At 37.7% G+C, this 144,179-nt stretch overlaps 3 protein-coding genes across 13 annotated transcripts in view; 1 reads left to right on the top strand and 2 right to left on the bottom strand.

The window, feature by feature from the left end:
- LOC105060448 (protein trichome birefringence-like 11) overlaps window positions 1-9,407 on the bottom strand; it is a 19,023-nt gene extending 9,616 nt beyond the window's left edge. For 2 of the 4 annotated variants that reach the window (XM_019845758.3, XM_073260793.1), the window contains exon 1: window positions 8,795-9,406. In XM_019845758.3, the coding sequence (XP_019701317.1) occupies window positions 8,795-9,171 (377 nt within the window). In that variant the 5' untranslated portion in view covers window positions 9,172-9,406. Of the gene's footprint in view, window positions 1-8,794 lie in introns of all 4 variants that reach the window. The other 2 variants (XM_073260794.1, XM_010944164.4) reach the window with 2 other exon arrangements.
- A 49,663-nt stretch (window positions 9,408-59,070) lies between these two features.
- LOC105060449 (SUMO-activating enzyme subunit 2) lies at window positions 59,071-103,105 on the top strand. Of its 2 annotated transcripts, XM_073260665.1 has the most exons (12): window positions 59,071-59,362; window positions 59,466-59,555; window positions 66,561-66,644; window positions 66,761-66,979; window positions 69,815-69,916; window positions 92,935-93,390; window positions 93,475-93,704; window positions 94,021-94,114; window positions 94,245-94,427; window positions 94,521-94,618; window positions 101,452-101,494; window positions 102,383-102,600. In XM_073260665.1, exons 1-12 carry the CDS (start codon window positions 59,330-59,332, stop codon window positions 102,392-102,394), a joined length of 1,644 nt encoding a protein of 547 aa, XP_073116766.1. In that variant the 5' UTR covers window positions 59,071-59,329; the 3' UTR covers window positions 102,395-102,600. The 2 variants fall into 2 exon arrangements, with proteins under 2 accessions (XP_073116766.1, XP_010942467.1); XM_010944165.4 differs by lacking the exon at window positions 101,452-101,494 and having other exon boundaries at window positions 59,072-59,362; window positions 102,383-103,105.
- A 2,898-nt stretch (window positions 103,106-106,003) lies between these two features.
- LOC105060451 (RNA-binding protein Y14A) lies at window positions 106,004-128,669 on the bottom strand. 7 transcript variants are annotated; one of them, XR_012142833.1, is made up of 5 exons: window positions 128,323-128,669; window positions 126,827-126,963; window positions 123,428-123,573; window positions 117,868-118,118; window positions 117,426-117,769 (listed from the first exon to the last, which is right to left on the bottom strand). XR_012142833.1 is itself a non-coding variant. In XM_073260935.1 (5 exons), the coding sequence occupies exons 1-5, from the start codon at window positions 128,612-128,614 to the stop codon at window positions 118,114-118,116; spliced, it is 633 nt and encodes a 210-aa protein (XP_073117036.1). In that variant the 5' UTR covers window positions 128,615-128,668; the 3' UTR covers window positions 117,426-118,113. The 7 variants fall into 7 exon arrangements, 6 of the variants coding, with proteins under 6 accessions (XP_010942468.1, XP_010942469.1, XP_073117036.1 ...); XM_073260935.1 differs by adding an exon at window positions 118,306-118,358 and having other exon boundaries at window positions 117,426-118,118; window positions 128,323-128,668; XM_010944166.4 differs by lacking the exons at window positions 117,426-117,769; window positions 117,868-118,118 and adding an exon at window positions 106,004-106,304 and having other exon boundaries at window positions 128,323-128,665.
- Between the last annotated feature and the right edge of the window lie 15,510 nt (window positions 128,670-144,179).

Genomic DNA, 144,179 nt, shown 5'->3' with positions numbered 1-144,179 from the left:
TTCTTGGTTTGGCCGAGGCATCTAATAATTTCAGTCTCCAAACAGCTGTCACGTCAGGCCATTAGAAATAATAGCTTGTTATGATGACTGTCAACCATTTTACGGCCATGCCGCATCTCCCATTAAAATATAAGAATGGCCAGAGGTAGACCAAAGCCCTCTAACCCTTTTTGTCAACTCATGCCATTAATGTGCATGGCCTTCACGTGCCGTGAAATGATTTTGCCAGGCACAATTCACGAGGATATTTAATGAAAAATAAAATATCTCTGACAATCTCTGCTCTCCCATGGCTCCAACCTCGTTCACATAAAAAGATAAATAGGGATCCTCCAGGTATGCCTCCTCTCCCTCCCAAAAAAATATACGTTCTTTCTCTCCTGTTGCGAGAAAACTGACTTGAGCGTCGGAGGGTCCCTGTCGGAGCCATCTTTGGCAGGGGCTTTTCTTGCAGGTCCGACCATCGTCGACTCGCTAGACTTCATCATGCTCCAGCACCTCCGGCCCAAGATAGATTTCATCCGCAATAAATTGGTGAGAGAGAGGAAGGGTGGCTCCCTCGCGCTAGCATCGAGCGTCCGCGCGACTATCCGCTTTTAAGAAAGAGTGCCTTATCTACCATTATGTTGCCGCAGAAAGCTTCCTCGCCGATGAAATTTTTGGTTGTAGACTATGCTCTATGCTAGCTACCAGAGGCATCCCCACAACTCCCTCTGCTGGCTCACAAAAGAAACGAGGCTAGAAAATCAAGAGTAAATAATCTAAGTTGGGTGGATGCAAGCTTATTCACCGACGGGAGTGACCGTTTTATTAAAAGAACCCCGCCATCTCATTTTGGTCATAATTTTGTTACTCCCTGCTCATATCTCGGCCATCGACTGTGGCTTCGGCCTCTAGTTCTGGCTTTGGCCATTGGCTCCAATTCGAACATCTATGTCGACTTCGTTGCCTATTAAAATGTGACAAGCCATTGGAGCCTGTCCCCTTTTTGGTTAAATTAATACATTTAATGGCTAGCCATGATGACTCCAAATGAGCCCAAAAAGAAAATGGGGAGAAGAAAAAGCATATAAGACAAATAAGGAGAAAAGGAAAAAAAAAAAGGGTTCTATCCTTTCCTCCTAGCCTCTTCCTGCCATCAGTGATAGCAAAGAAGGAAGGACAAAAAAGAAATGGAGAGAAAAAAGGTGATGAGAGGAAAGAAAAAGAAGCAGAGGTCTGTAAGCTCCTCCGTGCATGTGCCTTGCTCCGGCACTGAGGCGGCCCATGAAGCGGCTAGAGATTAAGAATCAAATAAATCGGATACAACCATAAACCTAGTGGATCGATCGACATCCCCCTGAATACTCTCAGTTGAGTTCAATAAATAAGAAGCATGCAATTTGGATCAAAAAAGAAAGCTAGCCTCAAAAGACATGCATGAAACTTTCTGGTAAGAGGTTCTTAAGCCCTCGTTTTTATTTCATTTCCCCTTCTTCTGGATAGGACTACAGGTCTGTAAGATGAGGAAGAAGAAAAGTTGGCTACTTGTAAGATCCCGAATATTTAGAAGAAAAGAGTCCCAAAGGAAGAAGGCTACTATGCTAAAGCAAATAATAAGGAGCCCAGTAGGACCCAAGAGCTCTATAATAGAACTCGTAATTTTCATGGAAGGTGGGTATGAACGGCCACTTGTGCCCTCCACTCTTCAATGGGAGAGCCGGCAAAGCTCCCAATATTTAGTGAGAGAGTAGACAAAGCCTCCGCTCTTCAGCGGGAGAGCAACTGAAACTCCCACTGTTCGATGGGAGTGCAGTTGAAGCCCCCACTGCTCAGCGGGAGTACAGCCGAAGCCCCCACTCCTCGATGAAAAAGCTGCTGAAGACCCCACTTTTTAGAAAAAGAGGAGACTGGGTCGGAGTACGCTAGTAGAGGCGGAAGCCGAAATCCACTGGCTGAAAATCTCTTTAGTAGGGAAAGAGAAGATCCCACTTTTTAATGGGGGGTAGAACTCTCTGATGCAAAACTCAAACATATCTAGAATCGAACCACAAGAAAATATGAAAGCCGAAGTAACCGACAAGCAAAATGGCATTGGAGTCTAGAGCTCAATATTGTGGGGTCCGCTTTTAGTATGGAGTATCTTATCATATTTTTATTATCTCCATATCATATGTGCCAGAAGGTCATCAATACATTAAATATTGCACTCCCCCCTTTTTATCTCATTAATCCTCAAAAATGGGTCATCCACTATTAACACGCCTGGAGATTTGCCTTTGCGCCATCCAAGCCTAGCATGTGCAATAATTCCTCCCTTTGAGAAGGGAGAGAGAACAAAAAATGAAAGAAAGAGAAAAGGAAGCAGAAAAAGCGAGAGGAGAGGAGGCTCCGAAGCCCCTTCGACGGAGCTTGACGTCTCTCCCGCATGCATACCCACCAAATCGGCGGCCCTAAAGTCGCCAGATTGGGGGGCACGAAGTACCCCATGTTGTTGCACATGCATGAACACCGAGACATAAGACGTGATCGGTTGATGAATGGTTAGTAAAAAGTTAATATGCTAAAGCTTATGCAAACAGAGAAACCCAAGCTGTTCTCTAATATATATATATATATATATATATATATATATATATATATATTATATTATATGGCAACAACCACCATCATATTATGTCTTCCGTGCCTATAAGTATTTCTCCCAGGTCTTCTGACAAACACATTAAAGAGATACTCTTTTAGAAGGAAGAGAAGGGGGTGTAAAGAAATCATGAATATCGAGGTAGGGCAAGGTGCACGCCACTCATGATCCGTGTTCCCCTCCTAGGAGGGGCATCGAGAATTAGTGCTCCCTGTCTCCTCTTCTCTATTGAAGGATTCAGATGATGAATTTTGACATGTGAAGTCACTCCCGATCGATCTGACATTTTCGCATATGCATCTCCATCGCCACCAAGATTGCCTCTGACGCAGATTAAACCTCCACGAAAATGGGAGTGCAGATGAAGCCCCCACCATGGTGGGAGTACAGATTAAGCCCCCACGAAGATGGGAGTGCAAATGAAGCCCCCATCAAGATAGGAATGCAAATTAAGATCCCACGATGGTGGGGGTGCAGATTAAGACCCACGGTGGTGGGAGTGCAGTCAAAGCCCCCACCACAATGGGAGTGTAGATGAAGCCCCCACCATGGTGGGAGTGCAGATTAAGCCCCCATGATGGTGGGAGTGCAGTCGAGACCCCCACGATGGTGAGAGTGCAATCAAAGCCCCCGCAATGGTGGAAGTGCGTCCGGAGCTCCCACGACAGTGGCAGTGCGTCTGAAACGTCCCGCAATGATGGAAGTGCATCCGAAACTCCCACGACGGTGGAAGTCTAGATTAAGCCCCCACGATGGTAGGAGTGCAGTCGAGGCCCCCATGATGGTGGGAGTGCAATCAAAGCTCCCACGATGGTGGAAGCACGTCCGGAATCCCCACGATAATAGAAGTGCATCCGAAGCCCCCACAACGGTGGGAGTGCGTCCAAAACCCCCATGATGGGGGGGTGCGTCCGAAGCTCCCATGACGGTGGAAGTGCATTTGAAGCCCCATGATGGTGGGAGAGCAGAAGACCTCACTTTCAGTAAAGGATCGAAGACCGCCAGCCGGGTCGGAGTAGGCTGGAGTACGCTTTTAGAAGCAGAAAACAAAACTTGGTGGTCAAAGACCTCACTTTTCAGTGAGTCGAAGATCTCATTCTTCGAAAAGTTCGGCGCCGACCTCAAAATCCTAGTGTGGCAACAAAAATTCTTGATCAGACCCGAGGTCATCTTGATCAAATCTAAGGTGAAGAAGATCTAACTTCAATAAAATCTGAAGATTGTCCACAAATCTTTGCAGATCTCTCAAATCCAAAACCTAGGCGCTAGGTTCGGATCACAAGGACATATGGAAAGCAGAAAGCGACAAATGCATTAAGAAATTTTAAATGTTAAAGATGTGAAATCACGTCAAGGAAAGATAATGGGAAACAAGGTCCTTGGCACCAGGAGGTCACCAGTGCCCGAAGTGCCATAATATCCTTGTATTCCGCCAACTCCCAATTGTGCATTATCAATGGTGCACATGCTCTAAGATTCGCCCTGGGTTACTTGAACTCGACGCATGCAATAACTCTTCCCCCTGTCATACCCGACGGTTGCAATAATTTGTCCCCTTCTCGTATCCCATCACCCCACGAGTGGTACAACCAGACACAGATAAAAGAAGAAAAGGGGAGAGAGAATAAGTGGGGGAGAAAGGAGGAAATGGCTTCAACTGGTCCCCTCCGGCCATCTGCCACGGGTTTTCTACACTGCACGCTCGCACGCACATCGCCAATGCCGAGTTCAGCGCCGACGAGTCCGAAACCTCCATGGGGCTCTCATGTGTACCGAGACCTGTGATGCTATCGAAGCAGTCCTGTGTGCGCCTTCGTGTGCACGTGCTCTTCTGAGCTAGGATCGAAGACTCCTAAGTTTCCCCGTATGCTTCCACGTACAGCTGAAGCTTCCTCCTGTGGCCTTGTGCGTGGCCGAAGCCAGCAACAAGAGCTCTGAAGCCCACATAATTGAATCCGCGACACTGCCATGGACGGTACAACAAGATTAAAAGAATAAAAAGCAAAGGGAAGGAGCAAGAAAAGGCAGCAGAAATATATATATATAATAATAATAATAATGACAAAAAATAAGGTGGGGGTACCAAACCTTCCCTCTCTCATGCATCCGCTCCTCCCATGCGCTGCCCGTGAGCGACTCCCTCCAGGCAACCATGCTCGCCGGCCGATCCGGCCTTGAAATCCTGTGCACCCATGTGCGTGCGTCCGGCCCCCAACACCGTCGAACCCTCCTTGGCCACCGACCGGTCCGATCCTAGGTGGCCCTGAGGTGATCCCCCGACTAAACCAATTGGAATGGGTCTTCCATGATCGGCTGCGCCGCCCTTGCACGGAACCCCTGTCATCACCGAAGTCCCCGTCTGCGTGCTTCACCTTCGTCCATGCCGAACCCCGCCGATGGAGTCGATCCTAGGCTGTGCCCCCTCTCCCTCTTGCGTATTCCATCCTGTGTCGAGTCTGCGGCCGATTCAATCCTCGATGGTACCGATCCCCCTCCAGCCAGTCAAGCTCAAGTCTCGCCGAACCCTCTCGGCCGATTCCCCCTTGAGCGGGGCCGCACCCCTTCGAACAAACCCCTCCGACCGATTTCCCCTTGAACGGGGCCGAACCCCACCAGCACCGATCCCTTTCTAAGCACCGAAACCAAAAAAGAGCCTTTTGGCCAGTCGATCTCGGACTGTACACGACCCTCTCAGTTGATCTAGCTCGCGATAGCATCGAGACCCAAAGATGCCCTCGACCGACCTGCTCCCAAGTGGCATCAAAGCCACCAACAGATGGAATTGAAATCCAATGCCCCCTTTGTGCACTTCCTGCGCGTCCGGTCCCTTCCGCACTATAGATTCTTCCCCACGCTACGTGCCCAGAGCCACCCGCATCCTACAGCTTCTCTCACATGCCAAACCTCCCTGCGAACGACACCGAAGCAGGTCCGGCCATGACAAACCCGCATGAACGGCCCCCAAATGCCTTCGACGTAGCTAAAACCCCTATGATGGTACCTGAAGTTCCTAACAATTGCATGTTCCTCCTTCCAACGATGTCTTAATGCATCAGCCGGTGCCCCCACGCACGCTTTTACGGCTGGCCCCCCATTTCGGCCTTCACACATGCAGGCTGACTTCATCGAAGCTAGGTTGCAGGGGATTAAGTAGAACTCACGGGCCTTCGAACGAAACTCATGGTAAAAAGCCCCCGAGCTGCCATCCATTGTTCTCTTTATTCCTTGCAGGACCACAGAACATCAAAGTCAGATCTGAGCGGAGGGCAAACCAAGGAGGGCAGACTAAGGCCAAAGAAGTTCGACAAAGATCCGAAAACTCCTCGCTCTTCAGCGGGCAGCACCAATGAAGGACCAAGGTCTCTCACTCTTTCGCGGGTAGAGCCAAGGCTCTCAAAATCCAAAGTGAAAGCACGATCTTGACATATCCTCGATGAATCAATGGTACTCCCTTCGCCCAACACAATTATAATTCACCTCTCGTCAGGAGTAGGGGGCTAGTGCTGTGAGTATTTTTGTACCGACCGAAGACGAGCATGACCAGGGCCAAAGCTGGACTATCGAACCTAGGATTTGCCTCATGTCAGGAGTATTTCCCTGCGATTCGGTCATATCCACCCATTAAAGGATATGGGTGCACAAGAGAGAAGTGGGGCCCTGCTATTCTCAAATGACAATAGGAAGAAGAGGCGTAGCACCGCACCATCGCTAATAGTTGCTGTGATACAGGATTTCTATTTTGGTCATTATATTTAATGGATGACCATTCTTTTATTGAGAGCTCCTGTAGTTGGAAAAATATCGGTACCGTCAGGTGCCATTGCTGCTATTTTCTATAACTCTATATTCCATTATGGTCTACAATTCCCTTAAAAGGCCAATTCATTGGAGCATCTTCTGGTATACTCTCTATCCAGTCATCTGATTCAACATGAACTTCCGCCATCTTTAGGTGCAAAGCCATCTGATGGCAGCTCAAGAATGGGACCAGCTCAAGAAATGGACAGAATGCTGAGACAGTGGGGGATACTTCTGATTGTGAAGATAATGGAACTTTGGATGCTATGTCATCCACCAATAATATAGCTAGTTGGCTTCGGCCTTCTTGTGATCCTCTATGATACCACTTATCAGCTTCCAGACACAGCATGAAGGCGGCGTATTGCTGCTTGATGCTAGAAAGGTCGTAAAAGTGGGCGAGCCAAGGGGGATGATCGAACCAGTCAAAGACTCCCAGGATGTCGCACCCTTCTCCTACCATTTGCCACTGCCTATGCTAAAGCCACTAATGAGCGGCACCATTTCCTCCTCGCGCATCTCCATCGACAATTGCCAAGACCCTTCACGCGCAACCCCCGCAAGCAGCCGTGCTTTCCCTACGCCTACGAGCAGTGTTAAGGCGTGCCCGATTGAGGCCAACCTCTCATAAGCAGCCCACTCTCAGTAGATAGCACCAAAGCTCTCTATGCGCGTGCACAAAGTGCCTTCACAGATGTCGGACCTCGGATCTATAGGTTTCTATCTACGATTACTTCAAGCAGATAAGGAAAAAGGACCTTGGCACATCTTCAGCCCATCTTGTGTGCCATACTCCCTTCGCCCAACAAGGCTAGGACTCAGGAGTAGAGAGCTAGTGTTGGGGGTATTCGTATATTGGCCAAAGATGTGATAGTATTGTGAGTATTTTTAGATCGAAGATGTGAGACTCGAAGAACCACAGAACCGTGCTTCCAGTCGTGCATATGCTCTGAGAATTGCCTTAGTCCACTTGGCTCTGGCAAAGGCTTTAATTGCTTCCTTCCCTCTGCCCCATCCATGGGCATCATAACAGGACAAAAGAAGAAAAAATGGCCATATAAATCTAATAGGGACATTAATTGCCTCTCTTTTTCTCATGCCATTATCCTGTGAGCATTATAACAAGACAAGCAGGAGAGAAAAGATGATGGAAAAAGAGCAGGGAGAAGTTGAACCCGTGTCCGGCCTCCACCCATGGGTGCCTAAGCTCCCTGCATTCATTCAATCCCCACCTTGGCTTATGAGCCCCTCGATAACCTTGGCTCTTGCATTGGCTACCAATGTTCCTCGGCTAATGAGCCTCTTTTGACCCTCCGGCCTCCTTCGGCATCTGCATCTCAGAATCGGCCTCCACTGTTAGCTTCGATCATTGGCCCCCATGAGGCCTCCTCCCTCCGATTCTTGGTTCGACCGAGGCATCTAATAATTTCAATCTCCAAACGGCTGTCACGTCAGGCCATTAGAAATAATAACTTGTTATGATGATTGTCAGAGGCCTTTTTACGACCATATCGCATCTTTCATTAAAATATAAGAATGGCCAGAGGCAGACCAAAGCCTTCTAATCTTTTTTGTCAACTCATGCCATTAATGTGCATGGCCTTCACATACCATGAAATGATTTTGCCAGGCACAATTCACGAGGATATTTAATGAAAAATAAAATATCTCTGATAATCTCTGCTCTCTCACGGCTTCAACCTCACTCATATAAAAAGATAAATAAAGATCTTTCGGGTACGCCTCCTCTCCCTCCTAAAAAAATATGCGCTCTTCCCCTCCTGTTGCGAGAAAACTGACTTGAACGTCGGAGTAGCTCCGACAGGGGCTTTTCTTGCAGGTCTGGCCGCCGTCGACTCGTTGGGCTTCATCATGCTCTAGCACCTCCGGCCCAGGACAGATTTCATCTGCAAAAGAACTATAATACATGGAAACTCCAATCCAATACGAAGAATAAACGGTCTTTCTTAAAAGTACAACCAACAGTTGAAAGAAAACAAGAACTTAGTTCTCTTCTTGGGATGATTTTATGTTAAAATTCCTACCCTTTGGAATCAATATACTCGGAACCTTCAGCAAAGTGAATACAAATAAAAGAATCAAAATGAAAAACAGCAACAAAGGTCAGGCGGCCTAATGAAGTCACATATACAAAAAAAAAAAAACTCGAAATTCCATTCAAAAGATTGAAATACCTAACAATTATTAATCAATAAGCATGATATCCCATCAACAACGAATAAAATTTACTGCAGAAAAAAAGATTCTATGCCTTCCAACTTCCCTCAAGAAAAAGTACACCTTTCCACACAAAACTAAACAATAATCAAAATTCAAACTAGAATTGGTGAGAGGGATTATAAAATACGAAACCTGGGTAAATTGCAATGCTTCGGCTGCCACCGCCACTTGGTATAGGAGTTATCCGGCCTCCCATTCTCCGAGCACCGGAATCCCTCATCCAAGAACGGGCAATCCTTCGACTCATACAGCGGATAGCTCTCGTCCCATACCCACTGCCCATCAAACAAATCACACTCCTCGTGAAATCTTCTTCCTTTCTCCTCCACCTTCAATCCCAAATTCCTCCACCCGCCGCCGCCCACCACCGTCCGGTTGACGACCACCGTTCTGTCGCGGAAGCAGAGGACGAAGAACAAGGAGACGGACGCGATGGCGAGGACGGGGCAGCACACCTCCACCGCCTGCATCACTGCACTACTCCTCCGCCTTAACAGCATCATCTCCATGCTGTTCTTGCATCCATCTTCAAGAAAAGAAGACGAAGAAGAAGAAGAGAAGATGCTGTTTTTATTTGAAGAGTAGAGACAGGGAGAAGAGGGTGAGGAATGGAAGCAGAACCAATGTTGCCGTTGTTTATGTTGTCACCTCGGGGACGAGAAAGACGGCCGACGAGCGGAGAAACATATGGCGTCTTTTTTTTTTTTTAGTCTGCGGGGGGATTCGGACGAAAGACATGGAGGTGCATTTTGGGTTGGTTGCTGGGGCGGCGCCACAATTTGTTGTTTGGATGCTGACGTGAGACTTTGGACTTGCGGCGGACTCGTCAAGATTAGGAGAAAATATTCGTCGCAACGGTGATACTAGAGCATTGGTGCTGTATTGAGGTGACGTGGCGAGGTGTGAGCTTGTTTAGGAGGTGAGAGTAGGTGGGTGGTTTACCGGTTTTAATTTAAGATAATACTAGTTTATAACCTCATATCATATATAGAATGTGATTTTTTTAAAAAAAAATATTAAAGAAGCTCCGAATGTCGCTGATGTGGCTGTTGTAGATGTCATGGTTGAGATCGGTATTGATACACTCAGGGCTCATATAGACGATGATCTAGGATTCAATCAATGCTGAAGTCGGCAATTTTTACCTAATGGGCGAAGTTGATGAGAAGGTTGGAGAGCTTGATGTCATGGTGGACAATACGTTGGTGATAGAGGTAGCCAATCTGACGAGCATCTGACAGGTGATGTCGACGAGGAAAGATTCAGAAGAGATGCAGTGGCCCTCGAGGGAGCCGTCGTCCATGTACTTGAGAAGCATCTGATTCTCGCCAATATAGTCGTATATGTCATGACATCGGATGATGTGAGGATTATCGATGGTGCAGAAAATCTTGATCTTACAATAAATCTGACGATGGATAACATCCTCGTGGTTGTCGAAGATGATCTTGAGGCTGTAGATTCGGCTGGTGAGACGGTTAATATTATAGATACATGGGAAATGCTAAAATGGCATATGAGACCATGGCATGTGCAATGCATAAAATATAATCATTTTGGGATATGGTAATTACTCACCGACCAAGTTAGGGCGTAGGACAAAGGACCACACTATGCACAAAAATCGATAATTTTTCACATCAATAGTAAAAATGATATATTAATTCTATATGGAGTTGAAAAAAATAAAAAATTGGTGTCACAATCTTGAAGTTCTATCTAAAAGTAGAAAACAGATGCAAAAGAAGCAATTTAGAGAAAAACAAATTACTTTATTGAATAATTTTGGCAATTTCAAGCTAACATTAATATTATGTATAAATAAAAATTATCATGCACAATCTATTTTAAGCCATGTATTTATCAATATTATTGTAGTATGCAGTTTTAAGAAGTAAACAAAATTGAATCCCCCCTCCCCCCCTTCCCACAGGAAAAAAAAAAAAAATCTTGGTTTGTTAAAGCAATTTTAGCTTTATTTGCTTGTTATGATTATGAGTTATTTCAGATGGACGTTAAATAGCGTTTTTAAGTAAAAATCTTATTAAGGGGATTTACATGGAGTATCCTATAGATTTTCTTAAATTTGTAAATAAAAATAAAATATGTAAATTGGAGAGATTAATTTATGATTTGAAGCAAGCATCCACGTGATGGAACGGTAGATTTCATGAGATAATTGAAGAGTATGATTTTTATAGAATCTAAAGGATTATTGTATTTATGTTAGGATAGTGGGAGCCAAGATTTTTTTTTTTTATACTTTATATATTGTTGATATTCTCCGGGTAGGAAATGATGTCCCTTTTGTTAGAGAGTAAAAAGTTGGCTATTTCACACATTTGACATGAAAAATTTTGGTAAAGCTTTATGTATCCTTAGCATTAAAATTGTCAAAGACATAGCATAGGGAAAATTCAACTTATCTCGAGAGGAGTATTAGGGCTGAGCAAATAATCGAAATTCGAAGAAATCCATCCAATCCGATCAAAGAAACATCGATTTTGGTTGGTTGAAAGACATAAATCGGGTGGAATCGGGTTGGAGTTTGTAAAAAATCGATTATTTACGATCGGATTTGGTTCTTACACTTTTAATCCATATGAAATCGAATCCAACCGATATAGTATTTCACAAACTCACTTTCATTTTAAGATGGCATCATTTATACTTCAATATTTCATTCTAAAAACTAATTTATCATCCATTTGGATTTATAGAAATATTAATGTTGAATTCTTGATGGAAGTACATCAATTTAAGATACTTTTAAAGTGAAAACTTTCGGATATAATTGCTTTCAGATAAGTAATCTCTTTTTTTCTATTTTGTTTTATACATGTTCAAAAATAAGTTTAAAATTTGTAGGTTTAGACCTTTTGTTTTGCATTAAATTAACAAAAAAAAATTTAAGTGGGCCAACTTTAGACTTAAAATCAACATTGAGTCAACATTGAAGTCTAAACTAACACAATTCATCTGAACTCGCTACAAACTGTTCACTTCAATTTCAAACGATTTATACACGATAAACGATCGGCAGCAGACTAAATTTTCTTCAATCCGATTGGATTTGTTCGGATAAAATTTTTCGCTCCATCCGATCGAATCGAACCTGTGCTCAACCCTAAGAAGTATATTGATTCACTCTTGCACAGATTTAAGATGGATTTTTTTTTTGAGGTCCAAATTTCTTATGATGGAACAAACAAATTGATCAAGGAAGATTGTCTTAATTTACTTGAGGATAAACTTGATAATCATAGTTTTCATATGCTTCAGTTGCGGGAAATCCTACGTATGCCTCAACGTGTACAAGGCTAGAACTTACATATGCTGTGGTGTTCTCAACAGATTCCAATCAAATCCTAGAAAAAGTCACTTGGAGGAAGTCAACGGACAATGTGTTATTTGAAGTGGAACAAGTCATATACTTTGAAATGACAGATTGATGAGTGGCAAGTACTTGGCTACTTTGACTCTAACTTTCAAGATTGTGTTGATGCTAGAAAACCTATCTTTTGATTTGTTTGTATGTTTGACGGTAATGCAATTTCTTGGAAGTATAAAAAACAAGACTGTGGAGCACGATCTAAAGTGGAGGTTGAATATAAAGCTATTAATTTAGCAATAAAGGAGCCTGTGTATATCAGCGAGTTTTTAACAAACCTTCTGATGGTTCTATGTATGGAGCGACGTGTAATGATTCTTTGCAATAATGCTTCTCCCATTGCTATAATTATGCATCCTAAGTGTTACTCGGATGCAAAACATATTGAAGGGAAATACCACTATATTAGAGGTATGATAAAAAGCATGTTCATCTTCAAAAAGTACCATCAAAGGATAATTTGGCAAATTCATTTGTTAAATATCTTTTATATATATATATATATATATATTAAAATATTAAAATGGAGATATTAGTCTCCGTCCATCAAGTGTTTATGTTTTCTCGAGACGGTGCTTTTTTTTTAGCTTCGAACCTTCCACCTCCTATTTTCCTCTTTGATGCGGACGCCAATGGTGTAGTGGAAAGCCCGAGTAAGGGAGGGGGAGGGAGGGAGGTGGCAGAGTTCCAGAAAATTGAGTTTTGGATACGACGAGCTGCAAGCAGTGGTGGAGGCAGTGGGCCTATCGGCATGATCATGAGAGCTGACGAGGGTGCCCAGATAGAGGAAGTCGGAGGCGGTGGAGTTGGGAGGAAAGAGGCAGAGATTGTCGGAGTGGACGTCCTTGCCGACGACATCACGATTGCGGTGGCAGTAGCGATGGTGGAGGTGGAGGAGGAGACCTAGAGAAATAGCTACGACAACAAAGATGAGGAGGAAAAAGGTGATGGTGGGAGCAAGCTTGGCGGGAGAGCAATGGTGAGAGGGGTAAAGTGGGAAGAAGGGGCGTTGATTATTTCGGAAAGAGAAGGAAGATGGGCATTTTGGGAAGGAAGGGGAGGGGGGTTGAGCTAGGGAGGGAGAAGAGTTTAGGGGAAAGAAGGATGCAAGTATCTTCGAAAGAAAAAAAATGTGGGCTATACAGCAATAACGCTCTGAATTCCGCACAAGGATGCAAGTGAGACAAGTTTGGATTGCTCTTTTGCTATTGAACGATTGAAATCTACTAATAGGTAATCGGCTATCTTCGATCACAACATAAAGTATGTGTGAAATTTATTAGCTTCTGTTCGTATTTGTAAGGTGTAGCGTCACTTCTCCTCTTCAGTTAATTCAGTTGTGCGTACTACCCCTTTATCCATTTCGCTATCACCGTAGACTCATCCAAAGATAAGTGGAAGGAGAGATAAAAAAAATTAAGGTTTGGATATTTATTTTTTTTAAAAAAAAATTAAAGTTTAGATCTTCAAAATTTTAATATCGAAAAAAAATTCTTCAATTTCTAAAGTTGAGATCTCTTATGAGTCACTAATTAGATATATGCTAATTAACCAATTTCTGATTAGAACCTCACAAAGACGCCTCCTATAATTGCCTCTTCTCACAAGAGATAGAAATATGGTCATCGAAGGTATTTTGGCAATCAAGTCCTATACATTGATATATTTTCTCTCCATCCTTAGCTCAAAGATGCTATTGTCATTAGTGGCAATGGTGGCTAACGGACAATGTTGTTGGCATAGCCATTGGGAGAATTGGAGGTGTGGAAGGAGAGATGGAAGAGTTTAAAAATAGTTAAAGATAAAAATAGTAAGAAATGATAGCTTTAGGAAGGAGTTCATGGAATCAAGATCGTTGGATTTTCACAAGATTTGTCCGATAGCTTATAATGCATGCTATACACAAAACATAATTTTTTAATTATTTTAACTATTTTAAAATATATATAAAATAGATATAATAAAATAGATACATAAAATAAAATATTATTTTAAAAAAATCACAACATCTCATGCATCGCATAGGGCTATAAGCTACTTGTGTTTTATATTTAATAATTATATACAAAATATGGGCTTAATCTCTTATTAATGTATGATGATATTGAAGTTTAATAAATTTTCTGAATATTAATCATAATTTTATGGAATGCTTGTTTAATGATATGCGTTATTACTATTTATTGCTGCATGACTGGTCATTGAATGAATATTTATGAGTGCTCATAGGTATGCCCTAACATCCAACTTCCCTATTAGATATACATTTACAGGTGGATGCGGGAGGGTCTAATAGAAGCGATGGTCGGATTTCAAATTGTTGAGGCCTATGGAATGTTTGGGGCACATTTCCTTAGTGGCTGATACTAAAGCTGGAATAGAGCTTTACGCAGATTTCTATGTTTGGAGTATGATATGAATAGTGGACCACTTAGTTTTGACCTGTAGTGATATGATTCCCGGTCTTTAATAAAAAAACATATATACCGTGTGGGCTTGGGTAACTACATGAGTATATAGTGAAGGGTTTGAGATAATATTCTATGATCATGGACTTTGTTTTGAATAATATAGGTGTATATCTTTATTTTGAAACCAATTAGTTGGATTTATAGCTTCAAAAATAAAATTTAAAATAACTTGTTTTTTTTATTTAGTATTTATTTTTTTGGAAAGTGAAAAGGTCATGACTTTATCATTTGGAAAATGAAAAGATTATGCCTTTGTTGATTTGGAAAATGAAAGAGCCATGTGTTTGCATGTGGGGTTTAAATTTGGTCTGCAAGTTGGTTTAAATACATTGCAAGAACCTATGGCTAGTTAGTATCCCTATACATGAGGTGGAAAGCTATATCTCCTAAGATTCATGAACCTCAATTTATTATCCTCGAACAAGGTCTGCTCTTGAATTTCATAAAGAGAGGGTCTCTTGATATGACAATTTAGGTCTATGAACATTTCTATTGTTTTGTAAGTGAGGCATGCTAGAAAACTTAGCCTGGTTGAAGGGAGCAAGTCAATCGCTTGTGGATATTATTTTCTACTATTCTAAAAGGTTTTGAGGATCAAAGGATTTGTGGTACAAACTGTTGCTATGCCTCTTCGACTGAGTGATGCGGTGGAGTAGCTAAATCGGATAGCTCGAAACGAGTGCCATATTGGGGTAAACAAGTGCCAAGCGGAACTCCAGTCACCTGCAAAGAATTTAAAGTCCACGCACTAGAGAAGGTGGGGATTCTCCAAGAGAGCCCTCCAATGCTTAAGTTAGTAGCAGTCAAAGAGGGAGAATAGCAAAAGAAGGTGGTGAGAACGGAGTCTCTAGTTGAGAAAAAAAAAGAATCTTCTTATTTTTCTCCTCGCTTTCCCTTTTATAAGAAAGGGTCTACCAGATGGTTAGTACCCGTCGGAGTTCAAGTAGTGGCTGTTACAGAGTAGTAGATTCCATCAGAGTTAGAATAGTGACTATCAGAGTCAGGATAGTAGGTGTCAGCAGGCTATCCCAAGGCCAATTGCCATGTCTGAAAGAGTGGTGGGACTGCGCAACAGAGTACCAGCCCAGCAAGACTTGCATGCCAAATGCCCCTAAAACCGTCCGATCTGAAGGATGGCTTGTAGGGAGCTAAGGCAGAAGGAAGATGATGTTGGTCGGGGACCAATGATGCTGGGGTCACCGAATTACCGACCTCTCATAACTGGCCTTCAGTCGATGACATAGGCACCGCATGGATCTCATGTCTTGGGTTGCTGCATCATGAAGTCAGATGTCTGCCACGTACTTGATATTTGAATATGCCAGCAGACGGACAGAATATAGTCCAACACTTGCCCCCCACTTTTTAGTTTAAAATATTTCATACTGAGAAGTAGATTATCGAACGAACTTTAAGGTTGCATGCCAGAGAGAACTTCTCTGTCATTGTAAGGCTTCGTCAATGTGGTTGAAGAGGTTAAGCACCTCTTTGGATATTGACCAATGTGAAGGAAATGTAGTGGAGTTCAGGGACGTCGATGATTTGCACAGATAGTTATTGAAATAGTTTTGATAATGACTGCAAAGCTTGTCGCTGCTAGGTCTCCCCCAATGTCAAGCTGGCCTCTAATGAGTCAGCTATTGTAGGAGGGTCCGCTGTCAAATCGATGGTGGTAGGTGTTCGGACTACTTGGGCATTCATCGATGTCAAGGTGTGGTTCAGTGAGTTTCGATTTTCTCATCTCCAGGTCATGACTGAGGATGTCAAGATGTGGTTCAGTGAGTTCCAATTTTCTCATCTCCAGGTCATGACTGAGGTTGGCGGATATCCTTTTGAGTCCTAAGTTGTTGGTGGCCTAAAGAACCGATCGAGTGGATGTCGGTGTGGTTCCACGGGGTCTCTTTGGAATCCCGATGTGCCTCCCGAGTCATTAGCTCTAGAGGATCTTCTAATGTGAGTCACTGTTAGGCTTTTTGGGGTCTGTAGCATCGATCAGGGTCTAGTCGATCTAAAGTCTTTGGTTTGATCTTTGGAGAAAACCTGAGGTTTTCTTCGGATGCATTTTGGAGGACCTAGGTGATTGATGTTATCCCAACTAGCATCTCGAAGGAGATTGATTTACTAATTTGTTGACCAGGCCCCCTAGGCACTCAACCATAGAATGCTTCGTAACTTCATTCATCGTTAATACAGAGGAATCTTTCAAGGAAACAAATTAGGGAGTCATCCCAGGCCTACCCCATCCTGCCATGTAGCGGATTGAAGTGGGTCTTGAAGCATTTCATGGACTGCTCGTCAGGATTTGAAATGGATAAAGATATAATTAACGGCCACGGTGTTTGGCATTTCAGGTTTGATTGCGTGGCATGACCCAATTGCTGGTTGGCCGAACGTGCATCATTTGGGATTTGCATAAATAGATTGTCCTCTGCAGTGGATGCATTTATTAGGAAACTCTTTCTTGTCCTTCTGCACATTGCCATGATGGAGCCATCACCGTAGTCAGTGAAGGAGGTGGTGAAGAAGAAGATGGCCCTTTTGAGGGCCAAGCCTTTGCCCAAGAGGGTAAAGACCACCTTGCCTGAGCCTCCCAATGTTGGCCGGGCCCCATTTTCTCTGAGGGACCCGAACGAGTTCAGGTGAGTTGGCAAGAGTTCCTCCCTCTTAAAAAGGATGGTCTGCCAGGAGACCTCTGAAAAGGCCTTCATCAAGGCAAAGCTCTACTGCATTGTGGAGTACAAGACTTCAGAGGCCTTCAAAGGAGAGCTCCTCGATGCCTCTATCGCTACTTTCATCTAGGATTTTGAGAATTGCATGACCCGCCTAGGATACATGATGCTGCAGTTGGACCTTCACCACCTTCGCCCAGGGAATAGTGATGAAGAGGTGGGGGCATTCTCCTCGAATGAAGATTAGGCATTCGTCCTTTCTATTTTTTGTTGCTATTTGTTCGATGCCTTTTTGGCATCGTTTATGTGAAATAAAAGATAAACTTTGGTTATGTGTACATCTTCCATGGTTACATTTCGACTTCTCTTCCTTTTTTTTCTTTTTCTTCTTTTTTTCCTTCTTTTTTGAGAGCATGGCTCTTCATTGGAATCTTCGCCGCCATAGGATCATACAAACGTTGAGTCATGGGCTTCGGGATATGTCCGATCTCCACCAGACCACACCATAGGATCATACAATTGTTGAGTCATGAGCTTCGGGATATGTTCGATCTCTGCCATTGGGTAGACCTTTAGGGTAGTTACATCTTCCTTGAAGGTCATAGTTCACTCGATAAAGATTTTTGAGGTGATTCCTGAGCCGACCTTTCGGCTACATCCCGTCAAGCCATTTCTATCGATTATTTTGACCTCGACCATTTGTCATTTGATTATTTTTGAAACATTCATTTGCAGAAGATCCTATCTTGGGTTAAGATATCCTCTCATCTTCGGTGCTTCACTGACCTATATCTGAAAATCACGCCACCTCAGGTAGGATGTTTTTGAGGGATCGATCTTTCGATCCAATCATTGGAGTTCGCAGAAGTGTTTGAATATTCCTTATCATATCTATGAAGCAAAAATTCAGTGCAGGGGCAAAATGGTAATTTTAATTTTTTTTCAAAATTATTATTTTACAGCAAAATTATTAATTAATCTCATTAATTAATACTAATTAACCTTACACTAGGATCTAAATATGATACAATAGCATACATTTAAATTTAAAATTCAAATTTGAAACAGTAAACTTTTTACTGTACTGTGTTCAGAACACATCACCTTTTGTGGGTAGTCAATCACTGCAATTTGATCACCATCAGAAGCTCTGATCGTCACGTCACAGCCACACTAGTTTCTTACCTCTGTGGATCGTCCACACGAAGCTTCCGTCTGATCGGTTCCTCACGAATGTTAGTTCGTGATTTCACCCTTTTGATGGTTGATGTTGATCGAACTTCTTCGATCGATGTGTGCCAACTCTTCGGATGCTCCGGATCATCTGCATGATTGGTTGAGAGGCTAATGGATCTTTTTCTAAAATTTGGTGGACTCACGACACTCGTGGCACACCAATCTCACTTTCCGAACCCTAAGTAGAAACCCTAGGGTACACACCAAAAACCCTACGCCCAATTTTCTTTCTTTTCTTTCTTTTTCTCTCGAAAGGTTTTGGACCTTCACCTCATGCACAAGGCTTCCTCATGCCCCACTTTCTTTTTCAAAATTTTTTTATGCACGCCCCAGCTCCCTATCTCTTTTAAAATAGTTCAAAACGTATCTTATCCGCGTGAGAGGATAAAGATAAGTGGTTACATATTTGAATTCAAATCAAATTTGAATTCAAACTAAAACCAACTCATCCCTATCCACTTGGGCGTGAGAAGAGAAGGTGCGAGTCTGCTTTGTGCGTGGAAAAGTTTCACGAGAAACTCTTTCTCATGTAGGATGTGGGGCGCTAAAGTGGATAATGTCATGTATGCGCAAGAGATAAGTTATCCATTCAAATTCAAACACTCTTTGAATTTGAATAGCTAACTTATCATTTTTATCCAAATATTGGCGCACAAGAGTGGGCGTGAGAAGGGCTTTACGTGAGAAAAAATTCATGAGAAGTTTCTTCTCGTGAATTCAAATGGGTGCAGAGATTTAAGGTGGTGCAGGGATTCAAATTCAAATGGTGGTTTGATCTTAATTGAACCAACCTAATCAAAATAGGTTAAGCACAATTAGACTAAATTAAACCCAACTTAATTAGGCTTAATTATGCTCAATAAAATCTTAATCAAATCAAAAATTGACTAAATCCAACCCCTGATCAAATCAGGGATCAAACCATCTCAACGATTAGGTCAACTCTTAACCTAATCGGGTCAAACCCAACTGAATCCAATTCAATTGGACTTGATCCAAAAATAATTACTCAATCAAATTGAGTTAATTAGCGATCAAATCACTAATAAAATCTCTCATAATTATTGAGTCCAAATTCGATGGACAATCGGGTATCAAAGTCCATCAATATGAAACCTTGATCGAAGAGTTCAAATTTCAAATTCAAAATTTGAAATTCAAAATTTTGATCCTGATACCCAAAATGTGTGGAACTTATGATCAGAGAATCCTAATTCTCAATCATAGAGTCTCAGACACATAAGACTCATAATCAGCCATCAGATCAGAAAGGAACCTCTAATGTGTGTGACCCCGCAGGTTCGAACCTAAGTCGGTAGCACAGGAACTAATTTCTGTACTAATCGAAGTGACCATCTAGCAATGGTATCCGACGATCGGATAGGTCGAATTATCACAATCGCAACATTCAGAACCTACGTGAATATGGTTACCGTATAATTCATCCCTTTTGACTCCCGTGTTTAGGATGACTCAGGGTTAAACTGTCAACCCTGATGAGATCATCCGAATCGTGCTCAACTCAATTTGTCCTGTGACTCCTCACTAGGACTACCCTGACCAAAATTTTGCTAAATTGAAACACGACTGTACACAGCTCCTAAACTAGAGTGGTCAATCCCATTTTGACACACGCACCGACAAGTCAAGTACTTGACTACACCCAGCAGCCTTCCGTCACTGAATTAGAAATTCAGGTAGTCCAGTGCCTAAGTGCAGTGAGTTGCTTGCAAGTCACCGTGGCGGATTCAGGTCGGAGGGACATTTATACCCATATCCCATCGGAGCAAATCTTGACAGTAGAAATAGCTCCGGAGTCGGTCATGTTTAGTGCTGATGTACCATTACATCTCACCTGTATGCCATACCAGTGTCTCCACACTCTTTGGTTATGAGGACAACCAACCCATATGGCACACAACGACCTATGCTTGATAAATATTGTCGTCCTTGGTAACAACGTATCATTTGGTCGCGAACAGATTTAAGGACTAAGCGACAAATCCTCCTTTGTCGAGTCTAAATAGTCCTAAGGACTTCACCACAACACAGGAGTTCATTAGAAGATGAAACATTTGTGATGAAAAAAATACCAAAATAACTTTTATTTATTTATAATTCATGTACTAATATAAAAGGAGCACAACCGTCAACAGACTGACGATTGGCTTTGGGACACTATTCCCAACAATCTCCCACTTGGTCTAAAGCCAATCGGTGCAGTATCTAATACCCATCTTCGACTTATAGTCGTTGAACTCCTTCACCGCAATGGCTTTAGTGAATGGGTCGGTCAGGTTCTCCTTTCCGTTGATCTTCTGAAGGTCGATGTCACCTCGATCCACGATCTTCCGGATGAGATGGTAGCGGCGTAGAATATGCTTCGTCCGCTGGTGTGCCTTCGGTTCCTTCGCCTGAGCAATGGCTCCAGAGCTGTCACAGTAGAGCAAAACTGGACCAACAAGGGAGGGTGCTACTCCAAGCTCGGTGATAAATTTTCTCAGCCATACCGCTTCTTTGGCAGCATCTGATGCAGCAATATACTCCACCTCGCATACTGAATCAGCCACAGTGTGCTGCTTGGAACTCTTCCAGCAGACAGCCCCACCATTAAGGATAAAAATAAATCCTGACACACTCTTGCTGTCATCACGATCAGACTGGAAACTAGAGTCTGTAAACCCTATAAGTCTCAAGTCCGATTCATCATATACAAGCCACTGGTCCTTAGTATTTCTTAAATATTTCAGGATGGTTTTAACAACCTTCCAGTGATTCTCCCCTGAATCAGATTGGTATCTATTCACTACCCCTAGTGAGTATGCCACATCTGGTCGTGTACATGTCATGACGTACATGATAGATCCCACTGCTGAAGCATATGGAATCCTACCCATACGCTCTCTCTCTTGAGGTATTGTCGGACAATCCCTTTTCGAGAGAGAAATTCCATGGCCTATCGGTAGATAGCCTTTTTTGAAATTCTCCATGCTGAATCTTTTTAGCATAGTATCAATGTACGTGGACTGGGATAAGCCAAGCAACCTTTTGGATCTATCCCTATAGATCCTCATCCCTAGGATGTAGGAAGCTTCTCCCAGATCCTTCATAGAGAACTGTGACGATAGCCAAATCTTTATTCCTTGTAATGCAGGGACATCATTCCTGATTAAGAGAATGTCATCCACATACAATACAAGAAATACTACTACTAGACTATTAGCCCACTTATAAATGCATGTCTCTTCTCTATTCTTAACGAAGCCATACGTTTTGATTGTCCTATCAAAATGTATGTTCCAACTCCGAGATGCCTGCTTAAGTCCATAAATGGATCTTTGTAGCTTACATACCTTAGACTCATCTGTGGATGTGAACCCTTCAGATTGTATCATATACACCTCTTCATCCAGCTCTCCGTTTAGGAAAGCTGTCTTCACATCCATCTGCCAGATTTTATAGTCTAGATGGGCAGCTATCGCAAGCATAATCCGAATGAATTTGAGCATTGCCACAGGAGAAAATGTTTCGTCATAGTCTATACCATAACATTGACGATATCCCTTGGCAACCAGACGGGCTTTATAGGTCTCCACCTTTCCGTCTGCACCCCTCTTCCTCTTGAAGACCCACTTACACCCTATGGGTTTCACTCCTTCGGGTGAGTCAACCAATGTCCACACATCGTTGACCTTTATGGACTCCATTTCGGATTTCATGACCTCTAGCCATTTCTCAAAGTCAGGTCTCTGCATTGCATCCATGTAGGTGATCGGATCCTCATCGTTTTCATCAAGTTCGACAGAATCGCCATCCCGGACTAAGAAACCATAGTATCTGTCTGGTTGATGTGGTACTCTACCAGACCGCCTTAAGGGTGCATAATCAATGGGCTCCGGATCTGATCTAATCAAATCCGGTTCAGGTTCAGTAACATGTGTCGGATTTTCTACCTGTCGAACTTCTTTAAGTTCGACCTTAGAGGCAACAGTTCCTTCACTAAGAAACTCCTTTTCTAAAAAGATTGCCTTAAGGCTGACAAACATCTTTTGCTCATCAGCAAGGTAGAAATAATACCCTTTGGTCTCTTTTGGGTACCTTATAAAATTACACTTGTCAGACCTAGATCCAAGCTCGTCTGTAATTAAACGTTTAACATAAGCCAGACACCCCCAAACCCTAAGGTGCGAGAGTACTGGCTTACGTCCTATCCATATCTCATATGGCGTTTTGGCTACAGACTTACTTGGAACTCTATTTAGAAGGTAACAAGCGGATTCGAGCGCATATCCCCAGAGGGAGATCGGCAGACCAGCAAACCCCATCATGGATCGAACCATGTCCAATAAGGTCTGATTCCTCCTTTCAGACACACCATTATGCTGTGGTGTTCCAGGAGGAGTCCACTGAGAGAGAATCTCATTCTCCCCTAGATATGTCAGAAACTCATTGAAAAAATATTCACCTCCTCGATCAGATCGAAAAATTTTAATACACTTCCCAGTTTATTTTTCTATCTCATTTCGGAATAGTTTGAACATTTCAAACGACTCCGACTTATGCTTCATTAAGTAGACATACTCATACCTCGATAGGTCGTCTATGAAGGTTATGAAGTAGAAATATCCACCTCTTGCACTTGAGCTCATAGGTCCACATACATCAGAATGTACCAAACCCAAGAGTTCACTGGCTCGCTCACCTTTTTCAGTAAAAGGTGACTTGGTCATCTTTCTAAGAAGACAAGACTCACGGATTGGAAGTGATTCACAATCACCAAGTTCAAGAATTTCTTCTTGAGCCAACCTGTTTATCCTGTTCTTATTGATATGACCTAGCCTACAGTGCCAAAGGTAGACTTCTGACACATTATCTATTCTAGGACATTTACCGAAGTTTTGAACCACATTAACAGGCTGTGATAGTAAGTAAATTTCATTATTTAATTGTCCAACAAACATTGTAACACCATTCAAAATGATATTGCAAATATTTTTTTTATTAAAAAATCATAACCGTACATGGCCAAAAAGCCTACCGAAATAATATTTAATAAAAAGCTTGGACAATAGTGACATTCACTCAGAATTACATTACAAGAATTGATTACAAGACTCATGATTCCTAAAGCTAGAACTGGAACTTTGCTTCCATCTCCAACGTTCAGGAACCTCTCGCCTTCATCAAATCTCCTACTGACCTGCAGATCCTACATCGAATTACAAATATGATAAGGGCTTCCGATATCCAATACCCAGGCAGTAGTATCACAAATGGAAAAGTTGCAAGTAGTTATCATATAATTACCTTGCTTCTTCTTCGGCCTGTTCGGGTCCAGGGAGGCAATGTATTGAGGACAGTTCCTCTTCCAATGCCCCTGCTTCTTGCAAAAGAAGCACTCCACCTAGCTCTGGTCGAGCTTGCACTTCTTGGTCGGACCCTGTGCAACCGTCCCAGCATGAGGCTGCACCTTCTTGTTCTTCTTCTTCTTGTTCTTCTTTTCCTTCCCAAAGGGTCGACGACGAGAAGAAGACCCTCCCACTACATTTACCGACTCCTTATGGAGCTGGTGATCCTTCTCAAAGTTCTGCAGCAACCCCAACAATCCGTGGTAGTTTACTGCAGGCTTTGTCATTCGAAAATGAGTAAGGAATGGGAGGAAGGACTTGGGCAAGGAATTAAGGATCGCATCCTTACCGAGCTGCTCGTGCAGAGGAAAACCCAATTTGCTTAGGCGCTCAATCATCTCGATCATGTATAGTACATGATCAGTGACTGAGGCCCCATCCCTCATCCGAGCATTGAAAATGGCACAACTAGTTTTGTGCCTTTCAACGTTGTCAGGCGTGCCAAAGGAGTCGTTCAACATTTGAAGCATCTCCTGTGGCTGGGCGTTCTCAAACCTGCGGCTGAACTCGTCATTCATTGCTGTCAGTATAATACATCGGACGGTAGTGCTGTCATTGAGCTACTTCTGGTAAGTGTCTCTGATCGCCTTACTAGCGTTCGGAGCTGGCTCCTCAGATGTTGGATCCGTTACTACATAAAGGATCCGCTCATGCTCAAGGACGATTTTCAATTTTCGATACCAGCTATCGAAATTAGGTCCCATGAGCTTGTCATTATCTAATAATGATCGGAGCGACAGGGTAGTGGCCATAGCTGTATAAAGAAAAACCATACCTCTATTAGTACATAAATTAATACTAAAGACTTGGACTTTAGTCTAAAGTTTTTTCTAATATTTTTACAAATTGGTAGCCTCAACCTCCAATTCGAGAAATTACTTTAATTCCTTAATGGGTACTAAAATCCACACAGACTACACACGAGCTCAACTTTGGTTGGTCAACCCATGTGCATCTATGGGTAGGTTCATAACCAGTTGTTTCTCTAAATAACTTCTAGTAATTGATTTTGCCCCAGAACCTAATCAGTAGGCTTTGGCCTCCACTGAAAAGATCTGGTTAGGTCCAACCATTAACATGACTTAATTTGATGAATCAGACCAATAAATGATCAGGCCTGACTTTGACCGGCCAACCTAACCACCTTCAGAAAGACTCAACCAAATTATCATATTATGAATGATAATTCCATTAGCCAATGAGCACCAGACTTTTGGGCCTCCAATGATCATTGAACTAATGGACTCATTATCACTCACTTAACGAGAGGCATTGACTTAATCATTTTAGGGACCTAATAATTTTTGAGGATTTTATAAAAGGATAGTAGAGAAGAAATCATCCAGTCAATTTTAATCCTCCCACTGACTTCACCAAGTCAGATTAAAAAGAATTTAATTAATGCTGGCATTAGGAGCACCTAAATCAGTCACACTGATTTACCTAATGACATGGGTGAGCTCTAATCACCAAGTGATCTAATCAAAATCTAACTTATCAGATTGGCCAGGTAAGTGAGATCAGTGGTGGGGATTTGCCATTAACTCGTCAATGATCGAATCAATGTGAGTAGCTCCCGCTTAAGAACCACTGGTCAAAACTACCGAACTTACCTTAGACACCAACCGGTTTATTAGTTTTAATTTTGATCAACTTAGTAAATTGGGCTCCACCGCGTAGCCATGAATTAAGTCCATCTTGGTCTAGTTAAAGACATGAACCCATTCAACTACAGCTATTGAAGTTGAGTCTAGAGTATCCTTGACCTAATCTAATTCAACTTTTGATTAGATTTGACCAATTACTCCATTTAGTCTATTTTTTAAGCTAACCTTAGGTCTAACCCAATTATGGACCTAATTCATCTAACCCATTGACCCACAAGTTTATGCAATTGTCTTAGGTCTTAATTCACAATTCTAGACTTACTAGACGACACTTAATTCTTTTAATTAAGTACTTGGGCTGATGGGTCAGGGTTTGGCATTTCGAAAATAATTTTTAAATTTTGAAAGATTTTATTTTCTGTTCACCAAATGTGTTGACTCATTTCACAAACGGATCAGCACAATTCATAAACAGCAATCCTATTGCTCATTTCATAACAGAAAATAACTCAAAATAAATCATGAATTTTTCTTTTAGATCTAATCTAATACATTTATGATAAATTTTATAATTAAATCCTTTCACTGCTTCATCGGTATTAGATATAATTGCATCGGCACCCCTACCGCCATAGGAGACCCCATCGAATGGGAAGAGAGGGCCTTTAAACCCTACTTTTCTCCTATGACCGGACGGCCATAGCAACCAACCCAATTAGATTACTTGCTACTTAGATCAAGTATATCTAAATATATCAATTTCAAAATTTAAATTTTAAATTTCAAATTTTAAATTTTAAATTTCAAATTTCAAATTTCAAATTTGAGATTTCAACCAAATTTCAAATTTCGAATTTTCAATCTTTGAATTTTAAATTTTGAATTTTAAATTTTAAATTTTAAATTTTGAATTTCAAATTTTAAATTTTAAATTTGAGATTTCAACCAAATTTCAAAATTTGAATTTTCAATCTTTAAATTTTAAATTTTGAATTTTGAATTTTAAATTTTAAATTTTGAATTTCAAATTTCAAAATTCAAAATTGAAATTTTAAATTTTGAATTTCAAATTTAAACTTATAGATTACACCTTAATCTACGCATGCATATGTATATCATATTCTAGAACCTGCTCTGATACCATTTGAAGCGAAAATTCAGTGCAGGGGCAAAATGATAATTTTAAAACTTTTTTAAAATTACTATTTTACAGTAGAATTATTAATTAATCTCATTAATTAATACTAATTAACCTTACACTAGGATCTAAATATGATACAACAGCATGCATTTAAATTTGAAATTCAAATTTAAAACAGTGAACTTTTTACTGTACTGTATTCAGAACACATCACCTTTTGCGGGTAGTCGATCATCGCAATCTGATCACCATCGGGAGCTCTGATCATCACATCGCAGCCACACTAGTGTCTGGCCTCTGTGGATCGTCCACACGAAGCTCCCATCTGATCGGTTCCTCATGAATGCTAGTTCGTGATTTCATCCTTTTGATGGCTGATGTTGATCGAACTCCTTCGATCGATGTGTGCTGACTCCTCGGATACTCCGGATCATCTGCACGATTGGTTGAGAGACTGATAGATCTTTTCCTAAAATTTGGTGGACTCACGACACTCGTGGCACACCAATCTCACTTTCCGAACCCTAGGTAGAAACCCTAGGGTACACACCAAAAATCCTGCGCCCAATTTTCTTTCTTTTCTTTCTTTTTCTCTCGGAAGGTTTTGGACCTTCACCTCACGCACAAGGCTTCCTCACGCCCCACTTTCTTTCTCAAAATTTTTTTATGCACACCCCAGCTCCCTATCTCTTTTAAAACAGTTCAAAACGTGTCTTATCCACGTGAGAGGATAAAGACAAGTGGTTACACATTTGAATTCAAATCAAATTTGAATTCAAACTAAAATCAACTCATCTCTATCCACTTGGGCGTGAGAAGAGAAGGTGCGAGTCTGCTTTGTGCGTGGAAAGGTTTCACGAGAAACTCTTTCTCGTGTGAGATGTGGAGCGCTAAAGTGGATAATGTCATGTATGCGCAAGAGATAAGTTATCCATTCAAATTCAAACACGCTTTGAAATTGAATGGCTAACTAATCATTTTTATCCAAATATTGGCGCACAAGAGTGGGCGTGAGAAGGGCTTTGTGTGAGAAAAAAATTCACGAGAAGTTTCTCCTCGTGAATTCAAATGGGCGTAGAGATTTAAGGTGGTGCAGGGATTCAAATTCAAATGGTGGTTTGATCTTAATTGAACCAACCTAATCAAAATAGGTTAAGCACAATTAGACTAAATTAAATCTAACTTAATTAGGCTTAATTAGGCTCAATAAAATCTTAATCAAATCAAAAATTGACAAAGCCCAACCCCTGATCAAATCAGAGATCAAACCATCTCGACGATTAGGTCAACTCTTAACCTAATCGGGTTAAACCCAACTGAATCCAATTCAATTGGACTTGATTCAAAAATAATTACTCAATCAAATTGAGTTAATTAGCGATCAAATCACTAATAAAATCTCTCATAATTATTGAGTCCAAATTCGATGGGCAATCTGGTATCAAAGTCCGTCAATATGAAACCTTGATCGAAGAGTTCAAATTTCAAATTCAAAATTTGAAATTCAAAATTTTGACCCCGATACCCAAAATGTGTGGAACTCATGATCAGAAAATCCTAATTCTCAATCATAGGTTTTAGACACATAAGACTCATAATCAGCCATCAGATCAGAAAGAAACCTCTAATGTGTGTGATCCCGCAGGTTCGAACCTAAGTCGGTAGCACAGGAACCAATTCCTGTACTAATCGAAGTGACCATCTAGCAATAGTATCCGATGATCGAATAGGTCGAATTATCACAATCGCAACATTCAGAACCTACGTGAATATGGTTACCGTATAATTCATCCCTTTTGACCCCTATGTTTAGGACGACTCAGGGTTAAATTGTCAACCCTGATGAGATCATCCGAATCGTGCTCAACTCAATTAGTCCTGTGACTCCTCACTAGGACTACCCTGGTCAAGATTTTGCTAAATTGAAACACGACTGTACACAGCTCCTAAACTGGAGTGGTCAATCCCATCTTGACACACGCACCGACAAGTCAAGTACTTGACTACACCCAGCAGCCTTCCATCACTGAATTAGAAATTCAGGTAGTCCAGTGCCTAAGTGCAGTGAGTTGCTTGCAAGTCACCGTGGCGGTCTCAGGTCGGAGGGACATTTATATCCATATCCCATCGGAGCAAATCTTGACAGTAGAAATAGCTCCGGAGTCGGTCACGTTCAGTGCAGATGTACCATTACATCTCACCTGTATGCCATACCAGTGTTTTCACACTCTTTGGTTATGAGGACAACCAATCCATATGGCACATAACGATCTATGCTCGATAAACGTTGTCATCCTTGGTAACAACGTATCATTTGGTCGCGAACAGATTTAAGGACTAAGCGACAAATCCTCCTTTGTCGAGTCTAAATAGTCCTAAGGACTTCACCACAACATAGGAGTTCATTAGAAGATGAAATATTTATGATGAAAAAAATGTCAAAATAACTTTTATTTATTTATAATTCATGTACTAATACAAAAGGAGCACAACCGTCAACAGGCTGACGATTGGCTTTGGGATACTATTCCCAACAATCTAGGGCCATGCCAAATATCTTCCTCTCCCGCTTCTCCCTCTGGGGGACTATACCCTGATTGATCATACTCCTTAGGCATTTAATACCGAGCACCTTTCTGGTAATGATGATACATTAAAAAGGATAATCAGCATCTTGATTCCTGATGGCACGATCTTAAAGGCTCTCCACCAGCGGCACGTGTCTCATGGCCAGTGGGATAGTTGGAGGCACCTGGGTGTAACTCCTCTATAAATAGGGCCCCTGATACTTAGAGCCAAAACCATCCAGTTGTCTTTCCAAGATGTCACCTTTCTGGGTGCTGGAGTGTCGTCGCTGCTCGCTTTCATTCGGTGTGGCCTTCTTACATCTCTGTGTGATCAAAGTTTACCTCAGCAAGATATGTCGGAGGAGAGCATATTGGGTAGCATCATTGTTTGGCATGGAAGGTATTGAAAATTTTTGCCGCTCTGCTTACTGAGCCACAATAGCGGCCACCGGGACTGCTTTGGGATGTCACTCCATGGGAGGGTCTTAGACCTTTTTGGGAGTGGCCCGATCCTATCCAATAGGTGTAGCCTTCTGACCCTCTCTGGAGATTTATTGTGAAGGTGAACACATCTTGATGGGCCATGAGGTCGACATCATCGAGTCTTTTCACTTTCGTCGCATCAATCTGATGTATGACGATGGCCGAGTTTATATTTTTTCTTCTTTTGCTGTAATAGACTTCATTCGATTGAAGTCATCTTGTAACGAAACTTTTCCTTCTTAATAAAATATTTTTTCATTCATTATTTATGCCTTGCATGGTCATCCTAATGTTGTTGTAAAAGACTCTTCCAAGATATTATCTAGGATCGATCCGAAGTCATCTCCGACCCCCACTTAGCTCATCTGTGGACAATGAGTGATGTATGATTGCATGAGATCTCTGGTGGTCTTTGGTGTTGTTTCGATGACTAATCTCAGTTTGGCCAAATCTTATGATCAGGCTTCCCATTAGAAAGAAGCATTTTATTGACGACAAAGGCACAGGATGTTGTATTGCTTAGTGGTAGTACATCCAAAGGCTTTCGAAGTCTCAAGTCCATGGAAGCCAGATGCCATTAAAAGATTTTGATGCATAAGCTCCAGGTCAGGTTACTTTCATTAGTCGACATGGTCCTCCCAGTTCAGAGTTAGCTCATTTTGTTTAGTGGGTTTAGATACTTCAGTTTGTCCGAGCATATGGCTTTCAGGTCGGGAGTTCTTGGCTCTAGCACTAGCATTGTAGTAGTCAGCCATCCTCTGCCGGCATGATGCCATCCTGTCCCAAGCTCTTACCTCAATAATCTATGATGGATGTTCGGCTTTCACCCATTTGATGATGTGGTCGGTCACCACGATTGGGAACTATCTTTGTCTTGATGCCACCAAGGATGTCCACACTCATAGAACAAAATTTCTCGCATCCTTTCACACCGAACATTAATGACCACGAAGCTTGTCACTTAATCCTCTTTGCCTTCTACCCCCCTTTGCTGCCAGCAAGTCTCGAGATCATATTTATGAGGCTAGCCATTGGATTGTCATTGAGGTCATTGCCCGCATTAATGTTCGCTCGATATGACCCTCCCATCGGGTCTCTTCCCTTATTCCATATTTATCTTCTAAGGTATCCCCAACAGACGAGGTCCTCAACTTCGTCCTTCAGCTGGTGACACTCCTTAGTATTTTGGCTGTGATATTGATGGAAGCGGCAGTACTCCTTTCAATCTCACTGGCCCGATCTCGCTCTCATTTTCTCAAGCCAACATGTGTAAACCTGACCTTCAATCTCCATCAGGATCTGAGTGTGAGAGGTAGAGAGAGGGGTGTAGTTATGGAAGCATTATTGGGGACTCTTCATCCTCTTTTGCTTCTGAGGGCAGTTTTCTCCACCCTGCTTTCAAGCTCTGCAATCATCATTGCAGGACCTCTATTTCTTGCCATCTTTCTTTCCGATGATGGGTCTTGCCTTCCTCAGTCTGAGCGCATCTTCAGGCTCAGGCTAGGAGGTTGGTGTAGTCTTTAGGAAAGTTCTTATTGAAGGAAAAAAATTAGGCGCCCATACTTGAGTCTTTGTTTTATTGCCGACATGACAATGGGCTCATTGAAGTCTTGGATTTCAAGCGTGGCTGTGTTAAAATATGCCATATAGTTTCTCGATAGCTCGCCTTCTCTTTGTTCAATAGAGAAGAGGCTATCATTATTCTTTGGCTATGGTCTTTGATTGCCCAAGTGCATTACAAACTATCTTTCCAGTTGCTCGAAGGAGTGAATCGATCCTCATGGGGGGTTGGAAAATTAGACTCTCGTGCCTTTCTCGAGAGTCACTAGGAAGGCTTGGTAGAGGAGGACATCAGATATCCCCTATAGCATCATGAGGACCTTGTAATCCTCCAAGTGGTCACTCCAGGTGGTCAAGTGGGTTGATCGTGCCATCGTACTACTCAACTTGTAGCATTTTGAACTGATTTAGGATCGATTCACTCAAAATTTCTCAAGAGAGTGGAGGTTGGACTATGAAGCTGAAGCTATCATTCTATTGACGGCTAGCTTCTCAAAATTCATCGATTCGACGTTCTAATTTCTAGACCTTCCTCTCGAGTTCATCTTCTCGTCGGAAGTAATACCGGTGTAGGCTTAAGGTGGAGTCCTTCTTAGAGGGCTCCGACGATCGATCTCGTCGATCGTCTCTTCTCGAGCTCTGAGGGCATTGAGGCGAGCTATATGAAGCTGATTCTACTGATCATGACTGTCGGTGGGAGGTTTGAGCTACAGTTATGTGTTGGTGCCCTCGTCTAACCCATCCATGCGGTTCAGCGGCTTCGTTGAGATGGGGAGCTTGGGTCTTTGATGCACTCTGTTGTAGCTGTTTAGTACTTGGACTTGCTCCATCAGTGCGTTAATGAGATCCGATCGGAGAGATTTCTCTTTGGCATCTAAAGCATCAGGCATGCTATGCAAAGAAGATTGTCGATGAGATCTTGTTCGTACCATCTTTTTTGAAAAAATGGGATGAGGGTCCCTTCTTCTAGTGCCAATCTATTGCTACACCTCTCCGACTGGATGATGTAGTGGAGTAGTTAGACCGAATGCTTGAAATGATTGCCATGCTGGGGTAGGTAGGTGCCAAGTTGGAACTTTGGTCACTTGCAAAGAAAATCCACATGCCAGAGAAGAAGGTGGGGGTTCTCTGATGGGGGATCCTCCAATGCTTAAGTTAGTAGCAGTCGAAGAAGGAGAAGAGTAAAAGAAGGTGATGAGAATGGAGTCTTCAGTTAAGAGAAAAAAGGATTCTCCCTATTTTTTTCATCGCTTTTTCTTTTACAGAAGAGGGCTTGCTAGGCGGTTAGTGCCCGTAGGAGTTAGAGTAGTAGCTGTTAGAGCTAGGATAGTAGATCCGATCAGAGTTGGAGTAGTGACCGTCAGAGCTAGGATAGTAGATGTCAACAGGCTATCTCAGAGCCAGTCATCCACATCTGGAGAGTGGTGGGCCTGCGCAACAGAGTGCCAGCCCAGCAAGGCCTGCGCGCCAAATGCCCTTGGAACTATATAATCTAAAGGATGGCTTGTAGGGAGCTAGAGAGGAAGGGAGATGATGTCAGTCGGGGATCGATGATGCTGGGGTCACAAAACTGCCGACCTCTCATGACTGACCTTCAACCAATGACATTGGTGCTGTGCAGATCTCATGTCCCGAGTTACTACATTACAAAGCCAGATGTCCGCCATATACTTGGGATTCGAACACTCAACAGGCGGAGAGAATATGGTCCAACATAAATTATGAAAATTGTTATGAAATTTATGGATTAATAAATAAATATTTATCCAACAAAATTATAAATAGCTAATAGATCTACGATCAGCATAAACTAGCATAGTGACCATCTAAATCCTTGATTGAATATTAGGGGAAAAGAAAACTACTAAAAAAATTTTGAGACTACTTTGGTCCTCTTGTATAAGAAAGGGATATAGATGAGATATCCAAAATTATATTACAACAGGGTGGTTAATTGACGTGAATGCCTGCCATAGTCATTAACATCATCAAAATTTGATAGACTAAAACAAAATTCTCATTGGAAGATATTCAAAAATAAATATCCAAGAAAAATATCATATTGGTTGTTATAGTATTTATATAAATAACAGAACATACAAGAGCACAAGATCAACATAGTATAAATTAAAGCATTAAGATAGAACTTAAAAACTTTAGATGCTGATAGAATAACTATAAGCTATAGAAAGAAAAAAAATTGCACTTGGCTGAATAGGCAAGGGTTGATAGATTATTGTTTAAGTACTCATATTTATTAGAGTCCATTCTTAACGTTCAACATGGTGATAAAGAGAGGTTATCTCATTTTATTTGCCTCACATACTTTTTTTCAAAATTCTTTCTTGATATGATAATCTAGTTACGCTATTCCTCCATTTATACTAGTTTTTGTGTGACTATAATACCTAGTCTCATGGTAACTATGTAGGGCTAGCTTTACTAGTCCCTCATCATTAATCATTCATATTAAAGGATGCCTTCAATCTCACTACAAGATTTTCCATCCTCTCTCAAAACAACTATCTTTTTAATAATTAGTTTTCCATTCTTCGCAAGCCTCTTCAAATTTTCATTGCACATGCAATTCATATTTCAGATGATTTCCATGCCTTTAATTACAATTTCTATAACTAAAATAGTTACTCTAATTGCTTATTTGTATCCTTATAATTTATAGTTTTGAACGTATCCATGTCACCGCTTTCCAACTCTATCTTGTCCGATACCATAGTCATAGTAATGAAGCTCGAAAATATAAAACAGATCTTAGTTCAAACTCCTACTTAGTATTCTAAAGGCATTCGAGATATTTTTATAGATTTTGCTAGAATGATTTATGCTCTGCCATATATAGATTGAAGTATCATGTTTCATGCTTGTTTGTCAGGACTAGGCATGATATAGGCATAATATGTATCATGCTATATTAAGCTAATCTTATCATATGCCCAATCATGTACTAAGGCTCTTGGCAACTAAAATGGGTCTACATTGATTGATGTTAGACCAGTACAAATTGGATGGACCAATATGAGTGAGTGAAGATTGGTATCTTAATGCCATGTACCCTCAAAATGATATAGGAGTATGTACCCTTATATTATGCCCATATCTTGATCGTGGGTTGCATTACTTTGAATAGTGCATTGAACCTTAAAGCCACATCCATCAATAACATGATTAAGTAATCATATTAAAGATGCTGGATTTATTTGAGTCAAACATCTTATGCAGAAGTCCAAATCATGTCTCCTATCATTCTAAAGCAACTTAAGGTATGAAATGCCAATCTTAGCATGTTTGCATGTTTTTCAACCATAGCAAATGACATGTAGTAGACAGTAGCCAATATAAGCCTGATAAATGAGCTTTAAATCATGGTAGTGAATGGTTCTAAAACATCGTAGAGTAGTTGTTATATGATAGAATTGTTGATATTTTGGAGAGAATTAAAAACTCAAAATTCCCTCTAACCAATTCCAACTAAAATCCATCTCTATGTTGTTTAGTCCCATATTTTATTTTTTTCCTTTTAATGATTATTACCATTTTTCTTATTTAATTCTGAATAAATATCGATTAATGTTTTGTCCGTTGATTTTCTAACCGTTAACCAATTAATGCTTTTATACCCATTAATACATGTTTAAGGTGTTTTAATGCTGCATCAGAAGCCCAAATGGCTAGTTCTTGGACTTATAAATTAGGCCCTTGGTGGAGGGGTTAGAGTATGTAAGAAAATATTTGCTTTCTCCTGTTCTAATCTAAGATCTCTTCTAAACCTTTTTCTTCCAAGTTTTCTTGATCAATTTTTTTTTTATCTACTTGGTTGAAGCTCTTATCATTCTTTTCATAGTCGTACTCGCAAGAGAGGTCTCCAATTATATCTTGGGGTAGATTTCTTGAGCTTAATCCTGTGCGAGATTTAGGAATCACCTTAAGATAGTGCATTGCATGCCTCTGGTCTGTAAGTTGAAAGAATTATGCCTTACAAGACAATCACATATATGATGCGATGGGATATTTTTTTATATTCTATCTTTCTAACTCATATATTTGACATTAATTATTAGTAAAATTAGATATTTTATTTTATTATATACTGTATCTTAATACTTGATTAAGATTATAATGAACCTCATAGATTATGACAATGATTTTAGGATCATGATGAGATCATACTAGTGAGATTTAAATTTTTGATAGCTATAATCTAAAATATTTTTAGTTATAGAATTATTGATTGGGAGATCAATGATATCGATAAGACTAGCATATCCTATATATACTCAATAGAAAGGATGGTTGATCTCATAATTACTTGTGTAGTGACAGTAATACAAAAAATGGATGCTTATTAGAGAATGAGTTCACTGAATTAACCTAATGAGGAAACATCTGATGGAGCCTTATATGCATGTCAGCTGATTGTTCTCTAGTAGAAGTAGTGCAAGTGATTCTTAGACCTAAGATCACCATAGTACTTTATGTATATGAATCTATATTTTGATTCATATCCTAGCATGACTCTCTGAGGCTTGTGTGGGATGTTTGGGTATAGTGAAGTATGCATGAAGGTTGTGAGTAGTTAACAAGAAATCGGTCACTCCTTATAAGGAGAGAGAACATCCCACGCGATCTCATAGGATGATGACTCAAGAAGTCTTTAATCAAAATAGGATCATAATTAGAAAGAGTTCCTAATATATCATCAACCGAGTCATTATCTTTAGAGCAAGATATATATTGATAAGTATTTGAGCTTAACATGATTTTATGGTCATAGCTTATCTAAAATATTGTTTGATCGAAGGATTTAATTACATAGTAACTTGCTATTAAAAGATATTTTTGATATTTCTATTAAAATTTTATATTTTTTGGATAGTCATAATACATTGCTAAATATCAATCTTAACTTGTGGACTTACATGAACTAAAGAGCTTATTTCAATAATCAATTAGAAGGACTTCTAATGAATTGATACATTTGGGCTTGACCAATTTATAGTTGAGTTAGTTTGGTCATGAGTCTGAGTCTACTGTTGGCTAGATATGAAATCCAATGGATCACATACTTAAGAATTTAATTATGGACTAATCTAATTAGATTTATTAGAAATCCTATGGGTTTAATTGACATGCTAGCACGTGGGTTAATCCAAGTTCCCAATAATACCTAGCCTAAAAATGTTTGATCTTATCTAAATCTTAGAGCTTTGACCAAGTCAATAAGGGCTCAAACTTATCTCTCCATGGTGCTACATAATCCATCACATGAAAGAGTTTCATATGGGATGAAATACCTCCATGCCTCCTTATCTTTCTAGCACCCAAAAGGATGAGTCGTGCCATGATTGATGGTGCCTAAGGAGTTACATGTAGAAGGTCGAGTCCTTCTGTCTCACTTATCTTAAATGCCCCAAGAGTTGGCACGTCCATACAATTTTTATTTATTACATACAGAAGCCAAAGAGTTTGGCCACATGAGAAAGTAATAGCCAATGGTTGTTAAACGCACCTCTTCATATATTATATATAAAGGGTGCTCCAAAAGAGAACGGCGTTGGAAATAAAAGAAAGTAGAATTAAATAAGTAAGAAAAGAAAGAATAGAAAAGAAAAAAAAATAGAGCAAAAAGAAAATAAATAGAAAACCATATTATCTGTTTTCTTGAGAAGCTGATGTACCAAGTGTTGGACATCTAAGGAAGAGAGGGCATACTAATCTTTTGAGAAAAGATTTTAGGTGTGATCTTTGTGGGGATTTAAAAATAATCAGATTGCTGTATACTTTATCCTTGAGAATAAAGAACTGCTGAAATTTTTTTGAAGCAGTATTCAATGTAGCAACAGATTGGGAAGGTCGGTGATCGATCCTGTGTGGACTATCATTGGAGGACATCCGCATGAGTATCTTGTGGAGATCATATTTGTATCTGATCATCATCTACTTGAAGATATAATTTTTATCTTAATTATTATGTACATTATATTTGATTGAAATCAGCAATATTTTCATAGGATTGGATTTTGATTTGCTTATTTTTAAGAGTTAAAAGCATGTTAAAAATTTAGAAAACCATATTTCACTGGGTATTGGAACCCAACATAAGTTTTTAAGTATAACGTAATATCAATATTTTAATAGTATTTGATTATTAATTTATTTAGATCGCAATCGGCTCTCATAGAAATATATTTTATTGTATATTCCTAACAATCTAAGACGAAGTTCCCAGATTGTGATTAAGAAAATAATATGGTACTATGTATTTATTATTTGGAAATTTTCATCAGCAATCTCTCCGGTCCTTCTTCTTCACATTTTTTACTCACGTATTTATTCTAGATTATATTTGGGGTATTTCTTGAATCTGAGCTCTGTCAGTTTTACCTTCTCATATATGATCGACAAACAATATGTTGTTATATCAAGGTGCTGAATTTTCATGGTGAATTAAATTTTCTTGCATTCTGACAGCATTAATAATCATTCTTGCAGTTGTTAGTGCTCAAAATGCATGGTGTATAAAAATTAAAATATTGTTCATATTTTATTGCAAGAACAGTTAGAATGATGGGCAGCGACTTTAAATTTCTTTAGAAAATCAGAAGGTTTATGGACATTAGGGCATCTTCACTGTGCTTCAGCTTTGAAATCGGTTTCTTGTACTCTAAAGTTGAGACAATAGATTAAATCAATAAATAGTTTTCTACCTTAGATCAGTCTGCCATCAATGATGAGTTTAGTTTATTTTGATCTATCATCCTATATAAGCATACGAAATCCAGGTTATGTAAAATTTATTAATTGCTTTGGTCTTAATACCTTGCGGTGAGATTCAACAAATTTTTGACAGACAGTTGTATGTCGTGTAATGGTTGGTTAAAATATTGTCCAAAAATCAACATGGTGACTGTATATTGCGGCCAACTCCCCATCGTTTGTCATCGATATCGAGTACCTATAAGACAGTGTCCACACATATCGGATTGGTGTCCGATGGAGATTTTTCGATACTTAAATCAAAAAAAATTGGTGAACTGTAACTTTGATTGTATGAAGTAGCAGAGCTTTGGCCCAAAATTGGCTTACCCATACTGTTCACTTACCTCCCCTTTTTATAGGTGATTCTGGTGTAACCGTCGAGCATATGGTCTCATTTTTTATGATGCTAAATTGTTGGGCCATAAATATAGAACTAATGGGGTGTTACTTCTCCTTAATAGCCGTGACATAATCGACAACCATTCGTGACAGTTATGATATATTGAGCAGATTGCTGACCATACATCGGTATAATTGACTTTATGTCGGCAGAATCTATGAGCGACCGTCGGCTATTAGCTTTGTTATGCCGATGCATGCTGACGGTCTAAGTCATCCACTGTCGATCGGTGGTAGTCGAATACTAGTCGGTCAATCGATCTTAGTTGATTAGCTGACAGTAAGTTGGCGTAATTAACTCGGTCAGTCAATGAAGAATTGATACTATCTGTTCGATCGATGCATTGTCAGAGTTGTAGTGACCAAAGTCGAGGGTCGGTCGGTTTATCCCAATAGTTGCCCTCACTCTCAAGTTCAAGGTGAGCCGACGTGTGAATTGTCACGTGGTTTATCACGTTGGACGAAGAGAGTTCTGTCACATCAAGTCCTGATTTTGATGCCGTTTTATCCGAGATATGGGTGATCAGCTATTTTATCAGGTAAGCAGGTACGATCGTCTATCATACTGACCGATCGATCCAGTATCAGTTGTCAGTGTCAAGCGTCATTTCAAAAAGTCGATTCGATGTCGGATGATATGATTTTGACAAGTAGATTTATGCCACGTGTCCGAATATTATTCGGTTGGAGTTGTTCATGTAGATAGAGATGACGTGGCTTGATCTGGGATAGGTGCATCGAACCGTTCGATCAATGATCGGTTCAGATGTTGCCATTTATCGTCATCTGGTAGATCTTCTATTTGACCGTCTTCATCTCGACCATTGAGGAATCATATATATATATAGGGTTGCTCTCAGCCAAATTTGCTATTTTGTGCCGGGACTCTGTCGGATTGTTGCCCCAACATTTGAGATTATCGCTCCCAACTTTCGAGTCAAGTTCGTTTTTCTTTTTGAGTTCTTTCCTCTAGAATCCTCGTCTTCTTTAGAGTCATTCTTATGGCTAGAACCTCTCCTTCTCGGGACGATCGGTTGGAGAATCCGACTGATGAATCCTAATCGAGTCCAAATGTGGAGGTCTCTTTACTTTCAGAATCGAATGTTGAGCGGCTCCGGGAGTAGTTCTGTATCCCAGAGCAGTTTCAACTTTTCGCCCCTAGAGCCAATGGTCGGGTGAATAACCCTCCTTCAGGCCAGGTGGCCTTCTATGTCGAAGATCTTCAAACAGATCTTTGATTTTTGATCTCAAAATTTATCCAAAATATTTTGGATTATTACAGACTTTGCCCGACTTAGCTGGCACCGAACTCGATCTGACTGATAATTGATTTTGCTTTGCTATGTCGGATGTCGTCGACCATGCCTCATCCTTCTCTTTCTCGAGCCTTCTTTGTCCTCCGATCTCATCTGAAGGCCTGAGGATGGTGGTTCTTCAAACTCCGAAAAGGTCTATCCTTTATTACCGATCTTCCATCGTCCATTCATGAATGGAAGAATCAATTCTTATTTGCTTCTTCTTCCCTTCCTTAGGATTTTTCTTCTCGTTGGGGCGATCCACGAACCGGTCCCAACGACAATAGCCGAGTAGAGGTCGATGACCAGGAGAATTTTTACCAACTGAAAGACATGACGGTCCCGAACAGAAAGAGCTTATAACCGAACTGACCCTTTATGACGTCGGCTTTAGTTCAGTCCCTCGTTTAGGTATAGTATAGTTGGTCGGTCATTTCTGACTTTTCTTTTACTTACTGAATTGTACTGACTTTCATTGTAATTACAGCTATGCAGTAGAGGATGCGAGTGTCGAACGTCGACATTCATCAGCATGCTGCTAAAAAGAGGGCAGCGTCTGAGGCTGGGCCTTCGCAGCCACCGAAGAGGCTTCAAACACCAGCTCCAATTGATGTTTCAACATTGGCTGTGGAACCCGATGCTCCATCGACATCGGATCTCGAGCCAGTCCTAGCATTGTCGGCCCCAACAGTGCTCCCTACTGCATCATCCGAGGAAAGGGCGGTAAGGAGAACTACCGAAACAGCATCGGTAGTCCCACCACCTGAGGAGGTTCGTGCCGAGGCAGGAGAGTCCGAACAATCTACGGCTGCGCCAGTTGCTCCTTCAGTTGGGGCGCAGTCAATCTCAAGCTTCTCCTCACTTTCAAACATGGGGCCGCCGACAACAGATCGGGAGGAAGCTCCGGTGACATCGGTGGAAGAAGTTGCATCGGAGGGCCATACAGTTCACTTCGTTCTTCAAGTGCCTGTCGATGAATTGAGCCTGGTTAATTCTATACTGGCCAAGCGACTGTGCCAGGATACTCTTCTTTCGGCTGATCGAGAGCTCCAGAGGAAACGATCGATGGTCAAGATATTTTCATTCTTTTATCAGACGATCATTGGGATAAGTTTCTTTGATAGACTCTTCTTTTTTTTTTAATCTGATTTATCTTCTGTCTGCAGTTGATCCACAACATGTCTGACCTGGAGGCCAGCTACATGAAGTTCGACGATATCCATAGTACGTGGAAGAATAAGGTGATAGCCACCGATGCTGAGAAAGCGGTTGCACTCGAACAACTTAAGTCGGCGGCGGAACGGGAAGCCAAACTTCTGAAGAAAGTTTTTCGACTAACTGACGACTTGGTATTCTCAGGGGCCGAACTTAAGTCGACTTACGAGGCTATTTCAGCTCTTGGGTCGTAGGTCAAGAGTAAGAAGCACTCTATCCACCGGCTTCGATGGGAGCGAGATGGATGCATCGAGGAACTTGAAGCCGAATGTAGACATCATCGGGCCAGCCTGAAAAGGTTGGCACTAGTCGAAGAAAAATTATCCTTCGCTCGAGCTGATGCTGACTTGGCAAACGCGGAAGTGAAGTCGGCAAGGGAGGTATTGAGTCGGATAGTCAAAGATTTTCGAAGTTCGAAAGAATTCAAGGAAGAGATCTTTGAAAGTGGCTTCACCTCGTACTGCGTCGGATATAAAGACTGTCGAGATGCAGTCGGAAAATTATATCCGAGCCTCGACTTGAGCAGCATCGTCCCTTCAGGATCGGAAGACAGGGTTGCTGAAGAAGAAGCTACTCCGACTCAAGATGAAGCATCGAGCGGGCCTGAAATCATTCAAACCGACGATGCTACCCCCGAACAAAGGAATAGGAATGGCGATGAAGCTTAGTCGGTGTATTTTGTCTTTTTTTTTTGTAGTCCGATACTTGTAGTCAGACTTCGATCCAATTTTGTAACTCTTTGTTGACAATGAATGAAAAATTTCTAAGTTTGAACTCTTGTTTTTTAGAATGTTTGTAATGTCTGCAATGTAAAGTAACCATCGAATATTGATCGATGATCCAATCATTCGGTAAGACTCGTAGAATATCCGTTAGTCGTGTAGTCCTTGACGTACTTTGATGGTAAGTCGAATATCTAGTACCCGACTCTTGATCGGATTTGTACGTTGGATTATTTGATAATCGGTGGCAAGCCGAATATCCTTCGACTAGCTGTAGCCATATCGGTATAATTTCAATCCAACTTTGATCATTTTGGTATTTTTATTCTTCTTAGTTGGGACTAAGTCGGCATATTAGTCTTTCGACTATAGTCAGCTTTTACAATAGAGAGCCGACATTGAGAATCGAGGTATAATCGACAGTACGGCTTTTGCAGTGAAAGCCTGTATAGTCGATGTTGGTTGAGATTGTAGTCGGTATGTCGGTTTTTACAGGAGAACTGAAATACAGTCATCACCGAAACAGTTGATTCTTTGATTTTTATAGTGGAGGTTGAAATAAACTTCATGTCAAAGTACAGCAGATAGTTCAACTTTGGCAATGAAAGCCGACATATAGCCAGTAGTTGATAAAACTTGTCAAAAACTTGTGATTCTAAAATTCTGATCGTATTTTAAATAATATACATATCGACGACTTTATTGATAATACATCTTTAGATTGTCGGCATTCAATGTTCAAAGAATCGTCGACCCTTCGAGGGTTTTTAGCCAATATGTGCCCGATCTAAGAGTTTCGGATATTCTGTATGGTCCTTCCCAGTTCGAAGATAGTTTTTCTTGATTCAAGAATTTTGAGATTTCTGCCTTTCTTAAGATCAAATCTGCTGATCGGAAGATCTTCGGCTTGACTCTTGCATTATAATACTGGACTATCCTTTGTCGATATGCAGCCATCCAAACTTGAGCTTACTATTGGAGTTCTAGAAGGAGATCTAAGTCGGCTCTCTGACATCCGGAGTTGCTCGGTTCACTATATTATTCTACTCTTGTTGATGGCAATCCGATCTCGAGCGGTATCATTGCTTCTGTCCCATAAGCTAAATTGAAGAAAGATTTTTCGATCAATATGCGGAGAGTCATTCGATACGTCCATAAGACCGGATATAGTTCTTCCACTTAGAGGCCAATGACTTCAGTCAGTCAGATTTTTAGTCCATACAGGATTGTTCGGTTGGTCACCTCCACCTCTCTATTTGACTATGGATGGCCGACCGACGTAAGTTTGTATGTAATATGAAACTTTGCACAAAACTCTTTGAAATTTTAATTGTCAAATTATCGACCGTTGTCGATGATGATGGTGTGCGAAAAATCAAATCTGTAAATGATGAATTCTGAATGAAGTCTTTCATCTAGCTTTCAGTGATTTGCGCCAGAGATTTGGCTTCCACCCATTTGGTAAAGTAATCGATGGCGATCACTATAAATTTTTTTGACTAGATGTCAGAGGAAAAGGATCAAGTATGTCGATCTTTCATTGTATGAAAGGCCATGGTGCTACAATCGATGTCAGCTGACTAGCCGATTGATGTTGTATATTTGCATGCTTTTGACATGGTTCACACCTTCGGACGAGTTCAGCTATATCTTTTTTCATGGTGGACCAATAATATCCTTATCGCAGGATTTTATAAGCTAGAGACTTGCCCCCCAAGTGATTTTGGCAAATCTCTTTGTGTACTTCTCTAAATGCATAGTTGGCATCTGTAGGTCCCAAATACTTTAGTAAGGGGAGAGAGAAAGATCTTTTATAGAGATGACCATTCATCATCATATATTGAGAGGCTGTCCATCGAAGTCATTTAGCTTTCGAAGAGTCTGTAGGAAGGATCCCATCGGTCAGGTATTGGATGATCGGATCCATCCAGCTTGGTTCGATAGTGAGCTGCGAATATCCGATCCAGTGAGTTTCACAGCAGTAGTAGCCAATCGTGAAAGTATGTCAGCCTGAGTATTTTTTATTCTGGAAATATGAAAGATCTCAAAATATTTTAAGCTCATTGTAATATCCTTCACCTTTTGAAGATACTTCATAATAGTAGGGTCTCGGACTTCAAATTCATCCTTGACTTATCCAGCAATCAGTTGTGAATCGGTGAAGATCTTCAAGCTGTCGATCTCAAGCTCCTTGGCTATCTTCAAGCCGGCTAAAAGTGCTTCATATTCGGTTTAATTATTTGAGGCTTTAAAGTTGAACCAAAAGGCGTATTCAGTGACTATCCCTTCAAAATTTATGAGTATAAGGCCGACTCCACTACCTTATGCATTAGATGCTCCGTCAATATGCAGCACTCAAGTCAACCTTAGGTCAGGGTCAAGAGTCCTAGCCTTCTTTATTGTATTATCATCTGTATCTTCTGGCTTTTTGTCGGATATTGTACATTCTGCGATAAAGTCAGCCAGAACTTGTGCCTTTATAGATGGTCGTGGGCGATATTGTATGTCGAACTCGTCAAGCTTCACTGTCCACTTCGCCATCTGACCTGACATATCAAGTCGATGTAAGATCGTCTTCAATAGCTGATCTGTCAAGATCACAATTAGATGTGCTTGAAAGTACGGACGAAGTCGTTATGTCGATATGATTAAGACATAGATCATTTTCTCTGCTCTTGAGTATCAAACTTCGACATTGTGAAGTACTTTGCTAGTGTAGTAGATCAGTCGATGGATTCGATTTTCATTCTTCTGGATGAGCATCGAGCTAACCGCTTCTGTTAAACTCACCAAGTAGAGATACAATATCTCTCCGATCTTTAATTTTGTAAGCAAAGGTGGAGAAGCCAAGTAGGTTTTCAAGTCTTTGAAGGACTGTCAGTATTCATCCGACCATGAGAAGTCCTTCGTCTACCATAAAATTTTGAAGAATGATAGACATCTCTCGATCGATCTAGAAATAAATCGACTGAGCACGGCAATCCTTCCGTTAAGTTGTTGTATCTCTTTTTTTGAACTTGGGTGCTTCATGTCGATAATGATCTTTATTTTTTCGAGATTAACCTCGATTCTTCATTGTGAAATAAGAAATTCAAGAAATTTTTAGGAGGTTACTCCAAACACACACTTGGTTGGGTTTAACTTCATCTGATGCTGTCGGAGTGTGCCGAAGGCTTCCTCCAGATTCTGAACATGATCTGAAGTTTGGAGACTCTTCATCAGTATGTCATCCATATATACTTTCATGTTTTGTCCTATCTACACTTTGAAAATTTTGTTGACGAGCCGTTGGTTGGTAGCATCGACATTCTTCAGATCGAAAGGCATTACTTTGTAGTAGTATATACCTTTGTCGATCACAAAAGTCATGTGCTCTTCGTCTTCTGATGTTATGCAGATTTGATTATACTCAGCGAAGGCATCCATGAAGCTCAGAAGTCGGTGGTTAGAAGTCGCATCAACCAATTGATCAATCTTCGGTAATGAAAAGCTATCCTTCGGATAAGCTTCATTCAGATCAGTATAATTGATGCAGATCCTCCATTTTTCATTGGCTTTTCTTACCATCACCACATTGGCGAGCCAGTTAGGATATGTAACTTCTCTGACGAAGCCTGCTACGAGGAGTTTGTCAACTTCTTCATCAATGACCTTTTGTCTTTCAGGAGCAAAAGGTCACTTCTTTTGTCTCACTAGCTTAACATTTGGGTTGATGTTAAGTCGGTGAGTTATTATTTCTGAAGGGATCCCGAGCATGTCGATCGTCGACCAAGCAAAAATATCGACATTGGGTTTGAGCAATTTTATTAATTGTTGTCGCTCTGAGTCGGGTAGCTACGATCCAATTTGAACCATTTTCTCAAATTTTTCTTTTAACAGGATAAAAACCAATTGTTCAGCTGGTTCACCCCTCTCTTGATTCTCTTTTTGGTCCAATTTGTCAATGGGCAAAGAGTCTTCAGGTTTATTACTTTGGGTGGAGACAAAGAAGCAACGTCGAGTGAGTTATTGATCTCCACGCATTTCTCCAACCCTATATCTCATCAAGAATTAAACTAATAAATGGTATGTCGAAACCACTGCTCTCAGAGCATTAAGTCTAGATCATCCGAGTATGGCATTATAAGCTGAAGGTACTCGAACTACTATGAATGTAATAAAAATAATGCTCTGTTATGGTTCGATTTCAGCAGTTAAGGGGAGAGAGATTTTTTCTTCCACTGTGACAGCATCTCCTGCGAAGCCGGCCAATGGAGTTGAGACTCTTCTGAGTTGGTCAGTCAGCAGTCGCATTCGGAAGAAAGTCGAGTAAAACAGAACATCAATTAAATTTTTATTATCTACAAAGATTCTTTTTACATCATAATTTGCTATCATTGCCAAGACAACAACAACATCATCATAAGGAGTCTAAATTTTCCAAACATCTTCTTTCGAAAAAATTATTACATTGTTGAGTCATTGTTATTTCACGGACTCTTCTTCAAAAGTTGCCCCCCAATTCAATCATCCGGAGATCATGTTGATCACCTCTGCAGTCAGCTGATTATTTACAGCTTCCTCAGTTTGTGATTGAGGTCGTCGATCGGCAGGAGGTTGTGTCGATGGATCTCTCCGATACTTTTCAAGATAGCCTCATCGAATCAGGGCTTCTATCTCATTTCTGAGTTGAATGCATTATTCGGTATCGTGATCATGATCATGATGAAACCGACAATACTTCCTTCGATCGCAGTTCCTCGACAACGCTTTCATCAGTGGAGGGTATCGTAGGTGTTTTCCTCTTTTGATTTTCATAAAGATCTGCACACGAGGAACAGATAGAGGAGTATAGGAGTCATACCTACCATAACTCGGCTTTGGACTCTGTCATCGGGGTGAAGCTTGCTTATTGGAAGATGATCGATTCGATTCGATCGGAGCTCCTCTCTTCTTCTGTTTCTTCTTCTTCTGACCTTTGCCTTCTATCTGACGTCGGTCAGAAGCTCCTTCATCTATGCGTATATATTTGTATGCACGCTCTAAAAGTTCAGCATAAGTCCAAAGAAGAGTCTTGTCCAAAGAATATGTGAATCGAGATCCCGTCAGACCTCTTTTCATGGCTGATGTGGCCATGTTTTCATTGAGATCCTTGACCTCAAGCGTGGCCGCATTAAAATGGACCATAAAATCTCAAAGTGTCTCAATCTCTCCTTGTTTGATTGAGAAAAGACTGTCGGAGGTTTGTGGCGGCCTTCGACTGGTGCTGAAGTGAGCCATGAAAGAATGTTCTAGCTGTCCAAAGGAGTATATGCTTTCCAACTAAAGTCTGAAGTACCAAGCTCGAGCAGCTTTTCAAAGAGTTGTCGGAAAATTGATACACAAGAGGGCGTCGGTTGCCTCCTGAATTGTCATGAGAGCCTTGTAGCTCTCGAGGTGGTCAATTGGATCGGTAGAACCATCATATGGCTCCACTTGCGATATTTTGAACCGAAATGGGATCGGTTTGTCCAAGATGTGCCGAGAGAGAGGCTGGACAGTGTGAAAGTCGTAGTCGTTTGAGGACTTTTGACCTTCCACCTAAAGTTGGATGAGTCGGCGGTTGATTTCTTAAAGCTTGCGCTCATACTCATCGAACCGATGCTGCTGAGAAACTCCGAGGGTAGAATCCCCCGACGAGCTTGAAGGAGAAGCAGAAGGTGTCCACTGCCATTTTCCTTTCCTAATGCGATCGAGATGGGAAGAAGAGGAACGTCGTGAATGGTGGGCGGTACGGTGAGAGTACCGAGAATATCGCTGTTCATCTCGACGAGAGAGCCGAGATGGCCGCTTCGGAGAAAGGGAAGGTGATCGCCATCCAGACGGCTACTGCTGCTGTTGGATCTCTTGTTGTTGGAAGCTTTTGACTGCCTCCATAAGAATATTCATTTACTGTACGAGTGTAGCAATCTGAACGTCCATGATGATCACGAGACGTGAGGAACTAGGCTTTGCTATTGGAGGAGGGGGAGGAACCTCTTTCCGGTGGGAAGAGTGTCTTGCTGATCCGATTGCAGTTGAGCGTTGGGCTCTGATTTTCATCATGATACAATATTGTCTTCTTCTCCTTCCTGACGCATCAATCTGTTGCGGCCAACTCCCCATCGTCTGTCACCGGTATCGAGCACCTACAAGACAGCATCCACACAGACTGAATTGGTATCCGACGGAAACTCTCCAGTGCTTAAGTCAGAGAAAGTTGGTGAACAGTAACTTTGATTGTATGAAGTAGCAGAGCTTTGGCCCAAAGTTGGCTTATCCGTACTGTTCACTTATCTCCCCTTTTTATAGATAATTTTAGTGTAATCGTCGAGCACGTGGTCCCACTTTTTATGGCGCTAAATTATCGTACCATAAATATAGAATTAGTGGGGTATTATTTCTCCTTAATAGCCGTGACATAGTTGATAACCGTTCGTGACGGTTGTAGTATGTTGAGCAGATTGCCGACCATATGTCGGTATAACCGACTTTATATCGACAGAATCTATGAGCAACTGTCGGCTATTAGCTCTGTCATGCCGATACATGCCGACGGTCTAAATCGTCTGCTGTCAATTGATGGTAGTCGAATACTAATCGATCAATCGATCTTAGTTGATTAGCTGATAGTAGGTCGGTGCAATTAGCTCAGTCAGTCGATGAAGAATCGGTACTCTCTATTCGGTCGATATATTATCAGAGTTGTAGTGATCAAAGTCGAAGGTCGGTCAGTTTATCCTAATACCGTAGATCTCAGCGTATATATTAGTTTGTTCAGGAAAATGGCTATCCAAGTCCACGTCCAGGAATTTTTTTTTTAAAGAGCATAAATTTCCTTTTACCTTTTCTTTAGCTGTTCCTCATTTTCATATTGCTTAATTTAATGTTCTAATGGTATATGATGACATAGATTCATGCTATAAATTTGTTATGGAATTTATTTGATGGCAGTTTATTCTGTATAAAAAGGGATTGCTAGTTTATGATACCGAGGTTATCTTTAGACTATGCTGTCACGGTTATATTTTTGTTTCCTCCATTTCAAAATGTCAAAATCATTTCTTTAATTAGGATCCTTCTTTTGTCCTAATCTAGCTTCTATGGCCCTATCATTTTTTTGTATCTCTTGTGGCTCCACTGAAACTCATCAAAAAAAAAAAACATTGAGATGTCTTTGTTCCCTTACGGTTCATGTGAAATTAAGTTAGTGCATGAAGTTGATGCCACTGATAAATCACTTTTGAAATCAACAGTAAACCATAAAGAATCTGTTTTGATTTTAGGAGTTATATGTGTTGCTGAAATCGTCACTGGCAGATATTAATGCAATACACAAGGGATTAGCTGAATATCATATTACCAAGATAGTAGGAGGATTGTGTAATACATATTTCATGTACACTAAGGGGCTCCCAAGGCACTGTTCATATTATAGAGTTTGTAATTCTTCTGCAGCATCTGAGTTTAATGCAAATTTTTTTTTTTTTTTGATAAACCAGGAGAAAGAGAGGCTCTTTATCTGAGAAAAAGTGTGATACATTAAAGTTAAAACAGAAGTAGACTGGGCTAGCGTCTATGTATAGAACTTAGGGCCCCGTTACATGGGAAAGTCCCATCAAGCCAAAGATGGAAAGTAAGTAGAAAAAAAAATGAGGGACCCATGGGGAGAAAGAGAGCCTGTTTTCAAAGTTGTCTTGCATTCGGTAGACAGCACGAAGAGATGCTTGGGTTTTGCCTACTGAATGTGTCCCTGCTGAAATGAATTTTCAGATGCAAACAGAGCCAGAAAAATGAGTTAGCTAAAGCACTAGTTGTTGCACCCTAGGATCTAAGGAAATGGATGTCCAGCTTCGGAAGATAGATGCTGTGAGTCGTGCTGTACCTAGGGGCATGGTAGCTTGGAAGTGGAAGACACAAAGGTTATGCTCCTTCCATAGACACCAAGAAGCAGTGGCTAGTAAATATTCTATAGTCAGAAACCTACTGCTTATTACCTTCTGATGTCGCCATGAATCCCCGCAAGCCTTGAGTGTATTAGGGAGTGCCGGAAGGTTTAGGTTGGTGAAAATGATAAACCAAAAATCTTTAGTAAAACTACATTGCTACAGAAGTTGATTCGTGAATTCATCATTTTCGCCACATAGTGGACATCTTCCCACAAGGACATCCTTTTTGCTAAGGTTAACTACCGTCAGGATTTTATCATGGTAATAAAGCCATGAGAAAAGCTTAGCTTTTTCTGGAATTGAGAGCTTCCAAATGAAGTGGCCGAAGCGAAAAATCACGCCACCATGCATAAAGAACTTATAGCATTGACTTACTCGATATGAATCAGTGATATTCCACTTCCAAACCCATTCATTAGGTTCAACTGTCAGAGGATGCTGGTGAAGGAGACCCATAAAATAGTGAAGTTCTCTCCAGACTAGGAAGCTCATTGGGTGTGCGAAGTTTGACTCAAGGTTATGCTGGAGAAACCCTACAACTGAAATATTCTGATTTTTAGCAAAGAAGAATAGGCTTGGATGGGAGATGTTTAAAGGGTTGTCTTCAATCCAGTGATCATGTCAGAATAGGATGAGGCCTCTATTGCCCAGCTTTGATCGAAAGCATTGTTTAAACAGTCTGAATAAAGTAAGAATGCTTCTCCAGAAAGGCGAAGCAGTTCTGATCAGGTAACTTGATGGCTCTGAGGGTAAACTTCTTGAGTAATAGATGGCAGTAATCAGCTTGCACCATAGCTTTTGGCGATCATTAAAGTATCTCCACCATCATTTAAGTAGGAGGGCCTGATTGACAGTGGAGAGATCCTTGACACCCAAACCTCCATAATGTCTTGGCCTACAAATATGGTTCCAGTTAAGCAAGTGCCTGATGTTGCTTTCTGTGTGGTGTGTGTCCCAAATGAATTCTCGGCATAGATGATTAATTTCTTGAATGACCATTGAGGAGAGTTTAAGCACTGACATCTAGAAAATTGATATGGCATGTGTCACAGAGTTGGTCAGGATTAGTCTACCTGCAAGGCTAAGAGTCTTCTATTTCCACCCATACAACTTCTTGGATAACTTTTTAGTAAGGAAAGACCAGTCTTGCTTGGTCAGTTTAGGGTGATGAAGAGGGATACCTAAATATAAGTGGGAAGCTTAGACACCTGATAGCTAAGAATGGCAGCCAAGTTGCGAGGAAGATATTCACTAGTACCCAAACCAATGAGTTGGGTTTTGTGAAAATTGATGCTTAGACCTGTGGCTAACTCAAAAGCATACAAAATCAGTTTGAGGGATTTGATACTTGAAAAATCTACTTTGCAAAACACCAAGGTGTCATCGGCAAATTGTAAACAGTTGGTGTGCACCTCAAGCTCTTTCAGAACAATTCCAGTAATAATCTTTTCAGAGATTGCTGTTCTTAGAATTTTGGTGAGAACATCAATTATTAAGATAAAAAGGAGGGGAGAAAGAGGGTTATCTTATTTTAGTCCCCATCCGTAATGAAACCATTTTCCAACAATGTTATTAATGATCAACGTAGAGTTTGAAGATTTGAGCAGGAGCTTCATCCAGCTGATCCATTTGATATCAAAACCTCTATGGGTTAGGAGATCAAAAAGAAAGGACCATGAAACATTATCAAATACTTTCTCAAAGTCGATCTTGCATGGGACACCTGATATTTTGGATTGCTTGCAGTAGGCAACTAACTCAGCAGATAAAATATAGCTATCAAAGGTTACTCGACCTTAAACAAAAATTGTTTGAGAGTCTGAGACTAAAACCTCCATCTTATGCCTGAGCCTGATCGATAGGACCTTGGAAATGATCTTTATCAGCCCATTCTCGATGCTAATAGGCCTAAAGTCCTTTACCAATGGTTGATCAGATTTTTTTAGAATGAGTGTGATGTAGGTGTAGTTTAGTCTAGAAAGATCACAAACCCCATTATAGAAATCAGAGAATAACCTGTGTGTATCATTTTTGATGATGTTCCAATACTTCTGGTAGAATGCCATTTGAAATCCATCTGGGCCTGGCGATTTATTTTTTGCCAAACTAAAAATTGCCAACTTAATCTCATCCTCAGTAAATGGGTCAATCAATTAGTGCAAGTCTGGAGGAGAGCCAAGATAAAGGGTTTCCCAGTCCGGGGGAGTTTAATGCACTTAAGATAATAATTTTGAAGGATTTCCTTTTAGTTGGTAACTAGAAGTTGAATGTACTATATACCCAAATCTCCTATTCATTTTATCTACACACTCGTGATGAGAAATTTTGAAGCCTTCATTTCTTCCAGATTTTTATTAACAGAAGCAAGTATGCAGTAGCGGCTTAGATAATGATCACCACATTTGACATGTATCTTAATATCTAACCCTGCTTTTGTATAGAAGTCTGAAAATGCTTACAATGTTGGCCAGCTTCTATCTAGTGAATGAACTCAGTCCTTTTTGAGTCATTTATTTGTTGTTGTATTGGTCTCTTATGTTTACCATTTCCTAGTTGCGTCTATCGGATCTCTGTATTCACAAACATATTTAGAATTTCACTGTCGCATCTTGTTTCTATCTAATGCCTGATTTAAAATAATTGACTTGGTATTCTACTTTAAAATAACTATCCGAGGCATTGGTTGAAGATGAGGCCTCGTATGGGAACAAATGTTTTTGGAGTAGCTGGGGGCATCTCAGGGATTACCATCGAATTAAACTGCCAGAGTATGCATAGTTTTATGAATTCACAAAAGTATTGAATGGATGCAAGTTAATGGTATCTACTGATTCACTTTTGAAACAACAGGTTAAGAAACACAAATTTTCATTACTATTTATATGAATTTGCTTGTGTTTTAACATGGCAAGTATTGGTTTGCATCTGACCAACTTGAGACTCTGAGATGTTAAATTTACTAGTCAGTTCTATATTAATGGATAGAAAATTTCTTTGGTTCCATTTTCTTTGATATTTATTATGCTAACCTGTCAGCTGGTGTGTATTCGTGTAGTTTACTAAGCTTTCAATATTAGAATTTTCTTAATTCAATTTGCTGTTAGTAGCTGCAGTGTCAACATAATGTTCATAATTGGTTAGCAGATTCCCCTACATGTATGTAAGTATGCACACACTATAAAAAAAAGATATTTTTACCTGATCCAAGCATTTAGTGACATGTTATTGAGTTGCCTTCTGATATCCATAAGGTCTAGTACAGCAACCACTCTTGTTCAAGAAGTCCAGCGATTTGCTTTCTATGTACTAGATTAATGGGGTTGGTCTTTGGCACTATAATTTCTCAGATTCCACTGCTTGGGGTTGCACCACTCAAGTTTAAAACCAAAACTTCTGTTTTCTGGATATAGGGGTATGACCACTGGACAAACCTAAATTCATTACATTGTTAAGATATTTTCACTGTCCTTAAACTTAAGAGCTACTATTATTGCATTTAAGTTTAGACATTTTTAATTCTTTATTATTATTATTTTTATTATTGCATTTTTTTCTTAACATTGAATATTGTAAAATTTTGATTCAAATAGCCACTATATATATATATATCCTAGAAGCAAAATCAAACTCAAACACCATTGGATAAAGTTCAGCTTGCCATGGGCAGTAAGCACCTTAAGAAATGTAATACTCTCTCTATTTAGATCCCTAAATTTAATGCTATAGCTTTATTTGTTAGAAAAGTAAAAGTGAAATTTTCTAATATGATTCATCATCATTGTTATTTATTCGAATAATGTTGGTAAATACTGAAATCCCAGCAATGAAGTGAATGGTAACCCATGGCACAGCTTCTAGTTCCTGTAAAAATCTGGAGTGGATCTTTAAAGATATGTTTTCATGTCCTATGTGATTCATTGGTATATGTTCAAAAATTATGGGGGGAGATTTTTTTATCTATCTGTCTTAAAAACAAAGGACAAAAGTCTTAGAGTCATCGAGGGGATGAGGCTTAGTCTATAGAGGACCTTCCAGCAATAGAAACCTAATCTCTATAATAGGTGATCCCTTGAAGGAGGTTCAATACTGTAATAACAAGCCGATTGGTTAGTTAGGAAGTACATGTAATTTATCTGATATAAGAGTTATAGACTCCAGCCCATCTCTATAGCGATTAGTGCTCCTATGTAATGGTTAGGAAGAGTTTATCTCTAAATAAGACTCAAGAAGTATTCCTCGAGATATGACACTACACACATCCTTGAAAAAAGCTCATTTATGTGAGCGTATCCGTATTTGACCATGACTAGAGACATAAGCAATCTCTAGAAACTCTCATGAAATAATCAAGATACCTATACACGGCCATTAATGTACAAACCTGCGATATGAGCTTTTATATTGTGTGTGTAATTGTAAAAATTTGAATCAAAGAAATGTAGTTTAAGACCTGGCTCTCTCTACTTCCTTCAGATTGATACTATTAACACTAAGTAAAGTTAAGTCATGAAAGATACTTCACCAATTGCACAATATATACATCTAGGAGAAAATTACTTCACGTTATTAAATTTTAAAATTTTAATTATTTTAAAAATTTTGAGTTTTAAAGAGGATTGTTAGTACTTTGGAGGGAATTGAAAACTCAAAATTATCTCCAACAAATTCTAATTAAAATCCAACTCTTTGTCTTATTTAGTCCCATATTTTATTTTTTTCTTTTAATGATTATTACCATTTTCTTATTTAATTTAGGATAAATATCAATTAATGTTTTGTTTGTTGATTCTTTAATTGTTAGACCAATTAATACTTTTATACCTATTAGTATGTGTTTAATGTGTTTTAACACAGCATTAGAAGCCCAAACAACTAGTTCTTAGACCTATAAATTAAACCCTTGGTGAAGGGGTTAAAGTATGCAAGAAAATACTTGCTTTCTCCTCTCCTAATCTGAGATCTCTTCTAAACCTTTTTTTTTTCAAATTTTCTTGATCAATTTTTTTTTATCAATTCTTTCCACGATCGTGCTTGTAGGAGAGATCTTCGGTTGTACCTTGGGATGGATTTATTGAGCTTAATCCCACACGAGAGTTGGGAATCGCCTTGGGATAGTGCATTGTATGCCTCTGGTCTACAAATTTTTAAGTTTAATTTAATATCAATTTTTCAATAATATTTGATTGTTAGTTCATTTGGATTGCAATTGACTCTCATGGAAAATAGATTTTATTATATATTCCTAACAAGAATATCACAAGCCTTTGATCATATTTGATATATTACATGTATATGCAGGTCATGCAAGTGAATTGGCAAGTACTTGCTCATAACTAAGTTAGGAGGACCACTATCACCAAAGAAAAAGAACATCTAGCTCATTTATCAATATATTTGTGGATGGGTGCAAAAGAGAAGAATAAAAAGAAAATGGAAGAAACCACAAAAAATCTGTAGATCTAGGATTAACTCTTAAATAAATAGCCATGTTGTGCTACAAAAATCTTAAAATTGCTGATGTAACAAGAATTGTTGACATTCTTGGCCAAAATTAAGACCATAAAAATTCAGAAGAAAAAGAAGAAAAGAAAACATAATCTTTGAATAGTAAGAAGAGAAGAGTTTGCTCTCCTGATTGATAGTAACCCTAACTTCAATCTAGAAATAAGCATTAAGAAGAGAAGGAAAGGAAACAACAACAAAGAGAGTCAGCAATTTGTCACTAGATTAGCAACTTCGTCTAATCCACAACTGGAGTCACCAATGGATTTATGTTAATCATTGCATCAGTTAATCAAATAGATTTATGTTAAAATATATTTTAAATTATAAAAAAATAACATCCAATATATATGTATACATGTATATATGATTATAGGAGTTATATATGCATGTATGTATACATGACAATAGGAGTTATCATAGTGGTAGTGAGGCTTTTATCAAATAGATTTGCATAAATAACTTGAGGAAATCTTATAAAATTGGGCTTCAAGTGCAAAACTAATAAATCTCCAACAAAGCACTCCATTCAACCAAGGAAGCAAATAAAGGTTAGTTTGGAACTGAAAGCTCCACATATAACATTATTGCTATCTTCACACCTATAGCTATCATTATCTGAAAGAGCTTTTCTCATTCATTTTGCACTATATTTTCTTTATTAAGACTGGGTCAATTAAATTATAAGCACTCTTACAACTAATAAGAATCATGATTGGCTATCTCTTGGGTAATCTTTTCATTAGAACCGTTCTAGAGGATAGCTCTCCAACAATGGTATGCATAGAAATATTTGGTGATGGCTCTTCTTGAGAATTTTAATTCCTTTGATCCAAATAGCTCTTACCTTGATCACTTCTAGTGGACCCATATCAAAATAGATTTCCAATGCATCCTAGAATATCCTAATCATAGGCTGGACAAGAAAGTTATGGTCATTAAAAGCCTATTTATTGACTATTGATAAGTCATTGACAAAGTTCAAGATGATTAAGAAAATACTATCATGCAGCCATAATACATTAAGAACAATTTTGTTAGGTTTTTAGTCTTTTTTTTCTCTTAATTTATTATTTTGGAAAAAGGAAGAGGAAAAACTAGCTGCATAAATAGAACTTGATGCAAGCTTCATTCTCAAAGTTACAAGTAAACCACCTATTACGAAAAATACTGGTAGAAGTAACTGTGAGTTTCTTTCTTTGCTAATGATTTCTTTCTTCTTGCTTAACGAATTGGCAAGCAAAAACTTCTTCTACTTCTTTCATGAAAAGGTAGGCACTACTTCATCGATATGATTTACAAGTTCCGATCCAGTTGATCTAAATGGAATTATAGCAGACATGTTTCTAGATAAAATATTTTGTTCAGGTCACAATCTAGTAAGACTTTATTTGAACTTGGATAAAAGAAAGTTTATCTTGCTTTGTTTGTCATATCTTGTCAAATGCCACATTTTGGAGTCATGATAAGTTATACATGATAATTAAGTGAACACCCTATCATCTCCTATGAATTGGGCTTAATTTAAACCCAAAGTAAAATGATATAAATTTCAACCAAAACCCAATTTTACTTGATGCAAACACCTCCATTATGCTTACCGCCTTACTTATCAAGTTTGAATGTCTATGAGGACTCATTTGGTTCTGGAAAGTGAAGGAGGAAAAATGTAGTCAACAGAAAATGGAAAAAATTTCTCTTGTTTGGTTATGGTTTTCAAAAGAGAGTGATTGAAAAAAGATATTTATGTGGGAATATAATTCTTATATTTTATAGGAAAAAAATCTATATAGGGCATTGATTTTTAGCTTTCCCATGGGATGAAAATTGGAGGCTTTTTTTTAAATTTTTTTTAAGCCATCAAAAGACCTATGACTGAAATAAATATGTTTTCCACCACAACACTTCAAATCCTCCTCCATTATGATATACAACCAAAAATACCCTTAACCATTATAATTTTTTATTTGCAAACAATGATAACTTATAGAATGTGGTAAGATTTTTTCTTGTATGAAGGTTATAATAGATATATTACATATTTTTTCATAGAAAGTGGATACTTAACCTATTATAGAATAAACTATTTTTTCATAGTCAACCAAACGTGCTAAAATTATTTTTTCAGATATCATATTCTCAAGAATCAGCTTCTCAAGAATAACATTCAAGAAAAAAAAATTCTTCTCACGAACCAAATGAGTTCTAAAAGTGCTATGTTATTATCCCTATATATAGTGTTAGTCAATGTTTATAGTCTATTTTTTCATATGTTAATTTTTTAGATTAGTGAATCACCTTAATTTCATAGTTTAACATCAGTTTTATATGAAAAACAATATTTTGACTAACCATTAACACCTAAAAGAGCATACATTTGATACAATTATTTTTGAAAACATATTACTAGATGCAAGACTTAACTAATTGGATAGATAAAATAAGATCAAACATAATAAGTAGTATTGGGCATAAAAGCAATCTCTTTGGTTTCTCGAATTATTTTTCAATTTTGCATGAGATTTTGCAAAAATGGTTCAACTATACAATGAAAAATAATATATTTTTTAGAGACGTGATAAATATTTTTGGCATCATAGAGACGTGATCTAAAAGAATTAACATATCATTTTTTAATATCACCGCATTATCACTATATAACATTATCAAAATGAGAGCTTGCTTTACTTTTTCAATCCTAATGGTTCAAATTGATAGTTTTGTGCAAAGAAAATGGTTTGCACCACCATATATTATGAACATGATATCTAGAAGGATGGTTTATGGGGTTTATTGGAATAGGCCCAATTTCCTCCTATATTATACTCTTTTTTGGTGGCCATAGAAGAGAAGTGCAATATCTAAGAATATCACCTCTCATCCATTACTCCTCAATCTATCAATTTTTGTTATGTATTGTGACCATAGTATTTGGCAATATGAATTGATTAATGATACAAATTATAAAGATATAATATGATACAATTCTTTTTATCATTGAAAATTTGTATAAAAGTTTAAACCATATGCCATCATTGCCTATACAAAGAATATCATATCTCATCCGTTATATCGCAATCCCTGATTCATTAAGCATTGAGATTATAGTATCATCAAAACATAGCCACATCAAAATCTCATCCCTTCTCTAGCCACAATAAAAAAAGTGCAATACATTAGGATGTCAAGGAATATGGTATCTGATCCATTACGTTGCAACCGGCCATTTGTCAGAGATATTGCGACTATGTATATTAATTAATAATAAAAATTAAATATGATATGATTTTTTTTATCCTAAAAATATATACTAGCAAAATCTCAACCCTATTGGTTTTAACCAAGAAAATTTCAGAGGGATGGATCTTACACCCGAAATATCAATTTTTAGATTATAATATAATTAAAATATAGCTACATCAAAATTTCATCCCTTCTTAAGCATCAATCGAAAAAAATGCTATACACAAGGATGTTAAGGAATATAATATCTGATAAATTACATCATAATCCACCATTTGTTAGGAGTATTGCAGCTTCATATATTAATTAATAATAAAAATTAAATATGGTATGATTCTTTTTGCCCGTAAAAAACTATACCAACCACAGCAAAAATATCAGCTCCATTGGTTTTAACCAACGAAATTTCATATGGATGGACCGCCAAAACCCAAAACATCAATATTAAGATTATAATATTATTAAAATATAGCCACATCAAAATCTCATCCCTTCTCTCAAGCCACAATTAAAAAAGTAGAATGTATAAGGATGTCAAGGAATATGGTATCTGATCCATTACATCATAATCCACCATTTGTCGGGAGTATTGCGGCTGTGTATATTAATTAATAATAAAAATTAAATACGATATGATTCTTTTTATCCGTAAAAATCTATATTAGCCGCAACAAAATCTGAGCTCCATTGACTTTAACCAAGCAAATTTGACATGGATGGATCACCTGAACCCAAATCTCGTGCTTTTACGACATCAATCCCTCTTCAGCTCCATCCCTTTCCGTTCCGGAATTTCTCCGTGGGCGGAGAAGCGTAATGCTCCAAGGAGCCATCGGGTAAAAAGTTTCCATTTAAAATTCCCCTCTCCACCTCCCGTTTTCTTTTCTACGAAAGCAAAGCACAAGTCCTCTTCGGCCGTGAGGGCTACCGAGTTCTGAGCTCCGACCGTCTGGATTCCCTGCCCTCTTCTACGCGCTCTTCTAATCCCCTACCAAAATCCTTCCTTTCGCTGTCTCGTCGCTGCTCTCCATCGCTCCCATGGCGTCGTGGTCGCAGTTGGAAGCGATTAAGGTATGGTTATTGGTTTCTCAGGCGTTGTTTTCTTCTGTCTGTGCTGTTTGGGGCCAATTTTTGCGCTGAAGTAGAAGAGGTGAATCGAACTGAGTGGTTGCAGACGGCGAAGGTGCTGATGGTGGGGGCCGGCGGAATTGGGTGCGAGCTGCTCAAAACCCTTGCGTTGTCTGGTTTCCAGGATATTCACATTGTAAGCAGCCGTTACTTGCTTCCAGTGCTCTTCCAGGGTTTTTCCTCAGATGGGTTTTGGGTGTTTTTACAGTAGCTTAGGGTTTTAGCACAAGAAAAAGAATCTCTTTTGTAAACCCCCTTAACCTCGTTTTTCCTGTTTGCTGCAGTCATGAATAGTTCTGCTTTTCTGATACGAAAAGAGAATGGTTGACTATTCTCTTGGTTTTACTGCTCTTGATTTTATTTTTCTTTTTTTTTTGGGTGGGGCGGTGGAGTTTCAATGTAACTTCAACTTCTTAGGAGGCCGTGGTGGATTTTTGATGTTGGAGACTATAAAGTGATACAGTTGTTTTCTTAAGAGGGCAGTTGCTGGTTGTGCAGAGTATATGACTGCAGGGATGATGGATGAGATGTGAGACAGAGAAAATTTATTAGCAGAATTTGGTTCTATGTTTTAAAATTAGAAACTTGAGAATGAAAAACATCTTTCAGAAATGTAATTACTATTGTTGAGTTGTGTCGATTACTGACATAATTGGGGCTAGGTTTCCACTTACTGCATTGGCAGGATGGGGCTGTTATGTTTATGTTGTGAAATACAAAGAAAATTCTGATTGCATTGGGTGGATACATAGACCCTGGGAGAGCTCAGGAAATTTGTATCATCCAAGGACAGTTTCACCAATCATAAGTACATTTCTTTTCAATGGAAAAAAATGTGCGCTTCCACAAAGAAGACCTGAAAAGAAGATCTAGAGGCATTTTGGCATGAAATAATATATTACTGCGAAATATACCAAAATGGAAAAGAATATGTTGGGATATCAATAATAGCAATAAAAGAGTATCTATATGAGTCGTAACTTTTGTATAGTGGTGGATATTCTATGAAGTTAAGATTTTATGGCACATGGCTTTACATGAAAATTCTTTTTTTAGTAGAGGTTAACATCCAATCATTTGTAGTGTTAGTTTCTTACATAGATTGTACTTTACATCCATGGATTTTTAATTTATTTAGTATGGTGTACTTAAAGTATAGGTGGCTGATTGGGAAGTGATGTAGGTTTATGTGACATGAAGGAGCTATTTGTATGGGGAACCTAGGATGTACAAAATGCATCTTTCTCAATAGGAGAAAAGGATGATGAAAGAGGAAGTGATAATAGGCTAGGAGCATAAACAATTAAATGATAAATAGATGGAATGATGTGTGAAAAGCATTTTTTTTTTTTTTGGGTTGGACCACAGATGGGCTTTAAAAGCATGGCTATCCATTAACGTAGGTGACATGCTAGAAGAGATATAGGTACTGGTTAGAAAGAAGAAATTCTCTGTACTTTTAGCTGTAGTTATGAACACAATTGTGAGCCTACGAGTTTAGCATGTTCACAATGAAGTATGAACAATCAAAGGTTTGAAGATGCTGATTGTTGGGACAAGAATAGATAAATTTTTTCATTAGGCGAGCACCTAGATCAAATGGAAGGTGTAACTTATGAGATACCGGGGAAAGGATGGTTCATTTGTAAATTGAAATAGCCAGGTTTACATGGGAGAAGAAGTTTTCTAATGATTTTATCAAAATTATCACAGTTTCATCTATAAAAAGCTTGTAACATATGTTTGTCATGAGTTCCAAATGCTTTCTAAGGTTGTAGCAACAAATGGATGGCTGGAGGTCTAACTAACATTTTGGTTTTTCAGCCCAGTCATTGATCCCTTTCTATCTTGATTGGTACTTGCTAGTGTCTCAGGAGGGCTCCTGCATCATTTTCTTGTTGGAGTGGTATAGTACTGGTAGGACCTGCGAGGATGCACTAGGACATGAATCCTTCCTTCTTTGAACTACCTGAATTGGTTATGCTAGCTTAATGTCTAGATTGTCTGAAGAAGTTGCAGAGGCCTTAAATGAGATAGCCATAGATGCCTTGCTTTAGTTGCACCTAGAAGGAGATCCAAACATTTCCTAAAACATTCTAAGTCTTCTTTTTAATAAAATAAAAAAGATGCTTATAATGAGATCAAACTCTTCTTAGTTGCAGTAATCATCATATTAATGACATATATGATTAAGCTACATGAAATAGTAATACTCATATCTTGGTAGGTACGAAGAGAGTTGTTATGTAAGAACCAGCTGACTTAGGATCTGTGGCTAGGTTCAGTAAGAATGATGGTAGGCCTAAAAGAAAAGGACATCTCAAGGATTTATGACACATTTGTCAAATAGAAACATGGGGTAGATCACACTGTAGTTTAGGCCTATAAGAGAGATTGGTGGGAATTTTATGGGCTGTTGTGGTTAAGATTTGCTGTCATGGTTAAGAGTTTAGGTCAATAATGCCCTATGGAAATGCTATTTGGCTTTATGCTCCTGTTCTGCACTTTAGGTGGAAAGAAAGGAAAGGAAGTATATGTTTGGGTGCTCTAATGAATTAAAAATTGGTGAAGGGAATATCACTAAATCAGTCTGAAACCTTTTTTTGGGCTTATGTTGATTTATTAAAAAAATAACGTGAAAGAAAGTTAGTTGCAGCAGCTGTTGAAACGATGATGATTAAACTAAACACAAGGACCAAATCATAATCTAATCTGATATATCTAAATCACATCAAGCACAAAAGCAGAGAGGGTAGTAGCAATGAGTTGTTTTATACAAATTAAGCTTTGAACTCACTTACCACAACAGGAACTACAAAGTAGAAGAGAGTCTTCCACAAGTGAAGAAATGCACATGTATAAAAAGTCTTGAATGTGGTATGGCAGAGTCCTTGAAGTCATCTCAAAGCAATGAGGAGATGGGGCTTCTCAAGAAATGACTCGAGAAAGATAGGAAAAGAGAAAAGAGAGAAGCTAAACCTTGCTTTTAAGTTACTAATCTTGAATTTGGATGCTCAAACTTAAAGATGGGCTAGGTCTGGTTTGGATTGATTCACTTCCCTCAATTATGACTAGTGCAAAGTAGCTTGACTTGCTAGCAAGTTGGTCCCATGTGACTTGAACCAAAGAAGAGGGTAGTGGGTAGGAAAAAGTGAAAGGAGAAGAGGCATACAAGGAGGAGGCGAAGAGGGGAACGTGTATCGATGATTGACAATAGGGTGGGTTAGTAGACAGCTTTTACAATGGGTATTCTGGTACTGAGGTGATGATGGGAACCTTATTAATCGTTGGGTTGTGAAGAGGCCTAGGTGGTGGTAGGTTTGAGCAGGATAGTGACAGGTAGCTTTGTTAAGAACAATAGATGTGGCTACGGGGCTGGGTGATGGCCCAGCGATTAGACCTTCACATAATGAGGCAGTTGGTGGTGTGTTGGTGACATGGGGCTTGGATGGGTTTATCATGGTGATGCAGTGATTTCATGGTAGTAGGTTGAGCTAAGGAGGACATGAGAAGTAGGAAATAATTTGAGAAGAGCTAGAGAACAAAAGAGGAGAAAAGGAGGAGAAAGGAGAGGGAGGAGGAAAGAAGATGAGAGGAAAAAGGGAGAAGAGAAAGGAGAGCAAGGAAGAGGAGGAATTGGGCCTTTTCCCGACTATTTGAGATTACTTTATGAATCCTCATACACCAAGCTTTTAGTTATTTCTACTTTTGATGTTATTTTGAGCTTTTCTATATCTTTATTTTCACAACTCTCACCCATGTTATCTTTAGCCTTCCACTTCTTCTGTTGAATCCTCTTTCCCTAATTAAAGTACACCTTTTCATCAGAGCCCATTTAGATTTACATTTTTAAGTACCTGTATTTCCAGTTTGCCACAATGGGCTTCTATCACTTTTAAATCGATACTATTTCTTGCCCTATCCTTTCAGTTTATTTTTTTCATATAAAATATATAGTATTAAAAATATAATATGCTAAAAATATGTAAATTCTTGGCCCTGTGTTTCTGAATCATATCACTTGAACCTGGTTGAACCACTAATCTGACAAGTTTACTGATATCATACACAACTTGTGACTTTAAAGGGTCCGATCAGGTGGCTTGGAAATGAGTTGTATTGATCAGGTAAACAAACTAAGGTAAAAAATGCCAGCTTTACTGAAACTATTCATGCCCAAACTTACTATAGAATGACCAAGATAAAGAAAGATGAAAGACTGTAAGTTGGCATCAAATATCTCCTGAATTCTCTCCCAAAAGTTCTCCTAAAAATAATGAAAGTGAAATAAATTAAAGATATGACAGTTCTGGTAAAGGCTAAACCTCTAACACATTTCCTAAAAAAATTGGGTACTGGAATTTTTCTGAAATTAGTAAGAAATATGGGCCATGGATCAAAGACTGGTGCTGCAATTCATGCAAGTCTTTTGGCCAAGGCTCAGATATGGAACCACTGACCCCTTTTAGATGATAGATTTTGTCAAGTAGGTTTATCTATGTTCCAAGATGTGAACTGCCACCTTTTTTCTGAACTCCCTCATGCACCTGAAAGTTATATATAGCTAACTTGTGTCTTACAACAACTATCAAAGTTATATGTGCCATGTTAGGATTGTAACATAGCCACCACTATCCAAAAATTTAAAATGATTTCTTTATCTGGGCCGGATTCCCCTCACTTTGTTTGATTCATAAGCAACAACTGGTGCAACATATTGAAGGCTTAAAGTACTCTAAAAAGTTGCCTCAATGAATAGAGGTGCCTATTACCATCCTTAGGGCGTCAAGTCAAACTCATGGAACAGGTTTTGGCAAAATTACTTAGGGGCCATTTGGTTGGGGGTAATCTGGCATGGGAAAATGATTTTCATGTTAGATTACCATATTTGGTATGAAAAAGGAAAGAAAGAGATGGTAAAAATGTTTGTGGGTCCCATGCTTATTTTTCAGAGAGAGAAGGTAAAACAAATACTATGGGGGGTTGGTATTTGATAAATTCTCAAGTGGTGGTAATTCATATTTGACAAAAATATCCCCAATAAAGTTGCAAGTGTAATTATTGAATTTGTTCTAATATCGCTCTAAATTCAAATAATAAAGAGTTTTTGTAAAAAAATTAAGATGGAGATGGTATTATATAAAGAGCTATATGATTATAGTCATTACATAAAAACTAATTGGAGATGACAATATTATTCCAGTATTAAAAAATTATTTTATGTTGAAGGGTATATTTGTAAATTTGATCATATTTCTATGTAGATTTAGCTCCAACCAACGTAGTAATCTTTGTCCAGTATCATTTTCCAAAGTAATTTTTTCATCAACCAAACATAGTAAAAATTATTTTCCTTTGCAATTATTTTTTCAGATAAATGATTCTTAGGAATTGTTAGATTATCCCGTAATTTGACGTACCCCAACCAAACGGACTCTTAGTGGAATCACCAAGTTTAACAACCCAATTCCTCCCCCAAACTGCTCTTCTCCACGCCGCTCTTTTTTTCCCCTTCTCATACCATATTCTAATTTCACGTTTCTTTGGACTCATTGAGCACTGACTTTTGAGACCCTTTTGGATTCTTCTTCTCTATTTGAAGTAGAAATCATACTTTTTTTTGCCAAACCAGCTTTGGATTCATTTTTCGTTAATGCTTTGTGAATCAAACAACTTTAGATTATGCTCGTCATTTGTCGACTATGTATGTCTGGTATTGTGCAAGAGAACAAAAGTGCAATCCTGTAATTCTCGCTATTGACTATACCAGTCAAAGGACTAGGGATATGTCTACATTAGTCCAACAATATTAAGCAGGAAATATTTTGTTGGTAGTAGATGCTAGTCATGCTACTAAAGCATGTTGTTAAGTATAGACTGCATGATGGTGATTGGCCCTTGTTTTGAACAATCCTATTTGGTCCATATGATGTGTCTAAAATTATCAAGTTCAGTAACTTTGGAGTGCAGGAGCACTTTCAATCTTGTTGAAGATTTCGTGAGTGCGCATGATATGACATAAACCACCCCCAGAGTTTTATCCTATCATCAGCTTACCTTGATCTGTACATGGCAAGAAGGGCAATATCAGTAGCATGATAATATACATACATACATGCATATACATATATATAGATACATATACACATATATATGTGTACATATACACATATATACACATATATATGTGTACATATACACATATATACACATATATATGTGTACATATACACATATAGACACATATATATGTGTACATATATATGTATACATATAGATACATACATATATATGTGTACATATAGATACATACATATATATGTGTATATATATATATATCTCTATATATATGTATATATATGTATGTATGTATGTATGTATATATATGTATGTATGTATGTATGTGTATGTGTGTGTGTATGTATATATATGTATGTATGTATATATGTGTGTGTGTGTATGTGTATATATATACATATGTGCGTGCGCTCGCGCGCGTATCTTTATCTCAAGTAAAGCTGAGGATCTATTCCTATTCAAACCATCAATATAATTTTATGTATAAATTCTTTTCTGATCTTAATAAAAGAGCTGGGTTGCACTCGGTAATGTACACTTTAAAAGTTTGTAATTAAAAGTTAGTTGGAATCTACATGATTCTTATCTCGCTTTGCTTGGTTCTACCTTCATATTTCTCCATCTATTTTTGTTTTCTGTTGATACTTTGTTGATCATTATGTTGCCCATGGATATGCTGCCTTTTGAGGTGTATGGTGGCCAGGAGCTTAACTTTTGCTTTATTAAAGTCCAGATTGCAGAATGGAGCATCAGATTATTCTTTCCTTCACTTCGCTGAATTTCTGATAATAGAATTTCACCAACATACACCTTGAACCGAATGGAATCCATAATGTGGCAATATAATAGTCTAAAATAAATTTGGCAGAAAATTTCTATATTTTCTCTTTTATATTTAATTTTTTATATACTTGTTTATGTGTTTTTTATGATGTGTTAATGACTTGACTGCAGCGAAGCTTCTTTTATTTTAACAATTATAGAATACCTGGTTATGTTTTAAGATTTTACAAGGTTTGTTCATGCAGTATTACTTTCTATACTTGTTGTTTGATAATTGCAGATAGATATGGACACAATTGAAGTCAGTAACCTCAATAGACAATTTTTATTTCGACAGAGTCATGTGGGGCAATCTAAGGCTAAAGTAAGAAACTAATGTTTGATATGTCATCTTGTGTTAAATCATACTTGATGCTTCACATGGGCCTGTGTGTTAATGCTGTTGCTCTGACTTCTTCCTTGCAATGTTCTTCATGTCAGGTTGCTCGAGATGCTGTTCTAAAGTTTAGGCCTCACATCAGCATAACACCACACCATGCAAATGTCAAGGATCCGGAATTCAATGTGGATTTTTTTAAGGACTTTAATGTGGTTTTGAATGGTCTTGATAACTTAGATGCTAGACGACATGTTAACCGCCTGTGCTTGGCTGCTGGAGTTCCTTTGGTTGAAAGTGGAACCACAGGTTTCTTGGGGCAGGTTAAGTGATGTTTCCTTTCTCTTGTTAATTTGTTGTTTAATTTTTTTTAGTGCATCAATACACATTTTCTTATGCATTAATTCTATTATCGGCATTGAGCTTTTTAGACTAGATTTGTCAAGGATGGGTGTCACATATTACTGAGGGTTTGCTTCGTTATGTGACTTGATTAATGTTTATAGAAAACAAAATATCAAAGAATAATATGGTATTGGTAGAGTAGTAAAAAGTTGTGTTATTTTCTGTCTGAGGCTGAGGAAGATCTATAACCATGACCATTAAACTTTGGCCTAGTTCATTGGGATCAGCTTAAGTTTGGGATAGCCATTCTTTATAATGATTTTGGTATAAGTCAAGTTATATCATCCGGGATATGCAGAGAAGGGCAGACTGAGATGGTTTGATATAATTAACATAGTTATACACAATGAACTACAAAGTGAACTGATGATTGACGAACTTATCTTTTTCTGTCCAACTTTTGTCTGCTATAATTTGTTCTAGGCATGGTTTATAGATCTCTACATACTGTATCGTGGGCCTATGCCATTCAATCTTGTATGTCACCAAGTTATTATGCAATCACACTTAGAATATTTGTTAACCACTTGCACATGGGTTGTCACCTTGTTCAATAAAGAAACTTGCTTTCAGTATGCAACCATTTGATGTTTTATTTGAGTGTTTACTAGTTGCTAGTTAGAAAGGGAAGCTAGATAGACCTTCACGAAGGAAAAATAGTGTAGTACTTGTTGATGAATGATGCACAAATTTTGCTGCAACCAAAAGAAGCTAAACATATATTACTTTGCATGGATTTATATTCATGATAATCACAATGCACAAAACAAACCTACCTAAGCACCATCTTTCATTGTTTTCAATGAGCACCAAAATTCTTTAACCGATTGAGTACTTTTGACCATGCTTTATACAGCAGTTAGAGATTGTGATACTCTGCCATTTGTGTGTGAGAAGATATTATGTTATTATGTAGGATATTAGCATTATTTGATATTTATGATAGAGTTTTGTTATAATTTTGCATACACTATTACTGAAGCATGCTAAAACTGTCTCTGTGGTAATGCTGACATGAATTTCAGGTGAAAGGATTTTTAACAAGGAATACTATAAAGTCAGCAATTTACTTGAACTCCTTTTGTCATGACTTGAAACCAGGCGTTGCCAAGTCCCAAATGTGACTACAATCTTGTTCAAATCAATGTTCAGATTTAATTTGATTAATTTTTGCAGAAGCACATACTTATTGATTTAAACCTGGCGACATGTAATTATAGAATAAATGGCTGTTCGATCATGCAGAGCAGCTAAACATCAAAACTAAAATTTCTCAATACATAATACTGGAATCATACCAAGATTTATTTCATTCCGTCATCTTGTAATGCACAAAATAGTTCAGTTTAGAGACAAATTTTACATCCCTTGGTATAGGTATATTATAAAGTATGAACCCTCTCATTACTTTACTAATACAATCACTTCTATAGCTACTAGCTTTGGATCGAGATACACAATGGTCTAACTCTTCCTTTTGTGGCAGTAGCTTCACTAGGTTGCTGCATTTTTCTGTTTTTCCAATCCTTCGCTCAAGCCCATGTTGCTGGGTAATCTCTGCTCCTTTTTTCGCTGCCTTCCACCAAAGAATGCATTCTATTTTACCCAACATTGACAGAATGACATTCCATCAAACCTGCCTGAGTGTTATACTTGATTATCCAGTGAAGAAGTATGTTTTCATGATCTCTTTTTCCTCACATTGTATTCAAAAGATAATATGACTCCAGTCTGATGTTGAACTGCTTGTTCTCAGTCTGTTGGAAATGTATGCTATACTCAAATGTTTGTTCCTAAGAACTACACTGCTTGGTAACTTTGAAGTTTCTAAACTTTACTAGTTTATGATTGTATTTCTCATTATTTTTATATGCAATTATGAGCTGGTCTAATGTTCTTGATATTGCTTAAGCCCCTGATTCTTTATGCACTAATTACTTGTTTATGAACCATAGTTTGTTGAACTAGCCCGAACCGGATGGTTTGGGACGTGCTGAACCATACTGGTGGCTAATTGGTGCGGTTCAGTCGTTGGATTCGGAATGTTGGCGAAAACGAAGTGAGGGAGAAGAAAAAAGAGGAAGAGAGAGAGAGGAGGGGAGGGAAGGAGAGGAAAAGGCTGGCGGTGGCCTGCTAAGGCCGTTGGAGGACCGTCGAGACTTCGGGTCTCCGTGGTCCTTCGCGAGAGACTGAGAAGAGAGAGAGATAGAGAGAGGGGAAGGGAGGGGAGAGAAGGGAGGGGAAGGTGGCGGGGAGTTCGTCGGGTGGCTGTCGTGGCAGCTGGGTGGCCCAACCCCCCTCTCGGGGCCGCCATGGGGTTTGAAACAGGGGCTTCGACGGCCTTCTTGCCACCTTCCTCTCCCTTTTCTCCCCTCCCTTTCCATCTCTCTCTATCTCTCTCTCTTCTTAGTTTCTCTTACAGAGGATCGGGGAACTCGGAAGGCCTTAGCGGTCGTCCGGTGGCCACTGCAGGCATCTTCGCCGGCCGTTCATTCCTTCCTCTCCCTTCCCTCTCTTTCTTTTCCTCTCTGGTTCATCTCCCGTTTTCGTGTCAGTTCGGATCTGGTACGGTCTAGTATGAAGACCTACCGACTCATTCCATCGGCTGGCTGCATAGGTTCGGTTCCGAGTTAGCGATCCTTGGTATAAACTAATTTAATAATTTTGTTTGACAATCTGATATAGTGGTTTTGATTGTGTATCATTTTGTTTCTAACTATGTTCTTATATATTTTAAAATATGATTGGAGCAGGTCACTGTGCATGTCAAGGGTAAAACAGAGTGCTATGAATGCCAACCAAAACCAACTCCAAAGACCTATCCTGTTTGCACTATCACCAGCACTCCTTCAAAGGTTTGATCTTTAATGGTGACCATGGCTAGATGCATCATCTTGATTCTTGTGTGCTTGTTTAGTTAAACTGTTTTTTTAATTTATATAGTTGCTTAGGAACATTTTACTACAAGCAGAAGTGTTATTTTAAAAAAATGCTTGTGGCAAAGTTTTCGTATTGCAATGATTCTTATAATGGATCTTATATTTCAAAGTTTGCTGTTATTCGTGCTTGGATAGTACATCATTCTCTCTAATTCTTATTTTTGTTGATTTCGTTTGCATAAGATTTGACTTGTATAGCTTCATTAAATTGACATTCAACATGCAACTTATGGTAAAAGGTTAGTCATATATTGATATTGGCCTGATGCAGAACTAATTACATTTTTTCTAGGGCAATGTATTAACTTGGTGTCTGGTTTAATCTTTGTATCTGTTAAATTATCAAAGCAAAATGTGTTTATTTATGGTACTACATCTGCCAGGTTTGGGTTTTCTGATTGTGGTACTCTACCTTATGGATTCTGTTTCATTTGATGCAAGTTTGAGGAACCATAAGATGATTTTTCTTTTGAGTTTTGGTAAAATTGACATGCTAACTACATTCATAATAGACAACTACCTAACCACTATTTATGGTCATGACTACCAAGCAGAAGTGGTAACAATTAATGTTTGCAGTATTTTCCCATATCAGTTGGTATTTGGCATACCATTATCGATCCGGTGCCATACCAATATGGTACAGGGCTTAGTGTGCCCCTTGCCAACACATGGTGATGTAGGAAACTCTGATTAGGTCCGTGTGGAAGCAGTGACATGGAAAAAAAAGAAAAGAGAAAGATTTATTATGATTGAAAAGTTCTGTATGCTTGCTGTCCATGACAGAGTAATAGGGCAGATCTGAATCAGATTCCAGTTATATTGGGGAAAGGGAGATGTGTATTAGCCCTAGGGTTTTAGGAGGGTCTCAAAACATAAGCAAGAGTTTCTATGTTAGAACTTAGAAGGATGCCAAACCAGGTGAACTCAAGATTATGACTGGTTCAAGGAGATTACAAGCAGTGAAAAGGAAGGCTTCTACATCTGATCAAGGTTGAGCAGAGTATAAATCTGATCTAGCTATCTGATAATTTAGTAGTCAAGAAAATAACAGCAGTAACTTGACAAGGAAATCGAGAATGATGAAATTTTAATAGATCATATTTTAATAATATGAAGAAATTAGTATACAAGCAAAGAAGAAGAATAAAAGCAGAAATATACTAGAAGAACAGAGAATGTCAAGAAGTGGAAGAAAGTGGAAAAGCAGCCGCACCAGGCCTTTTCTTAATTCTCACTCAAAATTCCATGTACCATCTTTTGGATGCCTAATGCAGTCCATATGTAACGCGGACAAGTGTTGCTTCCTATTTTAAAGTCTTTAGACTCCTATAGTATTAGGACTCCAATGAACCAAGCTGATGAGGAAGAAAAATGACTCTAGTTGGGTGTCACTGTTCATGGTGATTGTTGCTGCTGAAATCTGGAACGCTGTCGGAAAGGTTGGAGCGGTGGCGCATCCTCCCGGGTGGAAAACCTGTAAATAAGTCCTGACTGGAGTTGGCTCTAGCGGGGACCCTCCGACACTCAAGTTAGATAATAGAAAAATAGATGGGAAGGAGTGTAGAGAGATTACGATCGTGTACCTTGTGGGATCTTTCGTAGGCTCTTTTTGTAGACTAAAGTCGAGAAACCGTTGCGAAAAATCATGGGGCCGATTCAGGCGCGATGTGGCAAGACTCCTGATCGAGATTCATGGAGAGGTTATTGCACCTACTTTTTTTGTTTCAGGGCCGACTGTGTGTTGCGGGTGTTTTTGAATTTTGAAATAAGGGCGCAGGTTGGATCAGCCCTGTTCTTGTAGTTGAGAGTTTGGTTCAATCCAATGGAAGCGGGTGCTGAGGGAGAGAAATGTCCGAGGCGGACCCCGCTCAATGAGATGAAGTCTGGTGGAGGCTAATGCATGCCTACAGTCGAAGTTAGAACTCAGCGTGTCTGGGTGTTCCGCTATCTACAGATGTTTAGGTGTTATAGGCTAGTCGCTGTGGAGACAGAAGTAAGTCTGATGCCGAAGTCAAGAATGGCCGATCCTAGGAGTTTCGCTCAAGACGGTTGTTAGGGCTCAAGGATCATCATAGGCCGAAGTTAAGATCAGATCATACTACTGTGTCCATTAGCCCATATCTAGCCATTGGCCTATGTCTTCGGTTCAAAGAGGAAATATCCCCCAACAGTAATGTAGCATGGAAAGGGCTGAACAGTAACCCTTTTGTTTACTATAAAACTAACTAAAATATTGTTTATAAAAGATGAAATCCATAAAGTAAGTACTTATTTATGAAATTGATGCCATTGGATAATTTTGCAGTGACTTCTCATCTCACTGTTGTTCATAGTAGAAAAGTGAGGCCGTAAAATGCCTCAATAGCCATCCATTCTATAATGTCAGCCCTTCATTGATCACGTTGCATCCACATTTAGGCCAGGAGAGCTTCTCTGTGATAGCAATTGCATCAATTGTCCCCATCTTTTGAGAAGTCGACTCTATCGAGTTGGGGAAAGGGCTTAGGATTCCATCTCTTGACGAAGCCACATGTTGAAGAGAAAAAGTACGTGCTGTCTTTTTGAGCTTCATTAAAGGCAAATCTTAAGCCGGCACATACTTCTTCAAGCCTCTATGTTGAAAGTATTGGTGTAGCCATCATTGTTGTACTTTACAATCAAAAAACCATGGCCTACCCAACAAGAGATGTCACAAGTCTTCACAAGAAGCAAATCACATTGAATTCTATCCTCCAATGGAATGGGTGGCCAAACAACTTTCACTAACTTTGAGATTAGTGTTGTTCACCCAGGCTATTTTGCAAGGACTTGGATTGGGCTGTCTTCAACTTAAGTTTGTTAATTGGATTCTTTACCGCATTTGTACAACTACCTGAGTCAATTGCCATTGTGCACAATTGTCCATTGCACTGCACACAAATCTGGAATACATTGCATCACTTTTTGGACGTGTAGTCAATAATGGCCTAAGAACAACACCAAGGTTTGCAATCTTGGTACTAGACCTTGCACTAGTACCATGCTGATGCGGTGTTGGTATGTCCAGTAGAAGGGTCGGTTTAGTGGTACCAAGACTCGGTATGCCTCCTATACTGAGTGCTAGTTCAATGTTGGTGTGGTACAGTCTGCTCAGTATGGGGTGGTATGGATTAGTACGGTGAACCTTGAACAACACAATAATGTGTTACCTCCTAACAACCATTCTTACTCTTATCTTTATAACTTTCTGGTTGTGGTTCCGACACCCCAACTTCTCTTGCCTTTGTTTTGGACTAGCACAAGCAATAAGAGATGATTTTTCTGCAAAAGCAATCCATTTGGGCATCGGGGTGAAGAATGACCAAATTCTTTGCATATATAGCATTGGATTTCCATCCTTGCTTTCGAATTGGAGCCTGAACCATGATGGATGCCAGAAGTAGAATATCTAATAAGTTTATTAGTAGAAACAATACAGTCCATTCGAGGCTGACTTTGGCTCAAATCTGTAACAGAGTGGTCAGCCATTAAGGGAACTTGAGAAGAAGCCATTGTAGCTGATTCTTTCTTCTGCTTTTCTTCCATCTGGCAAGCCACCTGACCTTGGTGTATGACCTACTACTGGCCAAAGCCAATGTGGAGGAAGGATTCATACCCTGGTGATCAATTGCAATCAAGACATTTTCATTCCAAGGAAACTCTGAACATGTTGCTAGGCTGTAAAAATTTAGTGTATTCCACTGTCGTGCTTCCTTTTACTAGTTGTGTACACAGGATATGGACTCGTTGCTTACAAGTTGGAGGGACAAAGTGATGACTTATTGCTGTCTTCTTGTCATCCCATGACCTAATAGTCATGTAATAAGTTCTTGGTATTTAATCCATCAAACCCTTGCTATATTTCACTCATTCAGCTTGTACCAATGAAGGAAGCTTTCAGTAGTGCACAGCCAATCAATAAAAAATGCCTCCAGGTTGTGATCTCCATAAAAACCAGCAACTTCAAGCCTCACTCACTTCACATCAACAGATCACCCTTCGAGTTGGTCAATCTAAATATGCTGAGGATGCATTCTTGTACATGGGAATAATCAAAAACTGATGAAGATTTTCCCACATCTGCATTCTTCTCTGCTGCATTGATGTTTCCAATGATGCGAATCTATCATTCAGGTGCTCAATTTGCTGTCCTTACTCATGAGTAAAGGTTTCAAATCGAGAATTGAGTTGTCTGTTTGAAACAATGGTGAAAGATAGAATGAGTATCAAGGAAAGAACAAGATCTTTTGATGCTGTGATACCAATAGCAGTTGATGCAATTGCTGTTGAAGACAGCATTTGATGGCCCAAAGGTGGATGCAACATGTACAAATCTCAGCATTGTAGGCATCTTCATCACAGTTGTAAGAAATGAAATGTTGAGATTGAAGATTGAATGGCCATCAAGGCATTTTAGGGCCCCACCTTGGCACCATGAACAACTGCAAGGTTGCTGCAACTTCGTGCAATGGCATTGATTTAATTGTTGATTAGTTAGTTTATGGATTTCATCTTTTATAAGCAGTGTTTTAGTTAGCTTTATAGTAAATAAGAGGGTTACCATTTGGTATTGTTTATGCTACAATACTGTGAATGATAATGGCTCCAGCTTGGTTCATTAGAGTTGTACGTTGGGGTCTAAGACTCCAAAATAGGAGGGAAGAATACTTGGTTTTGTCTATGGACTGCCTTAGGCATCCAACAGATTGTAAATGGAATTTTGATTGAGATTTAAGAAGAGGCCTATTGAACTATCGCATAGCTAGATCAGATTTCTGCTATGCTTAACCTTAATTTGATGCATAAGACTTCCCTTCCACTTCTAATTTTCTTGAACCAGTTTTGGTCTTGAGTCACCTAGTTTAGCATTCTTTTAATCAAGGTTCGTTGTGCTAGTACTGAGGCTTGGACCAGTTGGCCAATGGCACAGTTCGGTATGCCCCCATGCCATCCTGCACCATGCCCAAACCGATACAATAGAGAGGGTGGAGGGAGAACAAGAGAGAGGAAAAGTGATGAGAGACTTGGCCCAAGATCGCGTCACAGGTCTGCTGACAGGGAAATCTCCTTCCGAGAGGGAAGGCTTGCTGCGATTCTTGCCTTTTCTTGCTGAACCTATGATGACAAAAGGGTCAGGTAAGAAGAACAGGTAAGAGTTCAATATTAGGGAACTCCAAACCTCTTTGTTTCTGTTGAATAATTGCTTGGGTTTTTATTCACCAATCAAAGGCCTATGTAAGCGTACATCAAAGCTGCAAAGGAATTTAAAATAAATAACAAACTCTAACAAGTAGGAGAAAATCAAGGAAAGAAGACTCAAACTGAGATGCCACGGGATTTCTAGGAACCACCAGTGACTTATTCAAATTTGAAAACTAAACCTGCCAACTCAAACACAATCCTCGTGTGAGTAGGTCTGCTCCTGTTCTAGCACTGCTGCTGGAGCTTCAAGTTGGCGCCTTTTGTAAGTCTGACCCACGAACGCATTTGCAACATCACTCCCCACCTTCAAAAGGAGCTTGTCCTCAAGCTCAAAGGATAAGCTTGATGGAAAATAGATACCGTCTCCCAAGTAGCATCAGAAGCGGAAAACCCCTTCCAATGAATCAAAATCTCCCAAGAACCCCTGTTGAGACGTGTTCGAAGAACTGAGTGTGGCTGAGGCTCAATTTTACCATCTACTAGAGGTGGCAGAGGGAGAATTTCTTGTGGGGGTTCTCCAGAGAATGGCTTTAACATCGAAACATGCATAACATCATGTATCTTGACATGGGGTGGACGCTCTAGCTAGTACAGGACTGACAGCCTTTAGAACATGGAAAGGACCAAAATACTTGGGAGCAAGCTTTGAACGACAACTACCAGCAAGCACAGATCTACGGCTGAGATTGATACGCAACCAAACCCATGAACCAGGAAGAAAAGAAGGGTCTCGATGTCCTTTTTCATAATGAGTCTTCATGCGATTTTGGGCTTGCAGAAGACGAGACCTAATCTCTCCGAGGACAGCATCTCTTTCCTGCAACGCTTGATCCACTGCATCAACTCTTGAAGAACCCGGAGCATAAGCCAGAAGTCGAGGAGGCTCTTGACCATACACCACCTGGAACGGAGTAGTATGCAATGCAGAATGAAACGAAGTATTGTAGCAAAACTCCGCCCACGGAATCCAATCTACCCAATTCCTTGGTTTATCTCCCATGAAACATCTTAGGTACATTTCCATGGTTCGGTTGACAACCTCAGTCTGTCCATCAGTTTGAGGGTGGAAAGCTGAAGAGAGAGATAGCTTGGTGCCACACAGCCTAAACAGCTCCCGCTAGAAACTAGTAAAAATCACATCTCGATCACTGACTATCGATTCTGGCAGCCCATGCGATCGGAAGACCTCTGAAAAGAACACATAAGCCATGAATACGGCCGTGTATGGATGAGAAATGGGAATGAAGTGAGCAAATTTGGAGAACCAGTCTACAACCCCAAATAGAACGGTTTTCCCTCTTGATCTAGGAAGCCCCTCTATAAAATCCATGGAGATGTGAGACCAAATGTGATGGGGAACCTCCAAGGGCTGCAACAGGCCAGCGGGATGGAGATTTTCAACCTTGCTTTGCTAACAAACAAGGCATGCAGCAACGTATTCCCTCACAGAATTCTTCATGCCAGCCCAAAAAAATCCTGTTTAATTCTTTGAAGAGTCTTCTGAGTTCCTTCATGAGTTGAGTCATGAATCCCTACCAATACAGCTGATACCAAGGGCGAAGAGGGTAGCAGAAAAACCCTCTCTTTAAACAAGATCAAGTCGTCCCGGATAGACCGAGGATCTGATTCCTCACCATTTTCAATTCTAGATTTCAGTGCCTGTAGATGCTCGGACTCCCCAATTTCTGCCCGAACCTGGTCGAAGAGGGGAACCACGGGATAGGAGAGGGTGCAGCACTGTCCCTCTTCAGATTCCCAGCGAGAAAGGGCATCTGCAGCCAGGTTGAGACTTCCAGCTTTGTACTCCACTTGAAAATCATAACCTAAGAGTTTACTCACCCAATGCTGCTGTGGGGGCGTGGATAAACGCTAATCCAGCAGGAATTTTAAGCTGTAATGGTTAGTCTTGATCACGAACGGATGGCCCCAGAGGTAGGGTCTCCAATGCTGGACTGCCATAGCCAAACCGATGAGCTCCCTCTCATATGCTGCCTATTTGAAATGCCTGTCAGCGAGTTTTCTGCTGAAAAAAGCGATTGGATGATTGTTTTGCTGAAGCATGGCCCCAACTCCTCCATCAGAAGCATCACACTCCACCATAAATGTGGTCAAAAAATTTGGTAATTGCAACATCGGGGTATGAGACAGCACGTCCTTGAGGGTCTGGAAAGAATTTGCAGCGGCTTTACTCCAAACAAAAGAGTTTTTTCTTAGTAAACTGGTCAGAGGAGCAGCAATGGAACCATAGTTTTTAACAAACTTGCGATAATAGCCCGCAAGTCCCAAAAAAGCTCTTAACCCCTTAACAGATTGTGGCTGTGGCCAATCTGCAACAGCTCTAACCTTGCTTTCATCCATAGCAACCCCTTCGGCACTGATAACATGTCCCAAGTAAGAAACCTGCTTCTCCCCAAACGCACCTTTGGATTTCTTTAGGAAGAGCTGATGAGAGCACAACAACTCGAACACCGCTCGAAGGTGACACAAGTGCTCCTCCCAAGTCTTACTGTAAACTAAGATATCGTCAAAAAAAAAAATCAGTACATTTTCGGAGGAGAGAATGGAATACTTCATCAAAGCTTGGAAAGTCGAGAGAGCGTTAGTGAGACCAAAAGGAAGAATCAGGAACTCGAAGTGGCCATGATGAGTCCTGAAAGCAGTCTTCTCGATGTCTCCCTTTTCCATCCGGACTTGATGATACCCTGATCTGAGATCCAATTTAGAGAAGTACTGGGCCCCATGTAGCTCATCTAGGAGTTCTTCCACCACTGGGATGGGAAACTTGTCCTTCACTGTTTTAGCATTCAACTCTCTATAATCCACACAGAGATGCCAAGTCCCATCTTGCTTAGGCACCAAGAGAACTGGGGAGGAGAATGGTGACCGACTAGGCTGAATAATACCTTGCTGAAGCATTGAGGCACACTGCCTTTCTATCTCATCCTTTTGAAGATGAGGGTACTTGTAAGGTCTCACAACAATCGGGCCCATCCCTGGTAACAAGCAGATGCGGTGGTCACAGCAACGGAGAGGGGGCAAGCCCGATGGTTCTTGAAACACATCTTTAAATTCTGCCAGCAACTTTTCCAAATGGGGTCTTGTTGCTTATTGCCCCTGCATGGCGTTAATTTGAGGCCCCCTTTGGAATTGGGAGCCATGCAGTGTGACTCTTCTTTTCCCCACATCAAAACTCATGGTCATCTCCGAAAAGTCCCACAGAATAGGGCCCAATATCTCCGGCCATTTTACTCCTAACACAAGATCAAAGCCACCCAACGGAATAACATATAAGTCAGTAAGGAAGGAATCAGAATCAACTTTGAGAGGTACTTCCCTACATAACCCCTGGCTTAGGATCTTGTTTCCATTTGCTATAAGAACATTTAAACCAGTGGGTTGTTGAAGAGTGAGTCCTAATCTTCTAAATGCTGTCTCACTAATAAAATTGTGCGTACTCCTGGAGTCGACTAATGCCACGAGCGGCCAGCCAGCTACCTCTGCCCGAAGCTGCATAGTGTGGGGTTGATGCTTCCCGATGAGGGCGTGTAAGGAGATTTCTGGTCCTGAATCTTCAGCCTGTGGTTTCTTTTCATCCGGTCCGGATCAATCCTCCATCTCCAACCAAAACAGTTGCTTACACTGATGCCTGAAAGAGTACCGTTCATCATAGTTGTAGCAGAGTCCCTTAGCCCTCTGGTCTGCCATTTCTTCCTCACTCAACCGCTTGATGGAGTAATAGCGGTGCCAGCATTGCTTGCGGCAGTACTGCTGGTGGCCTTGGTCGTCCGAGCTGGTGCCGGAGTTGTAGCGGATGCGGGAGGTTTAGAGCTGACCCAACTGGTAGCAACTCGCTTGCTTTCTCCCCCATTTTCGAACTATTGTCTTCTTTCAAAAGCACGGGTGAGACTCATTGCAGTGATCAAATTCGGAAGATTCTGCAACTCAACATCAGTCCGTAAAGGTTCAGTTAAACCAGTAGTAAATAAATCTACCTGTTGGTTTTGTTGCATTGTGGTAGCTCGGGCTAGGAGGGATTGAACTGTCTCTGATAATCCTCCTCTGATCCAGTTTGCTTTAGGTTGACAAGTTCTCTCAACGCATTACTCCTGAGTGGTGGTCCAAACCTCAGATGGCAATAGTTCTTGAATTCTTCCCAGGATAGATTAGGCTCTTTAAGTTCCACCTTGTAGAACCATAACAGAGCATCTCATCATGTGAAATGCTTCTAGTCCCACCTTTTCTACCTCACTGGTATTTTGACTGTGGAAGAAATGCTCACATTGATGAATCCATCCCAGAGGGTCTTCAGTCCCATCATAAGATGGGAAATCCAGTTTTGCATATTTGGGAACAACAGTAGCTCCCTGGCATTGCTCTGGTTTGTCCTCGGCGCACGCTGGTGGCCCCCTTTGAGTACTACTGCCCTCACTTCTCTTCTGGCCTTTCTACATCTCAGCGAGCTGCTGTGCTAAGGCCTCAATCCTGATGCTATCCTACTGCCGTTGATGCTCAATGCGTTGCATGAAGGCTCGCATTTCCTCCTGGAAGCTGGATGATTCTCCTATGGCGCTAGGCTCTGATACCAAGTCGATGAGAGACTTGGCCCAAGATCGCGTCATGGGTCTGCTGATAGGGAAATCTCCTTTCGAGAGGGAAGGCTTGCTGCGATTCTTGTCCTTCCTTGCTGAACCTATGATGACAAAGGGGTCAGGTAAGAAGAACAGGTAAGAGTTCTATATGAGGGAACTCAAAACCTCCTTGTTTCTGTTGAATAATTGCTTGGGTTTTTATTCACCGATCAAAGGCCTATATAGGCGTACATCAAAGTTGCAAAGGAATTTGAAATAAATGACAAACTCTAACAAGTAGGAGAAAATCAAGGAAAGAAGACTCAAATTGAGATGCCACAGGATTTCTAGGAACCACCAAACCACCAGTGACTTATTCAAATTTGAAAACTAAACCTGCCAACTCAAACACAATCCTCGCGTGAGTGGGACTCCTCGCGTGAGTGAGTCTGCTCCTGTTCTAGCACTGCTGTTGGGGCTTCAAGTTGGTGCCTTTTGTAAGTCTGACCCACGAACACGTTTGTAACAAAAAGAGAGAGAGTGGGGGGCGGGAAGGAGAGGGAGAGAGAGCCTCCGGGGATGGAAGCCCCTATTTCGATCGGGAGGAGGGTGGAGCCTCTCTTTTGGCCCTCCGGCGGTCTCGGCGACCCTCTGGGGCTCTCTCTTTCTCTCTCTCTCTCTCCCCCCTTCCCTCCCCCCTCTCTTTTCTTCTTTTTCTTTCTCCCTCTCCCTCTCTATTGCTGGTTTTTCGTTTTGATTGCCAGAACCATCCTGGTCTGCCGTCGACATGGCTCGATATGCCTTGAACCGGGCGATTTGGGACGGTTATGCAATCCTTGCTTTTATCCTAAAAACTCTTGCTGATGTTTTGAGAACTCCCAAAATCCCCTAGGACTAATATACGAACTCACTTTCCCCACTATGCCTGGAATTAGATTTGGATTTGCCCTATCAGTCTTGGACAGCAAGAATCGAGAACTTTTAAATTATTAGAAATCTCAATTTTTTGCCCACCATTACTTGTACATAGCCTTAACACTTGGGTCCTACATCACATAATACAATTTGTGTCTTGACTCGAATAGCGTACCATGTGTCTGTACAGGGCATACTGTATTTTGGCCTGTACTGGCAAGTTACCTGTATGGGGTCTGACTGATGAGGTCGAAAACATTTGTAACAACAGCAACATTTTTTTTTTTTTGGCTTTGCAATCCTTCCCAATCCATACTGTTTTTCCCATGAACTGTACATTCCTTTAAAAAAGAAATTGGAGAAAAAGGGGTCATGAAACTCCACCCATTAGTTCTTTTGATCTCTCTTTTATCTGGTCTAGATCCAACCTACAGAAGTTTACTCTGGGAAACACATATGCTTCTTGTTGCATGAAGTCAAATCATTTTTGATTACTCAACTATTTTGGGAAGGTCCCATAAGGGTTTGGTATAGTATATTATACTTAGAAAATCATGGGAAACAACCGTGAGTTTAATCCTAGTATGAGAAGGAATTACAGGTTTTCTCTAGCTATTGTTGATCTCTCACCTTGAATTCCTTTGTCTGTTTTTAAGGAATATTTGAATCACATGTGGGAGATCTTTCAAAAAATCTGCAATTTTTAGATGCATCATTGTTTTTAGAAAATATTAAAGTGAAGATAAATCAACATTTACATTAATTAAGCATGTCCGTGTAGTCTTCTCTTGATTGGCTGCCACTAGTTGATTGTAATGTGCTGAAGTGCATTCAAAGCTTAATATATTGAACTGTCATTTTCAAGCCCTAGAATATAGAGTTCTTCATTGCAAATACCAGTACACCTTTACATTTGGAATTGTTGTTTGCTGCTAAAATTTGCAAAATGATGCCAAACTTGTCAGATCCCTAGAGACAATGTTAGGTTCATCCAACAAGCCCTATCTTTTAGCATGTTAGAACCTGCCAAGGTTTCTAATGCCGCAGGAATGTGATGGTATGATTGTTACCACACCATTCTGTTAGGTTTCTGGCACTGGTACAGTGTTGGTACTTGATACCATACCATTCTGGCAAGACTGGTATGAGGTTCATTACTGGTGCTTGAAACCTTGGAACCCACCTTATGCACGGTTGTTGCCTGTTACGATTGAAATGGACATTGTATGTAAAGTATAGCAATGTTGATCATGGTTGGTGCAAAAATAGTAGTTCGGGTGGTGGCTATGGAACAAATGGAATGAATGGATGAAAGGTAAGACTCTTTAACTAGTTGTGGACTATTTTCAACACTTATCCTACCCCTGATCAATTTCGGCAATTAAGTCTTAGGAGACATTATGTAGTTATTTTGTGAAATCATCTGTATGCGCAAAGTCCTTTTTTTTTTTTAAAATTCTATTGTTCATGCACCAAAATGATCCATGAAACCCTTTTTAGTTGGATGATGCTTTGCCCTAAATTTTATGGCTATTAGTCTTGTATCAGCATTCAAAATTATTTAGATATAATGTTTTGTCTATCAAAATTACCAACATATCCTTTAAAGTCATCTTACAGTGTGTAAAATGTTACTCCAATAAGGAATTGTTTCCATTGTATAATTTTAAGATCATAACCAGATCATTGCCACCTTCTTTTGTATGTGGAGGATGTTTAGTATGGTCATTTTCTAGCTGGAAGCTTTGGTTGAAACTTGAAAGAATTTCCATTATCATTTCGTTCTTGTGCTTGAGTTCTCAGCTTTGGTTTCTTTCAGATAGGTCATCGGTTTCTCAGGCTTGCTGATTATGCTAAATTTGATAAATTTGTGTGGTGCATTTGGTTAGCAATTTTTAAGAAAGCCTACCCTAGTGACTTTCATTCTGCTTATTGATTGGGCCTATTTTTGAGTCTGTACATTGTCCACCCTCACTCTTTTTCATTCTTGTTTTTGTTTATTGCTTTATTTTTTTTGATATGTCTGTCTGCCAGTCTAAGGCCTTTGTATTTATCACAAGGTTTTGAGGTACCTTCGTATGAGTGCATAATAGTCATATACTGATACTGTATCTACCATGGTATACTCCTGCATCAACTAATGGTTTCTTGATTGTACGGCCCAGTATGTACCACAGTACAGGGTTCGGTCTGGGAGATACAGACTGCAGTGTGGTCGGTTTCTCAGACCTGATTTATTGTGGGAAAAGTTTCTTCGTGAAGAATCATCATGGGACCAAAACTAAATTTTGTTTTAGTTGAGGCAATTGGGGAATTAGGACTATGATCTGATAATTCAATGCCATCTAAGTAGATCATTTAGAATTTGTGGGTATCTTACAACAACACAGTTTGAGGCTACATATGAATACAACTAGCTTTGTTGTCATACTTGAGCACAAAGTAAAACCATGAGGTAACACCAAGGATTAACACTGAAGCGGTAAAAGAACACTACATGAGGGAGATGTTGGTTGAGCCAAGGTAAGAAAAGAGCTTGAACAGCGGTTCTAAAGAACAAGTACAATAATGATCTCAAGGTTTTACATCCTGACGGGATGGGGGGGCATCCTGGCTGTCCCATCCCATTCCTGTGAGAAATGGGACTGGGACAGGATTGGGACTCTAAAACTCATCCGCACAGAGAGAGAGAGGGGAAGAAAGAGGAAGAGGGAGAGGAAGGAAAGATGAAGAAAAGGAAAAAATAAAAGGAAAGAAGAAGAAAAATGAAAAAAAGAAAAGAAGGAAAAACAAAAAGAAAAAAAAAGGTAAGGAAAGAACGAAAGGTAGAGGAAAAGAAAGAAAGGAAGGAAGAAAGAAAAAAAAAAGAAAAGAAAGAAAGGAAGGAAGAAAGGAAAGAAAAAGGGGAGAAAGTTGGAGGATATCTAGTAGGATGCATGACGGAGATTGCTGTCGGGATGAGATGGGATTGTGGAGCATCTCATTCTATGAAGATATCGGAATACCTTTGTCTCACAGGATTTAAAACCTTAGATGATCTTAAGACACATGAAAGCAGACAAACTAAATGGAAGGCTGAAAATGTCATTGATGTCAAAATATCAGGACTTGCATGAATCAAGAGTGGCCTATTATCTGAATGCTGTGCGAAAGGGATGTAAGTGGAATACGGCCACGAACCCATCACAAGGTGGCTATGCCAGATAGAAGCACTGCATTATATGAAACAGTGGGTCAAAGAGCAGGGAAAATATGTTTCATCTAGTTTTGCTTGGACTCAAAGAAGTTGAATAGAAATAGCAACAAAAACTGTGTAATGAAAAGGGAAAGGTCCAATGCTAGTAGATTATGTTTGTCTGCTAGAGAGTTATGAAGGAGACAGTTGTTATTCTAAACAGTAAGAAGATAGGTTTGCAGATGTTGCGAACTAGAAGCGATGGTTTCTGTCAATGAACGTATAGGAGACGGTTAGTTACATGAAAGCAAATGTTTGCCTACAAAACTATGGAATTATTCAATGAATGAAGAATAAATCATTCCAGCCATGTCAAGAGTTCATCAGGTGCCGCTATGTGTTGATATTGAAAGGATGTAGACTCCAAATTCTGGTCCATATATCTAAAACAAGGAATCAAATCCAAAAATATCAACTAGAGCATCTAAAAAGGATTTTTTGATGCGACTGATTAGTGAATAAAATTAGAATTATAAGGCTAGAAGTCAAGGTATGCAATATTTGTGCATACTGCCCCATAGTGGGCATACTGTTTTTTTCTGATACCGAATTGATACTTGGTAACTAACCCCTTTACTAGGCATACTGTTAGTGTACCAACATGTTACTGCTACAGGGATTGGTACCGAGATTTCAAACCTTGCTAAAAGTAACTAACGGTTATAAGGGATTTATGGTAGAAGTGATTAATGTTGTTGAAATAATGGAATAAATAGCTAGAATAGGAACTATAATTCTTACAAAATCCTTGCATCAGGTAGAAAGGCCGTATTAAGTTTAGTACACCTTAGCAAGCAGCTAAGCTTAAAAGAAGCTGTTCCAAATAGGAATTGGCTTAAATTCATTTCAAAGGAAATGCAGATGTCTGAAAAATAAAAGCAACTCCTCAATGAGGATGTTATGACTTTGTTAATCACCATAGGAGGGTGGAGAAGATCTAAAAGGCCTTCTAATTGTTTTTGAGGGGATAAGGGCGACTGGAAATGTGAGTGTGGCTAGGTTTTCGATTCAAAGCCTTAGCAGCTAGAATCTTCTACTTAGGATAACCCACTCACTCTAGAATCTCAAATGCACTCCTACTTCTTAAGCGCTTCCTTAATAGAGGCATTTCTAATTTATTTGCTCCCCCCACATCCACATGTGCACCTATACCTGCACATGCTCCCAAGTCCCATCCAAATTTTGGCAACTAAATTCAACTACTATTTGGCATCTGAATATTCTTTTCAATTGAAAGGTCAATGTGGGTGATGAATCTGGGAACAAACTATGATATTGTTCTCTACCAATTATCATTCATGAGGGCACGAGTGCACTAGAGTTTGATGTGGTTTTGTGTTGGCTAATGGCTTGTGTGCTGAGTTTTGGATATGTTAGATTGAGTCTTTGATGATAATTGATAACCAATTGGGGCAATAACACCCTTTGATGCCAGGACCATATATTGATGGACGAGTAGGTCCTTGAACCTATTGTGGCAGTCATGAGCTTTGTGCAGGTATGATAACATGAAATTTGAGGGGTGATGTTGAGTTGAATGTGCTACGGTCAAGGCTTCAAGATATCATATATTGTTATTAAAAAGGCTGAATCGGTACTGGATGATGTACTGATCACCGGTCGGTATGATATGGTACCAATTCAGTACTGTACCGATTGTCGGTACGGCATGCCCAATTTTTTTCGATTTCTAGGATATGTAATCAATTGTTTATTATTTCTTGAATGATTTTAAGTCCAAATTGTTATTTTTTGATCTTATTTGACGTTTGTATTATTCCGGTACATCCGTGATTGTGTGATGCGGATTTGAATCTAACATAACATTATATTAGAGGAAAACAATCTTAAAGGATTAGACATTATTGAATCCTAAAATATTCAAATCAATTAAGAAATATAAAAAATAAATAATCAATACATATCGAGATTTAGAATCTCGTCGAACGTCGATGTCATTCATAAATATCTGGATCATTTATATAATTTGATGGAACATCAGTCTATCCCTCTAACCATGCAGCATTGTAATTCTCTATGCTCATTCCATAAAATATGCATGCTAGATTATAATGTCCCAGATTTTTCGTTGAAGCTCTGGCTTTGAGAGGTGTCCTTGCACTGATAGTATGGCTATGGAGGGGTCCATCCGAATATATCGACAGCAAAATTCGATCCGTAAGATGTTCTGAACTGCATAGGGTAGTAGCTGCTGGAAGATGATGTCTCAGACGCACCATATCCATATTTGTATAGATTATAAGCTGCCTGTGGTGTGGATAAGAGGATCCAGGATATGATGAAGAATCTGATACGTTCATGGATCTAACGCCACGTGCGAGGTCATCTGCAGTTGCATGATATTTTGAATGACCTGGAGGGGTATGTCGTTTGTGTGAAATTGTATCATCACGAGCTCTACCAACTCGTGCTTCATGATTCCTATTCTGTATGGCATGCATAAATTGGGACTTACCAGTGAATTGAAGATCATCTTGTAGCTGCATTTCATAAACAGTCTTCTCCATCCATGATTAAAAGATCCACGATCATTAGAAGAACTACCATCATTGCTCTGTCTAGTTTCAGAATCTGAGTGAACTGGATCAATTGACTGCTCCACCCTTTTCATCGAGGTTGGCACTATTTTTTCTTTTTTCTTTTTTGTCTGTGTTGAGGAGCTTCTTGCCCTCTTATCATGCCTAGCGAGAAAGTCTGCTGTGGTTGATCAGCTGGAAGTCTGTGTGGAATATTATTGGTTGCCCATTGCTTAGCATCCACCCCAATCTTGCTGGCTATGATACTGACTGGTCGTGGAGATGATCTTGGCTCATCAAGTTTCGGCTTCTGCTGCTAATCCACAATCCATCCGATCATCGGATCCTCATAATTAACAAAATCATTTGCAGTCGCATTTGAGTATTTCAACTCAACTTTCTTTTGAATGCATTTTAAGCTTAGCCTTAGATCGTAATGACAAGGTCGTTGAGGCATTTCTGTGTCAGACGATTTTTTCTGTTTACTATGGATAAGGACGAAGGTCGATCAATGGCGCTTAGCCGCTTGAGGATACCATCTAGGAGGCATTCGGATGGCAAGTCCTTTTAGAGTAGACGCGCTAATCTGAAATAGATCCACCATTCAGCTGCAAAAACATTAAGCTTGAACAAAATTAAAAACAAAATTGTATCATAGTAGATTTATTTGTAGCTACATAATATCAAATAAGAATTGTCGTTCATATATAATCTACTTGGACTTAACATTTTTTTTGCTTGTGAGTGCTAGATCTGTGGCAAAGCTATCAGTGCCCTTCCTAAACATTTTCGTCTGTAAAAAATATATTTGTTGTAATGTGTTACTGGTTGAAGATACAACTAAATTGGCAAAAAGTCAAAAATCACTCAACTTCTTGTATGCACATAGCTGTGATTTCTGGTTACTGGATTGGGCTTTATCTTGTCTATCATATTTTGTAGGGACGTTGAAAGCTCGTTATCTATGCCTATCCTAGTTATCGTGTACTGGAATCTTAGATTCAGATAATAAGCTGTAGATAAATTTCAAAATTGGTTAAGCATATTTGTACAAATATTAGAGCACTCAACTTTTCAAAGCATTTTTGATTTGTTGCTTACCTGTTAGATGCAAGTCTCTATCCATCTGATAGTCCCACGGATGTTCAATGATCTAGATATAGTCATAGGCATGTTTTGGATTTGTCGATCTAAGCTGATCCTTTGTGCTCTCCGTCATGTGATATAAAAAATCCATCTGGGGGTACCTTTTGCTGTTCACTGTTCGAAACACTTCATATAAAGGCTTGATAGCCTTCACTATATTCTCAGTTGGCTGTCAGAATGTTTGTCTTGTCATTAAGTTCTCCATATTGCTTCTGTCAGTGTTTGTCCTGGTATATCTATTTTCTTGTCACTCGAAACTGACAAACATCTTACATAGCTATATTTTTCTGTCAATAAGGCTATCAAGTGTTATATAATTTGTAGCGAACTATTTGACATCTGATCTCAATACGTCTCCTCCTGCATACCACCACATCAATGATAGGATTTATGTGTGATTGTAAATGAATCTAGTAATCGTCTGTGCTGAGTCTATTATCTTTTGCACCCTACTAAGCTTTTCAATATTTATCAATATTAGGTCGATACAATGTACAGCATATGGTGTCCAGAATATATGTGGTCGCCGTTGTATCAGGATCTCCCATATGGCCCTATATTGTGGCCCATTGTCGGTGATAACCTGCATGACATTTTACTCTCTGGTTTGATCGATCACCTCCATTAATCTGAGGATATATGCAGCATCGTGCATCTGATCTGAAGCATCAATGGATTTCTGAAAAAATATTTTTCCATCACAATATATCAGAAAGTTGATGATGCTTCATTTGGTGGGATCAGTCCAACCATCACATATCACCATAAGTCTATACATTAGCCAATTATTTTGATACGATGCAATTCACTACTATAGTTTCTTTTTATTGTTGTCAAGAAGCTCACCACAGATCTCTTTGGATCTTGGAGGATTTACATCTGGATTGGCAGTCTGTATAGATGCAATGACAGAGCGATAATATGTGTTGTTTGCCGCATACGCTAGGATATGGTTGAAGTAAAATTAGAACACAATAGCTCGTCATATATCCTTCTTGTCCTTTTTCAACGTAGTATCAATCTTTTGTTTCTTGGAATCTCTACTGAGGAGGGCATATAAATCTAAGTCATGGGTAGTAGCTCCAGCTGGAATCTCTCTGGAGGACTTCCTCCTGCTGTCAAAAGCTCCCAACATGGAAGCAATATGGCTCGTGCCTCTATTGATCGGCTCTCTTATTAAGGAGGTCCTCCTAAATTTTGACTCTGCTGTAGTATTCGCAGAATTTGATCCTGATTTATAAACTGATGGTCCGAATCAGGGTTCGCCGTACCGGGCCGAACCGCCCGGTACGGGGCGTATCGAGCCGGACCGGTGCTCAAATGGTCCGATTCGGACCTTTTTTTCGAGAAACACCCCGAACCGGTACCGAACCGAGCGGTTCGGTCCGGTTCGCTTCCATACCGTCCAAAATCGGACGGTATGGTCCGGTTCGGCGTGAACCGAACCGTACCGACACCCCATGTGCCTAAAGTGACGAGGGGGGAGGGAGGGGGGGATGGGGTCGGAGATCACATGCATAAAAGAACCCTTACCTGCTTTGGAGTTCTCTGAGATGTCTCAGAGAACTCCCGAGGGTCCGAAGGTCTCAACGAAACCGTTGAGACCTCCGAAAAATTAGAAAAAAAAAAAAAAACTCCGTCAAATTGTAGGAGTGGTTCGAGGAGAGGCTGATCTTTGGCCGGAGGTAAGATAATGTATTATTTTCTTAGTAAATATATTTTTTTTAATTTTTGTTGTTAAAAATAGGATAAGAATGAGAAAGAATGAAAATAAGAGAAAATCATGCCAAAATCTTGTGATTTTGGGATGATTTAATTATATGTGATAGATCTTTGGAAGATCTACACGATGACACCAAAATTATTAATTTTTGTTAATTATATATTTTTTAAATATTTTTTAATATTTATTTATTTAAAAATTAAAAAAATTTAAATTTTAGAAAAAAATCAGAGTTTGGGAATCATGTTTAGAATGATTCAAACTACTTAAATCTACTTTCTAATTTTTTTTCAAATATTTGAAATTAAAAAAATATTTTTTTTAATTATTTAAATTTAAAAATTTAATTATAAAATAAAAAATATATAAAAATAGTGTTATATTTGGATGGACTCCTCCACAACCGTACCATCATCTCGAGGATACTTCTCAGAGTCAGAATTTTAGCGAGAGGTCTGAGATGTCTTACAATCCAGAGAGGATGCCTTATGGGATGATTAATATTTGAGAGTACGGTGCAGCTTGGCTAGAGGGTTGGACTGATGTCTCTTCAGACTATGTTGATGATCCAGATATCTACGAGCGTCACAAACACTCGATAAGAAATTAAATGCAGAGTACATCTTAAGATTCATATATCAGTTATTGTGTTTTGTACTTAAATATTTAGATACATTTTAATGCGTATTTTATATATTTTTTCTTTAGTTTTAAGATGACAAAGTTGAAATATAATGTAAATAAATATATGTTTGAAATTTTGGATCAAGAGTCTTTGTACCGCAACCTAACTCCAAATTGAACCCAAATATGTCAATAATATGCAATATAATACCATATTGAGGTTGTATTTATCAATTATTAACTTTAAAAATAAAAAAAATTGAAAATCGAAAAAAATTGTGTACCGGTACCGGACCGGTACGTCCGGATGTATCGTGTGTCGGTATGGTACGGTACCGGTATCGTACCGTATCGGTCCGGCACCGGCACGCTGTCCGATACCGGTACAGCAAACCTTGATCCGAATTGAGTCCTATGCTTGATCAACTCTTCAAACCACTACTGATCTTTGAAGGTCGCATTAATGATAGCCTGAATTTGTGCCTTATCATTAGGGATAGATGCTTCCTTTGACTCTCTAGAGAGAGAAATGTGGCTACACGTCTCAACGGTTTATCTCTATCTTTTTCGAAGTCGTTCCTTTGCTGCTTTGAAATCAGCGAAGTACTTTATTAGTTGATGGACCTCTTGTGGGCATTTTTGGTACATAGCTACATTGAGATAACTGCTAGCCAAGTATTGTTTCAACTTAGTTATCCCTCCCTTGAACTCTATGTTGCACCAATTGTATCTCCAATGATGCTGACCCGAGAGCATCTGCTTGTGGTCCAAACCTATGTCACGCTTCGACTTTTCTTTCTTGATGGATTTATTCCTGAAGGTTGAATAATTATAGCAGTTCAATAATTATGAAAAAATAATAAAATTTTATTTTTTTAATTTTAATTAATTAATTTATTTAAATAGTTTTAAATTAAAAAATATTAAAAAAATCAAAAATTATGAAAAATGAATTTGGCCTTAGATCCATGTAGATCCTATCATGAATGCTACATATATTTTTCTAAGACAGTGGGCATGCATGAAATACTATTTATTTTTTAATTTCATTCAAATATAGGTCAAGGCTACTATGCATAGGATGCATAAAAATTAAACAGACATCAAATTTATGTCGAAAGTAGGCTACAATATTTTGATTTCATAGTTGATTTTTGAATTTTATTTTTTTAATAATTTTGTATTTCAAAAATATATTTTTAATTTTAAAAATTATATATTTAAAAAAATTTAATGATTTTTGTGTTATTGTGTAGATCATCCATAGATCTACAACATAGAATGAAACCATATCAAAATAAAAAATTTTGGCATGATTTTTTCTTATTTTTTTATTTGTTATGGATTTTAAATTTTTTTAAAAAAGAGGGAGAAAGAGGAGAAACAGAAGATGAGAATTGCATACCTTTAATTGATGAGTTCTCCTCATTTTGCTTGTTGTTTGCATTGTAGATTGGGAAAGAAAAGTTTCGACAGAGAACAAGGAGGAAGAGAAGTCTCTGATTTCTCTTTTTTAACTATCATTTAAACCCCCCCGACACAATATCGTAGCATCCACTAAAAAAACAAAAAAAAAGTGGAGCAGGGCCAAACTGAACCGGGTGGTTCGGCTTGGTTCAGACTGATTCGGGTCGGTTCGAGTCCTGTTTTGAAAATTAGGGTGGAATCATCCCAATTCTGTGCTGATTTTGCTCGATACGGGACGAACCGAGTGGTTCAGTTCAGTTCGACAAACCATGGTTGTTAAAGCCTCACAACCTAGAAGCAGGACACAGCATTGGTTACATGCATGGAGACTATACAGCATTGTGCAGTCTCATTTTAGAGTAAAATAATATTTTGATTGTACGACACACTAAGCGTGTCTTGGCATTACTTGTATACATGGGGATCTTGTATCAATGATCCCTATGCTGATTTAGATCAATTATGTTTGCTAATATGCAGTAATAGGCCTATTTAAATAATGTATGATTTCTATTATTTGAAAAGGAATAATATTTTTTGAGAGAAAAATAAATGATATAGGGTATACATACCTTTGATAGTTGTAATTTAAGATTTCTTCCTTCTTTTTGCAAATGAGAAAGTCTTTGTGCATTACGTGCGGTGCAATAAAATTGACGTGAAGCGCTCCACCCAATCACATTTAAGCATATTGCCACCGCTTTCCAATGCGCATTTAATAGCGTATTTAATGTCTGCAGTTTCACTTTTTTATTTTAAATTTTGAATGATGAAAATGCCCCTCTAAAAAAATTATGACATCTTGTAGTCATAGTATGATATCCCGTGGTCAAATTATGACTTCTTGTATACAGGATGTTATAATTTTTTTCAGAAATCATAAAGAGAGAAGGATATTTTCGTCATTGAAAATTTCATCAATTTTCAATGACGAAAATGCCCCTTCCTTATGACATCATGTGTGCAGAAAGTCATAATTTGACTGCAGGATATCATAATATGGCCACAGAATGTCATAATTTTTCAGAAGAAGGGTATTTTCGTCATTCAAAATTTCAACCGAAAAAGTAGACATGCAGGCATTAACTGCGCGTTGGAAAGCGGGGGCTACATGGCCCAATCAGGTGGGGCGGTGTATTTTTTCTACACCGGATGCGGTGTACAAAAAATTACTCTTTGCAAACAATGTGGACCAAAAGGTCCATCCTCTAAATTTTAATAGTTGATAAGCTATGATACTCTAAATTGGAACAAGCTCATCAGCAATGTATATCAGCATTTTTCTCCCCTAGAGTTCTCTAGAAATGTGCTTAATTTGAAAGTGCAAAACCAAATTGTTGATGCCTTATGACATTATATAACTAACAGATAGTGATCTTGCCTTATATTTTCATCTCGGCTAGATTTTTGAAGATTCACACTTTATGCCTGACTCCTTCTTAATAATTTTTTTGTTCTGCTGATTTAGTATTAAAACCAGTATCTTACATTGGCAGTTTGTTCACTGTATCGTTTGGGCAAAGGACCTGCTTTTTGCAAAGTTGTTTGGAGATAAAAATCAGGAGAATGATCTTAACGTGCATCCCAGTGCTGGCACTAATTCAACGAATCCTACAGAAGATGTGTTTGAGCGAAGGGCGGATGAGGATCCTGAACAGTATGGTCGTAAAATTTATGATCATGTTTTTGGATACAACATTCAGGTTGCATTAGCTAATGAAGAAACATGGAAGAACAGAAACAAACCTAGGCCTGTCTATGTCAGAGATGTATTGCCAGACAAACTTATCCAGCAAAATGGAAGTTTGGAGAAGAACTGTGTCACTGAGGAGTCAGCAGTGTCAGCTATGTCATCTCTTGGTCTAAAGAATCCTCAGGATGTTTGGAGTCTTGCTGAGAATTCAAGAATCTTTTTGGAGGCCCTGAGATTATTCATTGAAAAACGACAGAAGGTCCATCTTCATTCTCTCAGGAAGTTTTAATCAGTTTTTTTTGCCATTGTTTTACCTTGGATCCTATTTGATTTTAAAATTCAGGATTTTGGGAATCTGGCTTTTGACAAAGATGACCAATTGGCTGTGGAATTTGTGACTGCTGCTGCAAATGTCAGGGCATCTTCTTTTGGCATTTCTTTGCATAGTCTTTTTGAAGCTAAAGGTATTGCTGGCAATATTGTTCATGCTGTCGCAACAACAAATGCTGTTATTGCTGGTTTGATCGTAATTGAAGCAATCAAAGTTCTCCAGGGTGATTTTCAGAACTACAGGTGTGTCCTAATATACCCAGACCTACTTTGTGCCACCTTTCTCTGCTCATGTTACATTTGGTAGTTAATTCTTCTCAGTTCTCGTCACATGAGATGTGTTGTTTGACACTAGCTGTGATCAGTTACTGAGTTTGTATTATTCCATGTTTTCTATTTTTTTAATTGTTTCATCGTTCCTCACTCTCATATCTGCTCCATCACCTAGTTGTACTTGGGAAATGTGGATCTGTCTTTATCGATTCTGATTGCTTGCAACCTATAACTGTTTTTTGCTGGCTAAATTTATGCTTACTGTTATAGTTTTTGTACTTGTCAGGATGACGTATTGTCTTGAACATCCATCAAGAAAGATGCTCTTAATGCCAGTACAGCCATTTGAGGCTAATAAATCTTGTTACGTCTGTTCTGAGGTATTCTTATATCTTGATATATGTGTATGCATATGTTTATCTTGGTGTTTGACTGTTTTCTATGTTTCTATGGGTGCGTATATTTTTTTCAATGCTGTAATATAATTGTGGATAACATGATATGAAACAGACACCCCTACTTCTGGAGATAAACACTCGAACCTCAAAGTTACGGGACTTTGTTGAGAAGATAGTGAAAAACAAACTGGGCATGAATTTACCATTGATAATGCATGGCTCAACCCTCATCTTCGAGGCTGGTGACGATTTAGAAGAAGATGTTGCTGCCAATTATGCATTGAACCTTGACAAGGTTATAAAATATTTCTTTCTTATAGATTTCTTTAGCTAGTTCTATTTTATGGTGGTCCTTAAAAAAATAATCCTTGTCTATTTTTTTTTGTAGGCTTTAGCAGAACTTCCTCCTCCAGTTACCAGTGGGACTGTGCTCACAGTTGAGGACCTTCGGCAGGAATTGTCATGCAATATAAACATCAAACACAGGTCTTTCTTTGATGGTTGTGTCTATTCTTTATGCATAACCTTGTTGTACTGGGCCTTCCCTTTCCTTTTTATAATAGCCTTTTGGCTATCTCTAGATTTGGATCTGTCTTATTTGTCAGTTTCCATTTGGTCTCCGTTATGTTAATATGCATAATGTGGAGCATGCACAAGCTTGAGTTGGACTTAGATTAATAAGCACATTATTAAATTGAGGTACATAAGGGACTCCATTGACATGCTATTTGAAATATATAGGAATTATATGGGAAGGAGGAAGAAAATAACAAAATGACATGGCAATGTTTTGGACGGTTTTTATTTTGATCAATTCTGTCCTTTTTATTTCAAAAAGGGCATATAAAGTCATTTTTTTAATTGCTTAACTAAATAATAAGGGTCTAACTGTTTGCTGAAATTGTCTAAATGCATTTAAGTGAACACTTTCAAAGACATGATAAAATAATGATGACCCAGACCATGTTACCATTTTCTTTTGTTTCTCTTATATAAAATAATGGGACACAAATTTAGACAGTTTTGTTAGAAATAGTCAGGCTGATTAAATGGATAGGTGCCAATAAATTATTATGATTAATGTGTTAAGAGCATTTAATATCTCAAGGATGCTAATACATTGTGCCCTTCAAGCTTAATGAAACAGGTTGAAGGATTGTTAATTCAATGCAGCATTGGAATACCTACATGGTAGTTATCTCGAGTAACATATTTCTCAAGGAATGTCTGAGACAAGGATATCTAAATTAGGGAGGTCCTAAACAGCTAGTGATCTCAAATAACAAATTTTTTTCTTGGACACAAAAGTTGGGAAGGCTAAAACATTCTATAATCTCTACATTTAAATGCTATGGGAAAGGCCAAGTTCCCAATGGTGTGCATAGAGTTTCCATGTAGGTGCTAGTTTTGCTGCCCCTGTCATCCCATAAACGCATCTGCATCTGCTTTATATATATATATATATTCCCAGACATTGTATGTATGTATGTATGTGTGTGCATGCGCGCGCATATATTCATAGACATTGTATTTATAGGTTATTTTGGTGACCATATTTTCCCAGACGTTGTCTGTGTCATTATGTATATCATGTCATGTCAACTTAGTCTTAAGAATCATAAAAACAGCGAGTATACATAATTTTGATGACCATGAGTGTATATATATCTGTATACATATATACATATATATACGTATATATATGTATATACATATATACATATATATATGCATATACATATATATATGTATATATATGTATATACATATATATACATATATACATATATATATGTATATCTGTATGCGCATGCCCCGTGCATCTGTCTTTCTCTTTGTTATTTTGGGAGGTGTTGGTGATGTGGATGTTCTTATTAGAAATTGTATTTGTATATTATTTTGGTAACCATATATTCCTAAACATTGTTCAGGTCAGTGTTTATATCATGTCATGTCAACTTATTCTTAATTACCCATATGTGTAACATGAAGCTAATAGTCTAAGAGTTGTTCTTTGCCTACAGATATATGCTGTCATGTGCGCTCTAATCATCTGCATGCAACATGAACTGAAAATTCCTGTTTATTTGAGTGACCTATTCATCAGACACATGCAGGTTTTACACATTAAGTGGGTTTCAGTATGGTTCATGACTTCATTCTGTGTCATGGTGTCACCTCCATTTGCTTTAGCATCAGTTAAATTCTGAACAAGGGGATGTTTATTACGTTCTATTACTTCCATACTTAGATCCCATGTGAAATGCTAGGTATCTGCAACTGTGTTGCCAATTCATTCCCTAAATTCTCTACTTCCTAAGACTTTCACAGGGTGCAATGTCAAAATATGCATACTACAGTAAATTGACTAGTCAATAACACTTTTATCATAGAAATTTTGTTGACGGCTATTTCCCTTGAGGATGAGGATGAGGGAAAAGATGGATTGGCTAGCTGGATGAACGCATAGATGTGCCATCAGTTACTCAACAAAAAGGATGAAGAATGGGATATGGATTTGAGACTGGATTCTACTACCTTGAACCCTTAAGGACTTTCATTATTAGGATGTCACCAATGAAGAGTAGGCAACAATGATAAACTAATTGCAAGAAACTTAAGCATAAAATCAAGGTTCACTGTCTCAGTACTAGACTGTATACCAGTATTATCCTATTATAGTATTGGTATGCTCGATAGGTACCTTATTCCGTATCGGTATGGTATGCTTGGTCTGTGTTAGTATTGACCGATATGACAGACCTTGCAGAAAAGTCCATTGTACTATTACAATCTTGTATTTATATGTGGCCTCCTTAATTGCCTAGACAACTATCATGCTTCTACTTTGATGATTATTCTTGCCTGTTCATGCCATATTGGCCATCACTACTACTAAGTGGCAATTACTATTTCTTTTATGACTCTTGAACTTTAGGCAACATTCCACTTCACACATTCTTAGTCCTAGCAATCATTTGTTAGTCACTTTTGAAAACTCAACCCCATTAAGTGTCTTGCTTCAGTTGATAGCTTATGCAATCTTGCTTTGCACCCTCATAGTCTCTGCACTTTTTGATATGCGGTCTAAGATGTCAATCCACAAGGTTTCATGCCACTCGGTCTACCTCTTGGTATTGAATTCATGCTCGATCAACATCCTAGCATTTGATCTACACTTAGCCTTCCATATAGTGCTTGGTCTACACTCGGTCTACATGAAATGCTGAACCGCCCAGAATCATGCGATTCGGGGCGTGCCGAACTGTGGCGGTGCCCATTCAATGTGGTTCGGATGTTCGATTCGGAATGCTGGTGAAAATGTAGCGAAAAGGAAAGAAAAAGAGAGAGAGAGGGAGAGGAGAGAAGGAGAGGGTAACGCTGGTGATGGCTCGCTGAGACTGTCGAAGGGTTGTCGAGGGCCTCCGACCCTCTAGTGGCCACCATCGGCATCTCCGCCGGCCTCCCTTTCCTTCCCTTCCTCCCTCTTGTCTCTCTCTTTTCTTAGTTGTCCCTTATTTTTGTGTCAGTTCGGGCTTGGTATGGTCTAATATGGGGGCATACCAATTTGTACCGCTGACAGGCCAGCATGGTGTCTGGATTCGAGTCGGCAAATCTTGGTCTCCACCCTAGCAGTTAAACTATATTCCATCGACTGTCTGGTGTCGGGTATATACTTGATCAGCACTCTTCGTACTCGGCCGGTACCTTGGGTTGTCTTGATGCTTAGTCCATTTTCCATTATCAAGAATGAAGTTCATTAGCCACCTCCATTCTCTCCCAAAGTCACCACCACTCTGCCTATCTCAAATAATGTCAAAGCCTATGACTCACCAATCTTTGGATCTCTACCTACAAGGCTTGGCTTGGTCCATTGATCAGCCGGCCTAGCTCATATGAGGCTTGGCTTTGGCCCATTTGGTGTTGGAGGGAGGCCCAAATCAGCCTCCTTCTAACTGGAATCGAGAAGAACCCTTGTTTGAGAAGGAGATGAACTCCATCTCCAACACTGGCAAGGCCGTTGATCTATTTAATCTCCCAAATCCGTCCCTTAAAATGCATTACACCCCAAGTCTCTGTTCTTTTCTCTCCTTTTCTTCCTCTAGTTTTCAATTTTCATTGTTGTTGGCCACCATCATTAGGACTGCAGTTTATGCTTGCTGGAGATGAGGCAAACATCTCAACCCTTGGAATCTCTTTCTCCATCTTCTGTCTAGAATTATTGTCATCGACCTAGATTCCAATGAAGAATTGCCGAAAATTGAACCAGGACCATTGTTTCCTCTATTTTTGGATTCTCATCCTTGTTTTATTTCCTCCACCATGATTTGAAGTCAGGGACCTTGCTGGACCTCTAGTGAGCATGGCAACATCTTCTCATGACCATTTGTTGGAGCCCAGACATCATTGAGCGGGTTAGAACCCAAATCAATGTCGAGCCCCTTTGATACCCCTTATTTTGGCCCAACTCTTGTTTTTGTATTCTCTCGCTGGCCACCCACGCGTCATTGCTGGTTGTTTGCTACTATGCATCGACATCGTGGATCATGGTCCTTTGGCCACCACTGCCTCCTAGACACTGACCTCTTGTTTTACATCCTCATATGACGGTATTTTTCTTTCCTCTTCTCTCTCTATGTTTGTAATGTTGGGTGGGCCCTGGAGGGTCTGTAACCTATGACCTTGGTTGACCTTGGCGTGGGGTCTCCTGGGTTGCCTTAGTGACTTGGCAGCATATTGGCTCCCACCTCGACCCTCATTGCATATCGCGGGACTGTCATTATTGATCCCTGTTGTATTGATACTCACACCTGACTTTGGTTCTATGATTTGACTAATTTGCTTGCCCATGTTGGATCAGGATGCTGTTGCCAAGCTGGCCTTATCCTTCCTCCACTATTTTCCTCATATTTTTCCATCATTGCTTTGATTTCCATCACCGTGTTGTTTAATTACTGGACTTGCATCCATGTAGGGTGCAATTGTCCAGACAAGAAGAGGTCCAGAAAAGGGTACCATGCCATATTCTTTTAATCAAGGTTCTGTAGGGAATTTTTCAGCAAATGATTTGGATTTGTATGTATTTTCGAAGGTAAGTAATGATATACCTTTTCTATATTTTTCATTTAAACACATGTTACTTTTGACATCAAATAATTGTAAATTAATTTATAACCTGATTTATGAATTTTATGGAACTATGTTTTCAACCGAAAATAAACATGTAATTTTGAAGTAATGTTTTTTGGAATATTATTATGTTATCTACTAATCTTATATGGTATATCATACTTTGATTGGATTATATATATGTCATTATATAAGAAAAGCTCTGATATATATCAGATCAGATCTGGACTCTCGGCCTGATTATGTTTTAGAATTTGCCAATTGAGGGTTATGCATTAGCACTTTGATTATTTCAGAGCTCATTATTTTGGCCTTGCATAGAGTCTAAAGATGGTATTGTAGCCCACGCCACAAGGTATATGTGGTTATTTTGGCCTACTCCATAGGGTATTAGTGTGGCTCTTTGGTTTAGCCATAGGGAATAAGTATGATCATAGTTAAAGGCTGCCGAATTGAACATCATGATTTCAAATCAAACTTATGAATATGAATATGAAGACTTTAGCACGACTAGATATTTTGGATTTCTGTTTTAAATGAAAAAAAAATTGTTTTTATGCTTATTTTTGGTAAACAACACTTATATATGAATTCCCAGATGAATATAATATTAACATTTGAGCAGTATTGGATATTTTGGATATATGATTATTTTTGAAAATACTTATTTACATTTTTACTTGAATTATCTAGTTAAGGTGCTTATTATTTACTGGGCTATTGAGCTCATTATTTCGTCTCTGCTTTCCTTACGGAGAATTAGTTGCTGACGGGATACCACTATGGGCATATCGTTACAATGAGAACTGATCTTACTGATATAGCTTCGAACGAGTATGGCTACTAAAGTTTATTTAATTAGTGATTGAAGCATGTTAGATGTAAAGACTCTTATGAACAAGAAATTCTGGAAATTTTTTTTTTAATAGCTTGGGTTTATTAATTATTGGAAATTGGATTTTAATTGCTTTGCGCTATTATGAGGATATAATGGAAACCTTTCATGCTTGTCAGGGGAGTTCCCTTTAAGTATGCGGCAATTTATTCTACCAAAGCAAAAAAGAGTATATGGCAATTTCCACATCTCAGTGTCACAATTTCGGGGCACCACCATTGGTTAGATGTGGTGTACATGATGCCATAATTGCACTAAAAAAAAGAGAAATAAGTGTGATGCTTTTGCTAAAATAGTCAAGACATTTTGGATTATAATGCGTAGTAGTAAAATATTTAAGAATTATAGGGTCATCATTGGGCTGTTTAATTGCATGCAATTCAAATGTAGGCTGCAATTAGAATTGCAATTGTAGGAAAGGGAGTCTTGTTTAGTTGTCTGTAATTGAAAAACTGTGGATGATTTACAACAATTTGATTGTTTGATGGGGACGGAGGTATTAGTTACCCTCTAACTGAGCTGGTTAGGTTACCTACCAGTGAGAAACGTGAACTGATTGTTTTTGTAATTATAATGTAATATTTATAATGTTATTTTTATAATATTATAGAAAATAATATTGCTATTTTACTAAGATATGAATAATTACTATAGTAATTCTATGAATATAAACTAATTTGATGCTATAATGATTAGACATTATTCATCATGTGCATTATGATAACTGATAATTATTGTATATTATTTGCCATATGAAATTAGATGTATTATAATATTATATTTGAATTATAATATTGTAATAATACATGATATTCTAGTAATAATGGTATTATCATAACATTATTGTAATATTCTATTAATATTATCTACTATTGTAGTAATAATGTAATGTTATTATAATAATATTTTAACATAATATATTATTATAATAATATTATGTTATGACAATATTATTGTAGTATAACAGTAATATATTATGATATAAATATCATAATATTATGATATAATACATAATATTATTATTGTAATATTACTATTATAATATAATAATATGGCTAATAATATAATATGATCATAATATCATAATACTATGTCTATAGTATGATTATATTTTACCTATTTATTACAATATTATTTCTCAAAATTGCAAGGATTTTTGGAATTGGAATTGTGACCAATTTTGGCTGTAGTTCCAATTTATAATTTTTTTTGACGGTTGAATTGCAACCTGCAATTGCAATTTCCGGCATCCAATCACTTATTTTTGGCATTTGCATTTCAATTGCAACTGCAGGCTACCAATTGCGAGCAGACAAATAGCCTCCAGTCGCAATAAGGTATTATTATTATTATTATTTTCGATCATGCACTGCAAAAAACCATTCTAAATGCCAGCACTTCTAGCTGATGTAAGCATAATTTAGTTTTTGAGTTTCATAGGATCATGCTGTTTTATATGGTATTCAAGATTTCAGAAGTGTTGGCACTCAAAAAGGATGCCCTAGTGATTGAGGTTCCCACTACTATGGGTTCTAGGGAGGGTTAGATGTATGCAGGTTTACCCTCGCAGCAGAGAGGCTATTTTCAGGCTTTGAATCTGACACCCAAGTCACAGTAAAGTAACCTTGCCATGCCAAGGCTAAGTATTGGTACTCCAAAATTTTCAAAAAATTCTGAATAAATGTTGAATAGAGGAAGGTAAGAGCAACTCTAGAAGTCGTGATCTAACCTATGCATTCAATGCACTAAAAACAAAAGCAATCATTGCAGGAAAAAGGTGAATTCATGGCATGGACCAAATGAGAAGATCAACTTCATTGATGTAAAACTCTCTAGTGCAATACATGTGGATAAATTTCACCTTTATCATTAGGAGCAACTTTTGGAGTTCCTCTGTGGGAGGATTACAAAGCTACCAGATTTGTATATGCACCATTTACCTTTCCAAATAGAGTTATTGTTTTATCTTTGAGTGGAAGGAATCTCCACTTATGAAGGTGTACCTACTTCATAATCTCCCCAGAAACTTCTTATGACATCTGCTTTCTAAATGTTTTCATTTCGTTTCTTTCTTTTTTTTTTTTAAAAAAAAACAAGAGAACCACATATCTGCACTCTTATCTGCTCCCGCAGCCGCACCCACTTCTGGTAATGGAGGTTCTATCAAGTCCAGAAATTCCTTTTTTTTTTTTTTGGTTGATCTATATCTTTGCTGAAATTTGCAGGGAGGAGTTTGATGAGGAGAAAGAACCTGATGGGATGGTCCTGTCTGGATGGGTAACTCCTACTGAGAAAGACACTCGGGTTGTAAGCAATGGCGAGAGTACATCAACTGCACAACTGGCAGAGAAATCAGATGAGGTTGAGACAGCCCCAGACAGGTCTGGGACAAAGAGAAAACTATCTGAAATGTCAGAAATGATGGACAATATTCATGATACGAAGCCTTGTTCAAGCCTTGACATCGGTGATCAACTGAATCCTCAAGAAGTGGAAGACAATGGTGATGATGATGACATCGTTGTGCTTGACGAGAGCCCTGGACCAAGCAAGAGGAAGAAATTACAATAGAATGTACTGTCAGTTATTTCCAATGATGCATCTTATTCCAACCCGAATAGATGGTATCCAGTTATCTATTAACGGCTTTTGACCTTATAGGATTCTAATATCATCACTAACACATTGTTCCTGGTGCGAAGTCAATGTAATTAATTGCTTGGACAAAGTCCACAGAGATGGAAGTGCTTGTTTAAAAGCATGCTGAAGATAATGTGTCCTCCATATAGGTTGGTAAGGATAGTTGGGCTGGTGATATTAGAATTTTTCTTCTCTTTTTTGACATTTTGGTTGGAGTAAGATGTGATCTGTTTTTTGACGAGTGTAGTGTGTCAACTAATTTTGTAACTGTTTAAATTATGTTGCAAGGATTTGTTTTTACTGTTCCAGTTAGATGTGATCAAATAGTTGTAAAATGTGGGATTAGGTAGTTGTAAGTTGCAGTGACTGATGCATTACTATCACGGACATTGATTTAATAATGCTATCCTGGTACAGTTGTGATTTTATCATATGCTGTATCATAGTATAGACTATGAATATCATAGGTAATTTTATGAGAACTGATCTAGGAAGTTACACCAAAGACTTTGTAACCAATATCCTCCCCAGCTGGTCTTAAATCCTCTTCTGCTTCTCTTTTTACTGCAATGTTGGGGGTGAATTGTGGATTATCTTGCATAAGTTTGAAATTTTTCTATTTAATGTCACGGTTAATTGATCTGAGAACCCATGGCATTTGTTTGGCACATATGGTACATTCGTGTTTAGCACAATCACTCTGGACATCTCATTATATATTTGAAATGTTATCCTCTTACTCTGTTACATGGATTTGGTTCTGCTCCACTAAGTGAAAATCAAAGTTTCTGATGGCAGTGAGCACCAATTCATTCAGCATTGAGATGCATGCTGGCTTCTCTTTTAACATCATTTCTCTTTAACAGCTGCACCAGATCATTGACAGGAGATCTTTGCAGGTCTGAATGCTTGGAATGCTGGGACCTGCCACAAAAGCAGTGCAGCTAACTAGTGTCCCAGTGTTCGTCACACAAATGGTCTGGTAAAGTATGTATTTGCCTTCATCTGTCTCAAGAAACTGAAGGTCTTTGGAGTAATTGAAGAAAGATATTAATTATAATGCACTAGGATAAGTTAGATCATTTGTACCGAATGTTTCTGAGCCCTGGTGAGGGTGGACATTTGTGCTGAAGCTTTGTGCAGCCTATTGTGAATGATGCGCGATGCAAATTCTCTCTTTTTGTCAGTGGGTTCACTTGATTTTCCATCTTCACCAAAGATTTTGAGAGAAGCAAAAGCAGCACATCAACCAAGAGCCAAAAAACAAATTTTAGACAAAATGTCTGAACCATCAGAGGCTAAGATTTACCTTTTATTTAATTAGTATTCATATCCATTGTTACCCACACAGCAGTGGCGGCAATGCTTTGACTTCAAGGATTTTTGATCTAAGTTTGTTTCCTACGAAGTTGTGTGCTCATTCTACTGATCTATTATAAGATTTTAAATTTAATGGGACGAAGGTGTTTTGATTTCTTTATGAAATAGAAAGCGTCTCAATTTTTTTATAGAATGAGATTTTCAGCTGTTCTGTATCGTCCTGTAATTTTGGTCATGCGATAAATATCTTTTATCTTTTTTCTCTTTTCTCTTCTTTTCTTTCTTCCTTGTTTTTTTTTTTCTTTATTTTTCTCTACTTTCTTTTCTTTCTTAATTTTTTTTTATTTTTACTTTTTTTTTTTTTTCAATTTTCTTCTACTTTCATTTTTATTTTTATTTTTTTATTTTTTATTTTTTTCTTCTCTCCGTGTGGATGAGTTTTAGAGTCTCGGTACATTTTGGTCTGGTTATCTCACAAAAAGGAAACGGTTGGGATGCCCCTTCTCTCATTGGGATATAAAATATTAATTTATTATTTTGACATAATCATTCCTCCCAAAAGATTAGACCCAGTCACATTGGTCCGCTCTCCCAAGCATTTATTAACCCACACCCATGACCTGTTTCAGTCATCACCAGGGAAAGCTGCATCATCTTCCCAGTTTAACTAACAGAGGGAACAGCCTCCCTTTCAAGTTAAAGCTAAGGCATGCGTGGAAGCAATTTATGCTCCTGCGATGGAGGTTTGTCACTTGGGCTGGGTCTAGGCCCAAGACCCGCAGATATTTATCCGATGGGTCTGGAATCTGATACTAGTATTGGACCTATTTATTTAGATCCGGATTGGATAAACCATAATGTAAACGGGTGGAGTCTAGATATTTAATATTCAGACTCGAGACCCATAATATAATATAATATATATATTAAAAATATTTAATATTCATCCCAGACCTTCTCTCTATCTCTCAGTCTCCCTCTCTCCTTCTCTCTGTCTCTCTGAGGACCCGATGGCGCCTCTCCCTCTCCACCATGAGATCCGCTCGCCGGCGGTCGGACCCTGACACCAACACTGGCCCTCAACTCCCTTCTCTAGCTCTTCTCTTCCGATCCACCCAAACTCGCTCCTCCTCATCGTCAGCAATGAGGTCATGGCCACCGTCGATCGCAATCTCATCGCCCACCTCATCCCCACCATGCACTCCCCCTTCGCCACCCTGACCGAGGTTGGTTTCTCCGAGATCCGCATCTCCACCTCCCACTCTCGGCATTCTCTCCGTCTCTGAGCCCCCATCCTCCGACCACTTCTGTCGGAGCTACGATCGTGCCATCTTCGCCCCCATGCTCGATTTCTATCGTGGGGCCAAGACCTCCTTTGTCGTGAACACCCATGCTCGCTAGCGGTCAGACCCCGGTACCAAGGCCGTGGATAGAGGAGATCCGGACTACCTCTCCCCCACGAGATCCACTCCCCCTCCCTCTGCCTCGCATGATCTTCGCTGCCATCCGGGCTGCCTCTCCCCCTCCACCACTGCCTTCCGTGGCTCCGTTGCTCCACATCCCTTCCCTCTGCCTCGCATTGTCTTCGGTGCCATCTGAGCTGTCTGTAACGAGGAGTTTCGAATCTCGAAATCAAATCCGGATATCTGGGATCCATTAGAATCCGGGTCTGATACTTTAAGACCAGACCCGTCAGGTATTCGAATCCAGGTAATTAAGATCGGATCTGGGTCTGGATATTCGGATTCCGATCCGAACTTGATCCATTGACAGATCTACTTAGATTTACCGAAAAGATGGTAAACACAAATACCTGGCTACCACGGACATAAAATTGTGAATGGTAATACAGATTCAACATGTCACTCCAGCAAAATAAACACATATAGCCTTGAAAGTCTTGGATGCAACAAATATATAATTTAACAGGTGACAATGGTCAGAGAAAGAAGCCTAGAGACTAAACACAAGGTTGGTCATAAAGCATACTGCATTGTCTACCTAAACCCCTACAAACAGGTGTTTCCAGACTTTTCATAGTGCAGCCTCCTGTCTCTTGGGTCTTGTATCCTGCTGGCCTCGACCTGTTGGAAATATTAATGACATCCAAATCTCATTCTCAATAAAATAATATAGCTTCAATATCTCCTCCTTGAGGGGCTCCTGGAACGGCGAGCGCGCGGTGACCTGTGGAAAGAGATAAAGCAATGCTTAAATATGGAGTACTTCTCGGACGTTTCTTATCACTATGGAAAGTTGAATGAAAAGCTACTTAATGGACATCATTGAAAATGGAAACTAGGAAGTTGCAATATTGCTAGAGTATGAAAGTAGGTGGAGTTGGTTTAAATAAATAACAAGTATCACTATCATCATTTCACCTGGTGCTTGATAAATCTAGAAAAATCAGGAATGATACGAAAGAAAATACAAAAAAAAAAATCACCAATTCATCTTGTTAATTTCAATATGGTAATGAAATAACTAAAGATGGCAATGATTCAGGTTTGGGTTGGCTTTCACTTATCCATATCGAAACATAAATTACATGAGTCAGATCCGAATGCAATTTACAATCCTATACTCATGGTGAACCCGAAATATAATTGGTCTTTAGTCAGGTTTTAGGTTACTACACAAATCTGCTGGGTTGTTTCTAGGACCCATCGTTAGAATGAGGTGAGCCAAAATTGCAAGCATGAGGAGCCAAGGGCGGAACCTGATACTCATTGGAATTAATGAACCTCGTGCACATGTCCATTGCACAGACACTCATTGACATCACTTGTCATGTTCTCCATCATGAGAAGGAAATAAAAATTCTGGGATACTCTTGGAAGCAAAGGGATAAATAGTCGTCTCAGCTGAGATCACTAAATGAAAGAGAATTATTTTCATCATGTAATTATGCATGAATTCATATATACTATCGAGTTGGCCAATGGATTGCAGGTCTGAATCAGCCTATACCCAGGCCCAACCCAACAAGGTTTCATATTTGATATTGGGGAGCCAAACTTGGAGTTCTTTACCATACTGATATAATTTAAAATTTTTTTTATCAGTTTAATGTGCGCAGATTCCAACTTATTTACAAGAATGATGCAAAAGTTATAAAATGCCATTTCAAATGGCATTTTTTTTGAGAAAACGCCATTTAAAATGACGTTTATTTGATCGAAGTAAGCAAAAAAAAAAAGTGAAAGCGTCATTGTGAATGGCACTTCTTCTAAAAAAATACCATTTTGAATGGCATTTTTAGAAATGCCATTTAAAATGACGTTTCTTCTAAAAACGTCATTCAAAATGACGTTTATATATATATATATATATATATATATATATATATATATATATATATATATATATATATATATATATATATATATAACATCAACGTCTCCTTCTCGATCCTTCTTCTCCAACGACGCTCCCTCCCCGATCCTTCTTCTCCAACGACATCTCCTCCCCGATCTGTTCTGGTAAGCCGTCGCCCCCCTCCCCCTCTTCTTCCCCCCATCCCTCTTCCTTCTCTCTCCCTCTTCCTCCCTCGGCCCCCTCCTCCCCCCATCCGACAGCCCCCTCGCCGCCCGTCGATTCCCCCCCCCCCCGGGCTGGATGCCCCCTCCTCCCCCCATTTGACACCCCCCCCCCACCAGCTGCCCCCTTCCCTCCCACCCCCGCCTCCTCCCCCCATCCGACACCCCCCCCGCCTCCCGTCGGTTGCCCCCTCCCCCGCCGACTGCCCCCTCCTCCTCCCATCCGACAACCTCCTCTCCCCCCCCACCGGCTGCCCCCTCCCCCATTCGACACCCCCCATCCGGCTGCCCCCTCCCCCTGCTAGCCCTCTCTTCTCTCTCCCTCTGCCCGACCGGCCACCCGTCCGACGCCCCCTCCCCCTCCCATCCAATGCCCCCCACCCACACCACATCCCCCTTCCTCTTCCTTCTCTCTCTCCTTTTAGATTTTTTTAGTCATTTTTTTCTTTTTTACTAATGTATCTGTTAATATATTAATATTATTTGTTATATTATTGAAAATCGATCAAAATTTGATTTTTTTCTAAAATTTGATTAAAAAATTTAAATATATTGTATTGCATAGAACCGTAGAACTATCTCTTGATTGATGTACATATTTTACGGCATCCGTACATTTATATATTTTTATACGGATGGAAGAATTATGTACATTGGTCAATTGACTGTCCAGTTTGGACAGTTTGAAAATTACAATTAATTCTATAGGTAATTATAGTAATCAAACAATATATAGAGGATTTGAAAAAAATTTTGGATAGTATTTTTTCTTAGTTCTCCTCATACATCTCCAGTCGTATGGAGAGAACTAAGGAAAAAAACTGTCGAAATTTTTTTCGAATCCTATTGCATATCGTTTGATTACTGTAATTACCTATAAAATTAATGCAGTTCTTGAATGAGATATGACCTATCTTTACCTATTAGTTGATGATAGGATGCATTTATTATGTAAACTATTTTATTAAAATAATTATTAATATTAAATATTTTGATTTTAATATTGTCAGAATTTTTTGAGAAAATGGCCAATGCTCGGATTCGTCTACTATTGTATTATGATGGCACAATAGAAAATAACAAAGATGGCATGCAGTACAGTCAGTCTGCAAGTCGGATGGTTAGACTGTCTTCATCATTATCATATCAAGAATTATTGGACCATCTATACAGTGATATTCTTAGAGACAAAGAAAAATATGAAATCAAATTAAGGTGGAGATCTCCTAATTTATCGGGATAGTTAATGAAGAGCAAGTATATTTTTAGTTCCAATTGAAGATGATGAAGATGTCCAAAAAATGCTGACATTTTTTTTAAAATTTTCAGAATACCGATATATTAAATTATATATTGAAAAGAAAGATGTACCATCTACTGAAAATACTACTCAAATGATGGTTCTAAGGTTTGGATACTTTAGTAGACTTTTAACCCAAGAGGACAATACCCCTGGATCTTCTTCACCTTTCGTAAGTCCAATGGTGCAAACCATTAGTGTTGAGGCCATATTTGCAGAACAGTATTCTAATACTGTTGGCCCTAGTTGTCCAATTATTTAAAGCTCTATAGTAAAATCTTCTATGGTGATTTTGTCTATGATGACTTCTTCTATGCTGGAAGTAGCAGTAAGTGTAGGATACGACACTCAAATAGGGAACGATGGTTAGGTCAGCACTGGAATAAATTCTGATAATCAAGGTTTTGGATCAGATAAGAATGAGACTGATGAAGAATGGCTTGATGAGGATAGTAACAATAATGAAGATGAAGAAGGTGATGAAGATAATCAGCCTGATATTATAGGAGAACTTGAATCTCGTTTGCATGAAGATGATAATGTAGGAGAATCTGAACCTCGTTTGCATGAACCTCCATAATTTTTTAACAACTTAAATTCAAGATGATGGTGTTAGTGCTAGTCGAAGATTGAACTCCGACTCTCAATTTTAGAACTCCTCAATGACTGAATTTTCTATAGGTCTGATATTTCAGAGTAAAAATGAGCTAAAGAGAGTTGTTGATCTTTAGCACATTCGAAAGTATTGGATATACAATGTAGTTCAGTCACATTCAAAGTTATGGTCCATACGATGTGCATCATCACATACTGAACAATAATGTAAATAGAGGCTTCGTGCTACAATTTTGAAAAAAATATAAATATTTTCAGATCACAAAATATGAGGGTTGTCACACTTGTTTGTTTACGAGATTGAGTCGAGACCACAAATATGTCAGTGGAAGAATGATTGGTACACTAGTCCGATATTTGGTTGAGAAAGATCCAGGTGTTAAAGTTGAAGCTATTGTGGCAGCTGTTAATGAGCAATTTCAATATGCAGTGTCATACAGGAAAGCATGGTATGGAAAACAAAAGGTATTGGTTGATATTTATGGAGAATGAGAGCCGTCTTATGCAAAATTATCCTATTATATGGTTGTAGTCCAAAATGCAAACTCTAGCACTATTGTTTCATGAAATTTCTTCCCAACTAGAAATTTCATTGTGCGGGTTTTAAATTATATTTTTTGAGCTTTCCTACCATCCATCTAGGTTGGAGGCACTGCTGTCCTGTGATCAGCATCGATGGCATGCATTTGTATGGAAAGTTTAAAGGTAAGATGCTAATTGCAATAGGAGTTGACGTAGAGAATGAAATTTATCCCTTAGCATATGCAATTGTGGATGAGGAAACGACTGCTAGTTCGAGTTGATTTCTTTTTCGGCTCAAGATATATATCGTACAAGATAGAAATAGAATATGTCTAATTTCTGACAGACATTCAGGTATATTGAATACCATTGTAGATGAGTCTATTGGATGGAGTCGGTCACATGCCTATCATCGATACTGTTTAAGATAAATCTACAGCAATTTCAACACTCACTTTAAAAATGCACAGCTCAAAAGAGCAATATGGCAAGCAGAGAGCACTCATCAAGTTCGCAAGCTCAACTTTATCATGGGTAGAATCAAGACAGTGAATGTAGAGGCTTGGAGTTGGCTGTCTGAGTTGGAACCAGAGAAGTGGACATTGGCATATGATGCCGGCATGCGCTATGGTGTTTTAACTACAAATTTATCGGAGATTTTTAATAGTATCTTACGAGAAGCTAGAAATATGCCAATTACAGCTTGTGTTCAAATGACATTTTACCATCTTGTGAAATATTTTAATATAAGATGTGTCCAAGCTTCAAGATATGTATAGAAGAACCCAAATAGTTTTTTTACTCCTCATGTTGCAATTAAGATTGCAAAAGATCAAGTTAAAGCTAACCAGCATATAGTAACAACATTCAATATCCAACAAGGCATATATGAAGTGCTTATGAGGAGAGCAAGTGCAGAGTTAAGAGGTGGAGAAAATTTTCAAACTGTGACTTCAAGTGACAGAAAATATTCTTATGGAAAGTGGAGCATCTATAGATATCTTTGTTCACACATTTTAGTTGTGTCAAAAAATTATTGTACATTTTAGTGGATTCGTGGACGATGCATACACAGTTGCGGCATATATGAATGCTTGGAGTGATGAATTTTATCCATTACAACATGAAGATTATTGGATGTCCACACATATGTTCACATGTATTCCTGATCATCATTGTTTGAGACCTAAACAGAAAGACAGGTCAAAGTCAACAAAACTACGAAATGAGATGGATGATAGGCAAATAAAAAACAAGAATCATTATGGCATTTGTAGGGAACAGGATCATGATCGTCATCGCTGTCCTAGGTTACTTCCACACACATCAACTTCAAGAAGTAGAAGATATTAAAAGGCAGCAGATATATTGCTCTATGTATTTTTAGAGTTATGTATTAAATTATATATTTTCGATAGTTGAACTATTGTGTAATCTATGTTCAAATTGTATATTATTCTATCCATTGTTCTATGTATGATTGCAGAGTTATATTTATCATAAAATGAATTAGTATCATATTTCTTATGCTCTAATACTCTTGGGATGTATGTAATTATTTTAGAGTTATTAGTGTATTATGGCTTACGAGGGATGGCATCTGGACCCTCGAGACTGCAGTATTCTTACATTGCGGGAGACCCATCGCTCACAGACCATCCTAGATGGCAATATAAGCATTATATTCTTAATCTTACTATTTATATTTTAAAAAAAAAATCTTGTTTGAGAGATACATGTTATCTAATTATTCTATATTATTGCAGGAGCCCAGATACCTTCGATTACGATGAGTCGATGCTGACATATGGAGGATGGAGGATATTCCAGATAGAGTTATAGATTATTTACGATATCTGAGGTTTTATGGAGTCTATCGGATTGGGCGGATACAGATGGATGTTGATCTTATTACTGTCTTACTTGAGAGATGACGTCCAGAGACACATTTCATATTTCATTCGGTGAGACGACCATCACATTACAGCATGTTAGTATCCTCACCGGACTATTAGTTGATGATGAGGCAGTTACAGGAGTTGATTCCACTCTTAGCATTCCAAAGTGACAGCATATGTGCTATCGATTTCTAGGATTTTAGCCCGAGATATAGTTTTTTAATCATTCACGATTGAGGATAGAGTGTTTAAATGATCATTATCGATATTTCCACATTGGAGATTATGCACCTGAGGAGATGGTGCGATAGTATATCAGGGGCTACATACTGCGATTATTAGAGGGTGCTCTTTTGCCTGATACTTCATCTAACAAGGTGAAGTTGATATTTTTACCGTTATTAGAGGATTTAGATTTCACTCGTAGGCTCAGTTGGGGCAGTGCAGTACTAGCTTGCCTGTATAGAGCTATGTGTCGGGGTTCTGCAGCAGACCAGTCAGAGATTATTTTGTATTATTGCAGGTATGTGATATACAAATTTTAATTTTCTATATTCTATTATAGTTCTGATTGGGCATATCATATATGATTTTTTTTTGAATTGACAGATTTGGACATGGGAGAGGATGCCGACTATCAGTCCATTGCAGAGACAGTTGTTTTAGATGCCACCAGAGCAGCATGACTCCGATGTTCCATTCAAATTAGATGCACCTTGGGGATATAGGTATACAAATATTAATTCCATTATTTGCAACTTACTACTGTTTTTAATCCGATGAAATTCAATTAATGTGAACATTCTGTCGAGCAAATGAAATGTTGCATTCGACGTTCACCATGTATCGATAAAGATGGCACGAGTTTATAGATGTCAGCTGGATACATTGATTGATATACGTAGATGGATAATTTTAATTTATGTACAAATATTATTTTATAGTATTCATAGTTTATTAAAAAATGAGCTTACTAATTTGATTTTGTTTTTAACTCTATCAATTTTTGTGGGAGCCATACACAGATCAGATATTATCCATATTACCACAGAGTTGCATAGATGGACATGATATATGGATTGCTAAGGTACCGCTTATTTATTTTGATGTGGTGGAGTGGTACCTTCCAGATCGTGTGCTATGGTAGTTTGGCCGAATTCAGGGCATCTTAGAGCAGTTTGATATCAGCTAGCTACTTCATCGTATTGATCGACGAGGAAGAGCTCATATTGATTGGCGTATCAGATATGCACAGTATATCACCATTTGGAATGCACGATGAGATCATATAGTTTATGGTGATCACATATTGGGAGGTCATTCATATATCGAAGATTATATGATTTGATTTCTTAGCATTATAGTATCGATCATCGGATAGTCTCAGTATGCAGTTTTAGGATACGAGGGTGAGAGTTCTACGGTGCACATGTTGGTAAGGCCTTAAAAATTATATTTTATGTCAATCTTATATTCAATTTCAATTCATTAAGTCTTCATTTTACTTCTCATCGTTAATGCAAAATATTTTATATAACTATATTATATTTTTATTTTATGATCTATAATATATTGCTAATTTTTTTTTGTTATGTAGACTGATCATTTGTCGGGTCTTATGTTGGACACTCGTCGTGCTTTATCTATGATTGATGAGGACGAACAGATTCGGATACTATAGGAGATGGAGAGATCATATTTAGAGATATTGACGGTGATTGGAGAATCCTATGCGGCAGATATGAGATATACACTATCACCACAAGCTTCAGATATACCAGCACCATGTATTCCGTAGATGTCATCATCACATGCTGCACTTATGCCATCATTTTTTGATCCACAGATGCTAAGGTCTTCATCTTCCTACATGCCTTAGATGACAGCATCGGGTCCAAGTTGGCATCATGACTCTTCATCTGAGTGATCTGATTTTTTTGTTACAAGTCCATCATTGGATCCATATGAGGGGGTTGAGGGTCACTTAGCTCGTAGATGCTCCAGTAGCACATATTATTCCTGATATGCATACTCAGAAGACGTCCACTGTTATAGGAGAAGGGTCATCACAGGTGACATAGGAGTAAGAGCGATCGTTGAAGAGCTTTGTGAGAAGGTCCAAGCGGTCATGGGCACCACGACGTCCTTGTGGGACTTAGTATTTGTTGGATTTATAGTACTATGGAATTTTTTTTGTAAACTGTATATTTTTATTGTATTTTATATTATTTATTATTATTTCTATCAGAGTTTTAGATATTTTGCTTGTTTAATTCAAGTGTAAGGATGCTATAGATTTGTGATGATCTTCAGATGTGTTTCGAAAAAAGGTTGAGAAAGAAAATGTCATATTAAAAGAGCTATCTAAATTAGTTTAAAAAATAGTATCATGCATCAAAAAAATATAAATAATAATAAAAAATATATTATGCATCCAAAAAAGTTATTTTAAAAAATATAATAAAGTATATCATGCACCGAAGGTTAAGATGAAGAAAAAAAATTACCTTAAAAACATCATTTGGACATATGCTACCACTTTTTAGTCCCCAGATGTCAGGGCCTTTATCTTCCTATATATCTCAGATGACAGCATCAGATCCGAGTTGGCATCATGACTCTTTATCTGAGTGGTCTGATCTTTTTGTTACAGATCCATCATTGGATCCAGATGAGGAGATTGAGGGGGTCACTCAGGTTGTAAATGCTCCAGCAGCATCTATTATTTCTGATATGCATGCTCAGGAGACGTTCACTGATATAGGAGAGGGGCCATCATAGGTGACATAGGAGCGGAGCGACCATTGAGGACCTTCATGAAAAGGTCCAAGTGGCCACGGGCACCACGACGCCCTTGTGGGACTTAATATTTTTTGGATTTGTAGTACTATGGGATTTTTTGGGTAAACTGTATATTTTTGTTTTATCTTATATTATTAATTATTATTTCTATCAGAGTTTTAGGTATATTGCTTGTTTAATTTCAAATGTTATGATGCTAGATGGTTTGTAATGATCTTTAGATGTATCTCGAAAAAAAGTTGGAAAAAAAATGTCATGTTAAAAAACTATTTATATTAGTTTAAAACATAATATCATGCATAAAAAAAATATAAATAATAATGAGAAAATATATCGCATCCAAAAAAATTAGTTTAAAAAATATAAATAAAACATATCACAGGTTGAGGTGTGAAGAAAAAAAATTAGAAACGCCATCTTGAATGGCATTTTGTGGCTGGATTCCACGTAGCTGGGTGACTTGGATCAAAGAAATACCATTTCAAATGATGTTTTCTCAAGAAAAATCCCATTTCAAATGACGTTTTATAATTTTTGCATCATTATTGTAAAAAAGTTAGAATCTGCATTAAACTGGTAAAATTTTTTTTAAATTGCATCAGTATGGTAAAGAACTCGCCAAACCTACACCCATTAGATTAGAGCTTGTTTTTCAGAGTCCTTTACCGTACTAATGCAATTTAAATTTTTTTTATCAATTTAATGTAGATTCTAACTTTTTTACAACAATGATATAAAAGTTATAAAATGCCATTCAAATAGCGTTTTTCTTAAAAAATGCTATTTGAAATGGTGTTTCTTTGATCCAAATCAGCCATCTACGTGAAATTCAGTCACAAAAAAAAGTGTCATTGTGAATGACGCTTCTGAAAGCACCATTATGAATGGCACTTTCAAAAATACTATTCATGATGGCGCTTTTCAAAGTGCCATGCCATATGGCATTTCTCAAAACGTCATTCAATATGATGTTTCTCAAAACATCATTCAACATAGCATTTCTATTTTTTTCATCGCACTTTAACCTGTGATATGTTTTATTTATATTTTTTAAACTAATTTTTTTAGATATGATATATTTTTTTATTATTATTTATATCTTTTTGGTACATTATATTATTTTTTAAACTAATTTAGATAGCTCTTTTAATGTGACATTTTTTTCTTCGACCTTTTTTCGAGACACATCTAAAGATCATGACAAACCATATAGCATCCTAACACTTGAATTAAACAAGCAAAATATCTATAACTCTGATAAAAATAATAATAAATAATATAAGATAGAACAAAAATATACAGTTTATAAAAAAAATCCTATAGTACTATAAATCTAAAAAATATTAAGTCCCACAAGAGCGTCGTAGTGCCCATGGCCGCTTGGACCTTCTCACAAAGGTCCTCAATGGTCGCTCCTGCTCCTGTGTCACCTGTGATGGCCTTTCTCCTATATTAATGGACGTCTCCTGAGCACATATATCAGGAATAATAGGTGCTGCTGGAGCATCTACGAGCTAAGTGACCCCCTCAACCCTTTCATCTGGATCCAATGATCGACTTGTAACAAAAAAATCAGACCACTCAGATGAAGAGTAATGCCAACTAAGATCCGGTGCTATCATTTGGGACATGTAGGAAGACGAAGGCACTAACATCTGTAGATCAAAAAGTGATGGCATATATCCAAATATTATTTCTAAGGTAATTTTTTTTCTTCACCTTAACCTTCGGTGCTTGATATATTTTATTTATATTTTTTAAATCAATTTTTTTGGATGCGTAATATATTTTTTCATTATTATTTATACTTTTTTAATGCATAATATTATTTTTTAAACTAAATTAGATAACTCTTTTAACGTGATATTTTTTTTCTCAACTTTTTTTTGAGACACATCTGAAGATCATGACAAACCATAGAGCATCCTAACACTTGAATTAAACAAGCAAAATATCTAAAACTCCAATAGAAATAATAATGAATAATATAAGATAGAACAAAAATATACAGTTTACAAAAAAAAAATCCTACAATACTACAAATTCAAAAAATACTAAATCTCATAAGGACGTCGTGGTGCTCGTGACCGCTGGATCTTCTCACGAAGGTCCTCCACGATCGCTTCTGTTCCTGTGTCGCTTGTGATGGCCCCTCTCCTATATTAGTGGACGTCTCTGGATCATACATACCAGGAATAATAGGTGCTACTGGAGCATCGAACTGAGTGAACTTCTCAACCTCCTCATCTGGATCCAATGATGGACTTATAACAAAAAGATCAGACCACTCAGATGAAGAGTCATGATGCCAACTCAAATCCGATGCTGTCATCTGAGGCATGTAGGAAGATGAAGATCCTAACATCTGTGGATCAAAAAATGATGGCATATATCCAAATGATGTTTCTAAAATAATTTTTTTCTTCACCTTAACCTTCGATGCGTGATATATTTTATTTATATTTTTTAAACTAATTTTTTTGAATGCGTGATATATTTTTTAATAATTATTTATACTTTTTTGATGCATGATATTATTTTTTAAATTAATTTAGATAACTCTTTTAACGTGATATTTTCTTCCTCAACTTTTTTTGAGACACATCTGAAGATCATGACAAACCATACAGCATCCTAATACTTGAATTAAACAAGCAAAATATCTAAAACTCTGATAGAAACAATAATGAATAATATAAGATAGGACAAAAATATATAATTTACAAAACAAATCTCACAATACTACAAATTCAAAAAATACTAAGTCCCACAAGAGTGTCGTGGTGCCCGTGGCCGCTTAGACCTTCTCACGAAGATCCTCAACGGTCACTCCTGCTCTTGTGTCACCTGTGATGGCTCCCCTCCTATAAATAGTGGACATCTCCTGAGCATGCATATCAAGAATAATAGATGTTGTTGGAGCATCTACGAGCTGAGTGACCTCCTCAACCTTCTCATATGGATCCAATGATGGATCTGTAACAAAAAGATCAGACCACTCAGATGAAAAGTCATGATGCCAACTCGAATTCGATGCTGTCATTTGGGGCATGTAGGAAGATGAAGGTCCTGACATTTGTGGATCAAAAAATGGTGACATATGTGCAGCATGTGATGGTGACATCTGCGAAATACGTGGTGCTGGCATATCTGAAGCACGTAGTGACGGTGTATATTTCATATCTGACACATAGAATGCTCCAATCGCCGTCAATATCTCGAAGCATAATTTCTCCATCTCCTGCAGTATCCGGATCCGCTCGTCCTTATCAATCGTAGATAGAGCACGACGAGTATCCAATAGAAGACCTGACAAACGATTAATCTACATAACAAAAAAAATTAGCAATACATTATAGATCATAAAATAAAGATATAATATAGTTATATAAAATATTTTGCATTAACGATGAGAAGTAAAATGAAGACTTAATGAATTGAAATTGAATATAAGATTGACATAAAACATAATTTTTTAGGCCTTACTAACATACGCACAGTAGAACTCTTACCCTCGTATTCTGAAACTGCATACTGAAGCTGTCCGATGATCGATACTGTAATACTGTAAGCCATAACACACTAATGACTCTAAAATAATAACATACATCCCGAGTGTATTAGAGCATAAAAAATATGATACTAATTCATTTTATGATAAATATAACTTTGCAATCATACATAGAATAATGGATAGAATAATACACAATTTGAGCATAGATTACACAACAGTTCAACTATCGAAAATATATAATTTAATACATAACTCTAAAAATACATAGAGCAATATATCTGCTACTTTTAATATCTTCCACTACTTGAAGTTGATGTGTGTGGAAGTAACCTAGGACAGCGATGACGATCATGATCCTGTTCTCTACAAATGCCACAATGATTCTTATTTTTTATTTACCTATCATCCATCTCATTTCATAGTTTTGTTAACTTTGACCTATCTTTCTGCTTAGGTCTCAAACGATGATGATCAGGAATACATGTGAACATATGTGTGGACATCCAATAATCTTCATATCGTAATGGATAAAATTCATCACTCCAAGCATTTATATATGCCGCAACTGTGTATGTATCATTTACGAATCTACTAAAATATACAGTAATTTCTTCACACAGTTAAAATGTGTGAATAAGGATATCTATAGATGCTCGACTTTCCACGAAAATATTTTTTGTCACAAAGTCACGTTTGGGAATTTCCTCCACCTCTTAATCCTACACTTACTCTCCTCGAAAGTACTTTATATATATCTCGTTGGATATTGAATGCTGTTACAGTATGCTAGTTAGCTTTAACTGAATTTTCTGCAATCTTAATTGCAACATGAGGAGTAAAAAAACTATTTGGATTCTCCTGCACATATCTTGAAGCTTGGATACGTCTCATATTAAAATATTTCACAAGACGGTAAAATGTCATTTGAACACAAGCTGTAATTGACATATTTCTAGCTCTTCATAAGACACTGTTAAAAATCTCCGACAAATTTGTAGTTAAAATACCATAACACATACCGGCATCATGTGCCAATGTCCATTTCTCTGGTTACAACTCAGACAGCCAATTCCAAGCCTCTACATTCACTGTCTTGATCCTACCCATGATAAAGTCCAGCTTGCAAACTTGATGAATGCTCCTTGCTTGCCATACTACTCATTTGAGTTGTGCATTTTTAAAGTGAGTGTTGAAATTGCTGCAGATATGTCTTAAGTAGTATCGATGATAGACACGTGGCAGACTCCATTCAATAGACTCATCTGCAATGACAGTCAATATACCTGAAAGTTTGTCAGAAATTAGATATTCCATTTCTATCTTGTGCGACATGTGTCCTGAGCCGAAAAAAAAAAATCAACTCCAACAAACAGTCGTCTTCTCATCCACAATTACATATGCTAAGGGATAAATTTCATTCTCTGCATCAACTCCTGTTGCAATTAGTATCTTACGTTTAAGCTTCCCATACAAGTGCGTGTCATTGATGCCGATCACAGAACGACAGTAACTCCAACCTTGGATGGATGGTTGGAAAGTCTAAAAAATATAATTTAAAATCCACACATTGAAATTCCCAGTTGGAAAGAAATCTCATGAAACAACAGTGTCGGAATTTACATTTTGGAGTGCAGCCATATAATAAGATAATTTTGCATAAAACGGCTCCCATTCTCCATAAATATCTACCAATGCTTTCTGTTTTCCACACTACGTTTTCCTATATGACACTGTAGATTGAAATTGCTAATTAACGATTGCCACAATAGCTTCAACTTTAACACTTGGATCTTTCTCAACCAAATGTCGGACTAGTATGTCAATTATCCTTCCACTGATATGTTTGTGGTCTCGACTCAATCCCGTAAACAAATAAGTGTAACAATCCTCATATCTTGCGATCTGAAAAGCATAGTGTGGATAATGCACATCGTATGTGATATCGAAGCCTTTATTTATATTTTTGTTTAGTATGAGATGATGCACATCGTATGGACTACAACTTTGAATATGACTGAACTACATTGTATGTCTGATGTTTTTGAATGTGATAAAGATCAACATCTCTCTTTAGCTCATCTTTATTTTGAAACATCATATCTATAGAAAATTCAGTCATCGAGATATTCCAAAACTGAGTCAGAGTTCAATCTTCGACCAGCACTAACACCATCATCTTGATCTAAATTTAAGTTGCTAAAAAATTATCGAGGTTCATGCAAATGAAGTTCGGATTCTCCTACATTATCATCTTAATGCAAATGGGGTTCAAGTTCTCCTACAATATCGGACTGATTATCTTTATCACCATGTTCATCTTCATCATTGTTACTGTCCTCATTAAGTCATTCTTCATCCGCCTCATTCTCATCTGATTCAAAACCTCGATTATCAAAATTTATTTCAATACTGACCCAATCATCGTCCTCTATTTGAGTGTCGTATCCCACACTTACTGCTACTTCTAACATAAAAGAAGTCACTATAGACGAAATCACTATAGGAGAAGTCACTATAGGACTTTGAATAATTGGACAATTAGGATCAACAGTATTAGAATGCTGTTCTACAAATATGGCCTCAACACTAATGGTTCGCATCATTGGACTTACGAAAGGTGAAGAAGGTCCAGAGGTATTGTCCTCTTGGGTTAAAAGCCTATTAAAGTATCCAAACCTCGATACCATTGTTTGAGTAGTATTTTCAATAGAGGATACATCTTCCTTTTCAATATATAATTCAATATATCGATATTTTAAAAATTTCAAAGGAAATATCAACATTTCTTAAACATCTTCATCATCATCAATTGGAACTAAAATATATTTGCTCTGCATTAACTATCCTGATAAATTTGAAGATCTCCATCTTAATTTGATTTTATATTTTTTTTTCTGTTTATAGGAATACCATTGTATAGATGGTCCAATAATTCTTGACGTGATAATGATGAAGACAGTCTAACCATCCGGCTTGCAAGCTAACTGTACTGCACACCATCTTCGTCATTTTCTATTGTGCTATCATAATACAATAGTAGACGAACCCGAACATTGGCCATTTTTTCAAAAAATTTTGAAAATATTAAAATCAAAATATTTAATATTAATAATTATTTTAATAAAATGGCTTACATAATAAATGTATCCTATCATCAACTAATAGGTAAAGATAGGTTCTATCACATTTAGGAATTGTATTAATTTTATAGATAATTATAGTAATCAAATGATACGCAATAGGATTCAAGAGAAATTTCAAAAATATTTTTCCTTAGTTCTCCCTACATGACTGAAGATGTGTGAAAAAAATTAAAAAAAAATACTGTCTAAAATTTCTTTCGAATCTTCTGTGTATCGTTTGATTACTGTAATTACTTATAAAATTAATTATAATTTCTAAACTGTCTAAACTGGACAGTTAATTGACTAATGTACATAATTTTTTCATCCATATAAAAATATATAAATGTATGGATGTCGTAAAATATGTACATTAATCAAGAGATGGATCTATGATTCTATGCAATGCAATATATTTAAATTTTTTAATCAAATTTTAGAAAAAATCAGATTTCGATCGATTTTCAATAATATAACAAACAATATTAATACATTAATAGATACATCAAATTAACGAATACATTAACAAAAAAAAAATGACTGAAAATATTCAAAAGGAGAGAGAGAAGGAAGAGGAAGGGCGGTGCAGTGTGGGTGGGGGCGTCGGACGAATGGCCAACTGCACAGAGGGAGAGAGAAGAGAGGGCCAGCAGGGGCAGCCGACGGGTGGAGGGGGGAGGGGGTGTTGGATGGGTGGTGGAGGGGTCAGCCAGTGGGAGGCCGGGGGGGTGTCGGATGGGGGGAGGAGGGAGCAGCCAGTGAGGGGGAGGGGCAGCCGGCCAGGGGGGTGCTGTCGGATGGGGGTCGGGAGAGGAAGAGGGGAAGAGGGAGAGAGAAGGAAGAGAGGCGAGGGGGGGAGAAGAGGGGAAGGGGGGCGGCGACTTACTGGAACGGATCGGAGAGGGGGCGTCGTCAGAGAAGAAGGATCGAAGAAGAGGCATCGTTGGAGAAGAAGGATCGAGAAGGAGACATTGAGATTTTTTTTATATATATAAAAATATATAAATATCATGTTGAATGACGTTTCTAAAAACGTTATTTTGAATGATATTTTTTTAGAAGAAACATCATTCACAATGGTGCTTTCATTTTTTTTTTTTTTTTGGACTGGATTTCACGCTGACTTGGATCAAAGAAACGCCATTTCAAATGATATTTTTTCAAAAAAAAAGTCATTTAGTATTTTATAACTTTTGCATTATTTTTGTAAATAAGTTGGAATCTGTATTAAACTGATAAAAAAACTTTAAATTATATCAGTATGATAAAGAATTTGTTTTTCATACTCAAATCTGAATTATCACCCATACATATGAGATGTCATCTCAATGACTGATTGAAAAGGAAGAGGCTGACAGCCACCGTCCATATGCTTTGCCCACAAAACAAAAGGAGATAATGTTAAATCACATACAAATAAAAAAAACCACAAAAGGCAGGCCCAGTAAGACAAGGCTCCTATCATCGCAGGCTCTGAAAAAGGCCAGATGTACACAACCTTAACCCTGTATGTAGAGAAGGTAAATCTGTGTTTTGAACCTGTGATATCCAAATCACAATGCAGCAATCTTATTGTTGCGCCAAAGCACAATCTCAAAAAAAGTGATCCGGTGCACAAGGCTCCTGACACTACAAGATCTAGGAGGGTTAGATGCATGCAGCCTTACCCTGCATGCACAAAGGCTATTATGTGTTTCAAACATGTGACACCCAGATCACAATGGAGCAACATTACTATGAGCCTAAAAACTATCTAATGTAACAAATAGAGAAGCTCCAGAAAACTCAAGTTTTGAAATGTATACACATCATAAAAGGAAAAAGAAAGTAATAGCAACGACAATTATGTATAATCTGCACAATACCCAATTTGGAGGTATAAACTTTGCATATCAAATTAAATTTGAAACTTCAGACCAACCAACTGAAAGTGAAAATCTGACTAAACGACACACACTACATGCAAAGAATACAAATTACTTGAAGATAAAAGCTTACCTCCTCCCCATGTTTCTGCGCCTGATAGGACCTTTGCTAAATGCCCAGTCAACATATATGGTTTGTGTGAGGAGCTCGGTTCCATTCAGCATTGTAATTGCATCTTGTGCTTCCTTGAAGTTCTCATATTCAATCAGCGCATAACCCTGAAAGAAACATTCAAATTTTAATGCACCTGCAGCAGTCAAGGAAAGAAACAGAAATTACATACAAATGCAAAGGGTGGAAGGTTAAGGCTATATAACCTGCTACCAAATGCAATGACAATGAATAACAAAAACCTAAACCACTGGACGTGATCATCAACAAATCCTAAAATGCATAAATGAAAAAAATAGTAAAACTTCTAGCATTTGCATCCATTGTTGTTAAATCTTACAATTCAAGATCCAAATCAAGATTGAGATAAATGATCTGAATCTCATCCATGGATTGAGATCAGGATCATAAGATATAGAAATGTATTATGGTGCCTACAATCTCTTTGAGCATAAGATCCAATTTAATTATGCTATTCGCATATAGCATTATGTGTAAGTCCATTTTCTATAATTTATTTGACTATATGACTTCTAAAATTATACAGGTCTTGAGTAGTAAGATCAGAAAGCCTGTAATTGGAGTCCATGGAGTTAAAAATATGAAGCAAACTTCATAGCTTTCCAAGTAATATCTTAAATCTTGTTTAGCTAAAAAAATTCTAGCTAAAAGTATAATTGAATTTATAGGTAATATACCAATATCTCAAAAAATCAGGCACGTATTTGCTTCATCAAATATGTTACACATAAGCTAATGATCGTGTAAAGCAGACTTATTGTATGGATGGCTTTTTATCTTCAGTTCATCTACTTTATAGCTGACTCATATTTCAGTCCTTAATTCTATTATATTTTATAGTTTTTCAAAGAATTCAGAGAAAACCTTACGATCTATGATCCAAGATCCAATCCAATCTAACCCCTCCAGGACTTATGACTTGATCCTGATTTTAACAACATTTGTGCATCAGTAGTAGTCATAGAGGAGCCATAATTTTACAAGTCATTTGGCATGTGAAACGTAATATGCCAGTACCTTACTGAACATGGCATTAGCATAAAATCAGCAGCAGTAATGCTTGGCGAGCTCCCATGCTCGCGAAGCATTGACATGGGACAGCACAGCATGACATGTTACTTTCTGTAAAAGTGCCAAAATTACATTGCCACCAGCATTTAATCCTTAAGAGAAACTTGAAGTTGCTTGGTGTTGCTTAAAAGAATGTTCTTTTCTGACTTGTAAAGTCAAATAAGTACTTTCTTAAAAAAATCAAGTGCTTCCGAACAACAATTGGGAAGTCCAACAAGAAGCATAAGCCAAAAAGTGTCCTTTAGGAGAAAGTGGAAAAAAAAACTAGCTTTTGGCTTTTGCTCTTGTGAGCTCGCTCCTTGTCTTCCAAGCATGTAAGCTCATCCTAAAAGGTAGTTCTATATGGGATCACCAAATACAAAAATGTACCTTTTATTTAAGATTTAAGAACTTAAAATGAAAGTGATTTTTTTTAAAAATGACTTTTCAAAAACAGAAGCAACAGCAAACAGACCTCTAGCATTTAGGAATTCGAGTTTAAACATTAAACTGATAATAGGGATAAAAGCTTTGAAAGATAAGAGTTAAAATCAAAACAACTAAAAGAAAATATCATATGAGACAAACAAAGTCTATCTTGTTTCAACAAGAAAATGACAATGGTTCCATAATAGTACAAATTTTTTTTGGCTCTTTTTAAACTTTCAAAGCATCTTGTTTGCATCTTTTCTTTTCTTATTTTTAAGAAAAAAGCCTAGAGGTGTCTTAAAAAAATCAAGGAATCCCAATGATAGAACTTATCATTTTTTTTAGTTATAACAAGAGTGGAGATGGCACATGTTAACTTTGATAATGATTGGAAGAAATTGAATTCCCTTTTATCTTTGCTTTCTTTTAATATACTTTATCTAAGCTTAAGGATTCACCTCGTCTTTAGATATAATTGCCTTTGGGATCATATCTTTGTTCCCCATGCAGCTTTTCAGCACAAAAATCCAAAATATTCATATTTATTTTCAAATTTGATATTAATTTCAAATCCTCATGTATTTTGGTATCCAAATCAATTAACAAAGATAAAAGAACTTGTTTTCTTCTGAATAAACTTAAAAAAGTAGGGCTTTATTGCCACCACAAATAGAGCTCTTTTAGCAAGTAGAACATTAAGATTTTAGTTCTATGTTTTTTATGCTAGTGTAGTCATATAAGCTCTGTTTTGGAGCACAAACATCCTTCAACCTAATAACATGTTTTCTCTAGGCATTGACATGATTGAAAGAAAAATGTTTTTGTATCACCTTGTGGTATTTTTTTTGGATTAGTTTGTATGATGGATATGGTGTTGATAGAATTCCACTGTTCCTCTTCCTTCTTGCATGTTTGATTTTTTATCAAGGAAACAAAAATGCCTTCTTTAGGAAGTGCAGAAAAGGACCAAGCCCAATCATTTTGGCAAGACATTAGAGACAAGAACTTGCATCAAATGCGATTTATGAGAATAGCTATAACGAAGAAATAATGCAAATCCAACATTTCGTTGGTGGTCATGAAAACAGTAAAAATTGTCCTAAGGAAACTGTAGAGACATCAAAAAGATTTGCGAAGTACATGGGAAAGCACAAAAGTGTCATGGCTCACATAAAAACTTGTTCAGAACCATGATTATGTAGGTGTCGGTGGTTCAACGAATAAGACTTACATCACAAGTGAACCACATACAAAGAAGAAACCCTTCTCTTGAGGTTGGGGGTGGTAGTGGGGTTAGGTCATACCAGATAAGGGTTAGGTTGAATACAGGATAGATTAAAAATCTGTTGACCCGAACTAGATTTGTTTATAAATGGGTCAAAAATCTAGATCGGAATAAGAAATAGGTAAGCTAACCTGATCTATAATGGGTTGAATCAAGTTAAATAGGTTAAACGGTTAAGCATTGCGACCTCTACCTATGGTCCCTATCCATGCAAAAGAAATCTTGAAGACGTGCTCAAAGGAATGATAAAAGAAAAAACTGCATTAATTACCACTAACATTCACGTAAAGAAAAAAAGGGTTGGCTTCTAAAGAAGTATGAATGCATCAAGCTGGAATACTCTATGATAGAATCCAATTGAAGAGTTTCCATGTGGTAGTTGAAGCTTGAGGACCATTTGGCATGGGCTTGTGTCTCCTACTTACAAAGAGTTAGGGAGGTCCCCACTTAAGAAAAATGGAGAGTAGAAAGGATATATTGTACATATCTAGCCATGTAGAAGAGAGTTCTCAGTGTCAACAATACTTATCAGGGCAGTTATACAAGTGATGTCTCTTCGAATGAAATTTACTTACCTTCACAAATCCAGTGCGACGGTTAAGATTGAGATGCAAGTTCTTGACTTGGCCAAATTCACGGAAGGCATTATGGACATCATCTTCTTGTGCCTCTTCATGAACCCCAGTGACCAGCACAATCCATCCCTCAACAGCTGTATACAGGTGTGTAATACAGGTTAGCTAAAAGTAATGCTATCTGTTGCAAAAATTAGTTGTTCAGAAACAAATATGTAGTCTCAAGATCATGAGACTATTCTTATGTTTGCGAAAAAAGAAAAAAAAGAAAAAAAAGAAAAAAAAGAAAAAAAAGTAAAGAAAAGTAACAGCTTTGTGCTAAACTTGGAAATAAATACCGATCTAATTAAACTAGGAATGTCCATCAACAGGAGTAGAATATAGGCAAACACAAGCAGCATCTCATAATAAGCTGTGAGATAAGAGAGCCACAAGATAATTCACATGTAGTTATTGTCACAAGACAATGGACCTCAGAAGCAAGGGAAAACACAACCAGATCACCAGAAAGAATGCTCTTAAAAAGTTGAATTTTATTAAACTTGTCATTGAGTCATCGAGTATTGGTACGTATTATACTGTATTATAACATAGGAGCTAATTCTTCCACCATAGGTAAGAAAACAGCCTGCTGTGTCCAAAGAATGGCAATCTGAATATTTCACCTTTTCTACCCTCCACTGTGATACTCGCAGGCACCATACTTTTTTCTACATGTTAGCCAAAATGAAAGGTTACAGTCTGCTGTTTCTATTATGAATAGCAAGGGACAACTACAGGCACCTATGAGTGTCAGGCAATTTTGTCGATGTTCAGCATAAAAACTAGCACAAACATGTTGATATATAGCTCTATAGCATCCATCTATGGTATTTAAAAATGGAACTAGGTTGAATGCTTCAACATGGCTTTATATTGAAAGTTATAGCTTTTAGATTCCAAAACTAGCATCAAACATGTTTATATATAGCTTGGTATTTTAAAATGGAACTAGGTTGAAGGCGTCTCAATGGCTTTATATTACAAGATATACATTTAGATTCACAAAGAAAAGAAAGCCCTTTGAAGAATGGGTTTAACTTACGAAAAAACAAAAAAGCATGGTTTAAGAAACCTAAGGGTACAATCTCTCTATCTCTCTATAATTTACTCTTTTACAACTGTCTTCAACAAAATTATAGTTATTAGCATTGTTGAATAGAAGCTGTTTATGTAGAAAAAAAAGAATGAGATTCATGAATTTTCTATCTACTTAAAAATATACACCAAATTAATGCCTCAATATGAAAATACACAACTTCAATACTAGATATTCCCTGTGAACATCTTTATTTACCACCATTTCCAAACAAATAAGCCCCAGGCACAGTATAATATGGCAAGCAAATCAAGAGCATAGAAACACAGAAGAACAAGAACAAGAGAAACAACATTAGAAGTACTCAAAAATGAATAACATGTAAATGAAAGGAAAAAGCAAGGGAGAGTGGACGGATTAAACACACATCGCTGGGGGCCGGGCCCGCCATCGGAGTCGAGGGAATCGAAGTCCCGGGCGGCAAGGCGGCTGCCTTGGTCGGGTCCCGCATCCTCGCGGAAGCCCCTCCCTTTGGTCTTCCGGGTCTCGCCGAAGGCGAAGGAGGAGGCGCCGCCGGTGACGGCGGAGCGAAGCTTGGGGGCAGTGGCCGTAGGGGAGGCGTCCGCGTGGGCGGCGGCATCCTCGTCCATGAGGTCGTCGTCGTCCGGCTCGAAATCTACCACTTCGACGTCCCCTGCGCTCGCGGCCATCTTCACCACCTCCTTTCTGCGTTCGCTTCAGAAAGGAAAAGAATAAGAGCGAACTCGTCATGGCCTTTTAGGTTGGGTCTGGGGGTTTTAGGCCCAGCCAGTGTGCACTTTACCATGGGATTGTGATCAGCCAATTCTAACTCAACCAAGGTTTTTGGAAACCTCTGATCAAGGAGAAATTATCGGTTAGAATGATTCTACCACAAACACATACACACACACACACACACATATATATATATATATATATATATATATATATATATATATATATATATATATATATATATATATATATATATATCTTAGACCATTTAATTATAGATCAGTATACCATCCAATAGAGTGAACTCAAAACAGTAAAAGTTATTAGTTGTCCAATCATAATTAAGTGTGAAACTTTATTTTTTTATTTAAAATTTTCAATCAAGCTTAGATAACCGTATAATTTTTTTCACTAATAGATGATATGCTGATCTATTATTGGATGGTCTAGACTACACATGGTACAACCATTCTAACCAATAATTTCTCTTGATCAAGAACCATTTTCTTTGGGGAAAAAAAAATATAAAGAAATTCAGTTGAATATTAATTGTAATTTGAGAGATTTAGTTGAATATTTTATTAATTAAGTATTTATGTAAAAAAATGAAAAATAATTAGCTAATCTTTTGGCCAATAAATTGATATCTTGGCCAATATGTAGGGCCCATCACCAAAGAAGATAACACATGCAAAGTTGTTGATGGCCACATTGCAAAATCACAGGAAAGCTGAATGCTGCAGCAAGCTAAATTAGCAAGAGCAAATTGTGTTTGTTCAAAGCCTACCATGCACTTATAATGCTGGAGAGGTATTGAATTTCAGCTGAAAACTTGAAGGAGGGAGGGTATGTTGAAATAACTGATTATATCCGGGTAGAAACCTCACTATAGCATGTACAATACAAGAAGAATGGTAGTTAGAAAAGGAGCAGAGATAGCTCACTCTCTTTCAAGGCTAAAAAAAAAATCATCTTGGTATGGTACATGATCAGTAGACAGTTATATCTAGATTGGCTAGGGTTGTTCATTCTTATGGAGAGAGATCTGTGCATGGGCTCTAGATATGATTGTTCAGACGAGATGACTCGTGGGGGATGGTTAGTCTGTGAACCTCCTATAGGATTTGTGGATTGCTGACCTTCTTTTGAGGTTGGGGACTCTGTGAGGATTTGTGACTTGTTCCATCTGGATGGTAGATATTAGAGCCCTTTGGTGGTAGCTCATCTCTTCAAGAGTAGCTTGGAGAGTGCGTGCTCTTCCAAATGGTTCTCATCTATAGCAGTCATGTATGTGAGATCATCTTGCACGCTAATAGTGGTGACTGCCAATTTTTATTGACTATATCGGGGGGAGCCCACTAGGTGATTGGATGCTGGATGGATTTGGAGGACTGGAGTACATCCAAGAATGAGCCTGCTTCTATGGAAGATTGTCTGGGGTCGCCTCTCTACTAGGTCTATTCTGAGGGATAGAAGTATAAACCTCTAGTCCTTCTGCCCTTTTGCGTGTTGGAGAATGAGATAGTGGAGCATGTCCTCTTTTTATATCTGAGGACTAGATAGGTCTAACATCTTGGGGGTGCTCTTCAGCTTATCATCTAGGTCGAGGCTCCAATTTAGTCCTTTTTAGAGTTTTAGAGAGGGAGCGCTTGGGACGATGAGATCAGGGTAGCAAGCATCTGAGTAGCCTATATCGTCTACTACATCTGGCTATGTAGGAACAATCTAGTGCTCGAGTCTAGAAGGTGCCCAGTGAGATTAATTTTAGAGAGAGCCCTCAGCCTAATAGTGAGTTGACAGAGATGACCTTGGATACCAAGGACTCCCCTCCTGCTCATGTAGTGACCATTAGATATTTATTTCTGGGGAACCCCCATCATTGATGTACCTTAAGATCAATTTCAATGGTAGCATCAGAGATCGGAGAGGAGATTTTGGCTTTGTGATCCATGGATCTAATTCCAGACTGGTGGTAGCCAGGGAGAGCTGCCTCTTTGCGCCCATGGTACCTTAAGATTAGCTTTGAGTCACCTAGATGGGGATTGTGTATGTGTGGTGGAATCTGCAAGTTGACCACTTGGTCATTGAGGGAGACTCAACCATAGTAATGACTTGGATCCAAGGATATGCATGGGGAGACACCACTCATCCCCTTTCAGCAAAACATCTTGAGATTGTTGATAGGTTGCATAATTTTAGTTATTAGGCATGTTTTTTGGGAGGTGAATACTGCAACTGAATAGGTGGCCGCTTTTGTTGCAAAGTATTTTGGAGACTTTCTTTGGATGGATGTGGGGCCGGTCTCACAACTACTCAGAGATATTTTATTTTCTGATCTTTTTGGATATATTCACAATAGACTTGTATGAATGCTCTGTTTTAGGCAAAAAAAATACTAAACACACTCCCAAAGTAGTAACCATGTTGAAATTAAGTATCTGAATCTAGATAAGAAAGAAGAGATAATGAGCTTAACAACCTAGTAAGCAATAGATATCTTAACTAGATAATTCATGTGATAGCATAGGATACAATGTCAAAAGATAATTTACGATTTATCAGTGTATAAGCACCATCAATTCATTTTCAACACATAAATTTAGTAATTTCAATATCTTTCAAATATTCATATATATATATATATATATACATATATACATATATATATATACATATATATATATATATATATATATATAATTATAAATCTAATTTAAAATTAATTATATTTAATAATTTGATTCAAAATAAATTTCATTCACCTCATTAGCCTTTAACTATAACCATACTTGTATCCCGTGACTAGGCCAGAAATAGAACCACACTTAGACCCTATGGAGTGAGTTGGAATACCATATTTATATCTTATGATGGGGTCAGAATATCATACTTATGCCCTATGGTAGTGCCAAAAATAAAATCATGAGCTTAGTAATAGTTAGAGTGTCATGCCTCCGACCCGAAATTATGAATCGAGGGTCATGACAACCACCGCATACTCATAGAAAACTCTTCCCATAAGCATGCAAGGCATCTTATCATGCTATTCTAAAACAACAGTGGAATAAGTAGTCAATAAATTAAATCTAAAATATAATAATCTAAATTCTTCTTTAATATCTCAATAAATTCAATAATGATTCATAGTCCTTACATCAAATTCAATAAGATTTTCAACCGAAAATAAAAGTATAGAGATTCTACTTCTGATCACTCTTCCATTCATATCTTGTATCATCTTAATTCCTTAACATCTATAAAAACAGTAAAATAGAAGGTAATGAGCTAGACAGCCCAGTAAGTAATGATCACTTTTCAATAAATTTCATCAGGCATTTAAATAAATAATCATTTATAGAAAATAAGCATATAGAGTTTATCAATTCGAAATCAATTTCAATTATGCAATATAATTCATGCCAAATTCATTTCTTCTTCAAAAATTCAAGTTTCTTTCGAGATTTTAATTTCTTTCGTTCTTTAATTCTTTTCGTCAACCATGAGCTATGACCATATTTTTTCTGTGGCAGGGTCATAACACCGCATATCTTCTTGCGGTGAGCTGCGAATCATCTGGCAGCAAAGTCCTTCGGAATCGCTGATCTCTCTGACAGTTTATCGCTGATCTCTCTGACGATGTAAATCCTCAGGATAAATCAATTGTTAACGTATATGCCCCCATTGGCAGGGTCCTTTACATAGTCAGGTTGTCAATTCATAATGTTTCTTATATCATAATTCTTCATAAATCATATTTCATATTCTAATTTCGATAATAAAATATATAATCATGTAGTATCGAAATCAATCAATATAATGCATCATGAAATCAATATGTTCAATCATGCTTCATCATAACATTTCAAATAAGATATTTTCATAACAAAATATCATTCATCCAATTCATGCATCGTTTCACAAATCATGTCAGAAAAATACATTATAATTTATCGATAAATCTAGAAAAAGTGAAACATTACTTACCTCGAATGCATTCCAATAAATCCACATAATTCTATAAATTTTCTTTCAAAAATTTTGTTCGTAGATCATATCATGATATCCCATGATCAAATATCCATAATCCTATACAGAATCAATTTCAATAATTAAAAAGAATACGAATACTATATTTCAACAGTTTAGATTGGATCCGATCATCTAATTTCATCTAATCAAAATCTAATTAGGACCTAAACGATCCAAAGTTTGACTATCAGATCAAATCGGATAAGAAGTGATAGGACCGAGATTTCTTTATCGATTTCATAAAAATCAAGTGGAGAGAGAAATTCAGAGGAGAGAGAATTTATGAGGTACAATTCGAATTGATCAGGTAACACAATCCAACATTACGATTGGTCCAATATCTCGATTGGTGAAATCAATATGATCAAATCAAGTCATGGCTAGATCGAACTCATGGATGATCAAATCTAAAGATTCATGATCTGATTAAGGTGGATGCTAATACGCTGTCTGACAACCATGGATCAGGATTCTTCATTAGAATCAGATCAAGACTTTTAAAAGAAATTTCTTCATTCACTAATCTTTTTAGAGAGAGAATCAATCAAGAGAGAAAATATTTTAGAGAGAGAAAATTTTAGAGAGAGAAAATTCATCTTGAATTCTTCAGACAATATGATTCAACAAATCCGATTGATCAGATCAAATCATGCTGAAATTATCATATAGACAATTCAATAAAATCATAAGAAATAAAATCTAAAAATACCTTATCTGATCAAAGTGGATGTCGGTGTACTATTCGACGATCACAGATCAAAATCCATCACGAAGATCATTTAAATTCATCATCATTCTTCTCAAAATTCTAAAAAATCTTAAGAGAGAAATAATCTAGAGAGAGAAAATAGAGAGAGAAAGTCCAATTTTAGAGAGAGAAAATACTAGTTCAGGTTGAAGAAAGAGAGGAAAGAGAGAGAAACTCTCTTTCTCATATTTTATTATTTATATCATTATTTATTAATTAATTTATTTTATTTTTCTTTCTTCTTTTCTTTCTTTCTTTTTTTTCTTCACGGAAGAGAGAGGAGAGAAAATTTTATTTATTATTATTATATTATTATTATTATTTTATTTTTATTTTTATTTTTTTTCTTTTTATTTTTTTTCTTTTCTTTTTTCCTTCTTTTCTTTCTTCTTCTTTTCTTTTTCTTTTTCTTTTCTTTTCCTTCTTCTTCTTTTTCTTTTCTTCTTCCCGGGCTTACTTTGACTGAAATAGGGGATCTTAAATCCCCTCATTGGAGTTCCGACCGGTGGCGCAGCCGGCGTGGGGCGGCCTTCGGCAGGAGGGGGGCGACCCTACGATAAGAGGAGGGCCAAACCGATGGTCGGTGGTGACCACCGGCATCGAAAATCAAAGAAAAACGACAAAAATAAAGGTTTCTTCTGCAACAAAATCCGGCGACTCTAGTCGCCGGCGAGCATGCACACAGGCATGGGAAGGAAAGGAGAGAAGAGAGGAAGGGGAGGAGGCTTACCTCCGACATCGGCAAAGCTTTTTCGGCAAGCAATTAGACGGGCACAGGGACGGGTCTCCATGGTGATTTTTCGGCAATTGCCACCGACTGGATCTCGGATCTTTGGTGGAAGGGAGAGAGGAGGGTTCTCCTCCTTAAATAGAGCTGGAGAGGGGGTTCTTTCTGACTCCGATTGGGAGCCGGCGAAAAGAGGAAGAAGACTCCCTTTGGGAGTTCTTCTCCTCTATTTTTTTTCTTTTTTTTTTTTTCGTTTGGGCTTTGTGGGCTAGAATTTGTTACTTGGGCTGGGCCATCACATTCTTCCCCTCTAAAAGAAATTTCATCTTCAAAATTTTTCTTGCTTGAGTCTTCATTAGTTTCTTACTTGAATCTCATCCACAAATATTTTAATATTCTAATTCTTGATATAAATTCATTCTTAAATTATTTCATAAGAAAAAAGTCAGTACATCAAATATCTATCTGAAACGGAACCATTCTTTTTCTTATTTATCAAGATCAACATCTCAAAGATTTTCAATGTTTCAAGATTTCGAAATTATGATCTCATTTCTTATAAAAATCATGTTCAATATCTCACGACTCAAATTAAAATTAAATCCATCTCTTGTAGGTAGAAGAAAATCAATGTCTCTATTCTTGCATAAGAACTTCATTCATCATCATCATTCATTTTTTTTTAAATATTATTCACTCTTAATTTCAACCCATCATAAGATAGGAAAAACATACTTATGTGAATCATATGATGACATCCCAATCAATCAAAATTCAAAAATATTTTTTCTTATTCGTACTTTCAAAGGTTAAAGATTTATCATTTCAATCTCATTCTCGAACTTTTGATATTTTAATTTTTGATACAACTTCATCATTAAATCATTTCATAAAGATCAATATCACCATTGTTGATTGAATCAATATCACTATTTCTAGTCATCAAAATTTTCTTACTCAAACCCTCAAACTTTTAAATATTATAATTCTTGAAGAAAATTTTATCATTAAGTCATTCCATAATAAAAATCAATAACTCAAAAATTGATCTAAATCAAAACTATATTTTTCTTATAATCAAAATCAATATCTCTATTCTAAGTAAGTATATCAATTTTCTTTATCTAAATATTAACAACTCTTAATTAATCGATTCATTATCAAATTAAATTATAAATAACTCCAATCCATCTTTTATAGAACAATCATCAATATCAATAGATAATCTCAATTTTTTTTCATTCAGTCAAAAAAATAATAATGATCAAAAGAGTTCTAACTTCAAATTTTATTATACCCTGGAGATAAATATTTGAGTATAATAATCTAAGATCGAAATCATTATTCGATAAATAATCTCAAATTTTTCCTAATAAATAGAGAATTATAAAATTTAATTCTAGGATAGAAAAAATTTATCTCTAAATATTCTAAATCTAAAATAAAAAATCAAGGGTTCCACTCATCCTAGAATTAGGATGCTAAATATTTTTATAGCATAGTAGGTGGAAGCACTACTTTAAAAATCATATTAAGATATCTAAAATAATTTAAAATTTTTAAAATATTATTCTTTCTAATATCAATAAATTTTTTGTATCAAACCATATCATCTATCATAATTTTTTAACTCAAAAGATCAACATTCCTGATTTACTCAAAGTAATCCAAATTATCATGCTTTTACTGCACACTCTGATCTAACAATCAAAATTAATTAGGTTCACCAAAAAAATTTTTTTTGGATCAAATTATTTTTTTATCTTATCAATAGAAAAGACCTAAAATTTTAAATTTCAATTGAAGTCAAAGATTAACTTTCGATTCTCATTCATACCTTTACTGGTGTACAATAATCTTGATTAACTCTTGAGTCCAATATCATATTTAAAACCATATAGATTTACTATAATCAATATGAATCAAATCTTAATTCTCATATCAATTCAATTCGATAATTTTCAAACCAAAAATCCTTATAAGTCAAATTAATGAAGAAAAAATTCTTCGATGCTCCATCAAATTTGGACATAATCAGAATATATAAGAATTTTAAATTATTATTATTCTTTTTAAAATTTTTATCATCAGAATCTTCAATATCTATCAAATATCCTTTCATAACAATCATACAAGCTTCAAAAAATCAAATCTCCATTTAACAGTAGATTCAATTAGGAACCTCATTAACAAAAGTAAAGGAACTCCATATCAATTCCTAAATTCAAAATTTTTAAATTATAAATTCATATAATTTTGATAATTTTAAATAAATATAAATCAGATCTTTTATCTTAATTTAAAGATATTAATTTTTTATTAACAACCTCAATAATAATATCAGAAAATCTCTTGATCAACTTAGATATGAAATCTTTAAATTAAAATTTCATACACATCATGTAGTCTCTAAGAGACATAATAAAATCCATTATTTAGATCTAAGGATGATGATTAAAGCTTCCAATACGATGAATATCCTACAATCTCAAAATCAATTTCATCAATAAGAAATAGGCTTCTTTGCAATATCTCCCAACATGCATTCATCCTAATATACCACTTTATATATGATCCACATACCAAGTTCACTTTCGATAAATATTCCAATCAAGCATCATAAAAAAAACTTTCTTAGCCCATTTTGGAACAATATTTTATTATCAAATCTTTATCTTGTCAATAATAGTCAACTTCTCAACTAGAAGTAATATCATAGTATTATTCTCACATCGAATTTGAACTTACGATTCACTTGAATAACCAATGATCAAATTAATAACTACAATGCACAATAAAATTTTATGTCAATCTTTTTGTGATTACTTTCGATCAAGATCTAACTAATCATATCATGATCTATAAATTATCCATCATATTTCAAACTCCATATGTCATAATCTCTTGCGATCCTTTTATACATAATCTCAATATTTAATCAAAATTTTTAAATATTTCTCCCACTACAATCATCAAGATCTACACTATAGTGTCCCTAGTGTCTATCCACTTACACCCATTCTATATTTGATTTTATGTTTCATAATTCATCCACTTATGCTCTGATACCATATTAATTGTCACGCCTCTGACCCGAGATTGTGAATCGAGGATCATGGCAACCGCCGCATACTCATAGAAAACTCTTCCCATAAGCATGCAAGGCATCTTATCATGCTATTCTAAAACAACAGCTAAATAAGTAGTCAATAAATTAAATCCAAAACATAATGATCTAAATTCTTCTTTAATATCTCAATAAATTCAACAATGATTTATAGTCCTTACATCAAATTCAATAAGACTTTCAATCGAAAATAAAAGTATAGAGATTCTACTTCTGATCACTCTTCCATTCATATCTTGTATCATCTTAATTCCTCAACATCTGTAAAAATAGTAAAATAGAAGGTAATGAGCTAGACAGCCCAGTAAGTAATAATCACTTTTCAACAGATTTTATCAAGTATTTAAGTAAATAATTATTTATAAAAAATAAGCATATAGAGTTCATCAATTCGAAATCAATTTCAATTATGCAATATAATTCATGCCAAATTCATTTCTTCTTCGAAAATTCAAGTTTCTTTCAAGATTTTAATTTCTTTTGTTCTTCAATTCTTTTTGTCAACCATGAGCTATGACCACATTTTTTCTGTGGAAGGATCATAACACCACATATCTTCTTGCGGTGAGCTGCGAATCATCTGACAGCAAAGTCCTTCGGAACCGCTGGTCTCTCTACGGTTTGTCGCTGGTCTCTCTGGCGACGTAAACCCTCAGGATAAATCAATTACCAACGTATATGCCCCCATTGCCAGGGTTCTTTACATAGTCAGATTGTCAATTCATAATATTTTTTATATCATAATTTTTCAAAAATCATATTTTATATTCTAATTTTGATAATAAAATATATAATCATGTAGTATTGAAATCAATCAATATAATGCATCATGAAATTAATATGTTCAATCATGCTTCATTATAACATTTTAAATAAGATATTTTCATAACAAAATATCATTCATCCAATTCATGCATCATTTCATAAATCATGTCAGAAAAATACATTATAATTTATCGATAAATCTAGAAAAAATGAAACATTACTTACCTCGAACATATTTCAATAAATCCACATAATTCTATAAATTTTCTTTCAAAAATTTTGTTTGTAGATCATATCGCGATATCCCATGATCAAACATCCACAATCCTATACAGAATCAATTTCAATAATTAAAAAGAATACGAATATCATATTTCAATGATTTAGATTGAGTCCGATCATCTAATTTTATCTAATCAAAATCTAATTAGGACCTAAACGATCCAAAGTTTGACTATCAGATTAAATCGGATAAAAAGTGATAGGACCGAGGTTTCTTCATCGATTTCATAAAAATCAAGTGGAGAGAGAAAATCAGAGGAGAGAGAATTCATGAGGTACAATTCGAATTGATCAGGTGACATAATCCAACATTACGATTGGTCCAATATCTCGATTGGTGAAATCAACATGATCAAATCAAGTCATAGCTAGATCAAAATTATGGATGATCAAATCTAAAGATTCATGGTCTGATTAAGGTGGGTGCCAGTACGCTGTCTGACAACCATAGATCAGGATTCTTCATTAGAATCAGATCAAGACTATTAAAAGAAATTTTTTCATTCACTAACTTTTTTAGAGAGAGAATCAATCAAGAGAGAGAATATACTAGAGAGAGAAAATTTTAGAGAGAGAAAATTCATTTTGAATTCTTCAGACAATATGATTTAACAAATTCGATCGATCGGATCAAATCATACTGAAATTATCATATAGATAATTCAATAAAATCATGAGAAATAAAATCTAAAAATACCTGATCTGATCAAAGTGGATGTCGGTGTACCGTTCGACGATCACAGATAAAAAATCCATCACGAGGATCATTTAAATTCATCATCATTCTTCTCAAAATTCTAAAAAATCTTAAGAGAGAAATAATCTAGAGAGAAGATTTTAGAGAGAGAAAGTAGAGAAAGAAAGTCCAATTCTAGAGAGAGAAAATACTAGTTCAGGTCGAAGAAAGAGAGGGAAGAGAGAGAAATTCTCTTTCTCATATTTTATTATTTATATCATTATTTACTAATTAATTTATTTTATTTTATTTTATTTTTTTCTTTCTTTCTTTTTTTTTCTTTTTCTTCACGAAAAAGAGAGGAGAGAAAATCCTATTTATTATTATTATATTATTATTATATTATTATTTTTCTTTTTTTCTTTTTTTTTCTTTTTTTTTCTTTTTTTCTTTTCTTTTTTCCTTCTTTTCTTTTTTTTTTTCTTTTCTTTCTTCTTCTTTTCTTTTTCTTTTTCTTTTCTTTTTCTTCTTCTTCTTCTTTTCTTCTTCTTGGGCTTACTTTGACTGAAATAGGGAATCTTAAATCCCCTTATTGGAGTTCCGATCGACAGCGCAGCCAGCGTGGGGCGACCATCGGCAGGAGGAGGGTGACCCAACGATAAGAGGAGGGCCAAACCGGTGGTTGGCGGTGACCACCGGCATCGAAAATAAAAAAAAATGGCAAAAATAAAGGTTTCTTCCGCAACAAAATTCGGCGACTCCAGTCGCTGGCGAGCGTACCATAGGCATGGGAAGGAAAGGGGAGAAGAGAGGAAGGGGAGGAGGCTTACCTCCGATGCTGGCGAGGCTTTTCCAGCGAGCAATTGGACGGGCACAGAGATGGGTCTCCGCGGTGATTTTTCAGCGATTACCGCCGACTGGATCTCGGATCTTTGGTGGAAGGGAGAGAGGAGGGTTCTCCTCCTTAAATAGAGCCGGAGGGGGGGCTCTTTCTGACTCCGATTGGGAGCCGGCGAGAGGAGGAAGAAGACTCCCATTGGGAGTTCTTCTCCTCTGTTTTTCTTCTATTTTTTTTTTGTTTGGGCTTTGTGGGCTGGAATTTGTTACTTGGGCTGGGCCATCACATAGAGTCGAATACAAAACTTCCAATTGATAGAGTCTAGAATATAGTTAGGCTGAGAGTCCAGATCTAATTTGTATCAAAATATTTTTCATAGAATAACATATATTCCATAATCCAATCAAAAAATGTTTATATGATATACGATCAGCAAACAACTATAGCAATAGTTTGAGAAATATTATTTTAAAATCATACATCAATTTTTTATTCAAAACATAATTTCATAAAATTCAAAAATAATATATTGATAATGATCTATTCAATGCTAAAAATAATATCATATAAATAAAAAAATTAAAAAGATGGATCATTACTTATTTTGTGTGAACTCAAATCCAAGTAATCCCAAAATTCCCTTTCAAAATCTAATATCTAAAATCATACTTTTAATAAAATTTAACTATGATTATTTTAAAAATAAAAATCTTTAAAATTATCATGTCTCAAATTCAAGACATAATATGGCCATACTATTGAGTGATACTACTGTCGATAATATGAAGTCAATCAATTATAATCAACTAAAATTTATCATAAATAATATATAATAAAAGATTCAATTCTATCATTTAACAAGTAATTAAACTAAGATTGGTTTAGAGTATCTAAACTTAAAATCAAATATCGAATCCATATCTCAAAATTCATAAATAATTAACTTTAAGTCTATGATCATCCAATTAACAAAGTTTCAGCTATAAAATTTTCAAACTTGCTGCATAGACCTCCAAGCCTGGATCCTTCATTATTCTTAGTAGTCTTACTCCTCTATAAAAAAAAAAAAAAAAATATGAACTACACTAGTTCAGTAAGTAAAATCTATACTTCCTTATCGAATCAGACATAAATTTTTTTATGATAATATAATATTTAAAAAAATAATAGATATCATAAAAATTAAATATTTTATAAAGAATATAATAAAATAAGTTATAAAGATAATCATGCATATATCAATGATAAATATTTCATAAATATGATTCGTAAATAATTCTTGTCATATGTTTATATCATATTTCTAAGTATTGCTCTCAGATGTTCATACTATGGCTACTTTATATCTATGGCAGGGCTTGTATTCTTAATCGATAGAGTTCTTATTTCATATGTCAAATTTATATCTACTGACAGATCTTATGTTCTTATGGATACTAGCTCCAGATGTCGATTTTTTTAAATTCTAGATATTCATACATAACTATCTAAGAGCCTTTGAAATTTTTATATCCATTTTTTAAAACATACATATACATAAATAAAAAAAATAATAAAATTTATACTTCATAAATATATTATTTTTATAAAATATATTTATCAAATCACTTGTTACAATAAAATATATTTTTTCATATCTCATATGCTAATCCTTATTTTATGAAAGTATGATTTCATCAACAGTAGATTATTTGTATAAAAATATGATAATTTAAAAATAAATAAAGAATGTAAGATTTATTTATCTCATTTATCCTAGATCTGACTTTATTAAAAGAACCAGGTAATCCTTTTCACAATAATAAAAATATAATTAAATTCTTGATTGATAAATTTAATGGAATTAAATAATATAAAAAGGATACCATTGATCAGGTGGTTAGTCCGATAGGCTATCAGGGTGCCAAGGTAGTTTAGGACCTTCTTACTAAGGATCAACTTGGGTCCTAAGAAGAGGAAGGCATGACTAGATATAGGATCCATAGATTTTTTAGAGAGAAAAAATGGGTAAAGAGAGAAAAATTAGATAGAGAAAGTGGAGAGAGATTGAATCTTTTTTTAATTTTTTAAGAAAGAAAAAATAGTGGATCAAGATCCAGTCATCATCTGGAGAGAGTAGAGAGAGGGACATCAGAGAGAGAACCCTTCTCTTTCTTTTTTTCCTATTCTTTTCTTCTCTTCTTCTTCTTCTTTTTTGCTTCCTTTCTTTGGCCGAACTGGGAAGCAAAGGGGGTGGTGGCTGGTGGTTGGAAGGCTGGCAATAGGCAGTGATGTAGGCAGCCGGCGGCAGGTGGCAGTGGGTGGTGATGCATGGACGACTGGTGAGGATCGAGTAGTAGAAAATCAAAGAAAAACTAGGCTAAAAAAATAGGAGATTTGGGATTTTCTTTATTTTTGGCTGTCACCGTTCATTGGTGGCCGTAGACTTGCCATGGAGGGTTGTGGGAAGGCTAGGATACTCAGCCTAGGGCTCAACTTCAAGGGATGGTGACACCGATGGTCAGAAAAAGGGAGATAAGTACTGAAAAAATAAGAACTTCTTTTTTTATGATTTTTCGATAAAATCGGTGGTTGCGATGATGCCACATGCCACAGGAAGAGGGGCAATAGAGAGAGGAAGGTGGGATCAAGGTTTTACCTTAGTTTTGATGACTCTCATCCCCGATTTAAAGTAGGCAAGGATGGTAGGCCATGGATCCAAAAGGAAGAGAGAGAGAGGGGTGCGATGATCACCGATGGAGGGCCTTAGGGGGGGAGAGATTTATTTATAGAGAGCCGTAAGGTCTCGATGGTCCTAGAATTTATGTTCTTTTTGGAATTCGCTAGAGAAGAAGACTCTTGATTAGACTCTCATTGGGAGTCTTCTTCCAACCCTTTTTTTTTTTTTTTTCTTTCTTTTTTTGGCTGGGTTTTTGATTTTGGGATTGGGTTGAGTTAGTGATGGGTTGGTCCAATGGACCAGGCCATTACAGAAACCCTTATAGGACTTGCCATATGGTCATGTTTGACATATTGGTTGGTTTAATCAAGGACATTCAATTAATCAACTACAAATCAAGATTTATGCTAGGATACAATTAATGGTGAAATCTAGCGGTGCAGGGTGGGGGCCAGCATGCCATTCGACGGCCATGGTTCCAAATTCTTTGAGAAGGATCAATCAAGATCATTAAAAGAAAGTCTTTCTAAGATTAGAAAATCCTAGATAGAGAGAGAAACAATCTAGAGAGAAAATTATAGAGAGAAAAACTAGAGAAAAAAATTTATAAAGAGAGAAATGAGGGAAGAGAGAGAAGAGGGAGGATGTAAGAGAGACTCTCTTTTTTTCTTCGCTGAATAGTGGAGTGGCTATCGCTGGGGATGCGAACCATAGTGGCGCAACTTGAGATTTCCAGACTGATGGTCGGCGGCGACAATCAGTGCTAGAAATCAAGAAAAAAAATAAAAAAATAGGAAAAATAATAGGGCTTGGGTATTTTAAGAAAAAAAATCTAACGATTGCTGGTTGTAATCAAACTCCATGTACTAAAGAAGATGAAGAGGAGGATTGACTAAAGCAATGAAGGATCCCTCCATCTTTTGCAACAGTGTTTGGCCATGATGGTGGTATTAGGAAACACCATCATATAGCGATTGTTATGCGTGCAGAAATTTTAAAATTTTAAAACACATAGCGAAAAAAAAATTTTAAAACTATTTTAGCATCGTTCTAGGATAATCATGCAATATAATGTTTCAATATTATACCAGAACAATCTTATGTCAGAACGATGATAAAATGAATCACTAATTAGATCTAATCTAATTAAGCATGCGTAGAGATCATATCTCAATATAAACTTAGGCATCATTATATATACAAGATTAAGATCTGTGCAGAAATAAAAATCTGATTTTTATCTTTACACAGATAGATCATCATCATGATCCAATGATCCGTGGATATCTTCAATATCCGTTGAAGCCACGATCCGATGATCCGTGGATATCTTCAAGATCCATTGATGCTTGGATCCGATGATTTGTGGATGTCTTTAAGGTCTGTTGAAGCCACAAAAGTATCCGACCTGTACAGATATCCATGCGAGGCTGATTTGATTAGAAGATCTTGATCTCACGAGGGTGCTATCTCCTTTGTAGAGATCGCTATTTGGATTATCAAATCTTTTGTCTCTTTCAATTCTCTTCTCAAGAAAATCAAAGAGATCTGTAGGAGGATCAAAAAATTAGATCTAATTTAATTTTTTTTTTCTTCTCAAAAGAAAGAAGAAGATCTAGAGAAAAGAACAAGAGATCAAATCTCTTTTCTTTCCTTTCCGTCTAACTC

The sequence above is a fragment of the Elaeis guineensis genome, chromosome 7 (assembly GCF_000442705.2).
Source record: "Elaeis guineensis isolate ETL-2024a chromosome 7, EG11, whole genome shotgun sequence".
Lineage (NCBI taxonomy): Eukaryota > Viridiplantae > Streptophyta > Magnoliopsida > Arecales > Arecaceae > Elaeis > Elaeis guineensis.
This window is presented reverse-complemented; position numbering and strand designations above follow the sequence as displayed.

Coding starts and splice junctions, on each gene's coding strand:
- LOC105060449 (XM_010944165.4), top strand. CDS start 59,330: ATGGCGTCGTGGTCGCAGTTGGAAGCGATTAAG. Junction 59,556..66,560: donor GTTTCCAGGATATTCACATT/GTAAGCAGCCGT, acceptor TGATAATTGCAG/ATAGATATGGACACAATTGA. Junction 66,645..66,760: donor TGGGGCAATCTAAGGCTAAA/GTAAGAAACTAA, acceptor TCTTCATGTCAG/GTTGCTCGAGATGCTGTTCT.
- LOC105060451 (XM_029260545.2), bottom strand. CDS start 128,614: ATGGCCGCGAGCGCAGGGGACGTCGAAGTGGTAGATTTCGAGCCGGAC. Junction 126,964..128,322: donor CCCCCAGCGATGTGTGTTTA/ATCCGTCCACTC, acceptor ACCTGTATACAG/CTGTTGAGGGATGGATTGTG. Junction 118,119..123,427: donor CGCAGAAACATGGGGAGGAG/GTAAGCTTTTAT, acceptor TTTGTTATGTAG/ATTAATCGTTTGTCAGGTCT.